This window comes from Castanea sativa, chromosome 2 (genome assembly GCF_040712315.1).
Source record: "Castanea sativa cultivar Marrone di Chiusa Pesio chromosome 2, ASM4071231v1".
Classification (NCBI taxonomy): domain Eukaryota; kingdom Viridiplantae; phylum Streptophyta; class Magnoliopsida; order Fagales; family Fagaceae; genus Castanea; species Castanea sativa.
Genome location: NC_134014.1, coordinates 16,815,306 through 16,959,484, shown reverse-complemented (window position 1 = coordinate 16,959,484; position 144,179 = coordinate 16,815,306). Strand labels below are relative to the sequence as shown.

The 144,179-nt window shown below is 35.6% G+C and overlaps 6 protein-coding genes across 10 annotated transcripts in view; 5 read left to right on the top strand and 1 right to left on the bottom strand.

Moving 5' to 3' along the window:
• Positions 1–28,102: 28,102 nt before the first annotated feature.
• Positions 28,103–33,292, top strand: LOC142624962 (uncharacterized). Its single transcript, XM_075798682.1, has 8 exons — positions 28,103–28,946; positions 29,422–29,615; positions 30,155–30,432; positions 30,515–30,599; positions 30,685–30,826; positions 30,972–31,031; positions 32,817–33,133; positions 33,284–33,292. Exons 1-8 carry the CDS (start codon positions 28,103–28,105, stop codon positions 33,290–33,292), a joined length of 1,929 nt encoding a protein of 642 aa, XP_075654797.1.
• A 17,099-nt stretch (positions 33,293–50,391) lies between these two features.
• On the top strand, positions 50,392–56,100 carry LOC142624961 (quillaic acid 3-O-glycosyltransferase CSL1-like). The gene is made up of 8 exons (XM_075798680.1): positions 50,392–50,982; positions 51,493–51,585; positions 53,257–53,388; positions 53,451–53,663; positions 54,169–54,268; positions 54,382–54,560; positions 54,681–55,028; positions 55,624–56,100. Exons 1-8 carry the CDS (start codon positions 50,392–50,394, stop codon positions 56,098–56,100), a joined length of 2,133 nt encoding a protein of 710 aa, XP_075654795.1.
• Positions 56,101–76,864: 20,764 nt separating this feature from the next.
• On the bottom strand, positions 76,865–94,624 carry LOC142626501 (DNA repair protein XRCC4-like). Of its 5 annotated transcripts, none has more exons than XM_075800337.1 (5): positions 94,194–94,624; positions 85,541–85,669; positions 83,602–83,724; positions 77,358–77,619; positions 76,865–77,046 (listed from the first exon to the last, which is right to left on the bottom strand). In XM_075800337.1, the coding sequence occupies exons 1-4, from the start codon at positions 94,467–94,469 to the stop codon at positions 77,368–77,370; spliced, it is 780 nt and encodes a 259-aa protein (XP_075656452.1). In that variant the 5' UTR covers positions 94,470–94,624; the 3' UTR covers positions 76,865–77,046; positions 77,358–77,367. The 5 variants fall into 5 exon arrangements, with proteins under 5 accessions (XP_075656452.1, XP_075656449.1, XP_075656451.1 ...); XM_075800334.1 differs by having other exon boundaries at positions 76,865–77,155; positions 77,332–77,619; positions 94,194–94,623; XM_075800336.1 differs by having other exon boundaries at positions 77,332–77,619; positions 94,194–94,623.
• Positions 94,625–96,543: 1,919 nt separating this feature from the next.
• On the top strand, positions 96,544–104,708 carry LOC142626017 (ureidoglycolate hydrolase). The gene is made up of 12 exons (XM_075799782.1): positions 96,544–96,875; positions 97,075–97,160; positions 98,451–98,525; positions 99,339–99,467; positions 100,600–100,686; positions 100,902–101,104; positions 101,189–101,291; positions 101,752–101,843; positions 101,947–102,009; positions 102,235–102,475; positions 102,915–102,955; positions 104,396–104,708. Exons 1-12 carry the CDS (start codon positions 96,675–96,677, stop codon positions 104,491–104,493), a joined length of 1,419 nt encoding a protein of 472 aa, XP_075655897.1. The 5' UTR covers positions 96,544–96,674; the 3' UTR covers positions 104,494–104,708.
• A 24,232-nt stretch (positions 104,709–128,940) lies between these two features.
• LOC142624960 (uncharacterized) lies at positions 128,941–130,108 on the top strand. The gene is made up of 2 exons (XM_075798679.1): positions 128,941–129,384; positions 129,677–130,108. The coding sequence occupies exons 1-2, from the start codon at positions 128,941–128,943 to the stop codon at positions 130,106–130,108; spliced, it is 876 nt and encodes a 291-aa protein (XP_075654794.1).
• An 11,413-nt stretch (positions 130,109–141,521) lies between these two features.
• The window catches only part of LOC142626320 (protein WVD2-like 3), a 5,265-nt gene continuing 2,607 nt past the window's right edge, over positions 141,522–144,179 (top strand). Inside the window, exon 1 of the mRNA XM_075800142.1 lies at positions 141,522–141,660. The gene's annotated coding sequence lies outside the window, so the exon portion shown is untranslated. The remainder of the gene's footprint in view (positions 141,661–144,179) is intronic.

Genomic DNA, 144,179 nt, shown 5'->3' with positions numbered 1-144,179 from the left:
AGAAATTTAAGAGTTCAAACAAAGATATACTCTCACAAAGAAAATTAAGGCTCAAGAACTCTCTATATGGGTTAAGTTTCAGCTTATATCTTGCTTGTTCATGATCCATGCATATCCAACATCCAACAGTCTGCTAACCTGGCTATTGTGCTCAAAAGTTTCCAATTGTGCTCTTCATGAAAGAGTCTTAATATAGCAAATAGTATAACCAACTCAGCATTATGCATTCCATCACATAATATAAAAATAAAGCTTATAACTCTTCTGCATTCAAATTCAGGGTTTTTTTTTTTAGAAGAAAGAAAGAAAAATCATGCAAGGTGTAGCAAAAAGTTTAAACCTCTCTCCCCCCAACTAAAATATCACATTGTCCTTAATGTATCAAAACCAAAATAAAATCAAGTATAAAGGGAAGAAGTTACCTTATGCATTTAAATTGTTTTTTTTTTTTTTTAAATTTCTTTGAAACCTGCAAATGTTAGCTCACACAAAAAAACAAAAAAAACAAAAACAAAAAAAACAAAAGGCAAAAAGAAAAAGGAAACAAAGAAAAAAAAAAGGTACAAATTCATATGGCTCTTTCAGATTTCATGTAGCATCCTAATAGGCAGGGATCTCAAGTGACATAGTCTCCTCCTCTGGTATAACTCCCCCTAAGTATGGTTTTAACCTTTGTCCATTTACTTTCAAAATCCTACCATCTCTAAGGTCCTCAACTACTACAGCTCCATGGTTAAACACTTCCCTTACAATGAAAGGGCCATCCCACCTAGGTTTTAACTTACCTAGGCCTAAATATGCATATTTAAGACCATCGGGCAGCGGCTTAAGCTCCAGTTGTGGTGCCTCTTCACTTGAATGCACGCGCTCTTTTTCATTTTCTAGTAGCTCCTCAAAGCAAGGCTTCCATCCTTTATTAATTGCCATCATCTGTTGTTCTTCCAAAACCTGTGAGGAATCCAACAAAGGAAAATTTTCAGATACATGAATATCACATTCTAAATCATAAGAACCAACAGAATTATTATGAAGAGTTTCAAGAGGATCAGAAAAACAATTCTTCTTAAACTCTTCTTGAACCACCACCCCAATGAGGTTCACATAAGCACAGTCATCATCCTCATGTGGTTTTTTAGCCACATGAAATATGTTTAGCTCCAAAGTCATGGAACCAAAAGTGAGTTGTATTCTTCCATTCTTGCAATTAATTAAAGCATTAGCTGTGGCAAGAAAAGGTCTACCCAAAATAATAGGGGTATGAACATTACGATGTAAAACAAGTTGGTAATCTAGAACAATAAAATCAACTGGATAATAAAAGTGTTCAATTTTCACCAACACATCCTCAACAATGCCTCTCAACTCCCTTACAGAGCGATCGGCCAACTATAAAGTTATTGAAGTAGGTTTTAACTCACCAAGTCCAAGTTTTTGATATACACTGAAAGGAATTAAATTAACACTTACCCCAAGATCTAGCAATGCATGCTCCATAATGTAATCTCCAATAGTACAAGAGATCGTAGGACAACCTGGATCCTTATACTTTGGTGGGGTCTTATGTTGAATAACTACACTTACCTATTCTATTAGGAATGCGGTCTTCTTAACATGATGCTTTCTCTTGATGGTGCATAAGTCCTTAATTACCTTGGCATATGCAGGCACTTGCTTGATAACATGCAATAATGGAAAATTTATCTTGACTTGATGCAAATGCTCTAATATCTCAGATGTGGTGTCCAATTTCCTAGATAATTTTAAGGCTTGTGGAAATGGTAGAGGGATTGGGCATTGTTCAATGTCATCAAATCCAAGTGACTCAGTTTTATCCTTCTCTTTTTCAACTGGGGTCTCCTTAGATTTCTTAGTTACTAAAGGAGAACTTTTATCAATCTCTCTACCACTCTTCAAAATGGTCACAACTTTTACTTCCTCATGTTTATCCTTAGAGCCAATTTTTAGATTTTGATTGATGGGATTGGGTTGAGTTTGGGAAGGAAACTTCCCTCTCTCTATCCCACTCAATGAATTTGTAAGCCTAGTTATATGACTCTTGGTCTCTCTTACCTCTTCATCTTGAGCATGGATTCAAACTTTTGATTTTGCTCACTTTGCTTTTGAATGAAAGTACTAAGTGCATCCTTCAAGGAAGTTCTAGATGATGATGATGACGATGATGATGATGCATGTGGTGAATTAAAATTCCTTGGAGCAGGAGGATTCAACACATTGTCACTCTTATAACTCAAATACAGATGGTTTCACATATTTGGGTTATAATTGTTAGAATATGAAGAATTATTTGGCCAATATGAATTAAATGCATGTAAGTCCTTCATAAAAATAGCTAACCAACCTCCAATCTTCATACCCATGAGTTGGGCAAAAATTGAAAAGATTTTTGTACCTTTCCCAAGCTTGGTATAAGGTCTCATTTTCTCCTTGAACAAAACTAGCTATCCTTCTTTTTACTTGTTGGACTTTGTGGGGAGGAAAATGTTTCTTAAAAAACTCATGGGCCATCCCCCCCCCCCCCCAACTACCTATAGACCTAGGTTTCAAGGTGTAAAGCCAACTTCTTGCCTTATCCTTAAGAGAAAAAGGAAAGAAATGTAACTTGGCAGTCTCAATAACATTTTGTGCATAGAAACTACTAATTACCTCTTCAAAAGCTCTAACATGGACATAAGGATTTTCATTTCTTGTCCCCTAAAGTCAGGAAGTATTGCTTATAAACCTTGTTTCAATTCTACATGTGGTGCATTAGGTGGAAACATGATGCATGAAGGAACATAATTTTGTGTGGGATGCAATAATTCATACATAGTTCTTCTATTCTCCTCATGATTATTACGTGTTTCATCACCCATGATTGATGAAGAAGGTGAAGGTGAAGGTGTGTCAAAAAGATTACCAAAGTATGTTTCAAAAATTTCTAATCTGCCTCTCTCGTTTCTAACCCAAATGCTCATGCAACAATGAATACACAATCAAATCAAATCAAATAAAAACAAACAGAAAAATTAAAATAAAAATAAGGGAAAAAATGGAACGAAGTTACCAATAGAAGAATTTCCACCAGCTATGCTTTGCTCCAAAAAAACATTGCCTCTGAACACGCAACAACTCCCCGGGAACGACGCCAAAATTGCTTGCTCACTCCCAAGTGTAGGAGATTGTAGCAATATAATTCTCGAAGTACCGAGGTCGAACCACAAGGAGCAGGGTAAATTCAAAGACAATATAATTAAATAATAATTTTAGTGAAGAAGAAAAATACTTTTGTTTGGTGATTGTTAACAAAAATAATAATAATAACCGATTTAAATCAATAATGTAAATACCAGGGCATCGGGGTGTTTCCCTATATCGATATGAGATTCTTTGTGATCTAAGAACATATATATGTCATAATTGATTGTTCTTATACAATTAAAAACTTATGATTTGGTTGAACTGAGACAATTCAAGAACGCATGATAACCTCAATTAATAATGCAGTTAGAAAAGTTTTTCAGAAAAACCCATTCACTTTAAAATCTTATTTCTATTTGAAACTATTAGAAATTCATCTAAACAATAAGAAAAACATGATTGAACTTATTGAAAGCATGGAAGAACTAATACATCAAAAGAAATCTAATTGAACAATCAAATATGTTGTTGATAATATCCTAGAAAGAATTACATTGAATATTCATACCGTATAGAAGAAACATAACCCCTAGCTCTAGCAAAGAGTTTAGGCTGCCATTAGAGAAAGGAAAATACAAGGTTTTCTCTGCCCAAAATTCATTCTCACAGCCTCCCTTCACAACCCTAACATAAAACTGTCCCCAGAAAATAAAACTTTTACTATTTTAATTCCGTTCAGGTTTACAGCGGTAACTTATGAGTTAATTTCGGCCTTCAAAAATTGAGAATTTCAAAAAACTCAAAACTGGAAAGTTGTAGATATTTAAGTCACAGTTCCAACCCCATTAGCTTTGTGTCAATTGGATTTTTGAGGAGAGAGATATGCCCAAAATACTGATCCATGCTCAAATGAGATTTTTCCTTTTCAGATTCTGCCTCTTTGATTTCTTTCCTTATTTGAAGATTCCAATCATGGTAGACAATCCAAGCACTCCAACTGCACCTCCTTAGACATTTAAGCTTGGTCCTTTAGCTCCACTTTAATTCTTGTTTGGCCTCAATTCTCTCACAAATTCCTGTAAACTCATATTTTTCACATGATTTCCTGAAAGTAGAAAATTACACACAATGAATGGCATTTTATTCAAGAAATTATGTAAAGATAAATAATAGGGACTTATGCAAATCATGGCATAATTATACAAATTAAGCATAGTAATAAGGAGATAACGCCCACAAAAATATATAACAAGTATACATTTTAAGATGTTATCAGAATGTCATCCTGATCATCCATCTTTTCAAATTTTGATTCTATCAACTCTTCTTCTTCATCAACTACCTCTACTTCTCCCTTAGTAGACTCAACAATAGCTGAAAAGGCACTTACTATCCCTTTTTGGTCACTTTCATCTGAATCTGCTTCTGATTCTGAATCATCTGAATCTGCTTCTTGGTCACTCTCATGGATTTTAGGTATGTAAGACACTCCTGTTTCATATGTCCAAATCCATGACACCCATAGTGTAACGCCCCAAAATCATAAGAAATAAAAGTCTATTTAATCTAAATAATTCATAAAAATATTAAATAAAAGCAATCAGCAACCTAAAATCTCATCATAAATGTCAAAGCTCTAATCCACCAAAGATAAAATAACCTCAAATAATTTTCCAGTACAATGTTTAATGCCATAAAAAAATAATAATATCCTCAGTTCCACAAAATAATTCGTAATTGTTGTCTTCCAAGAATCTCTACTCCAATAATCCCTCTAATGTATCTGTAAGGGGAAATAAATGGGGAGGGGGGTTAGATAACTCAATAAGTGGAATTCACTAACATTGAGGTGTGGGAACAAACCTTTCAAATAAATAATTCTTACAACAAATTCATAACTTGTAACTCATCAATATTTTATCATCAAATATTTCATATAAAAAAAAATCTTTATATTGTGAGCCATCATAATATATATATATATATATATATATATATATATATATATATATATATCAATATATATATATATATATATATATATATATCAATACCATCATATAAACAATTTTCTAGACTTTTCTCGTGGTCAACGTTTATGCCCCGTTGACAGGGTTGTGCTGTCCCCTTTTTGGGACTGGAACCTCATTTTTATCCCCTTTCTTAAGGGTGGCTCTTTTGAAACCTAAAGGTACGCTCCCTTGCTAAGGAACTTTCTTTGTGGATCCTCAATAGTATACTTCCTTGCTAATGAGCTATCAAATATGTACTGTCCCCTTTTTTGGTACCGCCCCTTGCTAAGGACTAGTTGTAGTGTAATTTTCCCTTGCTGAGGACTAAATACAATATTGAGCTTTTAATCATGACTTGTCATAGGTTTTCAAAGCATATTCAATATGCTCACAAAAATAATCCATTCATAATTCTAAAAAATATAAATATATATTCACACATACAAGTTTAAATAAATTTAGGTTGTCACATAAATTTTTCATAAAACGAATAGTCAATCTGTACATCAAATATAGAATATCAATTTATATATAGAATATCAACATATTTCTTTGATATAAAATAGCTTAATAATCAACATTGTTTTGGAAAAACCCCCAAAATTAGTAAACACCACTTACCTCTTATTTGAAAAAATATGAAACCAACCTCCCTTGAATCACAACAAATCAGTAGAATTAGAACCTAGCAACACCAAATATTGGTCCATCAATACACAATTTCCCACTTAAAATCAATTTTCACACTTAAACAATTTTATCCTAGACAATACTGATATATCCAAAATTCTCCATTTATTCACTTAACTATCCAATTCACTTTTAGCTTTGATAAGATTTTTCGCTCTGCCTAATCAGATTTTCCATTAATGTAATCACAGATATTCATGAAACTTCCATATGGCCAAATAATGAATATCTGATCAACCTGACTGTAACGGCCATATGTTTTATTCATATCTATTCACTCTAATATTATATCTATTCAATCTAATATTGGAAGCCATGTATATTAGCCTTAATTTATCAATCCAGTTGCCTATTATTCCCTTGATGTCGCTGGACTAGTATTTAGACAATAACAAAGGTGTGGATGCATGTCAGTTTGACGGTGAACTTAGTGAGGCTATATACGATTATATAATAACCACAGAGCACCCTTTTTTCCATTAATATAATCATAGATTTAGATCCATAACAACAACACCTATTTTTCTATCAGGTACACAAATTATAGATGCTTCCTATAAGCGTGGGAACAATTGCTAGCCATTGAATATTTCAACTTTCTATATTTACTGTAAAAAAAATCATACCTGTAATCTCATGCACAGCCATGGTGAAGAAAAGAAAAGTTCAATAGTGTGTTGTGGCTAAAACAAAAGGAAGCCTTATAAGTATACACACACGTGTAGCTTAAGAGGTAAAAGGCTAGGGTTTTCTTCCTTTTATTATTTATTTTTATTATAGCTTATCAAGGCCCATATATATATATATACTTATGCCATCTCACTTGGGCCTCTTATACTATACTAATTATCAGATCTAAATATTTTAGGCCCAAACCAATTAAATCCATTTAATTGTGGGCCTCCTTTTTAATTTACGTATAATAATTAAATTGGTATCAAAATTATGAGGTGTTACACATAGCACTTTGGTTCAGCAGGAATACCGTTGCCTTGGCCAACATCCTTGGATTCTCTCTTGCCCTTGTCTTGGGACTTATATTGAGAGAAAGTAGTGTGTTTACGATCCTTATCACCAACTTTGACATTCACATTTTTGATAAACTTCTTGAACTGTCTGGTGATATAAGACTTTAGCTTGGTATCCTCATCATCAGATGACTCATCATTATCATCATTCTTGGTCTTCAAGGCCATATTCTTGCCTTTGCCACCTTTGCCAACCCTTGCTAATCCTAGTTCATAGGTCTACAAGTTTCCAATCAATTCAATCAAAAGAATAGAGTCAAGATCCTTTGATTTTTCAATGGCAGCCACCTTTTCCAACCCTTGCTAATCCTAGGTCTGCAAGTTTCCAATCAATTCAATCAAAAGAATAGAGTCAAGATCCTTTGATTCTTCAATGGCAGTGATCTTGGCATGGAATCTCTCTAGAAGAGATCTAAGGATTTTCCTAACAATCTTGGGCTCCAGAACCTGTCCTCCAAGATTGAATGTTGAATTTACTATGTCCTTGAGCTTGGCATAGAATTTATCAAACGATTCATTCTCATCCATCCTAATTTCCTCAAAGCTAGTAGTGAGTCTTTGAAACTTAGAATTCTAGTGCCTTCATAAGTGTTCTGAACAATTGTCCAAGCTTCCTTGGCATTGTCAGTGGAAGAGATCTTCTTGAATTCTTCATTCATTATAGCACTAAATAGAGTATTCAATGCCTTACTGTTACAGTTGGCAGCCTTGATCTTGGTATCATCCCATGTTGCGGGTGGCTCTTTACTACTAGCTAAAATTTCTCATCTAAGGACTGTAAAAAAGCTCTCATGCATACTTTTTGGTATGCATAGTTAGTCCCATCAAATAAAGGAGGAATAATCAAGGACTGTCCACAATTCATAACAACAGGAGTCAATGGATCACACAACAAAGATTAAAACCTAATCAGAGTGTGCCCACTCTAATACCACTTGTTGGGTTAAGATAGCTTGACAACCATTAATTAATTCAATTACCCAAATTGATTAATTATGTCAAATTACATGCAAATTGTGGAGGCGCCAACAAATCACCAAATAAATTAAATGAAAATATATTGAACATGGTGATTTGTTGACAAATGGGGAAACCTTGCAAGGCGAAAACCCCACCGGGTGATTTTGAGGTCACCACTCCCAAGAATCCACTAAGCAATAATCAAGCGGTTACAAGTATAAGAAATCTTACCAACTACCTTTGCTCTATCCCAAAATACCAACCTACAGCTGAACCTTTGCTCCAATACCTAATCGGACTTGATTTTAGCCTTCTTTTCCTATGATGCACAAACCTCCAATTTGTGACTAACCCTTTGCACAAATCCCAAGTACGTGACTAACTCCAGCAACTTGAATAGATTTTGTTGGCTGCAAAGTTCTTCACTTTATCAACAATGAAGATCTTGAAGCACTCGGTTTCAAAACCCTATGGCGTACAAACGCAGTAGCTTTTCACAGAGAAAATAAGTCTCTTGGTCTTTGTATCTGTGTGTGACGGCCTTTAAAATAAACCTTATATATGTCTAGGGTTGTGAGAAAAGAAACCCAAAACAAATATGTAAGGTTGGACCAAATTATAGATCTAGAAATTCTGAAATCGTAATTCTTGATAGATCGAGCTGTTGTCAAGCTATCTATCAAGCTTCACATTAAGTCTTGATAGCAGGCTTTGGTCGAGCTATCTGTCAAGACTTAAAGAACAACTTTTCTTCACTTGTTTTTTGGATCAATCTTCGTGTCTTTAATACTTGACTTGAACAATATGTTTCTTGAAATACTAAACACATCTTAGATCTACCAAATTACAAGTAAAGTGCATTTTGTCAAAAGATTAGCAAACTACACAAAATATGACCCTAACAATGTCAGCAATAGCTTGGGGCTTGGGCCAGCGGTGGCTTGGCAGGCAGGGGCTGATGTGTGGTGAGGAGTTGGAGGAAGAAAGAAATAAAAAATGAAGGGGAGAAGAGAAGGGCTAGATTCGGTGAAGAAGAAAGAAGAAAGGCAAAGTAGAAAAGAAAAATAGAGAAAAAATGGCTGGAGGAAGAAAAAAAAAGAAAAAAAGAAAGAAAGAAAGAAAAGAAACAAATGAGAAGTGATGGGTTTGGGTTCGGTGAAGAAGAAACTAGAAAGAAGGAATGTGAAGAAGAGGGAGAGAGAGAGAGAGAGAGAGAGAGAGAGAGAAGATTAATTTAATAAAGGAGAGAGAGAAATCAATTAAAATATAATATCTTTTTTTGCCTTTGAGCTTCAATGCACAACCATCTTTAGCTATGCATTGTAGTTGAGAAGCCAAATCTTTTGGCCATAGCTCCACCATTGTAGCCCCACTTTTGTGATTGGTGGTGCTAAAAATAGCAATATGGCTTTTTAGCACCACCAATACTAATGCTCTAAAAGTCCTTACCCATGTAACCTAATTTTTTAATTGGGTGGGTAAAGATTAACTAAAAATAAGAAGGTCATAAACGGGTTAAGTTTTGATTCATTTTTGTCACTCTTAATTCTAAGTTATTAAATTCTTATAATGTTAAGACTTTATACTTTTTGATATTTACAATAAGATTTCAACCTATAACGTCTGCTTCATGATGTTGACTATAATTATCGAATAGTTTAAATAAAGTTGATATTGTTGAGGCTCAATCAAAATATGATTTTTGAGATTAGAATATTTGGTGTCAACCAATAGGGTTTAACGTTTTTCTATTTTCTTCCCTAGCAGAATGTGAGAGATTACCTTTTAATTTATCGGAAGCAAAAGAAGAATTAGTTGTATGTTACCAAACTCAGGTATCAAATTTGGTTTGCTTTTTATCATTAGGTCTAAGACTTTCACTAGATTTTAGTATAGGCGAAGTTCAAATCCAAAATCTCTCATACTTGATTTTTGTATAAGTTATTATTCACTTTTCATATTTCATACCGGAAATTTATAGTCTAGCTTCTATGATATAGTGTTGGGAAATTATGGGGGCAAATCAAGGTAAGACAAAGAATTGAAGTATATTTAGAGGCAAAAATTAATCATTTTCTTTAAGATCATATTTGTCTCCACTCTATTGAATTTGTAAAAGGATTACAAGCAAATCTTTTCTAGGATACAACTGAACCATAATATATCGATAGAAAATTTGAAAAATCTTATGCATTTCTCAAATAGGTGTGCCAACATTTAAAAAAAAAACCTGAATATAAATGAATATTTATAATCAACGAAGAGTTCACATTGATAATGCACTTTAAAAGGTCATTTGTGAAGAGACATAACCTTATTAGCTAGGAACACAAAACATTCACCTTGTCTAGTATTTCTTGTAAAATTTTGCAGAAAACTATCAATATGTCTCGATTGTGCTCTAATGAAATTGAATTTTGCACAAGTGAAATTTCTTCAGATTAAAAAATTTCCTTTGATTTGATTGTCTCTCGCTCAGCTTTGTTTGAGCGAAAATAAATTTTGCTCAAACAAAATTCTAATAGCATGCATTCTTCGACCCAAATTCTTTCTCCATTTTTCCACTTTTTGCTTCTAAAATTTTTGTTCAAATTAAGGGGAAAAAAGGTCCCAAAAAGAAAAGAAAAAAACATAAGATCATATACTTTATGGATCAAAGGTGTACTATTATATAGAGCTTCATAAAAAAGTTGCTGCCACCATGAAGAAGTACTGTTAAATCATATATATATATATATATATATATATATAACTCATTATATGAATCAACTGTATGCTAGTACAACAACTTCTCAATAAAGTTGATGTTATAACTCAATCAGAGCTCATACATATATGCATGGCCAGATTTTATTGGGATAATTTGAGGTAGGGGAAAGGGACATGGAAATTATAGCACACCGAAATAATGTCAAAATCACAACAAAGACATTTAACATTTTCATACGCAGGAGATGATGAAAAAGTTTGAAAAAAAAAAGAGATGGAAAAGTAAAGACACACCAAGGTCACAAAATCACACATACACTGATACATTCCAAAGACAGCAAGTGATCCATAAAATCGACACTGAATTTGATAGGCCAAAAACGTATTGATCCCTTGTGATGGATTGATTGATTAATTAGCCAAATTTAATTAATTAACCAAATTAACATGCAAATGCGTGGTAGCACAAACAAATCACCAATAAACTAAAGTGCAGCGGAAAATAAATTGATACGGTGATTTGTTTACGAATAGGGAAAACCTCCAAGGCAAAAATCCCACCGGGTGATTTTAAGGTCACCACTCCCAAGAATCCACTATTATTACAACAAACGGTTACAAGTAAAGAAATCTCAGTACTTTATACTAACCTACAGTTGAATCCTTATCCCAATACCCAATTGGACTTGTTCTGTAGTGACAATTTCTCATTTTCAATGCACGGTTCCCAGTACATGACTAACCAATTTGATGCGCAGATCCCAGTACACGGTTTACTCCTTTGCACGAATCCCAGTACGTGACTAACTCCACAGCAACCCTTTGATTGTTGTACTTGATTTGCAGCAGCTTCACATAGAAACACCAATAAGATCTTCAATGTTGGTGCAAGAGACTTTGCTTGGTTACAGAACCCAAAGGCGTACAAGAAACACAACAAGAACTTTTTTTTTTCTATAGGAGGAGACTAGGGTTTTAAAAAGAAAACCTTATGAAGCTCTCTAGGGTTAGGTTTTTCTTTTTCCACCTACTTTAAATAGGAGCTTAATGGGCTCACCTATTCCAAATAGGTTTACACGAACATCGTGGGCTTTCCTAATCCAATAAGAATTATACAAACCCATAAACTAATAGCCTTTTAGAGTAAAAACGTTGCTGGCTATAAACTGAAACCCGTAAGCTCGATAGATCAAGACATCTATCGAGCTTTAATGAATCTCGACAAATCAAGCTTCTGTCAAGGAGGTATCGAGACCTGCAGTTTGCACTTTTCTTGAGCAATTCTTGAGTAATCTTCATGTCTTCAATTTAACCACTTGTAACGATCATCTTGAACTTACTTAGATTTACCCAAATACAAGTAAAGTGCGTTTTATAAAAGGATATGCCAATTACGTAAAAATATGTCCCCAATAGAATTGAAAGGCTTGCTAACTAATATTGGGTACCTAAGTGACAATGTCATGCTCATCAACCCTTGGACCCTGTCACAACGGAAATCTGCAGTCACTCTTGATCCTTCTTTGAAAGTCCCAGCCCTGACCCTCTAGTTCACTCTCATGATAGTTGCTACAACAGCCTCTCCATTAGTACCCACTAGCTCGAGCCATGAACTTTTACCTGTAGTTTTCATTAACACCCACGTATATGCTTGTTATAGTTATACTCAATTAACTCAATTAAACTTGTTGTGCATCGATGATTAATACAGAGTAATCTCACCGTTGCAAGTTGCCATCCTCAGTTCTTTCCTTTCTTTTCTTTTGTGGAAGAAAATGGGTATTATAGCCAGATGGGACAAGCAATTTGGTCTTTAGCGATGACATATAGTCGTCACTAATGCTTTAAATATCGTCGCTAATTATATTGGTGATGAAAAATGTCGTCACTAACTTTCGTTAAACAAAATGGTAACAAAAAAGATTTCTAGTGGTGATATTAATGTCGTCGCGAATACAATTCTATTAACAATGACAAAGTCGTCACTAATAGTGACAATTGTCGTCATAAATAACTCAAGAACCAAAACGAAATGTTGTCGCTACGAGCTCATTAGTAGTGATGAATTTTTTTGTCATCACTAGTAGATTATTATTAACGACGACATTTTTGTTGTTGCTAATATGTCATTACTAGCGACAACGGTTGTTGTTGTCACAGATAATGATATATTAGTGACCACAAGCTTGTCATCATTAAAAATTGCATATTTGTGTTGATATTGTTTGTCATCACTAGTGATATGATAAAATATTAGCGATGACATTGTCATCGCTAATAATATTTTACTTTTTTTTTTTGGATTTTTCTTTAAAATTTACATTTTGAATTTTACATGGGTACCTGTTAGGAAATAACAAACCACAATCATATGCACATCAATAATTTTCAATCACATATACTCATATAAGCATAACAATTGCTCAATCAATAACTACTAATAAGGAAAAATAATACCCAAGTTCAATATCATATACATAATAAAAGTTCCAATCTATTCACTCAAATACTAATCAAATGATAATGAATTCCTCATGAAGATATGCAACCAAACTGAAACTTCTTACAATGAAATATATCTCCCCTCTTCATCATCTCATTAATGCATGGACATGTGTGCTGGAAAGACATAGTTTGTATTGCATACAAAACATATGCAGGGAAAAATTAACGGATCTACTTCATTTGCAATTGTTAACATGTACTATGTAAATTTCAGAATTCAAGAACAAGAGAGCGTACCTTAGTGCGGTGAAATTCAAAACCAAATATTAGAAGTACTTAAGAACACTTTTAATCTTCACTCCAATTCCACTTCCGCCCAAGAAGTGTGGTCTCTCAATCAGTTTACACGTACGTGTTCAAGGGAGAATAAGAGAGTGGCTTACACTCACATACACACCATTTCATTCCACACAACAGTGCATTTTAAAATTTTGTATGTTTCTCTCCTTATATCTAACTGATTATCTAATTGGGCTAGCCTTTTGGGCCATTCCATTTGGGTTTTAGTATATGGTTTGGAGTGAGACCAAAAAGGAACAAATAAGACTCTAGCTCCAATGAGCCTTAGGCTTTTTTGTGAACCCTTGACAAGTCCAAAGTTACCATTAATTATATATAATACCACTATATAAATATAATTGTACTCTAGGCCTTATTAATAAATTATATCCCAAGACTTTATTATACATGCAATCTCTTCATTAAAATATTCGTAGTAATACAAAGTCATGAATGTTGATTGCCACTTTGAAGATTACTACATCTTAATCCTTGAATACTTAGTTTAATCCTTTAAGTTATTCATCATATATTTATGAAATTCAATTTCATAAGTATATACTTTAGTAATTTCTTACTAAAGTAGTTAGGCCTAACATTCGGAATAACCAAACCCATTAAACTTATCTCAAGGGAATATTTTATATCTCCGTTAAGAGATTATGAATTTCATCTTGAGAATATATGTTCCATCAACACTGTTAGGACATATGTGGAAATTGTTAGAATATATATTATGTAAAATTGGCTAATCTTTCGATAAAATGCACCTTACTTGTAATTGGGTAGATTTAGGATGGATTTAATACTTCAAGAAACAAGAGTTCAACTCTTGTATTTAAGCCATGCAAATCTGTCCAAGAAATAGGTGAAGAAGTGTTGTTCGTTAAAGCTCGACAGATAAATATCTATCGAGGTTTATTGCTTTTGCTCGACAGCTGCTCGACAGAAATAGTATCTAACGAGAATTATGAAATTCAAATTTTCAGATCCGTTTTCACGCATATCCAAGTGTATTTGTGTAGAGTTTCTTTTCTCACAACCCTAGACATATATAAGAATTATTTTAAAGGCCGTCTCAAGTGATGCAAATTGATTATTCATGCATATTGTGATCAGAGACAATTTGCCCTATTTCATATTTTCTTTGAAGAAGCTACTACATCTTTGTGCCAAGGGTTTTGTAACCAAAGAGCTTCTTGATCTTAATTGCTGGATGAACTGAAGAACTTTACAACCAACATCTTCCTTAAGTTGGTGTGTTAGTCATGTACTTGGATCCGTGCATCAATTGGTTAGTCACGTACTTGGAGCCGTGCGTTGAAATGAGAGATTGTCACTACACTACAAGTCCAAATGGGTATTAGGGTAAGGGCTCAATTGTAGGTTGGTATAAGATACTAGAATTCCTTTACTTGTAACTGCTTGTTTTTATAATAGTGGATTCTCGGGAGTGTTGACCTTAAATTCACCCGGTAGGGTTTTGCCTTGGTGGTTTTTCTCATTTGTAAACAAATTACCTGTGTTAAATTTATTTTCCACTGCATTTAACTTAGTTTGTGATTTGTTTGTGCTACCACGCTTATTGTATGTAATTGAATCTAATTAATTAACTTGGCTAATTAATTAATTAATTTACCAAATGGATCAATACATTTTTGGCCTAGCAAACACCAAATATGGCTGCCTAACATACTGAGATTTTGATCATGACTTTAGATTTCACTCCTGATATATCAAAGAAATCTACACTTCATGATCAGGTTCATTATTCTTTCAAGATTAATAGTTCATGTAAATAGAAGTCGTGAGATTTATTATTCATTTGACAATCGTTAGAAGAATAATAAATCTCGTCGCGGTCCGATTCAATATGTTTTAACTCTTAAAACATATCAACATATCAACTAGAAGTCTTCACTTCCATGATCAAGACAAATCATCTTAGTTGACATGTTATAGTCTTCGCAGATGAAATGTCAAATTTCATCACTGACTGCGAACTAAAATTTTGAGTTTACAAAAAACTTGTGATTTATACCTTCTGTGACTAAATCACATACTATGCATCTCATGGATTATATGATAATGTCCAAATATTCATGTTACCATTATTTTAGATAATAATAAAAAAAATTATTGATCACAACATTAAGTCATACATAGCATCATACAATAGGATTTAAAGGGCATAAATCCTAACAATTTTTCACTTGCCCTAAAGACCATTGTGCACTAATCTAACTCCCATTCCCTCCAAATGTGACTCAAAAGTCCTTTGGAGCATGACTTTGGTAAAGGGATCTGCTAGATTACTTGCACTATCAATCTTTGCTACTACTACATCTCCTCGAGCAACGATGTCTTGAATGATGTGGTACTTTCTTTCTATGTGCTTTCCTTTCTTGTGATTCCTTGGATCCTTGGATTGTGCAACCGCTCCACTATTGTCATAGAACAATGTGATAGGAACTTACTCCATTCTCACAACACCAAGATCAAAATAGAATTTCTTGAGCCAAACAGCTTCCCTTACCGCTTCATAAGCAACAACATATTTAGCTTCCATGGTGGAGTCGGCAATACAAGATTGTTTAACACTCCTCCAACTTATGGCTCCACCTCCTAAGGTGAACACACAACCTGAAGTGGACTTTTTAAAATCAAGATCTGACTGAAAATCTGAATCTGTATAACCAATAGGTATCAAATCCTCACACTGGTAAACAAGCATATAATCTCTCGTTTTCCTTAGATACTTGAGAATATGCTTTACAACTTACCAATGTTTAAGCCCTGGATTTGATTGATATCGGCTGACCATGCTAACTGAATAACAGATATCTGGCCTAGTACATAGCATGACATACATGAGACTTCCCATTGCATAAGCATAGGGAACTTGTCTCATCATATTTTCTTCCTCAAGAGTCTTAGGCCTTTGGTCATCAGACAGAGGAACTCCATTTTTGAAAGGAAGTAATCATTTTTTGGAGTTTTGCATACTAAACCATTCTAGAACCTTATTTATATATCTAGCTTGTGACAAGCCTAACATTCTATTCTTTCGATCTCACCAAAGCTTGATCCCTATAATAAAGTTAGCTTCGCCTAAGTCCTTCATATCAAATTGGCTTGACAACCAAATCTTTACTGATGACATAACCCCCACATCATTTCCAATGAGTAGAATATCATTAACATAAATCACTAGGAACATTACTACTTTATCCTGATATCTTTTGTACACACATGGTTCATCAAGATTTTGTTCAAAACCAAAAGATTTGATTGCTTGATCAAATATGATGTTCCATGATCTAGATGCTTGCTTAAGTCCATAAATGGACATTTTCAACTTGCACACCATATGCTCTTGGTTCTTTGCTATGAAACCTTCCGGTTGCATCATATAAATTTCTTCTTCAAGATTGCCATTAGAAAAAAGCAGTCTTGACATCTATTTGCCAAATCTCATAATTATAATGAGCAGCAATGGATAAGAGAATTCTGATAGATTTAAGCATGGCTACTGGCGAAAAAGCTTCCTCATAGTCAATACCTTCTTTTTTGTGTATACTCATTCATCACTAGTCTTACTTTAAAGGCTTCAACCTTTCCATCTATCCCTCTCTTTCTCTTGTAAACCTATTTGCAACTAATAGGTTTAATGCCATTAGGCGCATTTATAAGATCTCAAACTTGATTGGAATACATAGAATCAAATTCAGATTTCATACCTTTGACCCAATGATGTGCATCTATATCATTCATTGCCTCTTCATAAGTGTAAGGATCGGATTCAACCTTTTCTAGAATAGCTTATTAAGTTTCTCCCAGACCTATAAATCTTATAGGTGGCCAAACAATTCTCCCACTACAACGAGGCACTTGAGTACTAGACATCTCATAAGTAAAATCTTATGGTGTATCTAATACAGACACATCATTCCTAGTTTCATCCATTGGTTGTTCAATTACAAGTTCATTCATTTTAGCCAAAACAACTCTACTTCTAGGAGTATAATCATTCATATAGTCATTTTCCAAAAATTTGGCATTTGTACTAACAAACACTTTATTATCTTCATGACTATAGAATAGACCTCTAACTGTTCCTTTTCGATACCCTACAAAGAAAACCACTTCTGTTTTAGATTGCAACTTGTCAGACTTTCCTTTCAACACATATGCTGGACAACCCTAAATATAGAGATGTCTTATACTAGGCTTACGCCCAATCCACAACTTTACAGGTGTTTTAGGACAGACTTCGAAAGTACTAAATTCAGAAGATACATTGCAGTTTTTAAGGCATATCCCCAAAAAGAAATTGGTAGAGTCAAATAACTCAAAATGGATTTAACCATATCTAAAAGAGTCCCATTCCTTCTTTCTGCGACACCATTTTGTTGTGGTGTTCTAGGTGCAGTCAACTGGGATATAATCCTATTTTCAATTAAGTAGTCCTTGAATCCCCAAGAACGTATTTGCTACCTCGATCAGATCGAATGGCCTTTATGCATTTACATAACTGATTCTCAACTTCAGCCCTAAGCTCTTTGAACTTTTCAAAAGCTTCGGACTTTCGTTTCATTAGGTACACATAACCAAATCTAGAGTAATCATCAGTGAAAGTAATGAAATACTCATAGCCACCTCTTACTTGGATCGACATAAAACGACATACATCTGAATGTACTAGTTCTAGCAACTCTTCGGCTATTCTACCATTTGCATTAAAAGGTCTTTTGGTCATTTTACCTTCCAAACAGGATTCACTGACTAGAAATTTATTAAAATCTAATGGTTCTAAAAGCCCATCTTTAACCAGTCTTTGGATCCTGTTTGAATTAATATGACCCAAACGTAAATGGCAAAGATATGCATCACTAGTAGAAGAAAAATTTCTCTTTAATGATTTCACATGTGAATTATTATTATCTAATTCAAAATTATATAATTCATGCTTATCAGGAGTTAAAATATAAAGACCATCAACAAAATTGCCTGAACAGATAAACACTTTATCCTTCTTTATTACAACATTGTCTTTCAAAATAACACAATATTCATGTTTACCTAAATAAGTTGCAGAAATTAAAATCTTACGAACATTAGGTACATACAGACAGTCTTCTGTAAGGTTAAATTTATTCAATCATATGTTGGTTTTATTATGTGCCAAATTTGCTTGTAATTTAGCAATTAGATACCCTGTATTTAGGTGGGATCTATGTAAGGGTTGTGTGTGAGAGAGTGAAGAAAAACTCAAGATGTGTGCAATTCAAAGGAGTCTCGTGACTGGATCTTGTCACTGGCTCTCGGCTGGATCTTGTGACTGGCAAGTTGCCAGAGTTGCACACGAGTGAAGCATGTAGGGGGAGTTGAAGGTCACAACAGCTGGAGCACTACAGGACAAAATTTCCAGTCTGGCCAGACAGTTAGCTCGCGACTCAGACTCGCAGCTCGTTCCAGTCACGAGGTTGAGTCGCCAGAATGCCCCGTTTGTTGAAAATTGACTTTTCACATTCCTCATACACACTACTATAAATACCCTTATACCCACAAAATGTAGAGAGCTTCTAGAGAGAATTTTGAGAGAGAAAACCAAGATTGACTCATCCACAATCTTAATCTTTTGATTCTCCAAATTCCTCTACTCTCACCCTCTCCATTGACATATCCTTGAGAGGTACATTTGCCAAATCCTTATTTTACCATACCCATATCAGTGAGGAGGCGTTTTGGTGCTTAGGAAGCAGTTTAGAGAGGACCAATTCATTTGGTTGATGCAATGGGCTTATGCGGGATCCGGTAAGTAGAGAAGACAAGGTTTGGCGTAACCCTGTTAGAGCAAGAAGCTTGGAGGGCTTAGGTGCATTGGGTAGATTAGGGTTGGAGGGTCTTCTGCTATTCATATATCCCAACTTCATTCTCTAGTGGATTATTGACCGCTTGGAGGGTGGCGGAGAGGTTTTTCGCGAGTTCTTCGGTTTCTTCTTTGATAACACCTCAGCTTGTTATCTTTGTGTTTGCATCTCTCTTTCCTTTCTCTTTACCTTCTAATTGCTGCTATTTTTGTAATTAATTATGGTTTAGAGTGTGTTACCAATTTGGTTATAGCTTATATTTCATATCCCGCACATATAATGTTTGATTATAAGCTTGTGTTGGTATTTTTGTAATTGGGGGTCTAAATGTTCATTGGTGTTTTATACGCTATTTGAACTTTTATCTTCCAATATTAAAACTCTAGAACCAAAACATAAATTAAACACTCCAACAGGTACAACTGGAATTCTGCTCCTATCAGCCAAAGTAAGAAACAGTTCTCCCTCATACAGCTTTCTGGTCTCTTGGAACCCTTGCAAAGAATTGCAGATATGATTAGTACAACCTGAATCCACACACCAGGAATCTGTGGGATTCTGTACTAAACATATTTGAACAAGGAATGAACTTTTATATCCTTGTTCTTGGCAGCTCTGAATATTGGACAATTCCTTTTCCAATGACCTTTCTTTCACAATGGAAACACCTTCCTTTAGCATAATCCTTTTTCTTTTCCTTGTTGGCAACTCCTAAGGCAATTTGTTTACCATCTTGCTTGGTGAAGTCTTTCTTCTTCTTCCTTTTACCCTGGCCTTTCACCTTAGGTTGAAAAATAGAAGCTTCAGCCATATTAGCATCAACACTAGATGTACCAAGATTGCCTTCCGCCGCCACCAATTCATACGATGTATAAATCTTTTTGTTCATATTATAATTAAGTCTGAATTTCTTGAATGATTCTGGTAGTAACTGGAATATCATATCCGCTTAAGGTTCTCCATCAATGTCAGCACCTAAAACCTCCAGTGTATTCAGATGAGAGATCATCCTAAGACAATGCTCTCTTATTGGAGTACCTTCAGCGATTTTGATATTATAAATTTGTCTAATAGTTTCTTGTCTTACAAAACGACATTGCTCACCAAACATCTCTTTCAGACTTAGCATTATGTCTGAAGCTAGTTCTACATCTTACATTTGATGTTGTAGAACATTTGAAATAAATGCTAGGATATAGCACTTAGCCATCTCATTAGATTTCTGCCAATGATCATATCGCTGTTTTTTAAAGAGCATCTAATGATGGAAAGTTAGGACAAGGTTGACTAAGCATATATTTATGCTCTTCAGCAGTTAGAACAATGTCCAAATTTCTTTTCCAGTCAACATAGTTGGATCCAGTCAGTTTGTTTTGATTAAGAATAGCAACAAGTGGGCTAAAAAATGCCATAATTTAAATATGAAAATAACAAACATGAATATAATAAGTAAACCGGACATTATCAATTTAGCATATAAATATATAATATGGAACCTTAATAAAACCATAACATAAAATATTCAACAACAACCCAATCCATATTCAATATCCTTAGCATAGAGTGAACATTAAATATTATGATTGATTGAGAAATATTCTCATTATTAGTGCTAACATGATAACTCTTATCAAACACTAATAATATGTCATTATACATTTAGCCTCTAAATAATAATAGTAAAAACTCAGCATAGAGGATACTATAATATTTAGTCTAGTGTATATCATTTTCTAGAGCCATGTGTAGCCACATTTCATCTACCATTAACAGGTTTATCTTGTAGTACCATGATACAAAACACCCTCCGCATGGAATGCAAAGCTTTAGATCCAACTCTTGTATCTCTCTCCCACTAGATATTTTAAAAGAACGGTTTTTAATTAGAAATCATGTGTAATCTCTTCACACATAGCCTTGCACTTTATCTATGTTTTAAAACTTGGTGAAATTTCAAAAACAGGTCATTTCGATTGGTTGAAGGTATTTCTCGATCAATCAAAATCTTCATAAAAAACATTTCAAAGTTTCCGGATGACTCGATCGGTTCCCTATTCCTATTCGATTGATTGAAAAAGCAAATTCGATCGATCGAAAGGAATTCTCGATCGATCGAAAAACTGAAGAAATTCATCACAAAGTCTCGGGTTGACTCGATCGATTCTTGATCGCTACTCAATCGATCGAAAAGAACATTCGATCGATCGAAAGTGATTCTCGATTGATCGAAACTCGTGAAACTGAATTTTTTCAAATTTTTTTGGTAACCGTTTTTGACGTTTCACTTAAACAAAACATAGTTTCTTGATCACCTCAGAAAGAGATTAAGATTAAAACTAAATTCCATTAATGATATAGCCTTAAAGTTCAATATAACATACTTAATATCAAACTTAAACAACATCATAACATCAAATTCAGCTTTCATCAAGCAATAATTTCAATAACCATGCAGAAAATTGATTGTAAAATCTTCTAACGTAATGAAATTACTGTCTTTGATTCCAAAACTCACAAAACATGTTATACAAATTCAAAATTTAAAACCGTTTTGATACCATTTGTTGGAAGACATAGTTTGTATCGCATATAAAACATACCCAGCGAAAAATTAATGGATTTACTTCATTTGAAATTGTTAACATGTACTATGTAAATTTCAGAATTCAAGAACAAGAAAGTGTACCTGGGTGTGGTGAAATTCAAAACCAAAAATTAGAAGTGTTGAAAAAATATATGTTTATATCGCATCCAAAATATATGCAGCGAAAAATTAACAGATCTACTTCATTCGGAATTGTTAACATGTACTATGCAAATTTCAGAATACAAGAACAAGAAAGCGTACCTTGGTGTGGTGAAATTCAAAAAAAAAATCAGAAGTACTCGGGAACACTTTTAATCTTCACTCCAATTCCACTTTACGCCCAAGAAGTGTGATCTCTCAATAAGTTTTCAAAGGGAAAATAAGAGAGTGTCTCACACTCACATACACATCATTTCATATTTTTACCAAAAATTTTGTATGTTTCTTTCCTTATAACTGATTATGTAATTGGGATAGCCTTTTGGGCCTTTCCAATTGGCCTTTAGTATGTGGCTTGGAGTGGGACCAAAAGGCACCAATAAGACACTAGCTCCAATGGGCCTTGGGCTTTTCTGTCAACTCTTGACAAGTCCAAAGTTACCATTAACTATATTTAATACCACTATATAAATATAGTTGCACTCGAGACCTTATTTATAAATTATATCTCAAGACTTTATTGTACATGCAACCCCTTTATAAAATATTCGTAGTAATACAAAGTCATAAATATAGATTGCCACTTTGTAGATTACTACATTTTAATCCTTGAGTACCCGGTTTAATTCTTTAAAGTTATTCATCATATATTTATGAAATCCAATTTCATAAATATATACTTTAGTAACTTTTTACCAAAGTGGTTAGGACTGACTTTCTGAATAACTGAACTCATTAAACTTATCTCAAGGAAATATTTTATATTTCCAGTAAGAGACTATGAATTCCATCTTGAGAATATATGTTCCATCAACACCAAATGTGGCTGTCCAACATACTGAGATTTTGACCGTTACTTTAGATCTCACTCTTGATATATTAAAGCAACCTACATTTCATGATCAGGTCCATTATTCTCTCAGGATTAAGAGTTCATGTAAATAAAGGTCGTGAGATTTATTATTCTTTTGACAGTCGTTAGGAGAATTATAAATCTCACAGCGGTCCAATTCAATATGTTTTAACTCTTAAAACATATCAACACATCAACTAGAAGTCTCCACTTCCATGATCAAGACAAATTATCTTAGTTAATATGTTATAGTCTTTGCAGATGAAAAGCCTAATTTCATCACCGACTACGAACTAAAATTTTGAATTTACAAAGAACTTGTGATTTATATCTTCTGTGACTTTTAACATAAATCACATACTATGTATCTCGTGGACTATATGATAATGTCAGAATATTCATGTCACTTTTATTTTAGATAATAATAAAAGAACTTCATTAATCACAATATTAAGTCATACATAATGTCATACATAGCATCATATAATAGGATTTAAGGGCACTAATCCTAACAAGAAGTACTTGGGAACACTTTTAATCTTCATTCCAATTCTACTTCCGCCCAAGAAGTGTGGTCTCTCAATCAGTTTACATGTATGTGTTCAAGGGAGAATAAGAGAGTGGCTTACACTCACATACACACCATTTCATTCCACACAAAAGTCCATCTTAAAATTCTATATATTTTTCTCCTTATATCTAACTGATTATCTAATTGGGTTAGTCTTTTGGGTCATTCCAATTTGGCTGTAGTATGTGACTTGGAGTGGGACCAAAAGAGAACAAATAAGACTCTAGCTCCAATGGGCCTTGGGCTTTTCTGTCAACTCTTGACAAGTTCAAAGTTACCATTAATTATATTTAATACCACTATATAAATATAATTGCACTTTAGACCTTATTAATAAATTATATCCCAAGACTTTATTATACATGCAACCCCTTCATTAAAATATTCATAATAATACAAAGTCATGAACGTTGACTGCCACGTTGAGGATTACTACATCTTAATCATTGAGTACCCGGCTTAATCCTTTAAGTTATTCATCATATATTTATGAAATCTAATTTCATAAATATATATTCTAGTAACTTCTTACTAAAGTAGTTATATCTTACATTAGGAATAACCAAACCCATTAAACTTATCTCAAGTGAATATTTTATATCACCGTTAAGAGATTATGAATTCCATCTTGAGAATATATGTTCCATCAACACTGAATGTGGCTACCCAACATATTGAAGTTTTGATCGTCACTTTAGATCTTAATCCCGATATATCAAAGCAACCTACACTTTATGATTAGGTTCATTATTCTCTCAGGATTAAGACTTCATGTAAATAGAAGTCGTGAGATTTATTATTCATTTGACAGTCGTTAGGAGAATAATAAATCTCACAGCGGTCCAATTCAATATGTCTGTCTTAACTCTTAAAACATATCAACATATTAACTAGAAGTCTCCACATCCCTGATCAAGACAAATCATCTTAGTTGATATGTTATAGTCTTCGCAGATGAAATGCCCAATTTCATCACCGACTACGAACTAAAATTCTGAGTTTACAAAGAACTTGTGATTTATATCTTCTATGACTAAATCACATAAATCACATACTATGCATCTCATGGACTATATGATAAATTCCAAATATTCATGTTACCATTATTTTAGATAATAATAAAACAACTTAATTAATCACAACATTAAGTCATACATTATGTCATACATCATACAATAGGGTTTAAGGGGCACATATCCTAACAATGTGCGCTTTCATGAATCATAGAGAGAATGATGAAAAGATCCAATTGAAGGCAAAGTTCCTTTGCAAGTTTCTCGAGCAAAGGTCGTAGAGGAAGCTCTGCAGGGGAAATAATGGTAAAAATTTTTAGAGAGGTTCTATGACCCATAGCCTAAAATAAAAATTTCATAACCTGAATACAATTCAATGTCATTGTTGATGGCTTGAGCACAACCCCTTTTAGGCTTTTACATCACCAAGATTGTACTAAGAAAAACCTAATATGAAGTGGCTCCAAGGCTCAACCAATCCAATCATCCCCACCAAACCTTAATAGGAAACATATTTTTCCATAAGTTTAAAATCCATTGGAACAGTGCAAACCAAACCCATGATGAAATGCATGATTCTTGAAAGACAAATAAGAAAATTAGGAACAATTCAAGAAAGGTTTTCTCAGACAGGATAGCTCACTAGCAACACAAAGGTCCAGATTTGCATCATCCACTGAAGCTGTAGCATAAGAAACCCCTGGAACATGATACAGACTTGCATATTTGGAGAGCTCCTTTTTGTAGACATCATCAAGTAAGGAAAAACATTTGACCACCTTTATAGTTTCACCAAAAATATATACATTAAAGAGAACACCTCCTACAATCATGACAGGAATGACAATTTTGAAATCACAACATTTTTATGGCAATTGTGAAGGTAATTAGACATGTCTTACAATTGCATACCATGGTTAACAAACTCCTAAAGAAGAAGTGGAGGTTCAAGTTTTTGAAGGGAGTTTTGATCAAATTCTACAAAAAAGATTGCTATTTGTGATGAAACTTTTTCGATGATTACAAAAAGCCGTCGTAAAAACTAGTTTTTTCAATGGCAAGTCTCTTCCGTCAACAATGACTCGTCAAATATCAACACATTTGTGACGGCTAAATGAGTCTATCGAAAATGCCTATTATTTTTGTCGAAAATGTGATTTTTTTTTTTGGAGGGAAATGTTCCCGCCTTACTTTTTACGACAGCATAAAAATGTTCATCGCTAGTAAAGTATTATTTATGACGACTAAAGAAAAACCGTCGGAACTATTAACACTTGTGATGGCTTTGGTACATCGAAAATACAAAATATATATATATATATATATATATATTTATATTTTTATGGTGTTAGGATTTGTGACAAACAATCTTCCATCATAAATATAAAAGAGGGTGTTATTTATGACGACAAGAGAAACACTGTCGACACTATTAACACTTGTGACGGCCTTTGTGCATCAAAAATACAAAATAAATATTTTTTATGGTGTTATTATTTGCGACAAACATGATTCCATTGTAAATATAAAAAAAAAGGGTATTAGCGACAGACATGAAGCCATCGAAAATGGTAAAATATTTTGGAGGGAAAATTCCCCCCTTACTTTTCACATTTGTGACAACATTTATCCATCGCAATTAAAATTTTTTTTCTAATTGAGTTTGTATGTACGAGGAACATGCTAACTGTTGTAAATAGTTAATTTGCTTTAAAAGAAGGAATTTATACTTTAAAATTTGGCAGCAATTTTTTTTTTTTTTACCACCACCCCCTCCCTCCTACCCCCACCCCTCTCAAAATTTATAATTTAGCAACAAAATATTTAAAATTCAGATTATCCAAAAAAAATTAATTTATACTTTAAAATTTTATAGTTGACCCTTATAAATTTGTCGAAAAAAATTCAAAAAATAAAATAAAGTTGGTACAACAATGTGAACAAACCCATCTTCTCAACCAAAAAAAAAAAGTAAAAAAACCCAAAAATATACAAAATTCCTTTCAGGTAAACATATCCCTAAATACAAAAAAAAAAAAAAAAAAAAAAAGAAGCCCAAATATGTCTTCCTCAACAAATCCCTAATTCCCTATATAAAAACCAAAAAACAGAAAAAATAAAATAAAATAAAAACCGCAACGCTGTCTTTCGATTACTCTCTTGCGCCATTAGTGTCTTATTTATCTCTACACCATCGTTCTCCAGACTTGCCAAAATCCAATTGCCTTGGTCAGCCACTAGTATCACTTACTCTCTCTCTCTCTCTCTCTCTCTCTGCACTTTATTTTTTTGTACAGTTTTAAGTTATACTTCACGTTCTGGTTAAATGAATCCACTGAATAGAGATAAAGTGATAGTGGATGGTTGGGTGCTGAGCCAAAAAGATAATGAATGAATGGCTGAAATTTTTTTTATTAAGAATATATATTTGAATAATGGTTGGTGTTTGTGTATCTATGTTGATATAATAATATAATATTGGATTAGTATACCGTCTGACTAATTTTTTGTTTGTGAAACTACAAGAGGAGACTAGAATAGTACTATTGACCACTTTTCAATAATATAAGTATTTGTTGAAGCTGTAATAATAGTATAATAATGGTATTATAATAATAGTATATATAAGTATTTGTTGAAACTATAATAATAGTATAATAATAGTATTTGTGTTGTGGATATATAATAGTATATGTGTACCAGTAAAAGTAACTTTAGCAATTTTTTTGTGTGCTAAACTTCGCAATTTGTTGAAGCTGTGCATGTTATTTGTATATAATTATTTAATTAAATTAGTGGACCTCTAAAATTTAATTAAGTTTTTCATGTTAGTTAGGTTTACAATATATTCAGAGTTGGTGTTGTTAATTTAGTGCTTTTGTTTTTAACTTTTATAATAAGTTTATCTATCACAATTTGGACATGAATAATTGTTAATATTTATGTCATTTTTGAAGGGTGTAGATATAATGCCAGTTGATATATCTTGGATCAGTCTTTCTAGTAGGTCGTGTGAGGAATATATTAATGGAGTAATAGAGTTTGTTGATTATGCATTTCAACGTATCAAAGATAAAGATATGAAGATAAAATGTCCTCGTAATGATTGTAACAATAGATATAGACGAACACGAGTTGAGGTTACAAGAGACCTCTTATGGAAAGGGATGAGGTGTGATTATACTAGATGGCATCTGCATGGAGAGGGAAATAGTAATGAGGACGAGGAAGGTAGTGATGAGGATGAGGATAATAGTAGTGATGATGAACAAAATATTGATGATATCCATAATATGATAAGGGATGCTTATCCTCATATGAGAGATGTTGAGGAAACAAGGGGGAGTGAATCGCAAGATCCAAATGAAGAAGCAAAGGAGTTTTATAGATTGGTTAAGGAGGCAGACCAACCACTTTATTTGGGATGTAAAAAGTATTCCAATTTGTCTTTTATTGTCAAATTAATGCACATAAAGTGCAAGAATTCATGGAGCAACAACTCATTCACAATTTTACTGGAGCTCCTAAAGGATGCATTTCCAATGTGCGAAAAATTGCCCATATCCCACTATGGGGCAAAGAAGATTGAGTGATCTTGGTCTAAACTCTGAAAGATCGATGCATGCAAAAATGATTGTATGCTATATTACAAGGAGCATTCGGAAGCAGTTAAGTGCTTAGTTTGTCAGATCTCAAGATGGAAGTGGAATAGCAAGGGTGGTAACATGGATGCTAAAAAAGTCCCATGGAAGGTATTGCGATATTTTCCTCTTATGCCAAGGCTACAAAGATTATTTATGTCGTTAAAAATAGCTCCAGACATGAGATGGCATCATGAGAATTGGTCTAATGATGAAGTACTAAGGCATCCTACAGACGCTGAGGCTTGGAAATCATTTGATCAAACTCATGAGTCCTTTTCTTCGGATCCTCGAAATGTAAGGCTTGAGTTAGCTACCAATGGCTTTAATCCTTTTGGAGACATGAGTATTAGCTATAGTTGTTGGCCTGTTGACGTATTCCCTTACAACATTCCCCCGTGGATGTGTATGAAAGAGCCTTACCTATTCATGTCTCTACTTATTCCGGGCCAAAAGGGTCCTGGCAATGATATCGATGTATTTTTAAGGCCATTAATTGATGAGTTAAAAGAATTATGGGAAAATGGTGCTGAAACCTATGATGCTTTAACACAGGAAAACTTTCAAATGAGAGTTGCATTAATGTGGACTATCAATGACTTTCCTGTGTATGCTTATACCTCGGGTTGGAGTACACAAGGGAATCTTGCATGCCCTTGTTGTGGTAGTGAGACTTCTCATCGTAGGTTAAAGCATGGTAGCAAAATGTGCTATATGGGTCATCGTCGATTTCTTCCTCCTGACCATAAATGGCGATCGCAAAAAGCACAATTTGATGGTAAGAGAGAGAGAAAAGGGGCACCAAAACGATTATTTGGTGATGATGTGCTGAATCAACTTGATACTTTGCCACCAGTAACACTAGGCAAGGCCGTTAAAAGGAAAAGGTTACCTGGGCGTGGAAAGAGCCACAATTGGAAGAAGCATAGTATTTTCGGCGAAAATGGGCAAATGCCCATTTCGCGCAAAACAAATGGGCAAATGCCCCCTTTCCCATACTAATTAGGGAAATACCCCTCTTTTGAAACTCGATTTTCTCAAAATCGAGTTAAAAAAAAAATTCTGGAGCCCTATAGCGATGTTTTAAGGACCTATAGCGGCGTTTTGTAACTCGAGCTCCATGAACTCGAGTTCCATGCAAGTTTTTCTTTTTTATTAACCTATAACTCAATTTCATGAAGCTCGAGTTTCAAAACGCTGCTATAGGCTCCTTAAAACGTCGCTATAGGGCTTAACTCGATTTTGAGAAAATCGAGTTTCAAAATAGGGGTATTTCCCTAATTAGTTTGGAAAATGGGGCATAATGCTTTTTTTTTTGCGCGAAAAGGGCATTTGACCATTTTGGCCTAGTATTTTCTTTGATTTGCCGTATTGGAGAACATTATTGTTGTGTCATAATGTAGATGCGATGCACATTGAGAAAAATATATGTGACAGTGTGATGGGGACAATATTAGATATTGATAAGAAAAGTAAAGATTCCTTAAATGCTAGGCTCAATCTAAAAATGATGAGTATATGGAAGGAACTTCATCCTGAAGATGGGAAGACTGCTTTTCCTCGTGCTTGTTATACACTCTCAAAAGATGAGAAAAAGGTTGTGTTTTAGTGGTTGCAAAATGTAAAGATTCTGGATGGTTACTTTGCAAATTTGTCTTGGTGTGTGAATGTAGGGGAATAGAAGATTTTTGGTATGAAAACTCATGATTTTCATGTGTTCTTGGAGAGATTACTCCCTCTTGTAGTGCATGAATTATTACCTAAAAAGGTATCTGATGCTTTGATTGAGCTTAGCAATTTTTTAAAAGAATTATGCTCTAAAGTTTTACAAGGAGGACTTGGAGCATATGGAGCACACAATTCCTATAATTCTTTGTAGGTTAGAGAGATTTTTTCCACCTACTTTCTTTGATGTAATGGTACAATTGCCAATTCATCTACCTTGGAAAGCTAAAGTTGCCGATCCAATACAATATTGATGGATGTATCTAATTGAAAAGTAAAATGAATTTTTTTTTGATAAGTGAAAGGTAAAATGAGATATTATTTACAATATAGTTTTTTTTTTAATTACTCATATTAATTTGATGCATCAATAGGTATTTGTGTAAGCTCAAGGGTTAAGTTTGTAACAAGGCACACCCAGAAGGGTCCATTGTAGAAAGGTATATGGTAGATGAATGTCTAACATTTTGCTCACGATATCTAATTGGGATCGAAACAATATTTAATCGACCTGAGCGAAATGATGATCGATGTCCAACAACATGTGATAATACCCCTCGATTACCCATATTCTCTAGGAGAGGCCACCCTTCTAGGAAAAGTGTAGTACGAGAGTTAAACAATACTGATTACTATGCAGCATCGCTTTATGTCCTACAAAATTGTGATGAGATCAAGCCCCTTGTTCAGTAAGACTTCTTCTTGTACATCAACTCTTTAATATTCTTGTATAAACTTTGAAGATTGACTATTATGATATCTTATATGTAGAGAACATGGGAACATCCTTGTAGACTTGAGTGTCAATGTTGACGAGATGCATAGACATGAGTTCATTTGTTCGTTCAAAGAAAGGGTACAATCACATTGGTTCATCCATTTTTTCAAAAAAAAATTAATTACTTAAGCATGAGTCTTACATTATTTATATATCTTTGTAGATCACAAAACTTTATAATGATGGAAATGAGCAAGTTGACGAGCATATGCAATCATTGGCTTGGGGTCCAAATAAACGAGCTACACACTACCCTTGTTACAATGTCAATGGGTTTAGGTTCCATACTAAACAACGCGATGATGGTAAAAAACACACAAAATAGTGGTGTTATGGTGTGAGGAGAATATGAAAATATGTCTTATTATGGATTGATAACAGACATCATCGAACTCCGTTACACAAAGGGGAATTCTATTGTTTTGTTTGAATGTGATTGGTATGATGTAGCTCGAGAAGGAATTGGTTATAAGCTAGATCGTCATGGGATCACTAGTATTAATAGAACACGTAAGCTAAACACACAAGAGCCATTTGTGTTAGCGTGTCAAGCAGTACAAGTTTACTATGTAAATTGTATAAAAGATCTACCATGAAGTGTTGTGATTAAGACCAAGCCAAGAAATCTTTATGACATGCCCGCAAATGAAGAAGAGCCTTATCAAGAAGAAGGGGTTCAAAGATTCAATACACATGTGGCCGAAGCAAATGAAGAAGATGATGAGATGCACAAGAGTAGATGGGCTTTAATTCTATGCAAGAACCTACTACACAGGTATATTTATATATTTTTTAGTATAATCAACATTAATATTTTTTGCTATTTTCTTGAGGTTGTTGAAATAAGTTGTAAAGTTGCTCATTATAGATTTCAATTATTAGGATAGCTAAATTTAGATTAAAAATATATGATTTAAATTATTATCCCTTTACCTATCCATACAAAGTACATGATTTGTAGTGTTTGTTATGAAAATGTTATTAATGTCATTATTGGTGGCAAATTTATTCTTTGAAGTTCTCATTCACAAGAGAATTACAAGGTTTTTGTTAGTAAGGATCCTATATTCTTTGATGTTGATAATACCATTGTTATTCATTGTGGGGATTGTTGTTGATGTTGTTAAATTAATATGTTTCAATATCTTTATTATATATTGTAAATATAATTTGCACAGTAATAATTTTTTTATACATATTTAGTTTAACCGAAATATTGTAGACCAATGCCGGAGGAGAAAATCAAAATGAGGATGAAAACACAGAAGATGACTCTGAGGAGGAAAATGACTCAGATGTCTCTCAGAAGGAAAATAATGACTCAGATTATGATTGATCTTCCAATATTTATGTTTTCAAGTTTGGTGAAGGATATTATAGATTTCATGCACACGTTTTAATATTTTTGATTCTATTTTGTAGATGTTTTAATATTTTTTAGGCGTAAATGCACTTTTAGTCCCTACATTTTTGGCGTTTTTCCATTTTAGTCCTTACATTTTATTTTTACCACTTTTATTCTCTAAACCAATTAGCGCGTCTCATTTTAGTCCTTTCTGTCAGCCAACTAACGGAAAAGGCTGACGTTGCTGACGGAGCGAATAAAAAATAATATAAAATGCCATGTCAGCATCTAATTTTCTTTTTAAAATAATTTATCAATTTTAACTAAATAAAAAAAGAAAAAAATAGAATTAAAAACAATAAATTCATCCATTTAGATCTAATTCATCCTGACAAAAACACATTAAACACCAACGTAAGAAAATAAGCCCAGAACCAAGCAAAAACTCAAAACATTGAGAACGAGAAAAAATAGAGAAGTCAAATCCAGAAAATCATATACAAACCCATCAAGAACGCACAAGAGCACAAACCCAAAAAAAATCATACAAACCCAGAAATCAAACACAAAAAAATAAAATCCACATCATATTAAACATGAACACATTAAACATTTGAACAAGAAGACAAACCCAAAAAATTTAAAACCCAAAAAATTAGCATTGGATCCACATCAACACATAATTAAACAAGAACAAATCCGAAAAATCAAACCTCCACACCACCAAAGCATCAAACACAAAACTCAAACCCAGAATTGTTGACCTCCAAACACAAAAACACTAAACTCTAAACCCAAAATTTCTGGCACCAATCTGAAACTCAACTCAAACCACCGATCCGAAACCTCTAAACCCACCAATCTAAAACCTCCAAACCCACCGATTCGAAAAGCTTACACCGATCCAGAAAATCAGAATCTCCTCCTTAGAAAAGTTTGCACTGATCCAGCCATTGGTGAAGTGAAGCATGTGCCACAGGCGACGAATCGAGCGAGAGCGACGAATCGAGCTTGGGAGTCACCGGCGACGTCGACCCACGAGCCATTGAGCAAATCGGAGGTGTTCGACGGAGAGAGTTGTCGGAAGTCGCAAGACACAACATTTCTCGACAAGGACCACCGCCAAGGCCCATCTGAAGAAGAAGGAGTTGATGGGGTTGGGAGCCAGACGACTTCGTGGAGGAGAGAGAGGCAGGAGTGTTTTGAGGAAGAGTTTAGACTGGAAGCAAGAGAGGAAGTTCAAGAGCAAACTCTTGTGGGTCAAAAAGTAATTATGTTGTTGGCTTTGTAAGTGTTTTGAGAGTAAATAGTTAATGTTTGTCGATGTGTTCTTTGTGTTTTTAAATTTGAGTTTGTGTTTGGTTCTGGGATTGTGTTCTTAAGTTCTTGTGTTGATGTTTACTGTGTTCTTGTTCAGATGAATTAGATCCAAATTAATGAATTTATTGTTTTAATTCTATTTTTTCTTTTTTATTTAGTTAAAATTGATAAATTATTTAAAAAAAGAAAATTAGATGCTGACATGGCATTTTATATTATTTTTTTATTCGCTCTGTCAGCCACGTCAGCCTTTTTCGCTAGTTGGCTGACGGAAGGACTAAAATGAGACGCGCTAATTGGTTTAGGGACTAAAAGTGGTAAAAATAAAATGTAGAGACTAAAATAAAAAAAACGCCAAAATGTAGGGACTAAAAGTGTATTTACGCCTATTTTTTATTGCATTATGCACTTTTTAGATTTGGAAAATTATGGATTTGCATTAAAAGAAAGAATGTATTAGTAATGTAATTGGATCCCTCCCAATAAATAATATTTGCGATGGACCTACGCCATTGAAATTGGTAATTTTTTTAGGGTAAATACACTTTTGGTCCTTATATTTTGAGCCAATTCCCACTTTGGTCCCAAAATTGATTTCACTACTAATGTTGTCCCTAAAAAATGAAAATCATTTTTAAGTTAGTCCTTGTTGTCAACACCTTAACAGAAAAATCCAACGTGGCTGATGGACTGCATAAGTGGCATGTTAGATGCTGACGTGGCTAATAATTTAATAATAAAATATTTTATTTAATTTTTAAAAATTCCACCTCAACTTCACGTAAGTTTCAAAATTAAAAAATAATAATTTATCAGTTTTAATAAAAAAAAAGAGAGAAAAAACAAAATTAAAAATAAAATCAATTAAGATAAGTGTTCATCTTGATCATGAACACGTAAGAACAACAACTCAGAATATTCAAACACAAGAACAAAAGAATAGAAACCCATAATATTCCAAAATTTGTATCCAAATTCTTCCACAAAAGTCAATTATATATTCAACCAAAATTATTATCCAAAACCATCTCTTTCCCAAATACCCATCAAAGTTCTCAATATAGCAGAATGGAGGAAAGGTAATGATGTGGCTTCACCGTGGGGACTAACTTGGGCTTCACAACACCCACAAACCCACTACTTGAGGCTTCACAACACCCACTACTTGAGGTTTCGCCATTAGAAACAATCTGGGCTTCACCGTGAGGACCGATCTAGGCTTTGCACCTGAGGCTTTGCCATGGGGACCATCACAACAACATAGCCAGCACAACCATCGATCATTTGGAACCACCACCACCACCGGTCTGGGGTTTCACAGCAACACAACACACCCACAAATCCATAATCCACAAATAAACCAACCCACCACCCCAAACCGATCCTTTGTAACCACCACTACCACTGGTCTTGGGTTTCACTACAGCACAACACACCCATAAATCCACAACCCACGAATCCAAACCGACCCACCACCCCAAACTGATCCTTCACCTCCACTGATCCATAAAACTCCATGGTCGATCTTGAGAACTTAGTCCACAAAACCCCATTTCAATGCATTTAATCGGCTGGGAGAGTTCATCAAAAAAAAAAAAAAAGAATTGGCTGGGGGAGAAAGATCAAAGAGAGGGAGAATGTGAATCGGCGCAGAGAGAGAGAAGAGAGTGAGAAGAATGAAAATAACTTTTTTAATTTAATCATTTTATTTTATTAGCTTTGACATTTTAGGAGGTGTTTGGGAGAGTAGTTTAAGTTATGTTGTTTGGGTGTTCTTGATATACGTGTGGGTGAAAAAGTGTGAGAAAATGTGTGTAATGTTGTTTAAAATGTGTGAAAATGTGTTTAAAATAGCTTGCTAAACACCCCCTTAATAATTTAATAACTTTTAACAATTCAAATATTTGTTTTTAATTGTTTTTTAATATTTTAATTAGTTTAATGTTTATTTTTAATTTGTTCTGACTTGGCATTTTTTATTAATTTAAATGCTAACATGGATGCTAACGAGGTATTTTTATTATTGAATTATTAGCCACGTCAGCATCTAACATGCCACTTATACACTCCGTTAGCCATGTAGGATTTTTCTGTTAAAGTGTTGACAGCAAGAACCAAATTAAAAATTATTTTCATTTTTTAGGGACGACATTATTAGTGAAATCAATTTTGGGTCCAAAGTGGGAATTGGCTCAAAATGTAGGGACCAAAAGTGTATTTACGCCTTTTTTAATTGGGAGAAATCATGCCCTTATTTTTCATGTGTTTTATGGTTTTTTCCATCACTATATATTGCATTGTTATTTGCGACAAACGTTGTGGTCGTCGTTAATAGTTAAAATTTTCATAAGAAAAAAAGGTATTAATGACGGTAAGGTAAATTTGTCACAATAAAAGTGATTTCCAACATACATATGGCCGTAAAAAATGATTATTTACTTTGAATGGTAAATTTTCCTCAATTTTATCTTAAAACTCTAGAATTTTGTCTTGATTTTGAAAATAGCAAAAAAAAAAAAAAAAAAATCTGAAAAGACACTCCAAGTACATGAGGGCTATTTTGGTCATTTTAGAAGTAAAAGTATTTTGATCATTTTGAAGTTTTTAGCGGCACTTTCGTCACTTTAGAAGTTTATGGGTATTTCGGTCATTTCCTAGCTTTGATGGCGTATTTCAAAAAATTTAAATGGTCGGAATGTGTCAACGGGTTAATCAAAGTTTCCCAATAGGTGGGTACAACAACATGTGTCCATCATGAAACCAGATGGAGATCCAAAATCTGACCATTGGATTGGTAGAAAGTGGTGAAATATTTGTGTTTGTAAATTATAGTGATAATAAGACAATTAGATTGTGAAACAGAGTAGTCAAAAATCTTGCGAAACTTCGTCAAAGTCTATTAAACTTGGTCAATCTTTGGTCAAAATTCAAAGTTGGTTCTAAGACCACTGGATTTGATCAAATGTTCAAGGAGGTTTTAAGTGGGTTTTGAATATTGATCAATGTTTTAAGATTTTCTTGGTTTTCATGTTTTTATCAGTGTAGTGGATATTTTTGGTGATTGAAGTTTCATTATAGGTGGATATGACTCGCATCCATCTTGTGCCATAATTAGATTTAAAATTTGACCATTGGATTGAAAAAGTAGGATAAAATATTGGTTTTGATGAATTTTGAGCTCAATCAAATGGTTGGATTAGAAGAACGTGACCAATCAAAATTTCTTGGTGTGTTGGTACAACAACACATGTCCATAATGCTCTAGACTCAAATCCAAAATCCAACCGTTGGATTGGAAGAATATTTCAAATACTCTTTAATTAAAGACATGCATCCATCATGCGCCAAACTAATATTCAAAGTTTGACCATTATATTGAAAGAGTGGGGATTGTGTCAATGGGGTTAATGGCGTATTTCCTCCATTTTAGATGGTCAGATTGTGTCAATGGGGTTCATTAAAGTTTCCTAGTTAGGTGGGTACAACAACACATGTTCATCATGCAACCAGATGGAGATCCAAAATTTGACCGTTGAACTAGTAGAATGTGGTGAAATATTTGATTTTGCAAATGACAGTGACAATCAGACGGTTAGATTGCAAGAACAGAGTAATCAAATATTGTGAAACTTCGTTAAAGTCTATTAAACTTGGTCAATCTTTGGTTAAATTCAAAGTTTGTTACAAGACCACTGGATTTGATAAAATTAGGTTGATCAAGGAGGTTTTAAGTGGGTTTTGAGTATTGGCCAGTGTTTTAAGGTTTTTTTGACTTTCATACCTTTATTTGTTTCAAGTTTTAAATTGTCAAAGTCAAAAGTCAAATTTGACCATTATATTGAAATAGTGGGATAAGAAGAGCGTAACCAATCAAAATTTCTTGGTATGTTGGTACAACAACACATGTCCATAATGCTCTAGACTCAAATCCAAACTCTGATCGTTGGATTGGAAGAATATTTCAAATACTCTTTAATTATTTTTTTTTTTTTAGAAAACTTTAATTAAAATTTTAAATCAGTAAATTTTATTTATAAAATAATAATTTTGGAAAATTGAGAGCAAGTTAGTTTACAACATTTTTATTATTAATTTAAAAAAAATTGGTTAATGAGATTTCAAGTGAAAAATGTTTTTTCCCTTCAAATGGGGTGGTTTTGCCAAAGAAAATACAGAAAATTATTATTTTTTTTAAAAAAAAATATTGAGGTTATATTTTCGCATAGAATCCACCTACTCAATATTAAGGTTATTATATTTCCCTGACTTTTGAAACTTCCTATTTGAGATGGAATAAAATTGCAACATAGGTTAAAATTTTATTTACCGCCACTCCCTCTCTCCTTCCCCCACCCTCTCAAAATTTAGAATTTGGCAGCAAAAAATTTAAAAACTAGATCATCCCAAAAAAAAAAAAATTATATTTAAAATTTTATGATTGACCCTTATAAATTTGTCAAAAAAAATTCAAAAACTAAAATAAAGTTGGTACAACAATGTGAACAAACCCATCTTCTCGATAAAAAAAAATAAAAGGTTAAAAAACCCAAAAATATACGAAATTCCTTTTAGGTAAACATATCCCTAATTACAAAAACAAAAAAAAAAAAGGCCCAAATCTGTCTTCCTCAACAAATCCCTAATTCCCAGTACAAAAACCAAAAAAATAAAAAACGCAACTCTGTCTTACAGTTACTCTCTTGCGCCATTAATATCTTTGTTTGTCTCTACACCATCGTTCTCCATACTTGCCAGAATCCAATTGCCTTGCTGAGCCATTGGTATCACTTACTCTCTCTCACTCTCTTTGTTTGCACTTTTTTTTTTGTACAGTTTTAAGTTATACTGCACGTTCTGGTTAAATGAATCCACTGGATAGAGATAAAGTGATAGTGGATGGTTGGGTGCTGAGCCAAAAAGATAATGAATGAATGGCTGAAATTTTTTTATTAAAAAAATATATTTGAATAATGGTGGGTGTTTGTGTATTTGTGTTGATATAATAATATAATATTGGATTAGTATACTGTTTGACTAATTTTTTGTCTGTGAAACTATAAGGGAAGACTAGAATAGTACTATTGACCACTTTTCAATAATATAAGTATTTGTTGAAGCTGTAATAATAGTATTATAATAATGGTATTTTTATTGTGGATATATAATAATATAAGTGTACCAGTAAAAGTAACTTTAGCATTTTTTTTTGGCTAAACTTTGGCAATTTGTTGAAGCTATGCATGTTATTTGTATATAATTATTTAATTAAATTAGTGGACCTCTAAAATTTGATTAAGCATTTCATGTTAGTTAGTTTACAATATATTCAAAGGTGGTGTTGTTAATTTAGTTTTTTAGTTTTTAACTTTTATAATAATTTTATCTATCACAAATTATTTTTATCTTTGTATTGATATTTCTAATATGGTCCTTGGTTTTAATTATGTTTTTGTTGACTAAATAATTACAACTTATCAAAGATGTGGCTTTCTTTTTAACTACGTTATAAGTGAATGGCATAGAAAGGTAAGAAGTGAGCTATAAAACAAGCGAGAGATAAAGGTGATAGTGTTAGTCAATCACAAGTTGCACCTTCATCATTTGAGTCTCCAACTAATGAAGCACTTGTTTCTTCTAATAGTGTGATTAATGGGGGTAGCGAAGGTAATACTTAATATTTTCCTAAATTTTATATGCTAATATACCAATTGTATGCTTAAAGCTTATTTATTTATTTTTACTTATTCCATTATTGGTAGGATCTACTGTACAAAAGAAAAGAGGTCGGGGAAAGGCTAAGGGTGTTTCTCCAGGTCATAATAGCAAGTGTGAGATACATGAGAGAAGGTCTTTTTTCATTATTTTTTGGTTAATTTCATCATTTATTTTTTAGTGCTTACATTTCATTTATATGTAATATTTTACATGCTTTGTGTTTTTTTTTCATTTTATTAGATTCATAGAAAAGAAAATACCCCAAGAGATTACTATTAAGTTCCACCAAAAGATTACTGGGCCATGGATAACTTTTACAAAATACCTTAAAGAACAACTAAATATGCTTTATGAGTTATACAAAGAAGCACAATTTGAGATAGATGACTTAGTTCTTGAGAGGGAGGTATTTGATGAGCATGTCAAACGACACTATCCTGATTGGATGTGGCACCTTAGAAAAGAATGTGTACAAAATAAAATTCCTTGAGATGAATGGCACAAGCATCCCCCAGATGATGTAACTCCAACTATTTGGAAAGAGATGTGCAACAAATCGAATAATCGCAAGTGGGAGGTGATTATAAAATGAACTTTATTAATAGTATTTTTTAATAAATTTTTTTCTAAAATCTTTCTTAGAAGCAAGTGTTTAAAAATTAACTCATTTAGTGTATTTTTTTTCATGTAACCAGGAAAAGAGTGATAGAAACAAAAGAAATCGCAAAGAAAATCAAGCTATCATTGTGACTACAGGTTCTGTACCAATGGCTAAGCGTTGAAAAGAATTGGTATGATAAAATTGCCATGTTAAATTTTTATAACATTAGTTCGTATATTGAATTGATCTATCTTATGATTTTCCTTTTAAAATGGTCATAGGAGGAGAAGAATGGATGCAAACCAAGCCCAATTGAATGTTTGAGGTTGATGCATATGAAAAAGGATGGTGTTACTTTTGCCAGTGAAAAAGCACAAAAATTATATGTATGTTAATATTACTACTATTATTATTTTAAAATGTCATATTGAATTTAAAGTTTGTATATATGTAATAACGGAATAAATGTTTGTACTGTTTCAGACCCCTTAAAACAACCAAATTAACCTAGTTATTTAGCCAAGTGATTAACTTAGGTAAATTATGCAGATCTAGGTTAACACCTATAAATCATGTCATTGTAAAGTGCGGAAAATAAAGAACACAAAGATATGATAACCCAGAAAAACCAAATCGGTAAAAAACCTGGGGAGGATTTAACCTAGCTATCCTCAAAGTAAAACAAATCCACTATGAAAGAATTGAAGTTTACACAATAGTGACTTAGACCACTAACATCCTATTGCTACCTCGAGTATGAAACTTACTACCACAACCACGTGATAGCTCCAAGTCCATGGACTACGTCTTTCTTGGATTCCCAGCAAGCACAAGCAATCTTGTTTGTATATCTTTAAGCTCTTGAATCTGCAACTGAATTGATAACCAAGCTCTTGAAATCAATCTAGATCTTGATAACCCTAAGTGTATGTGAAGGCAAACACCTCTAGATCTCACAAGAGATTCACACACACAGCATAAAGAGCAACCCATAAATGTGGCTAGGGTTTTCCCTTTTATACTTAAGACAAAACATAAAACCCTACACGTACAACGAGCTTGGGCTGAGTTGGAAAATTCTGCAGAAAAACAATCTGCATGAGCTTCGATCGATCGAATCTAATTTTTGATCAATCGAGCCAGACAGATTTACACAGTAAACCCTACAATACACTCGATTCCAACTTTACACTTAAACATACTTTAAGCAAGAGAAAACCAAGGATAAACGTTTTGAGCATGGTTTGCCAATATTACAAATTGAAGTTCTAATACATTTAAATCAAGAGTCTTAGAACCCAACAAACTCCCCCTTTGGCAATCTGTGACAAAACACAAAACTTAACCAAAATGCTCAAAGTTACAAAAACAACCCAACAAAAAAAAAATCAACCTAACCACTATCTATCAGTTGCAAGTGTAGACAACAACACGACTGAATCAACTTGTATATTCCTATAACACTTAATAAACACATAAACGCATGTGTGGAAAATACAAGTAAACAAAAAATTAACTTCTTGATTTCACATAACACAAAATAAAGACATATATCATGAATAACCTCATAAATATAAATCAATAAACAATGTGAAACAAGAGACATATATAATCAAAGTATCTCCCCCTATCATGGACAACCCAAACAAAAAACATCATGAGCCAAAAAAGGTAAATACAGAATGAAGCACCTAGATATAATCTAAAGCTCCATAGCTCCATACCAACAAAATCTCCCCCTAACAACAAAAACTCCTCTACATATGTACTCCCCCTTTTTGTGACAAATTGCTAAAGGGCATTCATCATCAAAAAGAAGTGGCGGAGGTGATCGTCTAATACTCTCCAAATCCGCTCGCAAAGCACGAAGCTCATCAAGCATGTCCACCAAAAGCTGACCATGAGCTACCTGAACGGTCATGACAGTCTCTAACATATGACGAATGTCTGAATCATCCAAAGTAGAAGGTGGAGGAACAGCAATAACAGCAGAAGCAGCAGTCGGATTAACAGACGCCTCCGCAGAAGTATCACTTGTAGAAGAGGGAGGAGGAGGTGCGACACCAGAAGTCTCAACCCTAGGGCGTTTAAAGCTTGCTCTCATCTGAGCAGCCCTCTGCCTAAGAAAGGTGGCACCTGAAGGAGCAACTATATGAACAGGCTCAGACGCGAGAAAGTCTTCTAAACCTAAGTGTAAAAGGAACCGATGAATAAAAACCGAAAAGAAAAAAGCATGAGAAACAAAACTACTCCGATGAACCTCAATCAAAGAACGAATGAAGAGATGGGGAAAGCTCATAGGAGCATCGGTGACAAGGGCATACAAAAACACACATCTCTCTATAGGAATGGTGTGCAAATGAGAGATAGGCCACAAACAATGACAAGCAATCCGAAAGAAAAGGTAATGAATCTCGGTTAACTCAGCAGACATGATCCGAGGATCAGAACCCCACCAGATAGAAGTACCAGTAATGTATGACATAATGTCATCAAGGGGAGGAGACTCATCGTAAGGATAAATAGGATGCTAGACTAGTGGCACCCCAAGAGCAACAACCACTACCGAAGGAGTAATGGTGTACTCGTCACCCTGTATCCAACTTCTCACAAGAGTGTTGGAATCATAGGAGTGGATAGCGAGGTTCAAGTAGAACACTTTGATCAAGGTAGCCGGAGGGGGATGAGAAATGTCCATCAATGGTAACCAACTCCTACACTCAAAGTTTCTCCTAATCTCAGGGCCAAGCTCATCTAAAAGAACCTTTCTCTCAGCCCAAACGTTTCTAAAAAGGTTTAAAGTCTCATATGTTTCTTGGTTTTTCTCACTTAGAAACCTATCACTCTCAAAGGAAGGAGCAGAAGAAAAGGAGACTTTCCTATTAGCTCTAGTCTTCCTAGTCATGATGCTAAAGAGCAGAAAGGAGAGACAGACAAGAGACAAAAGACAAAAAAACAAGAAAAACCCAAGGGCAGATTGCAAGTTAGCACAAAAAATACACAAAATAACAATCTAGATGATGCATGAAGAATATCAACACATGATACATGCCATAATGCAATGATAATAAGTTCAATTTTACTTTGAAATCACAAAATTGGCTTAAGCATAGAGTTTATACCAAAAACCCCAAATTTTGAAAAACCCACTTTAAAAAATCCAACAAATTGACCAAATTGATCATTACACAAAATATATGTCACAAAATAATGATCAAATCAACCAATCTAACAAGCCAATTTCATCAAAATAAGCTCAATTGAACAAAAACCCCAAATCGAATAGTTTCAAGCCTTAGAAATTTCCAATTTTTCCAAAACATCAAATTGATCAAATTAATGCACAAAGATCAGTTTTATATTGTTCCATAACAAAAACCCATTGATCAATTCCCAAAGAAAAGACTTAAAGCAACAAAAACCCCAAATTTTCATAGGTTCGAAATATGCTCAATATGCATGACAAAAATGCATAAAATATGAAAACAAATGAAAAAGGAAGGGCAAAAAGGTCTTACTGGCCTTAGAAGACAAAAACCTTGCAAAAATTGTGAGGGAAAACGACAAAAATTTGATCTGACTCTTTGACCGATCGAAGAGAGAGAGAGAGAAAAGCTTTTGAAAAAGTTGAAAAAGTGATGAACACGTGCAAAGCAAAAGGTTTTTAAAAAACTTTCTATGCGATTTTTGTTTGATCGAAAATTAGATTCGATTGATCAAAAATTACATTCGATTGATCGAGAGTCAATCAAGCAGCGATCGAAACGGTCAGAGGCAAACCAAAATTTTAATTGTAATTTCGATCAGTAGAGAAACAGGTTCGATCGATCGAAAATCTGGAAAAAACAATTTTTTGAAAAACAGAGCAATTTTATGTAGAAACTCCTTAAAGCATAGAATTTTATGAATAAAATTCATGAGTATGAAATGAAATACTTTTCAAAAACACTTATATTAAACCCAGATCTCCCAAAATTAAGATTTTCAATCAATTATCCTTAAATTCTCAAACTTCAAACACATTTTGCATATAAACTCAAGGAAGTTTCAATCTTGGATGGCCAAAACAAAATCACACACAATAACATGTACAAAGTTTAGCAAAGAGTAACTTTTGTAGTGTGTGCAACTAGCAAAAGCTTGAGATACATGTGAGGTGATATGTGAATAGTAATCGAGCACAATTTCTCCAAAATTCATCACATAATTTTGAAAGAGACTATCACCTAAAGAGTTACATCATATAACTCTCACATCTCCTAGAATAAAAGCTTGCAATCATGTAAGTTTCTTGATTTTGACTCATAATGTACCCACCAATTTTATTTGATCAGAAACTTATTAAAAAGATAGCCAGGATAATGTACACCAATTTTATTTGATTGATTTAATTATAATCCAATAATGTACACACCAATTTAGCATTTTAACCGAGGTTACACCTTATGTTCTTTTTGTGCATGTGCTACCCTTTCTCGAGCACAAAATCTTACGATATGCACTAAGGTGTTCATGATTAGCTAGTAAACAGTGGTGAGATGGTTATATATGCCTTTCTCATTAAGATCAAGTCCGAAAATCAAAGACATGTGACTTCAAGATCAAGACAAAGTGATCAAAAACTATAAACATCTTCACACACGACATGCACTACAAAGCTCAAACTAGTAAAGTGCAACAGAATAAGCTCATCCAAGCGAAACAAGGTACACTGACATGTTATGTAAAAGTAAATTGGCCAACCTTGATTTCAAATCCAAGAAAAATAATGCAAAACACATTTTGTTTTCCTTTTCCTTTCCTTTTTTTTATTTTTTTGAAAAGAAATAACAAAAACAACCTAGAATGAAATGCATGAATGTTATGCGATGCAAATCCTAGATAAACAAAGAAAAAAAAAACAACAAAGAACAATAGTCACAAAGAGAAGAGAGATGAAGCACAAGGACCATGTTAGAAAGACTTAATTAGATCGAGCCTTTTGCATCCAAAACTTTTTAGATGCGACTTTAGCATTGGAGTTATTATTCAAATTAGAATTTTGAGCAACTCCAGGATTAGAATAAAGGTTTAAAGCCTTTACCAACTTATCAATAAGTACCATAGGATCTTGTGCTTAAGGCACAGGTACTTTTGGTTTATTTGCTCGCTTAGCAGCTTGCAACTTAAAACAGCTTGGACGAATGTGCTCAGACTTTCCACAAAAATGACAAACCCATGTAGGTCTATCATGCAACTTGCCCTTAGGAGGATTAGAAGTCTTAGGTTTAGACTCTTGAAGATCAACCCTAATCTTCCTAGGAGATGTAACTTCTACAGGTTTGACAACCTCACTCACAGGGGGCTCAGAAGAAGGAACAAAGTTTGTGGAATGTGTTTCAAGAACTTAGATGTTTTCTACAAAACCTAAGCCAATTTTGTCTAAAGGAGACTTTTGAACACTCAGCATATGATCAAGTTTGGAACTAGCAAATCTATTAGTTTGTTCTCTAGCAACAGATAATTCATGTTCCAAATTCTTAACTTTATCAAGTAAAAGCATGTTCTCAGTCTTCACATTATTCAACAATTGATTAGCATCAAACAGTTTTACAAGCAAATTTTTTTTATCAAGTTCTAGAGATGCAATTTTCTTTAAGCCTAGATCAACACTCATAGCATCCTTTCCAGCAACTTTACAAAGCTTATTGTAGACTTCTTGTAAATCTGCATTCTCAGATAGTTCCCCATTAGAAGGGTTCTCCTCAACAACAACATTTTCATCAACTACAGTAGTAGCAGTGAAGGAAATGAAGTTTCCATCCTCATCACTACCAGACTCATTGTCAGAAACTTCATCATTACTAAGGGTTACAGCCATAGCCTTACCCTTAGACCTCAAGAATGTTGGACATTCAGATTTCACATGACCAAACCCTTGACAACCAAAACATTGTTGACCTATAGAATTATTTGAAGGTTGACCTACTTTTTCTTTAAGTTTCTCATTATTGTTCACCTTAGTGGGTTCATTTCTCCTAAAATTTCTAGGTTCAGCATTGTTTTTACCTTTTGCCCTTCTGTTGTTGTTCCTAAGAAAGTTTCTAAAGTTCTTGGCAAGATAGACAATCTCTGTAGCTGAGAGCTTATCATCAAATCCACTTATATCAACATCATCAATAGACTTAAGAGCCATTGATTTGGATTTGCTAGTCTTAGGTAGGTCCAACTCATAGGACTGAAGAGATTCTACAAGTTCATCAACAGGGATGGAGTCCACATCCTTGCTTTCAATGATGGCAGTTACTTTGGGTCTAAAATCTTCAGTTAAAGATCTAAGTATCTTCCTAACAATTTTTGGTTGATCATAGATTTCACCCAAATTATAAGCAGAATTAACAATATCATTAAGCTTAGCATAAAATTCATCAAAAGTTTCATCATCAAACATCCTAATACTTTCAAATCTAGTGCTTAACTGTTGCAGCTTATTGATCTTAACTGCCTTTGTGCCTTTATGCACAGTTTAGAGAATATTCCATGCAGTGTGCGCAACCTCAACATTAGAGATTCTCTTGAATTCCTCCATGGAAACAGCATTAAAAATAGCATTCATAGCTTTACTATTAAAAGCGGCTGCTTCTTTCTGAGAAATTTACCACTCACTCACTGGAGTAGTGGGCTTCTCCCATCCGTATTCAACGGAGTTTCAGACTCTCTCATCAATAGATTTCAGGAATGCTTTCATCCTTACTTTCCTATAAGCATAGTTATTCCCATCAAAGTGAAGTGGGATTACAAGAGAGTGACCGTGTTCCATGACAAAAGGGGTCAAGGACCAACTCTTAGATCAAAGGATCTAAACACAAGAGCTAACTAACTCTGATACCACTTGTACAGTTTTTGACCCCTTAAAACACAACCAGATTAACCTAGTTATTTAGTCAAGTGATTAACTTAGGTAAATTATGTAGATCTAGGTTAACACATATAAATCATATCATTGTAAAGTGCAGAAAATAAAGAATACAACGATATGATGACCCAAGAAAACCAAACCGGCAAAAAACCTGTGGAGGATTTAACCTAGCTATCCTCAAGGTAAAACAAATCCACTATGAAAGAATTGAAGTTTACACAATAGCGACTTAGACCACTAACATCCTATTGCTACCTCGAGTAGGAAACTTACTACCACGACCACGTGACAGCTCCGAGTCCACGGACTACTTCTTTCTTGGATTCCCAGCAAGTACAAGCACTCCCGCTTGTATATCTTTAAACTCTTGAATCTACAACTAAATTGATCACCAAGCTCTTTAAATCAATCTAGATCTTGATAACTCTAAATGTATGTGAATGCAAACACCTTTAGATCTCACAAGAGATTCACACACACAGCATAAAGAGCAACTCAAAAACGTGGCTAAGGTTTTCCTTTTTATACTTAAGACAAAACATAAAACTCTACACGTATAACGGGCTTAGGATAAGTTGGAAAATTCTGCAGAAAAACAATCTGCACGAGCTTCGATCGATCAAGTCTAATTTTTGATCGATCAAGCTAGGCAGATTTATACAGTAAACCCTGCAGTACACTCGATTCCAACTTTACACTTAAACATACTTTGAGCAAGACTAAACCAAGGATAAAAATTTTGAGCATGGTTTGCCAACATTACAAATTAAAGTTCTAATACATTTAAACTTGAAGTCTTAGAACCCAACAATGTTGTTTTAGGAAAAAATGGATGCAACGAAATCAGAGGTTGCATCTCAACATGAGATTGTTAATGACAGTCAAATATTCTTCGAAGTGACTAGACCTCCTACTCGTGGTCGTGTGCTTGGCATGGGTGCCGGTGTCAAGCCTAGTGATATGCATGGCCCAAGTTCATCTAGCTAGTGTAGTAAGCGATGTCAAGCAAATTGCTTAAAAGAAAAGGAGGATTTTGAGCTTTGTTTTAAAGAAGTAGAGGATAAAAATTCTGCTGGGAAAATGGAATTTCAGGGAAAAATATATCAAAATAAAGAGGAAATGCCTCGTATGATAGCAAATGCTTTGAAAAAGATGGGCTTTAATTTTATGCAAGAACCTACTACACAAGTATATTTATATATTTTTCAGTATAATCAACATTCATATTTTTTGCTATTTTCTTGAGGTTGTTGAAATAAGTTGTAAAGTTGCTCGTTATAGATTGCAATTATTTGGATCACTAAATTTAGATTAAAAAATGTTATTTAAATTAGTATCTCTTTACCTATCCATGCAAAGTACATGATTTGTAGTGTTTGTTATGAAAATGTTATTAATGTGATCAATGGTGGAAAATTTATTCTTTGAAGTTCTCATTCACAAGAGAACTACAAGGTTCTTGTTAGTAAGGATCCTGTATTCTTTGATGTTGATAATACCATTGTTATTCATTGTGGGGATTATTGTTGATGTTGTTAAATTAATACGTTTCATTATCTTTATTATGTATTGTAAATATAATTTTCATAGTAATAATTTTTTTGTATACTTATTTAGTTTAATCAAAATATTACAGACCAATGCTGGAGAAGGAAATTGAAATGTGGACGAAAACACAGGATATGACTCTAAGGAGGAAGATGACTCTGATGACTCTCAGAAGGAGAATACTGACTCAGATGATGATTGATCTTCCAATATTTATGTTTTCAAGTTTGGCAAAGGATATTATATCTTTCATGTAGACATTTTAATATTTTTTATTCTATTTTTTAGACGTTTTAATAATTTTTTTATTGCATTATGCACTTTATAGATTTGGACAATTATGGATTTGTGCTTGTTATTTGAATTGAGAAACTTCTGGGAGTTTTATGTTTCCTCGCAATTAAAATATTAGAACTGATCTCTCTTTTATTATTGACAAAGTTATTTTGTTGCAAATAATGTATTAGTGACGTGGTAAATAGTTTTCAATAACGATCAAAGTTCATTGAAAAAGGTAAATGGTCACATTGATAATGTATTGTTGACGACAAACCAATTATTTTACGATGGCTTTAGTCATTGAAAAACTACATTAACGATGACTATAGTTCATTACAAAAGTTATTTTCGACGACAAACCAAGTACTTACAACAACTTTTATTCGTCAAAACAAGGGCATTAACAACGGCCTTAGTTCGTCATAGAAAGTATTTGGTCGTCTGACTTCCTCGTATGAAGTTACATTGTCGACGACAAACCAAGTAATTACGATGGCTTTTAGTCGTCAAAAAAAGGTATTAACAACGGCCTTAGCTCGTTGTAGAAAGTATTTGGTCATACGACTTCCTCATATTAAGTGGTATTGTCGATGACAAATGAAATAACTACGACGGCATTTTGTCGTCAAAACTATGCATTAACGACGGCCAAAGGTCATCACAAAAGGTATTTGGTTGTCTAACTTCCTCGTATGAAGTTGAATCTACGACGGCAGTTATCAAGTAATTACGACGGAGTTGTGCTGTCAAAAATAAGTGTTAGCAACAGTCTCGTTGATAATATGGTATTACGGACAAGGCTTTTTCCGACGGCTGTCGACGGCCTTTTACCGTCGGCAATACTAATCTGCAACGGTTTTTTGTGTTGTTATGATGAACTTTGGCCATCGCTAATAGCAATCTTTTTTGTAGTGAAATGCAAGTGATAATTCATGTTTCTTTCACAATAAATGGGGGCCAAACAAAATTACAGTAGGGAAATTAAAAATGAAATAAGCTTGTCTTTTTTCTTTTAGGGTGCCTATGCACGAAATGTAATTCTTCTGTCCTATTTTTTATGTCTCACTTTGTTCTTTACTAATCATGTTATGTCATGTGTTTAATTTTTTTTTTACATTAATTTTGGTTATTTTATAAGAAAAATCAAACCAATACATGGTAAGTTACGATTGATGGAGCATAAAATGGAACATAAAAAGTGTAGCAGATAATTTGCATTCTTTATGGACGAGGACCATATGACCTAGCTAGCTAGTGCATACATGACCTTCGTATTAAAAAGGAAAACCATGAAGGGATTAAGCAGAACCAACATCTAAGGCTTATGGCTTGAGTAAAATAGAGAGTACTTGAATTGGAGAGGATTATATTTCATTGTTTAGAAGACAATACTTTAATATCATATATTAAAATATAATTTTTTTGAAAATTGACTGAACAAACATCCTATGAATATTATCGATTTAATATTTATTTTGAACTTTTTAATTTTATTATTCTTTAATAACTTCTTAACATTATGCGTTTTAACTAAATATCATTTTTTATATTTATATTATATAACTATATGCATTTTTGAAGACGAATAGAATAAAATTAGAAATTGTCTTACAAAGTTGAGAATTTTAGACACTTAAAAAGGAATGCAAATTGTACTTTATTTAATATTTCAAAGACCAGATAGTATTATTATAGAATTACAAGGATCTTAACAAAACTTTAACCCATTTATTGTCACTATGATATAGTTTTATTCTCCTTTATGACATCACCTCTGCTCTATTAAACGTTGGAAAATGTTGAATGTTAAAATTTTAAAAATTGAACTTTTTTTTTTTATTATTCTTTCAAAGAAAAGACCTCGTAAAAAAATTGTTATTTTTTTTAAAGAAACAAAAGAATGCATTTTTTAACAACCACACGCTGTAGCCCTATTTTTAACAGAGGTAAGTAACAGAATCCTAACTAAGCTAATCTTAGATAAGTAAAGTGTCAAATTTCAAACCATGGGTAAGCAACTTAAATTTCGGTCAAACTACAGGAGGGTAAGTTGTAATTAGCCCTAAAAATAAAACAACAATTCTCAACATTAACATGCCAATAAGTAGCAACCAGTTTATGCCTTTGTAAACTAATGCACAAGGGTTGAACAAGAATTAAGAAAATGGCTACCCTTTCTCTCCACACTTGCAGAGTTCAGCAACCCCATGCAGCCATTAACAGAATTCACATTTTCCTCCACTTCACAGCCATACTATTCCTACTTTACTACAGGACCACCCGTCTTTTCCATGAAAAAAATGTTCCCACATTAGCATGGTCCCTCATCTCCACCTCCGAGCTCATCCTCACCATCATTTGGATTCTTATTCAAGCCTTCAGGTGGCGCCCAGTGTCGCGTTCTGCTATCCCAGAGAATATACCTGGAGACATTGAATTACCGGGGCTTGATGTGTTTGTATGCACACTGGACCCAAAAAAAGAGCCTACAATAGAAATGATGAACACTGTTTTATCGGCCTTGGCACTAGATTACCCGCCCGAGAAGCTCTCAGTGTATCTTTCAGATGATGGGGGTTCTTACATTACATTGTATGCTATAAAAGAAGCATGCTCTTTTGCTAAGTCATGGCTACCATTTTGTAAGAAATATGGGATTAAGTCAAGGTGCCCTGGGGCTTATTTCTCATCATTTGCTGATGATGAGCAGCTTCTTCGGAGTGATGAGTTCAGGATAGAGGAGGAGAAAATCAAGGTGGGGTGCACATTTGGTTGCAGTGCATATATATTTTGTTGTTTATTCCTTTATTTTAACCCCCTATTTGGGTACTTATGTTGGTGATAGATATTGTATGCTCACCAGGGTCCCTGCGTATTGTGAGGGTTTTTTTTTAGTTTCTTCTCTCCATGATAAGGCACACTGATACAACTGAGCAAAGTACAAGATATAGAATGAAGCCTTAACCAAAAAAGATAGTGTACTTGTAAGCAGATGGTTTGATCGCATTCAGTCTCCTAGATGCATTTAGTCTCCCCTAAGTTCTTTTTGTGTACTTGTATGTTGCTAATCTGTTTTTGCTCTTTAAAACTGTTTGTGCAATACTAATCTCATAAGATCACATATATATAATCTATGCAGGCCAAGTAGTTAATCTATGCAGGCCAAATAGTGTTAAACTTTGATAATATGTTCTAATTTCTGTAAGACATATTATCAAAATTTCAGAAAAAGTAATAGTGTTGAATGATATTATCACCTATGCAGGCCAAATACGATGAATTCAAGGGAAAAGTTGAGAAAGTTGGTGGCAAAGATGAAAACAACATAGTTGTGCCAGACCGTCCTCCACACGTCGAGGTATGCAACAAAACATTCAAAATTAACACGAAATTTAAAAGATAAAAAAGAGGATCAATTATATTTAGGTCATTTTCCGGTTTTGTACTAGATTTCCAAATTCTGATCCTTGCTTAGTGTTATCTATTCCTAAGTTTGTGACTAGTGAAACATGCTTGGTGGACGATCCAGAAATCTTTTCAAACTATACTAGGGGTACTAGGCAGAGGATCTCTAGAAGTTTGGCCAAAGCCCCAAAAATTGCTCCAATAAGTAATCTATGTCTTGCAAATTTATGAAGTCCTTGAGGTTGCTATATATATATAGCTTGAATGACAATAATAATCAAGCAGGTTACCTTTTTACTAACTCTGTTGTGAAATAAATTTTCAATGTTCATTCAAATTTTCTCATACATCTCATATCTAAGAAAATGAAACAAAATTAAGGAAAGAAGCAGACACGAATTTCCTCTAAATTGACACGTAAAAAGAATACACATCCCCCAATATCTTTATACCTCTTCCACATTTTAACTATTGTCTTCAGTAAATGTTAGGATGAACAAATTACATGACGTTAATTTCTTACAAGAAATAAACAAAACGCAAAAAAGACTATTGAAAAATGTAAGTCATATTTGCGCTATTTCCTAAAAGGGACTAGTCTAGTAACAATTGAATCTTGCACTCTGAAGTGTACCTTGAGTATTGTCTAACCAGTCTTATAAAGAATATGAGTTATAACTAGACAAGTTTGTGTTCACATGTTTGCCAATAAAACTATACAAATTTAAAACCTAACAGTTAATAAAACCTAGATCAACTCAGTATGTTTCTGATGTGGGACTCATTATATACCAAAACAACAAAAACTTTATCAACATCCAATCAAATTAGGGGCATCACATTTAATTACTATTAGTTTAAATTATAAACTTTTAAGTGATTTGGCATAATTTAGACCCTATATTTATTTCACTTTGAATCATGTTTAAATGAAGACTCTTCATTTTACTTTGAAATGGAAAGCATACAAATATGTGTGATTCATGTGTGATTATATGACAACGAACTTAATAAATTATAAGAATATGTTAATCATTGGGAATATATCTGTGTGATGTATGTGTTACTTAATGAACTTAGTATAAAATAAAAGATTATCTATAACTAATATCTATTAGGAAAACAAAGAAAGAAGAATCTGGAATTGATGAATTTCTGTATTGCATTAAAATGAAAAAGAATTACAGTGCTCTATATATATATATACACACGAGGAAGGGAAAACAGAGGGAACTAACCAACTACCCTCCAAGCCTAACTAACAGAAGTAACAACCACCCACGTGCTGTGCACATGCCAATTACTAAAGCTATACACAATAATGCAAAACTACATGTCGTATAGGATAAAATAAAAACAAACATACAAATTCTGCTCATTGTCGTTTAAGTAGAGTTATGAACTTTCTTTTTCTCTTGATCTTGTAGTTTGTCCCGAACCTTTCTATTCTTCTTTGTATTATCTTGACAATATCATTAACATATGTTAAAAAAAAAAGACAAGGACAAAAATTACGGTTGGTTTAAACATTATGAAAATTAAACCAAAATTATCTTTAAAAGTAGTAATGCTTCAATTTTAAATATAGGATAAGTTAACTTTGGAAATTGGTTTATTTTTTTAGATAATATATGACAACAAAAACAACGAAGAGGACGTTGAGGACCAAAATCATATGCCTCTTCTTGTCTATGTCTCTCGGGAAAGAAGACCATCATGCCCTCATCGTTTTAAAGCCGGAGCCCTCAACACCTTGGTAAGTAAACTATCTCTATTTCTTTGGCATATAGTTAAATACAAATAATAGTACAACTGCAGCTTCGAGTTTCTGGAGTAATCAGCAATGGCCCTTACTTATTGGTGCTAGACTGTGACATGTACTGCAATGATCCTACATCTGCTCGCCAAGCAATGTGCTTCCATCTTGACTCCCAGTTATCTCACTCACTTGCCTTTGTTCAATACCCTCAAATTTTCTACAATATTAGCAAGAATGACATATATGATGGTCAAGCAAGATCTGCTTACAAGGTGAATGAAAAACCATTATGTTTTGCATGTGTGTCTTAAGCCAATTCAAATTATTGAGAAATAGGTTTTCATATTGGGCAATGTTATAGAAATAACAAATTTTACCAGAAATTTTCTACGACTTATTAAGGTGGCAAATTATGATTAGTACAACTCCACTTTTACATGAGGTTATCGTTGACATTATTTTTGCTTTACATTGACCACAACTTGCTACCCTAGCCGTTGTGAAAAAAGAATTGTGAAATTTATTGTGTCATTAAGACTTCTTGTTTCACATTAGGAAAATAAAAATGCTACAAATTTATTATATAACCTTTACAAACTAATGTGACAATATGCATAATCGAAGGATCTCAAAATATATAAGTATTTGAATTAGTTTTTCGTGATTGATGACATATAATTATTAATTAGTTTATAAAAGTTATGTAGTAAGATTTGTATTATCCTAATTTCACTTGTCATGTTAACTTATATATTACATGTTTTTTATCCAACTTAGACAAAGTGGCAAGGCATGGATGGGCTAAGAGGGCCATTACTCTCTGGAACTGGCTTTTACTTGAAAAGGAAGGCATTATATGGGAAACCTAATCAAGAAGGTATAGTAAAGTTTTCTTGAGGTAGCTTAGTTGTATTGAAATTTTGAATGACACTCATTTTGCAGGTTTATTTTTTGTTTTCTTCTTTTTTTTTTTTCCGCTTCTAATGGCAGATATGTTTCTCTCTGAGCCTGAACAGAATTTTGGTACTTCCAGCAAGTTCATATACTCGCTAAAGGGCAATAATGAAAAATTTGTAGCCAAGAAGGACGATTCAAGGGATGCAATTTTAGAAGAGTCCAGACTCTTAGCTAATTGTGCATTTGAAGCAAACACAGAATGGGGAAAAGAGGCTAGTATCATCTAATAATTAATGAACTAATGAATTATTAATTATATGTTTCTCAAAGTCTATTCAAGTTGTACATATATATATATGACATTAATGTGGTTTGGTTTCCCTTGGATACAGATAGGATTCTCGTATGATTGTTTGTTGGAGAGTACATTCACAGGGTATCTTTTGCACTGCAAGGGGTGGATATCAGTGTATCTTTACCCCAAGAGACCATGTTTCTTAGGGTGCACCACCATTGATATGAAGGATGTCATGGTTCAGCTTATGAAGTGGAACTCCAATTTGGTACAGGTTGGGCTCTCGAAATTCAGTCCTCTTACATATGGGGTTTCAAGAATGTCCGTTCTTCAAAGCATGTGTTATGGATACTTCACTTTCTTATCCCTTCTCTCTGTCGCTCTTCTCTTATATGGCACGGTTCCTCAAGTGTGCCTCTTGGATGGCATTCCTTTGTACCCTAAGGTAAACTATATATATTATCAAAGTCCTGTTCCATATATATACATAAGTCCTTTGACATGTTAAAGTTTGTTTGAAAATTATATTACTAGGATTTGTGTTGTTATTTTTTACAAAATGTATATACATTTTCATACCAAAAACATCAAGTAATGTTAACTAGGGTTGCCAATGGATTATTACTTTTAAATTTCAAATCTTAGCAATTGCTAAAAAATAGAGGAAAGAGATAAAATTAACGTAGCGATTTACGTCATTTAGCAATCACCTACATCATAAGATTGAATGAGGAAAATTTTTACTATTGAAAAATAAAAGGTTTACAATGACTTTATGGTACCCCAAAAGAAACCCTAATCCCGTGAGAAATAAAGGGTTTGCAATGACTATATGGTCCTCCAAAGAAACCCTAGCCTGGTAAATTGAAGTTTTTCAATATACCCTTACCACAGGCCTCTAAACTAAAGGCCAATAGGAAATAGCCACTATCTCTAAGATTATCCATGAGGGATAAAATTGTATAATTCTTCTCTTATACGGTACGAGTCCTAAAGTGTGCCTCTTGAATCTAACATATTCTTCTTGATTGTTATTACAGGTTTCAGACCCATGGTTTGCTGTGTTTGTAGCAATTTACATGTCCTCCCTTTTCCAGCACTTATATGAGGTCCTCTCAAGTGAAGGCTCAATTAAGACTTGGTGGAATGAACAAAGAATTTGGATGATAAAGTCAATTTGTGGGATGTTATTTGGAGTTCTGGATGCCATCATGAAGTGTTTAGGCAAAAAGAAGGTGAATTTAAGCTTAACAAATAAAGCCATTGACAAAGAAAAGTTTGAGAAATATGAAAAAGGTGAATTTGATTTTGAAGGGGCTGCCATGTTCAGGGTCCCCTTGTTATTACTGGTCATATTAAACATTGTTTGCTTCTTCTATGGGCTAAGAAGAGTACTAATTGAGAAGAGTTTGGTGGAGATGTTTGGACAAGTTTTCCTTTCATTCTTCATTCTAATTATGAGTTATCCGATTCTTGAAGAAATGATGACAAAAGGTGTTAAGATACATGTCCTTTAAATCATATTGTATGATGCTATGTATGATATTATGTAAACTTAATGTTACGATTAATAAAGTTATTTTGTTATTATTTAAAAATAATGGTAACATGAATATTTGGACATTATCATATAGTCCATGAAATGCCTAGTATATGATTTATGTGATTTAGTTACAAAATATATAAATCACAAGTTCTTTGTAAACTCAGAATTTTGGTTCGTAGTAGGTGATGAAATAGGGCATTTCATCTGCGAAGACTATAACATATTAACTAAGATGATTTGTCTTGATCATAGAAGTGAAGACTTCTAGTTAATATTTTGATATGTTTTAAGAGTTAAGACATATTGAACTGGACCGCTGTGAGATTTATTATTCTCCTAACTACTGTCAAATGAATAATAAATCTCACGACTTCTATTTACATCAACTCTTAGTCCTGAGAGAATAATGAATCTGATCATAAAGTGTAGGTTACTTTGATATATCAAGAGTGAAATCTAAAGTCACGATCAAAATCTCAGTATGTTGGGCAACCGCATTTAGTATTGATGAAACTTATATTCTCAAGATGGAATTCATAATCTCTTGACGGAAATATAAAATATTCTCTTGAGATTAGTTTAATGGGTTTAGTTATTCATAATGTTAGACCTAACCACTTTAGTAAGAAGTTACTAAAGTATATATTTATGAAATTGGATTTCATAAATATATAATGAATAAATTAAAGGATTAAGCCAAGTACTTAAGGATTAAGATGTAGTAATCTTCAAAGTGACAGTCAACATTCATGGTTTTGTATCACTACGAATATTTTAATGAAGGTGTTGCATGTATAATAAAATCTGGGGATATAATTTAATAATAAGGCCTAGAATGCAATTATATTTATATAGTGGTATTAAATATAATTAATGGTAACTTTGGACTTGTCAAGAGTTGACAAAAAAGCTCAAGATCCATTGGAGCTAGAGCCTTATTTGTTCCCTTTTAGTCCAACTTCAAGTCACATACTAAAGCCCAATTGGAATGACTCAAAAAACTAGCCCAATTAGATAATCAGTTATATATAAGGAGAGAAATATATAGAATTATAATAATGCACTTTTGTGTGGAACGAAATGGTGTGTATGTGAGTGTAAGCGACTCTCTTATTCTCCCTTGAACACATACGTGTAAACTGATTAAGAGATCACACTTCTTGAGCGGAAGTGAAATTGGAGTGAAGATTAAAAGTGTTTTCAAGTACTTTTAATCTTTGATTTTGAATTTCACCACACCAAGGTACGCTCTCTTATTCTTAAATTCTGAAACTTACATAATACATGTTATCTATTGCGAATGAAGTAGATCCGTTAATTTCTTGCTGCGTATGTTTTATATGCGATACAAACTATGTTTTTCTAAGATCTCTTTTAGAATTTGGGAGATTTTAGAATGTACGCCTAAATGGGAATAATAAATAAGTTGTCCAAGGTCTCTTTTAAGTGGCACAAGCCATTGAACAATAGATTATGACTTTCATTGCGGATTTTGAAGTTCTTTAGTAGATCAATATATTTACATTTTCTACATTATAATTTCAATGGTAATTACCACTGAAATTAGGTAAATGCTCAACTTACTAGCTAAAGCTTGATGGTGTGTATTTTGTATCTTAGGTTGATTTATAAAATTTGATGATGTCTTATTTTTTTCAATTTTAAAAAATGTGATGTTTAAAAATATTATGCATCGAAAAAAACGAGATTTTAAAGAGCAGGACTTTGAGAATTAACTTTTTTAAAAACATGGTATTTTAAAAAATTGTACATTGATAAAATGTGGTTCCAAAACAATATGTCTAATGGATATGGTTCTTCTAATGTTCCTATAACTCGAGTAGGTTTAATTATTTTGTTTGATTGATTTGTATGAACTGTTATTTATCTATTTATTTATGTTTTAAAAATGCTAAGCATAGAAGGAAAAATTACTTATTAGGACCATATATACACAAAACAAAGTATTTTTTTTAATAGAGTCAATTTCACATTGAAATCAGGATGGTCACAGGATCCCTCTAACTTATAAAAAAAATAATTATTATTATTATATATAAATTTTAAAAAATTTATGATTTTTTTACCTTTAAAAGAAATTTGTGATCACCCTAAATTTTTTTAGACCCAACATAATTAAACTTTGGACAAAGTTGACAACAAACTTGGTTGTAAACTAAGGTTATAACTCCACTTAATTTTTTTTTTTTTTATTGGATGTGAATTTTGAAAAATCTACCATTGGATTATATTTTTTTTCTTATATTCTTCATGCTTGCAAAATTTCAATAAGATCAAAAATCAATAGCTATGTCATCAATCAAATGTTTAAATTTCGAGTCTTTGTAATATAAAATTATACATAAAAATAAGTTTATAAATCGAATAGTAAATAACATCGATTAGCATGAAATTTGTCATAATGTTTTTTAAAAACATAAAAAACATGCAATTTAACATTTATATTTTCAAAATATGTAGCTGTGTTAATTTGTTTAGTGAGAATTGTAGTCTTATGTTATAACTAAATTTGTAGCTAAATTTTATCTTTAAATTTTAGCTCTTTTAATAATATATTAGCCCCTTATAAACAAAAATGGAAAGCCCAAAATAAATTTATAAAACTAAAATTTTGAAAGAGGTGTAGCTGGCAACATTGATAATGAGACTATCATGCAATGATTTCAAAATTTTATGTATTTGCATTTTTTTTTTATAGGTTTTACTAATACGTACTCTTAGGGCATATATTTGTAAACTATTTTAGGAAACTTTTTATAAAAAAATAAAAAAAATTGTCAACTTTTTTTGACAGCTTTTTCAATTCTCCATTAAAGATTTTAAAAATGAATGAAAAATATGTACACTAAGGACATATATTAACTGGACATTTTTTATTATCAATCTGTGAAGTTTCTATGTTTATTAAATTTTATTTTTAAAAAAAAGTTTTAGAACCGCCACTGACGTCGCCTCTTGACCTTCTAACTTCTTCTCGCTCTTTTACTTATTTCTTACGTTTTTCTACCTACTGCCTCACTTTTTGCTCTTTCCCCTCTTTGCCTGTGAATCTCAATGCAAATTTTGAAACTTGTGGTCAGTGACTCAGTGATGGAAGTGAAAAAGAAAAGGCTTTACGTTCACTTTTCACCCATTCAAATGGTCTCCGACTCACGTGGCCTGTGGTGTATTTTTTTTTTTCCTTTAACTTGGTAATAGTACAATTCCGATTTTTATAATTCAAAAAAAAAAGTACAATAGAGTATATAAAACAATTTCTCATAATAATATTTTTTAAAATAATTCCGAAATCAATATTTTTATGACATTTTTTAAACATTTTTCTATATATGAATACTATAAATTATAATAAAGTATACATATTGTACTAATACAATAGTATTAACTTGTTTTAAAAAAATTTGTATTCTTATTATTGATATTATTATTAATATAGAATTAACGATAATTCTGAAACAATACACTAGTATTAACTGATCCACCGAAATATTATTTTTTTCTGGCCAAACCAGTACAACCTCTGGTATGAAATGAATTCCCTTGATTTGTTTACCCTGAGTAGGTGAAAATGAATGACTCACTCAATGTATATCATATATGGATATAACCAAGTTGTCATGTTTAAAATACCATCCAAGAAAATAGTCAACAAAAAGGCCAACAAAGAAATTATTAAATAAAAAATTTATAAGGCTCATGGATGCATTTAAATTATAAATTAGTGAGAAACCATGCATTGCTTTGAAAAGTTGAACACAATATTTCTTAATTTTTTTCAAATCTAAATATGAAATTTGTTTTTATATAATTATAGATTACAAATTTTTTTAAGAGATAATTTTTATTTTATGACATCTAGTACTTCTGATGATCACTTTTTATTATCAAATCAAGACACCAATTGCTTTTAATATAGACAGGGAGCAAATCTTAAAATTTCTTATTCAATGATAAAAGATTTTACCAGTTGAGCTAATAGAAATCCACGTTATAGATTATAGATTATATACTAATACAATTTACAACAAATTTTCACATTAAACAGGAAGCACTCTCTCATTGGAACAATCTATTTATTGCAAAAGTAGAAGTATTGCAATAGTTGCATATAATTAGCACAATTAGACTCAGGGATAAAAAAAAAAAAAAGCACAATTATAACTGGTATAATATTTTTGAATGAATTTAGAACAAAACTTAAGTTACAATAATTTAATTGCTATTTTATAAACAAGAACCACAACAATAATTTAGAAGTTTTATCTAGCAAGAAACAAAATGGAAACTATTCATTTTTTTCAAGAATCCCACCAAAGTAGCATTTTTATTTTTTTTTGAAAGACACGGTAATACCTAGGGGTGGCAATTAGTGTTTGCGTGTTGGGTTCGTATCGTGTCAACTCATGAGTATCCGACTATATGAGTCAACACTAACTTGGCATGTTTATTAAACCGGTCAAAATTCATCAACCCTAACACAACCTATTTATTAAACGGGTCAATTATGTCAACCTGTTTATCAAATTTATCAATATGAAAAAAAAAATAGTATTAACCAAATTGAATTATGAAAAAAAAATAATATAAAATTCAGAACTAACAAGTAACTGCATCACAAATAATCATTCAAAACTAAGGCATATCTCAATATCACAAATAATCAATCATAATATGTTAAAGAAAATAAACCATAACAACTACTAAGTTTATATACCTAGGATTTGAAGGGTATATTGGTAAATTTTCATTTAATTGAACAAGTTAGACAGGTCAAATGGTTTCCATCGATTAGACACTAACCCAACCCATTTATAAAACGGGTCAGTCATGTCAACCCGAGTATGATACTAACTCATTAAGCCTCAATTTATAACTTGTTAATTTCATGTTGTGTCGTATTGTAGGCTGTGTCTAATTTTGCTACCCCTAGTAATACCCATAATGGTCTTCTACGAATAATCAATAATTTGTAACAAAAAAAAAAAAAAAAAAAAAAAACCACGATTATTTTAATATAAAAAATTGGATGATGAGTTAAGTATAAGAAATAACTAATTAAGTATATACTAAGTTGCGATTAAAAAAAAGAAAAATATGTATTATGAGCATTCATAGTGATGGGGCTAAAATTTTAGCTTTTAAAAATACAAAGAGTTATTTATTTATTTATTTTACTATCTCACTTTATAATACACTCAACATCAAATGTTCTATTTTAGCATACAATACATTAAAATAATATAAACATCAAAGAAACTAACGTTTTCTAAAAAATAAGTCATTTATTATATATTTTTTTGGAAAACTATTTCTTTTTCCTTTGTTTGGTAATGTCCTTAAAAATGAAATAGATTTGTTTTTAATAATTTCTGTATTTCCTCTTACCTTTCTTTATTTAGAGTGGCATGAAATAGAGTTGTTTTTCGGAAGTTTTAGTGAAAAACGATTTCTAAAAAATAAGTTATATTTTTAATAGCATTACGTTCGTGTAAAACATTGAGCCATAGTTGTCAAAACATGAATAGTATCATGAATCAATTTTTGATTTTTCATATCGTGTATCGTAAGATACACAAACCCTTAATAAAATTTATAAAAAAAATTATAGATATGCATATATAAATGGTATATTCATTATAAATTTTAAATATATTCAATTAATAACTAATTTATTCATCACTTATGTAGTCTATATACATATATACATATATATATATAACCGAAACCTCTAAAACTCCCACAATTTTTCACATCATCATTTTAATTTATAAAAAATTTTAATTTTTAAACTAAATAGTGAGAGAGTCCTAACAGGAGTCTCTCTCTCTCTCTCTTTTCCTTAATCCTAAAGTTTTTTTTTTTTTTACATGAGTCTTTTTTTTTTTTTTTGAAACCTATAGTGAGTCATTTAAAAAAAAAATCTAACATGTGGTATTTTTTTTTAAACTAAATAGTGAGTGAATCCTAACAGGATTCTCTCTCACATTTTTCCTTAATCCTAAGGTTTTTTTTTTTTTTACATGAGTCTTTCTTTTTTCTTTTTCTTTTTTGAAACGTAAAGTGAGTCCTTTAAAAAAAAGTCTAATGTGTAGTCTTTTTTAAAACTAAATAATGAGAGAGTCCTATTAGGAATCTCTCCCTCTTATTTCCTTAATCCTTTTTTTTTTTTTTTGCGTGAGTCTTTCTAATGTGTTATGTGAACCAATGATATGAAAGAAAAAGAATTTTTCTAAACCATTATATTGAACAAAAAATTACTTATTTTTATTCATTTTTAAGTTATACATTTTTTAAAGTCATAAACCTTTAAGCAAAATTAGTATTTTTAATTTTCGTTTAACTATTCCATGCATTGTACGGGTTAATGACTAGTAATATTTAAGAAACTAACCAAATAAATCAAACTAGAATGTGTTTGTAACATACATATTCAAATTGCTTAAATTTAAAAATGATAATATATTACAAATGACCTAAAAATAATAATTTATTTTCATCATATTGCCTAATAAACCCCATCTAAGTCAATGCCATCATCATGTTTATCATTTTGCAAACTTATTTCTTCATTAAAATTTACTTCATCATCATTAACATTTACTATCTCTTCTTGTTCTTTTTATTTTAATAATTTTAAAAAAAAAATTCTTCTTGGCATTCTAGTTTCTTGGACTTATAACAATAATGACAAAAATAAAAAATAATTGGCAAAAATCCAATACTGACCCTCTAACTTTTAGCTTTTTCATTTCAGTTCTCTAACTTGCAATTGTTATCAATTCGATACTCCGTTAGACCTTACCTGCTGCCATTAAGTGAGCCAAAACGACGTTGTTTTGCCTCTCTCTTTTTCATAAATTCCGGAATTAAAAGAAAAAAAAACTCTTATTAAAAAAAAGATAACATTTAGGGAGAGACTGAAATAAAAAACAAAGAAATATTGAGAGACACCCAAATCCCTAACTTAGAGAATTTGGGGAAAAAGAGGAACTGGTCGGTGGTTTGAGAGAGAAAGAGACTGATGCCAAGTCCATTTGAGAGAGAGAGAGAGAGAGAGAGAGACTGAATCAGTTTGAGAAAGGGACTGAGTATGAGAGAGAGATCGAGATTTTGGTGGAGTTCTGATATTGAGACCAAGTTGCAGAGATTGAGACCGAGATGTTGATATTGATAGGGTGTACTCTAGAGCTCTAGCTCTGGCCAAGAATTGTTTTGGGTAAGTGATGAAAACCCAAAACTTACATTTATAGGAGCATCAATATCTAAAAGTTATCACTATTCGTTGTTGTTTTTGTTGCTATTGTTGTGAGGTTTAATGTTTTCTAGGTTTGGGTAAGTTTTAAATTGTTTATTCTCTTATGGGAATTGAAAATTAGGGATGGTTAATTTAGAATATGTTGTCATTGTTGGTGTAAGTTTACTTTACTAATGGTTGGTAGTGGAGAGAATTTTAGGAAGAAAAGAAAAGAATTGGCTTAAATAATTAAATGTTGTGTTTTTATGTTGTATTTGCTAAGTTTTAAGTTTCTTTGTTTTCGATTTCAGGTAAGATGTTGTTCCCCGAAATGTTTTTTTTTAATTTTTTATAACAGTTTTTTTCTTTCTTTTTAATTTTGGAATTTATGAAAAAGAAAGAACCAAAATGACGTCGTTTTGGCTTACTTAACGGTAGTAGGTAACTGAGGTCTAACGGAGTACCAAATTGACAATAATTGAAAGTTAAAAGACTGAAACGACAAAACTGAAACTTAGAGGACTAAAATGACAAAAGCTGAAAGTTAGAGGGTCAGTTTTACATTTTAGCCAAAATAATTATATTGTCAACTAATATCTTATTCATAGTATAGAAAATAAATTTGCAAATATTGAAGTGAAGTATAGTGTATACTGTGTAGTCCAAATTTTATAGGAGAAAGAGAGAGGAAAAAAACTTATGAATATGTTATTTTATAAGGCCAAATTAAGTAACATAATAATTTTATGTTAAAAACAAGTCTAACAACTTATTAGATTCAAATAAAAGTACAAATTTTAACAAAAAATCTCATTTTAAAGCATTTGTCTATGTATCGTACGATACGTATGATTTTACGATATGATACAATTCATACGATACGCACACTGTATCGTACGATTCATGAGCACTAACGATATGCCGGTACGATACAGAATTTTTTACACACGATACGATGTGTATCGTACGATACTAAGAACTATGCATTGAGCTATGTAGTACAATCACGTTGATTAGCCAACTTTTATTATTATAACAACATTACTTATGCTAATATACGATTAAAACAAATAATACTCAAAATTTCTATTAAATTCCTAGAGATCTTTGATTATTAAGAGTAGTGTTTCTAAACTTTTGAAATAGTACATTTAAGGTTAAAAACTTAAAATGGTGTTTTCCTACGTGACATAAAGAGAATAAAAAAACAATAAAGAGTAATGTTACATCCATGAATTATTTTACAATATTTTTACAATATATTGATGTGGATGGTTTTCATTAGTTCTCATTTGGACCCACCACTAAAATTATTTTTTTATTTACCAATAACTACTCACCACATCAACAATTTATAAAAAAAATTTGTAAAAAAGTTTGTCATTGGCATTTTTCAACAAAAAATCAAATATTTTGGTTGTTAGTTGGGCGACATTAGCAATGAGTTTCACAATAAAATACATGTATCCACTCTCTCACATTGGTGGAACCTATGCACCCACCGGTCCCACCCACATGTAATACTACATCCACATTGTGAAAGAGTCGGTTAGGTAGAGCTAATAATTTCTCATTAAATTTGAAGGAGCTTACTCTTTTATTCTTTTTTGCTCTGAGTTTTCCGAGTTGCCACCACTGACCCTGTGCTGCCATTGTCGCCGTGAACCTTCTATGTTTTGCGTTCTCTATTAGTTGTTTCTTGAGGTATGGCTCTACTCTTGTTATTTTTCTTTCTTTAAGTGTATATTTTCTATAGCAACTTCTGATTTATCTTTGGCTTTCTGGTGATTTCTGGTCTTTTTAGGATTCCCACTTTTTCTTTTCTTGAGTCCTATGCTTAGCAGCTCTGAGGTTTGGACCCTTTGTCCCTCTATTTCTTTCCTTTTTGCCCAGTTAGGGGGGTCTTTAGGAGTTTTCCCTCACCTTGAGAAATTCGTATTAGAGGGTAGTGGGTTGAGTGTAGCATTGGGTGATCTACTACCGTTGTTACGTCAATCAATTAGTTAGTTTGAGGATTTGGTAAAGGAAGGGGAGTGATGTCAGAAGTGAGGTCGAGTGAATTAGAGACTGGGTTATCATCTAGTGACAGACCCGTAGAAGGAGATACTGTCGTTTCTACTCCTCGGGTTGTTAGGGCTTTCCATGCTCTCGAGAGTGTGTGTAGCCTAGATGGTGATACACTTTCTAGGTTCAAGGATAGATTTCAATTCCCGGCTAGGGTTAGGGTTCGTCTGCCTGGTGAGGAGGATCGGGCTTGCCATTTCTTCCCTGGGGAGGTATGCTTCGATGAGGCTACCTTTCTTTGTGGGCTTAGGTTCCCCGTCCATCCTTTTATTATGGAAGTGTTGGGCCATTTTGGCATCGCTCTAGGGCAACTTATGCCCACTCTGTGGAGGCTAGTGGTTAGTTGTATGGGGATATGGCTGGCCGCTACAGACGGAGACATGATTAGGGTGGACGAGCTCGTTTACCTGTATCATTTGAAAGCGTCTAAAGAACATGGATATTATGAACTGGTGCCGTGGGAAAGAAGGACTAGGACCGTTTAGGATTTGCCCTCGTCATTCAGATATTGGAAGTCCCAATTCTTTTTCGTGTCCGGTGACGATTGGGAGACTCCCTCTAACGAGGTTTGGGGTGATCTCCCAAGGCTGCTCCGTCAATGTAGTACCCCGAACCTAGGTGTGTCATTATTCTTCCCAACCTTTCAGTTTTCTCTTTACTTACCGTCACTTAACTCTTATGCCCGTTGTTTTGTGCAGTTAAGAGATGACCTAAGCTCAAAAGCAAGTACAAGGATCAAGTTGAGAAAGCGATCAAATATGCCAAGACGATCGAGGATTTTGACGACCTAGTAGATCCTCGAACTCTTGGCTTTTATTGTCTTGGTCCCAAGCCATCTACTTACGTTCTGTGAAATTTGGAAATAGAAGAGAAAAAGAGTAAGTATTAGGCTCGTCCATATTGATCTTGTTGCTATCTTTTTCTTCCTTTTTTTTTTTTTGAGTGTTTTCCTTTTGCAGGAATGACTACAAAATTCAAACAGGGAATGTACGCCCAGATGAGGGCTAAAAAGAATGAGCCTTTGTCCAAGCTTGGGACTAGGGGTGTACGGGTGATGGAAAAGGGGACCCCCGTCATTACAGCCACGCCGTCCACTCTTGCTGCCGAATCGGTGAGGGCGGCTTCCCCAGATGTTTCAGTTGAGGAGATTCCTTCTCAACGAACTAAAAGGCAGAGGACCGGGGATAAGCAGAAGGAGAAATTCAATTCCCGATCCTCTAGTATCTGGGACGATGCCGAGGTGGCTCAGGCTCAGGTGCAAGATGTTTTTACTACTGACGATATGAAGGTATTTTTGGGAATATCGGCTAACGAAATTGTGGGTCATCATCTCCACAAGCTTGTTCAGGTACTGTATTTGTATGACTTTACCTCTTTCATCCTTTTGTGTTGTTTCCTGACATAGGCTTAATTTCAGGTGCTCAGGGAGAGTCTTCACATCACCTCTGAGTACCTCGCTCAGGATGCGAAGGTTACTTCATCAGCATCTAGGATAGAGGCCCTGGAGGAGGAGAATTCTAAGTTAAGGAAGGATTTAATCTCCTCTATGGACAAGGCCAACTCTGTCAAGGAGAAGGTTAAAACTCTTGGAGATGATCTCAGGGTGGAGAGGCAGCTTATTCTATAGAAGGATGAATAACTATCTGCTGCTCGGGAGAAGCTGAAGGCTATTGCTGCCAAAGCCATCGAGGGCTTCCAGCAAACTGAAGAGTACAACTCTATGCTCTTCAGTTGGTATTTTAAGGGTTTCGAGCTTCTCCGTCAGTACATGATGAAGCACCCTACCGGAGTAGACCTTGAGAGCCTCGATATGGAAGTGGTCAACCTAGAGATGGCAGTAGACGAGGCTACTCAATCTGCAACTTCAGAAGATGTTCCTAGGGATACTCATGTTCCCCCTCCAGACGGTGAAGATATAGCTGCGAACGTTTGACCCTGCTCCAAGTTCAATTGTTTTTTGTTTTTTGCTGCCCAGTGTATTTTGGGCTTTTAGTTATATTTTCAGAACAATATTTCTATTTTAAAAATAGTGCTGCTAGCCCAGCATTTATGGGCTTCTAATTTTAATGTTGAAGTAATGGTACTGGCCCTTTATTTTTTGGGCTCTTAATTTCATTCACGATTGCATACTTACTTGCATATATCTTTGTTTGCCAAGTTTTCTCGTTGTACCTTTTGCTCCTTTTTCTTCTTGCGTCAGTACCTTACTGCATATTGGTCTCGTCAATGACTCACATCAGTACGGACGGGATCTTACCCTTTTTGAGTAACTTACATCCGTCTAAGCGGAATCTTGTTACTTAGCCATTTTTTTTATTGTGACTTATGCCCTTCTAGGGATCTTGTCACCCATTGGCTTCGTCAGTAACTTACATCCGTCTAAGCGGAATCTTGTTACTTAGCCATTTTTTGAGATTTGTTGTGACTTACACCCTTTTAGGGATCTTGTCAATCTCTTGGCTTCGTCAGTAATTTACATCCGTCTAGCCGGAATCTTATTACTTAGCTATTTTTGGTCAACTTTCGCATCATAAAACCTGTACACATTAAAACATTTGTCTAAATAATTCTTTTTACTGCTTTCGAGAATGAATACGGCCATCTGTTACATCTATTGGTGGTATTTCTTCAAGTGTTCAATGTTCAATGGTCGTGGGAGTCTCTGTCCGTCAAGGGTCTCTAAATGGTTGCTGCCTTGTCTGGAACAATGGACAACCCTGTAAGGACCTTCCCACATAGGGCCGAGCTTTCCTTGGGCAAAATCTCTGGTCACTGGGGCAACTTTGCGTAGGACGAGATCTCCTATGTCAAGTCGTCTGAACTTCACTCTCTTGTTGTAGTATTCGACCATCTTCTGCTGCTACTTCGTCATCTTCTCGGAGACTTTCTCTCTTACTTCATCTAGACAATCTAGGTTGACTCATAGTTGGTCATCGTTACTCTCCTTGTGGAACATTTCTCGCCTCATGCTGGTTATTCCCACCTCGATCGGGATAACTGCCTCAGTGTCATAGGTGAGTCTAAAAGGGGTTTCTCCTGTTGGGGTTCTTACTGTGGTCCTGTAGGCCCACAATACATTAGGCAACTCCTCAGGCTAGGCGCCCTTCACGTCATCCAGCTTAGCTTTGATAACCCTGAGTAGCGATTGATTCATCACTTCTACTTGTCTGTTTGCCTGTGGATGTCCCGGGGATGAGAACTGGTTCTTGATTCCTAGCCCAAAACAAAAATCTCTGAAATCTTGGCTGTCAAACTGCCGCCCATTGTCTGATATGATCGTCCATGGAATCCCGAACCTGCAAACTATGTTCTTCCATACGAAGTTCTGGATTCTAGCTTCAATGATGGTTGCTAATGCCTCTGCTTCGACCCATTTTGTGAAGTAATCAATGGCGACTAGTAGGAATTTTACTTGTCTTTTTCCTGGAGGTAGCGGACCGACGATGTCGATTCCCCATTGTGCAAACGGCCAGGGGGAGGATATTGTCGTCAGTTTCTCTATTGGAAGGCATTGGACATTCCCAATCCTTTGACATTTGTCGCACCTCTTGACAAGCTCCCTCGCATCTACCTGCATTATAGGCCAAAAATAACCTGTTCTGATAACTTTACTTACCAGTGACCTGGGGCCTACATGGTCTCCACAAATTCCTTCATGAATCTCCTCTAGAACATATTTTGCCTCTTCTTTGTCCACACACTTCAGGTAAGGCATGGAAAAACCTCTCTTGTATAGTGCGTCGTTCAGGATCGTGAACATGGCTGCTTTTTTCCTGACCTCCCTGGCCTCCACAATATCTTAAGGGAGGCATCCATCCTGGAGAAAGGATATGATCGGTGTCATCTAGCTACCTGCGCTTTGGATTGCAAATGTATGGATCTCCTCAATGCTAGGGCATTTCTAGATTTCCAACATCAAGTCTGTACTTGCCGCTCCTTCTTCTGACAATGCCATCTTTGCGACTTCGTCCACTAGGACGTTCTGGCTTTTGGGGATTTGTACGAACTCAACTTTATCAAATTCTTGAATCAAATGCTTCGTCAGCCTAAGGTATTTTTGCATTCTTTCTTCCTTTGCTTCATAGTCTTCCTTGATCTGCCCAATCACCAATTTTGAATCACTCTGGACTCGTAGGTTCTTAGCTCCAAATGCTTTTCCAAGCCTCAACCCCGTCAGTATCGCTTTGTATTCTACCTCGTTATTAGTTGCCGAGAATTTCAGTTGAACTCCGTATTTGAGTACTTCTCCGTTAGGGGTGCTTATGACGACCCCTACTCCCCCCTCCCTCTTTTAGGCTAACGAACCGTCAGTATGCACTGTCCATCGTTCTGCCCCTTCAGTGAACTTGTCCTCGTCCGAGAGGGTGAATTCAGCGATGAAGTCTGCCAGGGCTTGTGCCTTAATGGCTGTCCTGGGCTGGTACCTTATGTCAAACTAGTTGAGTTCGATTGCCCACTAGACCATTCTCCTTGCTACTTCAGGCTTGTCTATGGACTTCTTGGTGGGTTAGTCCATCATTACAAGGATGGGGTTCGCCTGAAAGTACGGTCGCAATTTGCGCGAGGCTACTATCAACGCAAACGCGATCTTCTTGATCTTCGGGTACTTAGCCTCGGCACCCTGGAAAGCTTGACTGACATAATAGACCTGGAGCTATATCTTGCCCTCTTCTCGAATCAAGGTCACACTTACGACCGTGGCTGATACTGCCAGATAAAAATATAAGTCTTCGCCTTCTTTGGATGGACTCAAGAGGGGTGGATTGCTCAGGTAACATTTAAGTTCCTAAAATGCAACTTCGCACTCACCAGTCCAAGCGAAAGCCTGCTTCAGCGTCTTAAAGAAGGGTAAACATCTGTCTGTTGCTTTTAAGATGAATCTATTGAGTGCCACAATCCTTCCAGTGAGCTTTTAGACTTCTTTGACGATCTTGGGCGATGTCATGTTGAGTATAGCCTGTACTTTCTTCAAGTTTACTTCTAGTCCTCTTTGGGACACCATGAACCCCAAGAATTTCCCTGAGGCTACACTGAAGGCACATTTGTTGGGATTTAACTTCATCTGGTATTCTCTGAGGGTGGCAAATGTCTCCTTCAAGTCATCCAGATGCGCCAGTTCTTCTTTACTCTTGACTAGCATATCGTCCACATACACCTCCATGTTCCTGCCAATCTACTTACTAAACATCTTGTTCTCTAACCTTTGATAAGTTGCTCCTGCATTCTTCAGCCCAAAGGGCATCACCTTGTAGCAATACAGCCCTTGACTTATGACGAAGGCAGTTTTTTCTTGATCTTCGTCAGCCATTCTTATCTGGTTTTACCCTGAGAAGGCATCCATGAACGTTAGTAACTTATGCCCCGCTGTAGAGTCCACTAGCTGGTCTATTCTCGGCAATGGGAAACTGTCATTTGGGCAAGCTTTGTTTAGGTTTGTGAAATCCACGCACATTCTCCGTTTCCCATTTTCTTTCTTCACCAGTACAACGTTGGCGAGCCAATCAGGATAGTAGACCTCCCGAATAAAGCCTGCTAACAACAGTTTATTAACCTCGTCTTTGATTGCCCGGTTCCGTTCGGGGCGAAGACTCATCGTTTTTGCTAGATAGGCTTTTTCTCAGGATCCACGTTTAGTTTATGCCGGATGACTCTCGGGGATATACCGAGCATGTCCTCGTGACTCCATGCAAAGACATCCAGGTTTTCTTTGAGGAATTGAACGAGCTTTGTCCTCATCTGGGGACTTAGGGTCGTCCCTACTCTTGTCGTCTTAGTTACTTCCCCTTTAACCAGTTCCGCTATTTCCAATGCTTCCACTTTATCTTCTTCTTTTTCCTTGACCGTCCACATATGGTTCTCCTTTGCTACCAACACGGCCTGGTAGCATTCCCTAGCTAGGACCTGATCTCCTTTCACCTCGCCAACGCCGTCCTCAGTTGGGAATTTTACTTTTAGGCAGTAGGTGGACGTGGCCGACTTCCATCGATTAAGTGTGGGCCTCCTAATGATCACATTGTAAGACGATAGGCAGTCGACCACCAAGAAGTCTAATTAACAAGTCAACTGCCTCGGGTAGTTGCCCACCGTTACCATCAATGTCACTATACCCTTGGGATATACCTTGTCTCCACTGAAACTAACAAGAGGGGAGTCAAAAGGACGCAGTCTTCCTGGATCTAACTTCAACTGCGGAAAGGCAAGAAGGTAGATGATGTCTGCGAAGCTACCATTGTCCACAAGGACCCTCTTGGTGTTGAACCCTTCTATTGTGAGCACGATGACTAAGTGATCGTTATGAGGCTGCTTCACTCCCCTTGCGTCTTCCTCGTTGAAGGACATGTCTTGGTACGTTCGTCTCTGCTTGAATGGGGGTATCATGTAGACGTTGTTCACTTGCCTCTGATGTACTTTCCTGAGGGATTTGAATGATCCTCCTGTGAATGGTCCCCCTGCGATCGTCTTTATCTCTCCAATCACATTCTGTGGAGGTTGGGATGAATTATCTTCGTCTCTAAGGGAGGGCTCACGCTGGTTTTTTTTATCATTCCTGAACTTGCTAGATTCCCCTTTCTTCAGATAATTTTGCAGTTTTCCTTTCCGTATCAGCTCCTCTGTCTGCTCTTTTAGATCTCGGCAGTCTTCTGTGTAATGACCATGATCCTTGTGAAATCGGCAATACTTCTTCTTGTCTCGGATATTAGGGGATGAATGTAACGACCTTGGCCATAAGGTAGTGTTCATCCTTAATCTGCGTCAAAATTTTATCAACAGGCATAATAAGAGGGGTGAATTTTACCGTTCGAGGAGCTTTTTCATCCTTCCGTTTATCTCGGTCACTATTTCGACGACCTAGACGTTCCCTTTTTTGTCCCCTACAATCATCTTCCTTCCTTCCCTCTTTTCCTGGCTTTTCTTCGTCCGCTATGGCTGCTAATGCATCTTCAGCATTCATATACTTTTGTGCCTTCAGGAGCATCTCCGTCATTGTCTTAGGTGAATTCTTTGCAAGCGAAACCACAAATTCTCTAGACTTCAGCCCTGCTTTAAAGGCTGTCAACTGTACCTTGTTGTCAGCGTCGTCTACCTCCAGGGTTTCTCGAGTAAAGCGCTTTGCATACGACCGCAAGGTCTCTTTCTCCCCCTGCCTAATAGTGAGTAGGTAGTCCGCGGGCCTTTTAGGGCGCTGTCTTCCGACGAAGTGGCGCAGAAAGGCGCTGCTCAACTATTTGAAGCTGTCGATGGACGAGGTTGGCAACTTCGTGAACCATTCCCTTGTAGCTCCTTTAAGAGTAGTAGGGAAGGAACGACACAATATTTCATCAGAAGGCTGTTGGAAGCCTAATGTCGTCTTAAAGGTGTTGAGGTGATCCTAAGGGTCCTTAAGTCCATCAAACGACTCAATTTGAGGCAATTGAAATTTCGACGGCACTAGGCGTTCCAAGACTGCCGCAGTGAAAGGAGAGTCCATTGCCCTAACCATCCTATCCAAGCTCTGATCCGTCTTTTCCTTGATGTCATTCCTTAGCTCGTCCATCTCCTTCCTCATTTCTCGGAGGAGATCAGAATCCTGTTCCTCAGGAGTAGTGGGCCTTCGGCGATCACTTCTTCCATGGCTATTCCCTTCATCCTCCTAGCCGGCTTTGAACCAGTTCTCTTCCTATTGAAGTTGTAGCCTCATCTCTTGATTCTGCCTGGTGAGCTCTTCAACAGTGGCCTCAAGAGCTTGGACTTGCTAAGCTAAAGTTGTTGTATCCTAGTTGGACTCTATCTGAATATCGAAGCTAGTAGAAACTACATTTTTGAATATGAGTATGAAAATATCGTTCTCACAGACGGCGCCAAACTGATGAAGTGCGGATTCGTCAGTCACGGTGAGTGCATTCAAATGAAGCCAAATTCTCGTCATTGTGGTTATGAAGAGGATTAGACTGCGCCCTTGGAGTGGTCACTGGTGTGGTGCCTGTCACAACGTCTCCGATGCCTAAGTCAGTATAAGGAAACCTCCAAAGTGAAACAATATTCTAGAATTATAATAAGTATTATTTGGGGTGATGTCCATACCTCGTGCTAGTGCTTGTGAGGGCCTTATATATGTTTTCCACAGCATCTAGTCGTTGTAGCAGTTATTGTAGCTATAATGCCTCTGTAGGTAACGCCTGGTGCCCTATATTGTGGACTTTAATAGGCGTCCAACGGTCTGTACAGCTATATTTGTAACTGCCCGAGATATTATTGCCTGTATTGAATGGTTGGATATCTTCGTCACTGGTGTGGACGTTTGGTTGGCTCATCCCAGGGAATGACCCCGTTGGTAATGATGACATCGTCCATGTGAGCTGAAGGCGTCAGTCCCATCATACATAATTGTGTACATTTTTTGTAAAATTTTGTACGTTGAATATATAGAATTGTGTAAATTCTTTAAAATTTTAGATATTGAATGTATAGACCTTACACTCTCAATAATTTGTGAAAAAAAAATTACACATAAAAAAAACTATGTCCGTTATATATATATATATATATATATAAAGACCTTACAATCTCAGTAATTTGTGAAAAAAAAATTACACATAAAAAAAACTATGTCCGTTATATATATATATATATATATATATATATATAATTGTGTACATTTTTCAAAAAATTGTGTTTATTTTTTTAAATGGTTAGAAATCTCCTAAGTCCTAAGCTACTAACCAAACTCCTTCTCTTCCCCCCCCCCCCCCCCCCCCCTCAATCCCATATATAACCGTTGCTTAAAAAACAAATAAAAACAAAAGAAAAGAAACAAAATAAAATAAATAAATAAACAAAACAAAACTGACCTTAGAATCATTACTTTTACGGATACAATTAAGATAGAGAGAAGCCTCTTTAGAAATATTATTTTTTAACTTAATGGCTTAGAACTTTAGTCTTACCATATTCATTGAGCAATGTACTACTTCTTTTTGTTAGGTTTGTGATTTGTGTCTTTGTGCTATGAGTACTATGGCATTGTTAGGTATACTAAATAGACTTCCTCATATGGTTTTTTTTATTTTGTATCGCCTTTTTTTTCTTATTTTATTTTTTACTTATCAATAATAATAATTATTATTGTTAGAATATTTTTTAACATATAATAAGGTAATAAATGTAATTTTATTTGATTTGTAGATTATTGATAAGTAATCTACACTCAATATGTGGTGGACTTCACTTTAAAAGCATAATTATAACATGAGACTTCTAAATTGAGTTAGTTTTACCCAAAAAAGGAAATTATAGAGTTAAATTTGTATTCACAGATGTGTTGTGCATTTGCTTAATTAAGAAGGATTTTGGAAACATTATAAGGTTAATTACGATTGGATGGAAAAGGAGAAGAATTGGAAAATTATGGAAGGAAAAGGAGGGGGAGGGAGAGAAATGAATTTTCATCATTTGTTTGTGTGGAATTTGGATGGCAGAAAATTGTGAGTTTGAGTGTTTTGCATTCAGCCTGTCAAAACTTATCCACCAAAATTGGAGGAGAAAATAAGATAAATATATGTCATATATTTAAAAGATGTTTTTATCCCTAATCACTTTTTTTCTTGACGTTCTTTCAACCTTTAAAAAAATAGTAATTGTGTTGTGTTCATTTTATAATGTGTCAATTTAACAATTAAGCCACTAATCAAAATACTATTTCCCCTTTTTTATTATTATTATTATTATTATTATTATTATGAATCACTGTTAAAGAGAAATAGGTGAATTTAATAAATATGATATGTTCACTCTTATAAGATGTCATCTTTGATTAATTCAACTAATAACTTTATTTCTCTAAAAAAATAATAAAATTATTTTGTTATATAATAATAAAAAATTACTTTGTTTAATTGATAATCCAGTTGTAGTATTACTCTTTGTGGTGTTCGATGTCTGTGATTCAAACCTTTTATATCTATCTATCAAAAGGAATTACTTCTTATGTAACAGGAACATAATAATAAATTACAACAAATTATCTTTTTTTCCTCCCATTTTCTTTTCAACCAAACAAAGAAAATTTATATCTATTTTCATTCATTTCAATTTACCATCCTCTTTACTAAACCCAAAAAATTAGTTTTGCTAACAATTGTTTTTTGTATTCATCAAAATTTTCGAAACTGAACTTATTTCTGTCTTAACATTCTTTTGGCATTTTTGTATGAGAGGAGAAGATCTTTATCCTCTCAGTCTTTTACCAGTTATACGTTGTCAAAGAATAAAATAAAATAAAATCATAGATATCTACTATATGCTTTTATGAATTATATTTTTTTACTCCATTAATGATACAATTGAGTGTTTGTTTGGCAAAATTTTCTTCTTTTTACTTTTTGTCTCAGTTTTTTTTTTTAATAGTAATAAATTAACATTTAGATTTTTGTCACACATTAAACATAAAATATACTAAAAACTATATTTTTTAATAAATGATATGCAAATAAATTACCAAAAATTACTAGATACCCAAGCTGTTTGTACGTATGCATGAATGTCTCAGCATTCTTACGAACATAAATGCCAAGTTCTTTACTTTTCAATAAAATCCAAGTTAAGCCTAACAACCTACATTAAACTTTCAAGAATTCTAAAACTAAAATTCTCAGGATCATCTACCAATCATGCAAGAATTGAAACAATTAGAACCAAAAGTTTAAACTCATGGGAATCTTTAGATTCACAGGAATCCAGATTCATGCCAACCAAACAGTAGCAAGTGAACTCTTTAAACCCAAAATAAAGTTCTAGAATTTTGTTTGGATGAAACTTCTTAAAATTTTCAAAATAACGGAAGTTATATTTTAAATTGATGCTATTGAGTGTTGGTTTGGCAAGAATTTCTTCTTTCTATTTTTTGTCTCAGTTTTTTTTTAAATAATAAATTAACTTTTGGATTTTTGTCACACATTTAACATAAAATGTACTAAAAACTATATTTTTTTTAAAATGATATGCAAATAAGTTACCAAAAATTACTAGATACCCTAACGTAAAATGTTTGTACGTATGCATGAATGTCTCAACATTCTTACGAATATAAATGCCAAGTTCTTTTCTTTTCAATAAAATCCAAGTTAGGCCTAACAACCTACATTAAACTTTCAAGGATTCTAAAAATAAAATTCTTAGGATCATCAACCAATCATTCAAGATTTGAAACAATTAGAACCAAAAGTTTAAACTCATAGGAATCTTTAGATTCACAGGAATCCAGATTCATGCCAACCAAAAAGTAGCAAGTGAACTCTTTAAACCCGAAATAAAGTTCTAGAATTTTGTTTGGATGAAACTTCTTAAAATTTTCAAAATAACGGAAGTTATATTTTAAATTGATGCTATTTTCAATCTCACCAATTTAAATAGACAGAAATTTTAGTACCATCAATTTAAATTTCCAATCTTTCGAAAAATATATTTAGAAATTAGAAAATTACACTAATAGGTTAAATTTCCATTTTAAATTCCCAGGTACCACTGCTACTCTTACCTGTCCTACAACAATCTATTTTTCAAGCAATTCTAGCATCCACTTCTACCAGATCACTCTTACTGAGGTCATTCTTCTGCAGATAACTGTAGCATTACACAGGCAGAGATTCAGTTTGTAACCAAATAATGCCTACGTCTAATTCTTGTGTTGTGACTGTTGTTGCTAAAAGATCCTCTTTAGTAGCAGAAACGGCTGTGAAGAAAAGTAGCCTGTGGTATGTTAATGACTTGCGGATAAGTTTGTATACTACCTAGAAATCTCAATACATGCTGAAAACCTTTACAAAATTCAATGCAAAACTGCCCTCCCCCACCCCAAAAAAAAAAGCATATAAAACAGAAATGGCAGAGAAGGGAGTAAGGCAATACCTAACATGGCAGAATGTACACTTGACCTGTGAGGTACTAAATGCGTGCAATCCTCTTTCGGCCTCGAGGCTTACCCACTAGAATATCCTTTGAAGTGCCTGAAACTTTTTCTGCAGGTTCTTTCTCACTTGTCTCATCGTCAGTGTCACTTCCATCATCAAAACTTTCAGTTTTGTCAGTGGATCCTTCTTCCTCTTCTTCAGGCAATTTCCCAGCAGCCTTTTTATTTGAAATCTGATCTCGAAGATCTCTTAGTTTTGCTTTCTTTGAATTCAAGACCGCAAGAAACTAGAAGCAGAAAAAGGCAAAGTCATTCCTAATGTTTGCAAAAAGACAGCAACATGATGATTCTCTCTAGTTAATAAACGTAGCTAGGAAAAATCCATTGCATATGATTATATGATGATATTGATCAAAACATCATGATAAATATGTGGTTAAAAAATCACTTACTATGTATTTTGAAAATTATCCGAATATGAAACCAAAAAATTTATATAAATTCACTTATACTAAAGAACAGTTAAACCAAAACATTGCATCTATTATTGACCTTTCCCATTTCACCAAAACATTGACTCAATGGCATTCATCTAATATAACAAGAAGAACCAAGCATTAACCCCAAAATGGCATTCATCCAATCTTTTATCTTTTAACCAAATATTAAATATTACAAAAATAGAATAAGAGAGGCAGAAATCTTGGATATTAACTCATTGCCTTTGTACTAGATTGATAAGTAATAAATCAGGTAGCATCTAAAGCTTATTAATCCTGGAAGAGGAAAAATTCTTTCTGATAAAAATATTAAACATGAGGCCATTGGATGCCAAACAAAAGTACCCTTATATATTTGTTAAAGAAGGAATACTTTGGGGGGGGGTTGAAGTTTTTAGGTATTCAAGGGTTTTAAATGAACTTGAGCTGTTTGCCACTTTTTTTCACCAACTCAATCTCAATACGGTATATTTAATCCCACTGCTCCTCGCTTTGTGCTTATTTTCAATTCCTTCATGACAGGTACAGCCTTATCTAAAAAGAAAAAGAAAATTACATTTATACCTATTGGATAGTGTGTGCAATTAATCTCTCTCTTCAAAAAATCAAATTAACTGTTGGCACTTCCTTGGGTTTCAAATGGAGACAGTCAGGGTTCAAATCCCCCCTCTCCCAACTATTTTTTTTTGATAGGTAATAAGAATATTATTAAAACAAACTGAAAACAAATGAGAGCCAATACAAGGTGTTCATGATGGTGAACACAAGGAGAAGCAACACAAACAAATAATAACAAAGAACAAGAAAAAACTTAAAGAGTAAAACTAAGAGAAGAAATAAACTCGACAATAGTGGAGCAATCCGAGAAGCCCCAACACCTAGACCAATCAAATAAAATCTTTTGGCATAGAGCTTGTAATTGAACCAAGGATTTCTCGGTATCCTCAAAAGAGCGCCGATTTCTTTCCTTCCAAACAATCCACATCAAACAACCAGGAACCATATTCCATATGTTTGAATTAAATTTTTCCAGCCAAAAACTCCAACAATACATTAAGCTTTCCACATTGTCTGGCATGACCCATTGTGTCCCAAAGATCTGAAACATATAAACCCACAGAGAATGAGCAATCGGACAGTGGAGGAGAAGATGATCCACAGTTTCCTCATTCCGATGGCACATACAACACTTATTCGCCAAAATGCGCCCCTTAAACTCAAAATTATCCAATGTAAGGATCTGCCCATGAACCACTGTCCGCACAAAAAATTTCACCCTCCTAGGGATCTTAGCTTTCCAAACACCCTTCCACGAAAAGTTGGAGGCAGCTGCACCCCTAATGATATTGTAATAGGACTGGGTATCAAACTTGCCATTCCCTTTGAGACACCAATGAGAAGAGTCACTCCTGCCACCCCTAGGGATCTGGGATTGAATGAACTCAAGGAAAGAGAAGGCAGCCCCTAATTCCCTTTCATGAAAATCCCTATGAAATCTCAAATTCCATATTCTATCGTTACCACCCTCCTGGTAGCATAAAACATCAGAAATGCAAGCTTCCTTATCATTAAAACACACATACAACTGAGGATAGAGCATTTTAAGCGAGTTATCTCCAACCCACTTATCATGCCAAAAGAGAATACGAGTGCCATCCCCCACCACTAAGGCCACATGGTTGGAGAAACTCTCCCACCCATCATGAATACCATGCCACGAACCACATCCGTGGGCCCTTCTACATATTTTAGTAGTCCACCCCCCTTGACCCTCACCATATTTAGATGCAATAACCCTCCTCCAAAGGTGAGTGCCTTCCCGCCCAAACCTCTATAACCATTTCCCTAACAAGGCTTTATTAAAATACACTAACTTCCTGATCCCCAAACCACCCAAATCTATGGGTAAACACACATTCTCCCAAGCCACCAATGGATATTTAAAACACTCCTCTGAAGATCCCCATAAAAACTTCCTCTGAATACGCTCCAATCTATCAGCCACAGCAACAAGAATGACAAATAATGATAGATAGTGCATAGGAAGGCTAGAAAGAGTACTCTTTACCAAGGTAAGTCTACCCCCCTTTAATAAGTAAAAACGCTTCCAACCTGAGAGTTTCTTCTCCATCCTCTCCAAAATAGGATTCCACATAGAATCTGTTTTGTAAGGGGTGCCCAACGGCATACCCAGGTATTTCTTAGGCAGACTACCCACCCTACATCCAAGAATGTTAGCCAACGCCTCTATATTTCCAACCTCCCCTATTGGAACGATCTCACTCTTCCCTGCATTAACTTTCAAACCAGTAAATGCTTGGAAGCAAGTCAATGCCAGCCTAATGGACAACAACTGATCTCTAGACGCATCACAAAACAAAATGGTATCATCCGCAAACAGCAAGTGTGAAATATGTACCCCTAAAGAGTTAGTAGGCCCCACTAGAAAGCCACGAAGCATACCACAATCCTCAGTTTTCTTCAGCATCCTACTTAGGACTTCCATAATAAGAAGGAAAAGAAGAGGGGACAGCAGATCACCTTGTCTCAACCCACGAGAGCTTCCAAAAAATCCCACCAGAGATCCATTCACAATAATAGAGAAGCGAACAGTAGTTATACAAGCCTTAATCCCCCCTCTCCATCTCACCCCAAAACCCATCCTATCCAACAGATAAAACAAAGCATCCCAATTCACATGGTCATAAGCTTTCTCGATGTCCAATTTGCAAACCACCCCAGGAACATGATTCTTCAATCTGCTGTCTAGGCACTCATTAGCAATAAGCATTGAATCCAAAATATGTCTCCCACCAACAAAAGCATTTTGAGACTCAGAGATGAGACTATCAAGCACAACCCTTAATCTATTTGCCAACACCTTAAACAACAGCTTGTACACACTCCCTACCAAACTAATAGGTCGATAATCCTTGACATCAATAGCATTATTTTTCTTGGAAATTAGAGTGAGAAACGAGGCATTTAAAGCCTTTCAAACACTGAGTACCTGTGGAAGTGCTCAAAAACAGCCAAGACATCCACCTCCACCACACTCCAACATTTTTGAAAAAAAGCCATGGTGAAGCCATCTGGACCAGGTGCTTTATCCCCCTCCATCTCCATCAAAACCCGGGTAACCTCTTCTTTTGAGAACTCCTTCTCCAAGGACAACCTTTCCTCCTCTCCAATGCAAGCAAAATCCAGTCCATCCACAGTTGGAAGCCAAACACTTGTCTCTATGTAGATATTTTGATAGAACTAAACCACCTGAGATTGTACAGCAGATCCATCCTTATCTAAGACACCATCTACCTCGATACTTCTAATGTGATTAGCTCTTCTATGAGAGTTCGCTAGTCTATGAAAGAACCAAGTGTTGTTATCTCCCTCCTTCACATACAGAGCACGAGACTTTTGTCTCCAAAAAGTCTCTTCTAAAGCGGCTAAAACTGCAATCTCACCTTTAACCTGAGTTCGGCGAGAATCTTCCTCATTAGAGAGGCCCAACATTTCTTCCTTAGCATCTAAACCCATTAATTCAGACAGCAGACACTTCTTTCTAAATGCCAAATCTCCAAATTCCTCCTTATTCCACTTCTTGAGGTCTTCTTTTAGAGCCTTTAATTTCTGAGCTAGAACGAAACTAAGGGAGCCCAAAAAGCTATACCCCTCCCACCATTGTTTAACTCTCTCGAGAAAACCTTCAACTTTGAGCCACATATTCTCAAACTTAAAAGCACAGCGCCCACTATCCACTCCCCCAGCTTCCACCAAGAGCGGACAATGATCAGAAAAAACACGAGGGAACACCCTTTGAGACACATTCCCGAAATGATCCACCCAATCCACAGAAACTAGAGTCCTGTCAATACGGGACATAGCTCGCTGCTCAGCATCTCTAAACCAGGTGAAATCAGCCCCGTCCAATGGTAGATCCACTAGATAATTATTCTCAATAAAGTCCGAGAAAGCATACATGGCTGGGCTAAAAGACTCACAACCAAGCCCCTCGCAAGGGTATCTAATAATATTAAAGTCACCAAATAAAAACCAAGCTGTGTTCCACCTGACACGAACCCTGGACAGCTCCTCCCATAAAGCAGCCCTATGATGATCAGCATTGGGACCGTAAAGACCAGTGCAGACCCATTCAAAACCGTCCAAAACTCCCCTAAGAAGGACACTAACAGAGAACTGACCAACAGATACATCAATCTTCTCGACCGCCCGTTTATCCCAAATCAGCAAAACCCCCCCAGATGTTTGAACCGCATCCAATACCGCCCAATCAACGAAGGGACTACCCGATATGCTCCACACAAGAGCAGAATTTGAAGAAGCAAGTTTAGTTTCCTGCAAACATACAACATCACAGCTCCATTCCTTCAAAAGATTCTTACAAACCTCCCTCTTCTGAGGGTTATTTAACCCCCTAACATTCCAAGAAAGAAGTTTTAATGACATTAATAACTACCAATAGCCCCTAGATCTGACGCCGCACCTCTGATTCGAGAAGCAGTCCCATCATAATTTACTAAAGAAAACAGACCCCGCAATTCCCTCAAACCTTTCTGACCAGCTTTAACAGGCGGCCGATTACGACCCTCTTCGACTACCTCAAGACACTCCTGTTCTAATAAACGAAATAAAGCCACACATTGGGCTTCATGTTTAACAATAGGAAATCCCACCATCTTGCAGAAGCTCTTCATCATTGTAGACACCCACTTCGAGTGTTCCACCTTTGATGCATCCCTCTCACCTTCCACGGCCAACGTACTCAACACCAAGTCATCAGCTACCCTAGGGACCCAGCAAGACAACGGAACACACTCTAGTGGGCTACAGTTGTTCTCCCCAATACCATTGGCATAGGCAGCTACCGACACTGTCATACCCGTTTGGGAATCACACCCCTCTTTATCACTTATGCTTAATAACTCCGTGAATTCGTCCTCCACCTCCTCAGAAAACTGCCCAATACTGTTCAAGTCCACCATGTTCGTCAGGTCATCCCCAAACTGCCTCTCATCCTCCCACCCAACTATTGAATTATAAATATAAAATAAAAAAAACTAAATTAACTGGTATAAGTGTTGCTGTTAAACAAACACAACTGGTAGAGGACTGAGGAGACTTAAATTCCAAGGATATAATACAACTGGATATGAAAAATCAATATGACCAGCTGCTCGCCTCTTTCAGTGGCTCCCTTTTCGACTGGTCTAGGGCTTGGGGACTCACCTCTAGTGATTCTCTCCCCATGTTTCTAAATTCTCTCTTTTGTAATTAGTTTTCTCTTTGTTTTTTCTTCTCTCTTTTTGTAATCTTTGATATGCCTTATGCCGTTATGCATGAGGTAGTTTTTTGAATATACATTTTTATTACTTATCAAAAAAAGAAATGAAAAAGGAAAAACAAAATGTTGCCTAACAAAGCATAACATTGGATTCACCTTTTAATAGAGCTAAAATGTTACAAACATTTTCACTCATAATTCATAAACAGTATAATCAATGGAGTCTCAAAAAATTTTATACATATATATTTGTGATAGTAGTACTAGTCTCACATGGTTACATCAATTAAATCAATTTCCAGAGCATTACAATCAACAAAATATTCAACTAAAATATATTGAAAAGAATTATTATACCATAACTTCTAATTGGAGTTCAATTTGCAAAATCAAGTAAAAATTTAAATAGTAAAAAGTAAAGATGCTATATAAATGATAAGATAACTAAGATAACATAATGTGCACACCTTTGCATATATTTCAGATTCAAAATCCACCCTCTCTTTGTTAATTTTCTCACTCTGTGCTAAACACTTCTCAGCTTCCACTTTCAGCATCTCAAAAGATTGAGTTTTTCTGACAACTTCTTCCTGTTATACATAAAAAGAGTACCATCATATATATCAAACAAACAAGTTACTAAACTATGCAAGATACCTACCAATTTCATTTTACCAAAGGAAACCAGGGGAAAAAGTGAGTAATCACTTCTAACATGGAATAAGCTTCAAATTTCAATTTGAATTTAGATTTTTTTTTTTCTTTTTTTGATGAATGAGCATAAATTTATTGAAGAAACAGAAAACATTCAAACAACGCTACAACACACAGCAGCATCTCATATATGACAATGCTTTCATCATCCCATATCCCAACTTATCTGAGAGTCAATTAAACATTTCAAGCAATATCTAGTGAATTAAGATCTTTTATCAAACTCTGAAGTTTTGAGTTGTGCAACATGGAATACATAACTGTAAATTGATGCATCACAACCGATCATAAGGGACTCAGTTATACTGACACAAATAAATTTCTTGTAACATGTTTAACCCAGATTTATTTTGATCTACACATACCACAATCTAATTTGGAATCCTTAGTTCCTTACAATAGTCTCGAAGTTATCTATCAATCTAGTAATAAATGATTTCATTCACTATGCATTGTATCAAATGACAAAGCCAGAATTTCAAGAACATCTTACTAAGGCACTTATGCCACATTGAATTTGTATGACTGCTTAGAAAAACCCAGAAGAGTCCATCTTAACATTATGCAAATATAGGCTAATTCGTAGTTTCCATAATGTTTCACAATTCAATCAACAAAAAATTGAATGCAAGCAACTTATTGTGATGTTTCCAATCCCCATAAAAATTTTCACTCCTTTCCCCCAAATGTTGCATGAAAGTAGTAGTGATCTCCACTTTGCACCAGAGGGGGAAAGTTATGCTGAACAAAGAGCTTTAGAGAAAGTATAAATCGGCATTGAATCTTAACAAATCTCAGCATTGTATCTACTAATCCCAAAGATCCCTTACCACAGATTTGAACAAACCCCTATCCTGTATGACTAGCAATTTTAGACCACACCCACCAGCCCAACAGGTTCAAACCCCAATCATAGGCTCATTTGCAGGATCCATAAGGAAGTTTGGAGCTAGAAAAGGAGCTTAGCTTTTGGTATATATTGGGCCAGGAACATCAATCCTGCCTAGCCTTCTTTATCTTCCATAACTTATAAGTTGTAACTATAGAAGTGTTTAGCTCATTCAATTACTCAAGCAGCCTGTATATAGCTACTTATTCGTTGTTTGTGCAGCGCTGCAGATGGACCTTCATTATTGTGACACATACTACCTGAGCTATATCATGACTCTATAGCTTGTCTCACAACTCCCCAACATTCTAGATCTAGAAACAATTGTTCGGTTTAATATAATTTATTACAAAAAAATCAACAAGCTACAGATATCTCACGAATCACATTTCTAAAAAACTCAATGCAAGACTTTAAAGAGAACTGCACTTGATAACCTCACTATTCAGGCTTTTGCTTTTACATCCTTTATTTAAATTATCAAATTTTTTAAAGCAATCCTCTCAGTAGTCAGTATTGCAGATGTTGACATCTATACTTGATAGATGCTAAATTTCTTTCATGAATAATGTAAGTCATCTTCATATCATGTCAACTTAAATTACTAAGATAGCCTAGAAAATTTATCCATGTTGACAGCAATAGCCACATATCTAAAGCAACAATTACAACAACTAACTGGTAACATCTGAATTTAGTCAAAAGTCTCAGCAGCTAAGTAAACTCCAAATATTAAGAAGAATTATATGAAAATAAAATTGCAACATTGCATACGACAATAAGAAAAATATGCGCAACCATACACTTAGCTTTATATTTGCATCCATGAGAAAGTCCAATATCCCTGCTGTAGTTTCCTTACTATCAGGCGACGGCTGACACTTCCACCGCCATTCTAGCTTGGTCCCTTCTTTCTCAAAAGTCCACGACAACTACAAAGAAATATGTTGTAAAAAAATATGCAAAAAAATAAAGTAGCAAGTACCTGAACACAAAATTTTACATGGTTCAGCAACTCTATGCCTACATTGAAGGACAACACCAACTAAAAAAGAACAAAATCAAATAATAGGAATTACAACCACACATAAACTCTCACAAAACTCACAAACATAAACTAACTCAAAACTCCAATATAGCCAAAGGCACTTACACTAACACACTAGAAAAAAACTTAGTCTCTAATTCTCTCACTAGACAAAACTTTTGTCCTCTAACTCTCACACACCCTACAAAGTTACACCATGACTCTATTTATAGGGACTATTACACTTCCTTGCTTCTTTTCTTATCAATGTGGGACTAACAGTTCTAATAGGAATTTATTGATAGGAATTCTTATAAAAAAAAAAAACAGTTCTAATAGGAATTATGCACCTCCTTATTACTCTTATAGCCAATATAGGATTTCAAAACTAACTAAGAAACCTACAAAGTATTCCAACTTGGGTTGAACTTAACAAATCTCCACCTCCAGCCATGAAGTGTCTTCACTAGTAATCCTTTGGTACTCTCTTTGCACCCCTTAAGTACTCTCCTTGCACCCTTTTTGTGTGTAGGGGTGCTCCATCACGTCCTCAACAAGAAATATGATCAATTAAGTGCAAGCAATGCTTGAAATTGGCTTCACAACCAATTAATCACACTCTCAGTAAATATCACTCTTTTCCATCCATGATTATCTTTCCTTTGTAGTGCTTTGACCAAAAGCTCATCTTTGCTTTTTCTCTACCATGCACTGCAAATTTAACTGACTCATCCTCCCTCATGGGTGTGAAAACCTTCTCTCTCCCTTCATCACTACTAAAGTTCCTTTGGTAACTTTCATAATTCCAACTTTTGCAAAATATCCATGACCCAAAAAAATCAATCAGCCTAAAGAATTCAAATTTCTTCCAAGCTCAAGCACGTGTCTCACATTACCCAAGGTCTTCACACTCTTTTGAGGATGAGGGAAAAACTGTGGTTCAGTTATTAGAGCTTTGCCAACGGACCCTCTTTGATTGGTCTCATTGTTGGGGTTTCTCGGATTGTTCTACTCTTATGGATTTTCTTTCATCTATTAGAATAGATTAGGGGCTGCTTCTGTCTTTCTATTTCTTTTTTTTCCTTCATTCACGACCGTTAGGGGCTGCTTCATTTAGATTTGAGAATATGTGGCTAAGGGATGAAGGTTTTATGGATAGGGTTCGGTCATGGTGGGATTCCTACCAGGTTCATGGTGCACCGAGCTTTATTCTGGCTAATAAATTAAAGCTCCTTAAAAATGATTTGAAAAGATGGAATGTGGAGGTGTTTGGTCATGTTGATGTTCGAATAAAAAAATTGTGGAAGGACCTTAGTGTTCTAGAGAATAGGGAGGAGAGTCCGGGATTATCAGTGGAGGAAAGGGTGGAAATGGGAAGAATTCGTGATGAGTTAGAGAAAGTTACTCTGTTGGAAGAAATTAGTTGGAGACAGAAATCTAGAGTTCTTTGTGTTAGGGAAGGAGACAGGAATACTAAGTTTTTTCATCGTATAGCTAATTCTCATAGGAGGGCTAATTCTATTGATAGGCTCATGGTGGATGGGGTGTTGTCTTCGGACCCTGCTGCTATAGCAAACCGTATTTCTCAATTTTATAGACAGCTTTACCTTGAGGAGGTGGCTCACAGACCTGTCTTAGATGATGTGGAATTTTCTAGCATCTCGGTGGAAGATGCAAGTTGGCTAGATAGGCCTTTTGAGGAAGGAGAAGTGTTTGAGGTGATCCATGATTTTAATGGTGATAAGGCACCTGGCCCGGATGGCTTTTCCATGGCCTTTTTCCAGTCTTGTTGGGGTGTTTTGAAACCTAATATTATGGCTGTATTCCATAATTTTCATTCTCAGGCGGTGTTTGAGAAGAGTCTGAATGCTTCATTCCTAGCCCTTATTCCTAAGAAAGTGGATGCTGTGGAGGTAAAGGATTATCGGCCTATCAGCTTAGTTGGTGGGGTGTATAAGATTATTTCTAAGGTATTGGCTAATCGGCTTCGTAGGGTGGCACATGGTCTTATTTCGGATTCACAAAATGCTTTTGTGAAGGGCGGACGAATTTTGGATTCCGTCTTGATAGGCTTCTGAATGTATTGATAGTAGATTGAAGTCGGGGAGTCCGGGTGTGCTTTGTAAGTTGGATGTTGAGAAGGCGTATGATCATGTGAGTTGGGATTTTTTATTGTATATCTTTGCAACGTTGTGGTTTCTCGGACAAATGGAGAAGCTTGGATAAGATATTGCATTTCAACTGTAAAGTTCTCTATTTTGATCAATGGCGTGGCCAAGATTTTTGGAAGTTCTAGGGGGCTTCGACAAGGGGATCCTTTATCTCCATTGTTGTTTGATATTGTGATGGAGGCATTAAGTCGTATGTTGGATGTGGCTGCCTCTGTGGGCAATTTTCGGGTTTTTACGTAGGCGGTGTGGTTGGTCCATCGGTGATGGTGTCTCATCTCCTATTTGCGAGATGACACTTTGATTTTTGTGATGTCTTTGAACCGTCTCGGATTGCTAATTTGAGAGCGGTTCTTACTAGATTTGAGGAGGTGTCCGGGCTTCATATTAATTTAGGGAAATCGAGTTGGTTAATTTTTGTTGGTGGCGTACCCAATTTGGAGGCTTTGGTGGGTCTGTTGGGGTGTGGGCAGTCTTCTCTGCCCTTGAAATATTTGGGCCTTCCTTTGGGTGCTAAATTTAAGGACTTATCTGTTTGGAACCCTATTCTTGAGAGAATGGAGAGGAGATTAGCAGGTTGGAAGAGAATGTATTTATCTAAAGGGGGTAAGGTGACCCTCATTAAGAACTCACTATCGTCCTTACCTACATATTTTCTTTCTCTTCTTCCTTTACCGGGTAAGGTGGCTAAGCGTATGGAGAAATTACGAGAGAGATTTTTGTGGGATGGGATTGGTGGTGAACCTAAAATTCATTTAGTTAATTGGGCCAAGGTTTGTAGGCCCTTTGAAGGATGGGGGGTTGGGTATAAGACGATTAGGTAATTTTAATTCGCACTTCTTGGGTAAATGGTTGTGGAGGTATGGCACCGAGATTGATGCTTTATGGAGAAGGGTTATAGAGGCAAAATATGGGAATATTTGGGGTGGTTGGTGTACGAAGAAGGTGACAAGTCCTTATGGGGTCAGCTTGTGGAGATATATTAGAAGTGGTTGGTTGAACTTCTCTAAATTACTTGTTTATGATGTGGGGGATGGTACTAGAGTGAAATTTTGGAAACATGTGTGGTGTGGGGATTGTACTCTCCAAGAGGCCTTTCGAGCTTTATTGTCTTAGTAGGTCCAAGGATTCCTCGGTGGGTTTGAAGTTATGGGTTGGTACGCTGGAGGTATCATTGGAATGTGCAATTTCGTCGTCCTCCACAAGGGCGGGAAGAAGAAGCCTTTGATCGGTTTATGGGGCTACTTTACTCCTCGTCGACAAGAGGGTTTGGACCGGATAGGGTATGTTGGAAGCACTGCAAGGAATACGAGGTTTTGAGGTTAGAGGTTATTACCGTTCTTTCTACCCTCGTAATCTTGTTTCCTTTCACAGAAAATGATATGGCAATCGAAGGCTCCTCCAAGAGTAGCCTTCTTTTCTTGGTCGCTTCCTTAGGTAAGATTTTAACAACGAGACAACCTTCGTAAAAGACGAGTGATTGTGATTGATTGGTGCTTTATGTGTAAGAAGTGTGGGGAGTCGGTGGATCATCTTCTACTTCATTGTACCATAGCTTGGGAATTGTGGTCTTTGGTTTTTGTTTGTTTGGCATTCGGTGGGTTATGTCTCGTACTGTTCTTGAGGTGTTTGAGGCTTGGCAAGGAAAGTTTGCGCGACATCGTCACATTGATGTTTGGAAATTAGTTCCTCACTGCTTGATTTGGTGCATTTGGCGAGAAAGGAATGCTAGAAGCTTTGAGGGCTGCGAACGCTCTTTGATGGAGATTAAGTCTTTCTTCTTACACACTCTCTTTGAATGGAGTGTGGTTTTTTCTCATTTTTCTTGTTCTTCCTTTTCTATTTTTCTTGACCGTTGTTCTTTTGTTTCTTGATTTTTGTACCCATAGTACATCCCCAATGTACTCGGCTTGGCGACTTCTTTTTCATTATTATTAATAATATTCTTACGTTATTTATCAAAAAAAAACTTATCAAAAAAAAAATCTTTTTAACTTTAATTGTAACTATAAGATCCCCACAAGTTCTATATTACTGACCAACATAAAACAACATCACCACAATCTTCATCCTCACTATTTGCTATAACAATTGTTGCATCCAGGGACCTTTGACAATCATGAGTTTTCCTGAACTCTTCTAACTTAACTAGAAAACTTCTTGCATTGATATTGATAATGCCCCAGGAAAATGTAGCACTCCACGTCATTGATATCCTTCCTAGGTCCATATTTTGATCATAATCTCTCCCTATCATTCTTCTCACGTGACACACTCCCACAACGACTTGACAACATGATTATCACTCAAGAGACACTACACACTATGCAAAAGGAAAAAACTGGGAAGACTGGGATTATGGCTTTGAAGATTGATCTTGAAAAAACTTTTGACAGATTGGAGTGGGATTTGTTAGAAAGATCTGTCTACAGTTCAATTTCCCAGCTGAGTTAGTCACCATTATCATGATTTGTATTTCTTCAACCTCAGTTTCTATCTTTTTTAATGGGGGTAGACTTTAATCTTGTCTTCCTATTAGGTATTAGGCAAAAGGATCCTCCATCCCTTTACCTATTTATCTTGAGCTTGGAATATTTGGGCATCCTTATTTATAAAAAGTATTCAGATGGATCTTAGAAAGATGTGAAAATTTAGGCACAAGATCTTTGCAGATGATCTTATGTCAAAGAGTAAAGACGAGTCTCATGACCTATTCTCTAGAAGCACCTCCACTGCAGTATAAGAAGCTGTTTGTACAGCTTTGGAAATTTTGGTAACAAAGAAATTCGATAGGTGTTTGGGCTTTCCATTACAATATGTTGACTGTGGCCAGAAGAATTTCGATTTGGCAGTTCAAAAAGTCCAAGACAAGTTGGTAGGATGGAAAGCAAATCCCCTTTCCTTGGCAGGAAGGAGGATTCTTAGCCAATCTATCACAAGTTCCACTCGGGAATATGTCATAAGGAAGTTGATGGTGAAAACAGAAACTTTCTTTGGGGCTCTACACAAGAGAAAAGAAAGCTACATATGGTTAAATGGGATGGAGTAAATTTGCCAAGAGAGAGCGGGGGTCTGGGTTTAGCTGCATCAAGAGACTCAAGACCCTGGAATGTGGCTCTTCTATCCAAACTCAACTGGAGGTTACTCAATGAAGAAGATGCCCCTGAACCCATGTGCTAAAAAGGCTAAGTACGTTCATGGCCCCTGGAAGACAAACAGCTTTTGTTCAAGAACTTGGGCTGCTTGCAAGGCAGCTAATCCTTTAGTGGAAAAAAGGCTAAGAAGGATAGTCAGATAACGGGAATCTAATTTCTTTGGAGAGATCACTGGTCTGACTAAGGGCCTCTTCATGTCACATAATTTTGGGCTTTTAACAAGGGGAAGATGACATCTGTGTAAGTCATGTGTTAAATGATTCCAAGAGTTGGATTGGATTGTACTCTCTTTTGTACAACCAATCAACATCACCCAAACTATTCAGGTCGTTCCTTTGAATCTCTCAACCAAAGGAAATAATGCTTGTGCTTGGTCTCTTAGCAAATATAGAAATTTCTCTTTAAATTCTGCCCACCCTCTTACAAAAGGTTTAAATCCTTTCCAATCCTCTTCCTTTCTCATATTTTTGGATTTGGATGGCTAACACAACTGAGAGAATCTGAACTGTTCTTTAGCTTTGCTCTTTTAATAGTGTTCCAGTTAGATAAGTATTGGGTAAAAGGGGTTTTGATCAACACTATTCCTTTTACAATAGAGAGATTTTTTCTTTTGGCTTTTTTTTTATATACGATTTAATAGTTGGAGGTGGGAGAATTTAAACTCTAGATGTCTCCGTTGGAAACACTAGAAAATACCAATTGACCTACAAGACTCTTGGCTACAACAAAGAGATTTGTCTATCACTCACGTCTTAAAATTTTTTTTTTTTTTAAGACATTTTGGAATAGAATTGAGATTCCTTTTGTGTTAATTTCTTGCCTTTTCAAGCATGTTATTGAATGGTTGCATTTAAATGGAACTTCTCCCTCTTGTTCTCAGCATCATAACATTCCTTGGTGTGTTATTTTCTTGTTTGGAGTGTGGCCTCTTTCGTTATAAATAAAAATAAAGTTGTTTTTCAATCAGAGTTGCCTAACTCAAAAATTCACGATGAGTGCCATAAGAATTACAACCACACATAACTCAAAAACTCATCTTTAGAATCTCAAACCAATAACTTTGATACCAAGTTGATGTAAAAGAGAAAAGAAAAAACACGCAAACTATAAAATATTAAGTACCACAGCACACAAACATGATTCAACAAACTCTATATCTACATCAATGAGCAATGCCAACTAAAATCCACTATCAATAGTAAGAATTACAACCAGGCATAACCTCTTGCGAAACTCGCAAACATAAACTAACTAAAACAAAAAATAGCTAGAAACCCCAATACACCCAAAAGTGCCCTCACACTAACACACTTGACAAAACTTAGCCTCTAACACTCTCACTGGACAATATTGTCTTCTAACTCTCATGCACCCTACAAAGGCTACACCATCACACTATTTATAGGGATTATTGCACTTCTCTACTTCTTCTTCTTCTTCTTCTTTTGATTAGTAAGAAAAAATATGAAATTCCAAAACCAACTAAGAAACCTCTAAACTATTCCAAAATGGATTGAACTTAACAAAATATAACAGTCATTGTAGCTAGTTTAGCTTAGTAATTTTTGTTTTAATTTTGTTTTTTGCACTTTTCACTATTGGTTTACTTGTGTTTTTTGGTAAGTAAATAATGTTTCATTGAAAAAAAAAACGAAAATAAACAAGGAACCAAAGCACACAAGCAGTATACTAAGGAACCGAAAATACAAAATAAGTATAATATATGAAAAGTACAACTATCAAGAAAATCAGCCAAAGAATTAAAACTATGAATACCCAAAGCATTTGTCCACTTGAACAAAGTCAGGAAGAAAGACAAGTTCAAGTCAGGAATAGATCTCTCACATCCTTTAAAAGTACAAGCATTCCTCTCTCGCCAAATACTCCACATGAGGCAATGAGGGATCATGCCCCAAATCACTGCAGATTTATTCCTAAACTTGCTTGACCAGCTAGCTAAAAGTTCACAACCCCACTTGGCATAACCCAATGGACCTCAAACAGTGAAAACAACATATTCGACAACTCTCTAGCTATAGGGCAGTGTAAAAGTAAATGATCAGTAGTCTCCCCATCCCTCTTCCACGTGCAACACCAATAAATCACAGCAACTTGACACCTCTACAATTGGCGGTTAAAATCTTCCCCAATGCCGCAGTCAAAAGGAAGAAACTAACCTTTGTTGGACTTTCGGCTTCCATAAAGTCTTCCATGGAAAAGAAAGTTGGGGCAGTGGAATGCAAAACCCTATAATAGGACTAAAATCAAAAACCTGCCTGGAAGAGGTTTTCCAGAAAAGTTGATCCACTTCATTCCATCTCATCAGACCAGAATAGATCATATCCAAGAAGCAGGCAATTGACTCCAACTCCCAATCTTGTATTGGTCAAACAAAACTGGCATTCCACTAATAACGATCCCCTGAGAGAGATAACAGCTCAGCCACTGAAGCATCCCTATTACAAGCAATGCCTTAGAGTTTTGGGAAGTTATCTTTTAGAGGAAGCCCCCCACACTATGACTCATGCCCCCCACCTAAAAAATTAACAAATTGAAGAAAAGTGCCCCACCCTTTCTTGTTTGGAAACTCCAGAAGGCCCCTGCACAGTATTTAGAGCACCCACCCCCACATACTACCATATTTAACATCCACTAGCCTTCACCACAAAGCACCCCTCTCACATTGCAAACCGCATTAGCCATTTTACCAAACAAAGCCTAATTAAACAGGACCAAATCACAAATACCTAGTCCCCCATTTTGAATTGGTTCACATACCCACCTCCAACCAACGAAGTGATACTTAAACTCATCTCCTACCCCCTCCCCATCGGAAATCCCGCTGTAACTTCTCAATACGCCACACTCATGAGGATAGGAAACAGGGATAGATAATAACTTAATCACCATAATTCAAACCCTTAGAAATATACATTCTCTTCAAACCAGCCAAGCTGTTGGTTTACATGTATTATCAATTACAACCATACATATATAAACTCCAAAATCTAAAATATAAAAACATAAACTTTTACAAAATATATATATTATTGTGGGCATAGATTTTTAAAAAAAAAAATTGATTGTGTTGTGAGCAGGGACTAACCCTTTTGTTGGAGTCTCCAGCATCGGTGAAGCGATAGAGAGAGGCGGGTTGCTGAAACCCTAGGTAACGCTCGGCCAAGAGGACGTAGTCGGAGACGGGTTGGTCCCAAAGAGCGGCTCGGTCTTGGACGTCGTCTTGGGAGGCGTGGCAGATCCAGGTGTGGAGGCCGTCGGTGATGGAGAGGTGGAAATGGGAGGGGAACCAGCTGCCCTTCACGAAGATTGGGTCGCTGTCTTGGGGCACCAGCTTTAAGCATGTGTGTCTCTCTTCCTCCATTTTTCTTCTATTCTAGTCTATTCTATATGTAGTAGTAATCAGATTTTGAGAGAGAGAGAGAGAGAGAGAGAGAGAGGGTTCGGAGTCTTTCCCGCCTTTTCAATTACTAGGTAGCAAAAGCTTCTTCCGCACAACTGATTTCATTCGGTCGTACTCGTGGTTTTTAATCCACTTTGTGGTGGTATTTGAGGGGGAAAAATCTTTATTAATAAATAGTTTTTTATTTTTAAAAACAAATAGTTAAAATAAAACAACCCAATTCAAAATTGAGATTATTATTAGAGTTATTAAAGTTAAAATTAAAATTAAAAATGACAAAATAATGAAATATACTAGCTGGGATGGACTTATACTTGAAATTACAAAAAAAAAAAAAAAAGTCTTTCGTCACCATCTAGTTATCTACAAATTATTTATTATAAAAATAAATAAAGTGGATTTTAGCTATTAATTTTTTTTTTTTTTTGAGGAAAAGCCATTAGAAAGTTTGAACTAGAAGAATTCAAGAATCTTTATCAAAAAAAAAAATTCAAGAATCGATAAGATAGAGCAACGCATTATTATTATTTTGATGGGCAACGCATTAATTTTAAGAATTAAGAAAATGCATTTTTTTTTTAGTACTATAGATACATCCCCAACCCCAAAAAATATAAAATAAAAGAGCAAGCCTTTTAAACTTTAAAGGATACGGTCCAAGAGATCAACCTGGCAGAGGATTCCTATTCCTTTTTTTTTTTTTTTTTTTTTTTTTGATGAACGATTCCTATTCTTATCTATTATCCACAAGACTACTACATATTATATTCCTATTCTATTTTGCTAAATGGATCCTCTCGTATGGTTATTTCAAACCATTTGGAGGACTTCATCAATGGAATTCCCTTTTTTAGTTTTTTTTTTTTTTCATTTTACTTGTGAAAATACTCAACTCTTCTAAGAGGTAGCAGATAAAAATAAGTTTAGAAACATGCCTAAATGCACATCTAATTCCACAAGAAGTTTAAATGTCACCTTGTGATAGGTGCATCTAAATTTTATTTTTTGTGTAAATGCTTAAATCCAATCACAGACTATTACCTAAGCTTATGAAATTAGGTAAAGTTTGAGTGTGATCTTAAGTTCATTCAATATATAAAAGTTCTTTAAAGGGTTCAAAGTAGAAGAGGTTGCTCAGGAGTGGACAAAAAAATACTTAGAAGTGTATTTGGTAAAAGTATTTTTTATTATATTGGCACAAAAAGGAGGAAAACGACGAAGGGGAGAAGAAGATTTGGAAAATAAAAGGGGAAAGAGGGGAAATATAGAACTTTGGGCATGAATTTTTATGTTGTCATATGAGTCCCACAAAACTTCAGCACAAATGTGAATATAATTGAAAATTGAGAAGAGAAATTCTACAAATGTGAATATCACTGAAAAATAAGAAAAGAAATATTAGTATCACAATTTACTTATCAACTTTTTGTCCCAACTATTATGTGGCAGAGCGTAAGTGGTGAAGGAAAAATAGTAAATTCATGTGTAAATAATAGACAATCACTCATACTACCGCACACACTTGGTGCGATAGTCACTCCATAAGTATAAGTGTTTGTGGGGCGTGGGAGACAAAGATCAGGATTCAGTCTCTAGGAGAGTTTCACACACACACACATATATATATATATATATATATATATATATATATAAATTAGGCCAGAGTAGAATTTATATATTTTAGAAATAAAAAAAAAATAGACAATCACTCATAATTTGCTATGTTAGAATTGTGACAAAAAATTGTGAAAAAAATGTGGGATACTCTCATTTTTTGTTTTAGAAAATGAGATTAAAAAAAAAAAAAGTATTCTGACGAATTTCAAGAACCCAAAATTGCATACCAAAAACTCTTTTCTTTTTATTCCTTTTTGTCAAATATATTTTTTCACTTAGAAAGTCGTGAAATGCTTCTTTTTTTTTTTTTTTTTAATAAAGATAACTAACTATAACAAAAGTACTAAACCAAGAAAGTTAAATCTTTTTTTACGTTCACGCAAAAAAGGACAAAACAACGCCAGCATCAGATTTGCACCGAGGATATCTGTCTCAGCATGTTCATGGGCGCACCTAGACCCCGCAGGTATGTAATTTAATTACGCCTGAATATATTATATATAGCTGCTAATCAGTGCATAATAATACCAACCCAGAAACCCAAAAGCCATGGCCCAGAGATTCCCTCTTCTTCCATTTCTTCTGCTCTGCCTTTTCTCCTCTGCATCAATCATCGCTCATCAACATGAAGACTCCACAACCCAAACCATGGAGGATTTTTCTGGCTACCCAATTCACGAGCCTCACTCTTCTATCCAAAACTTTGCTTCTTCTTCACTGTCTGTTGACGCTGAAAGTTTACAGAACCAGGTACGGAACGGGAATTTGTAGATGGGTTCATACTTCATTGCTATGGGTTTTCATTCGCTTCACAGTTTAACTTGCTGGGTTTTCATCTGAGGGGTTTTATATGACTATGAGTGTGACGTGGCACTCATAGTGTGTGTGTGTGTGGGTGTGTTGTTGATTAGTCTTTAGAGTTATTAATGATGCAAAATATGTTCATTAGATTGATGAACTTGCGACTTTCTCGGATACTCCTGCCCCATCAGTGACTAGGATCCTGTACACTGACAAGGATGTTTTGGCACGCAGGTATGCAACTTAACACAGCAAGACCTTGATATACAAGGGATCAAATGCATGAATAAGAAACTCATTTTCTGATTTGATTTTTTAACAAATGAATTTCACTTTAAATGACATTAATTTGTTTGGTCTAAACATATACTAGAAAGTCTAAGCAGAAAATCTCAGGTCAGGGCAGGTTGGGATCCGATGAAGATTGAATTGCCCCGTTTTTATTTCATGTAGGAGGTATTTGTGATCACCACCTAGAATTGGGCCATTTCTAAAACAGCAGCCACTTACATACTACCTGAGTAAAAACTTGATATGTGTCCTAGTTAAATCATAAAAACAGGAGTGCTATGATTTATAGTTCCCTCCGGCAATCATGATCTCTCATGCTGATTGGTCCATACATATCCTTGTACTTAACACCATGTTGTGTTTGGCACCATGTTAAGGTTTGGATTATGCATGTGACATGTGGCCTAATCAATGTGCAATGGGCAATCAATTATAATTTACCTTAACATTTTTTTTTTCAATGAAAATGATCACAGGCTATTAATTTTGGTAGTGATTCCAATTTCCTTGAGTCATTTAATTAGAAATGAATAAGTTCATACATTTCAATTTCATTATTGTTTTTTGATGAATGAGGTAAATGATCATAGGATGACCAAATGTGTAACGACTCAAGGAAAGCGCCAACCACATCTGTACTTATTCCCCAAAAGGACTGGTAAAGTTGTTCATGGGGCTCTTTGTAGTCACTTGTATATCCAAGATCCATCTTATAAACACCCGATGTCAGACTTAGCACACACCCGCACAACACACTCATATGATCCAATCCATATAATCTGGGGTATCACAAAATGCACCCTAGCAGAGGAGTCTTTTCTGGTCTTGGAATATCGAGCATGTTTTGATGTATATACTGTGTACACAATTTAATAGATTGATTATTTAGCATCACTAGATGTGGAATATTGTAGCAATATTAGTGTATATGAGTACAACTGTGCAAGAAATAGCCTTGTTTACTAGGTAGGTCTTTTTTACATACAGGTGAAGTTTATTTAGGACTAAACTCTGCATGTAATTAAAGTGAATACATATTCTTCAATATCGATAACATTGGGGACAAAGAAAACAAAAAGACACTTTGTGTTTTCCATGGTAATAAAAATTCTAGATTCTTCTTGTCATGGGGCTTTTCCTTCACTCTACTTTTTTTTTATTTTCTTGGGATGTTCTTGAAATTCATACCTAGGATCCATCTTCATATGATTTATTTGTAACAATTAACTGCAGGTACATCAAAAACTTGATGGGGATCTCTGGTCTCTCTGTTAGAGAAGATGCCGTTGGTAACATATTTGGCCGTTGGTGAGTGTATGACTATATCTTTAAAAGATAGTTGTAATTAACTGTTTGCCATGCTAAAATGTGAAAGATATATTGTAGGGCCTGCATCTAAACTCAATTCAACTAAAAAAATTACTAAGTTCCTACTACTTGAGGTTTGGCTAGACAAGTAGGTTGCTATTTTCAGTTTAATAGTGTAGAATGGCACCACCTTGTCACATATGTAAAGCATTATTTTTCGCCTATTTGAGATTATTTCAGGTTTCTTGGCCAGTAGGAATCTTAAATTGACATCGGAAAATGTAAAGTCATCAGCATGTGTCATTGCCACTTATTTTCCATTTTCTTATAATTGGTCTAACTTTTAGCTCCATCTGCTGCTATTTCATGATACTTAAGCTTTACTATAATTCAAGTCGCTCTTCACAGATAGCCAACCCCAAAATTTTCGGACTAAGGATTGGTTGTTCTTCTCTCCACAGCCAAAACTGAAATCAGAGTTTTATACTTAGCTTTTTTGTGCATATTTAAGCTCATATTTGCATCTCTGCCTTGATTTACTTGTGTAAAGTTGTTCATTATCATAATATATTATTAAAGGGTCAAACTTAGGTACAATACTATGGGTGTAGTACATTAGGCTCCCCAATTAAATACAAACAAAGAGTTGCATTGAATTTAATTGTCTTTAGAAAAGAAAATATTGTTTGTGTTTCATTGGTCAATACAACCCCGTGTCTAAATTTAATTGGGGAACCAAATGTAATGCACCTAAGGTATCGTACTTAAGTTTTTCCATTTATTAACTGGCTTTGACTAAGCTATATAATGCAGGGATGGGTATGAGCCAAACCTTCCTGCAGTAGCAACAGGTTCTCACATTGATGCTATCCCATACTCTGGAAAGTATGACGGAGTCGTTGGCGTTTTAGGTGCTATAGAAGCTATCAATTCACTAAAGAGGTTTGTAACTTTCTGTTTGATGTTAAAGTGGGTCTTCTAAAATAATAAAAATCAATTATAATCTTAAGAATATTTCTGTGTAGGCAAATCTGATAGATTTAGCAACTTGAATTAAAACACAAATCTGTTAACCATATAAGATATTCATATTTAATATACATATATTCTGTGCCATGGTAATCCCGGGATTGAGCTGATAATTACATGAACATCACCAAAACTAGAAAAAGTGGGGTCCTAAAAGTAGAGTTAATGACAGCATGACCTGCTAATTTTGAAGTACCCAGCAGGATGTTTGAAAGTTTGGTCATCTTGACTTGGTGGCAGACCCATCCATTCATCCAAACATGACCCAAAAGCCTCCTGAAATTGGGTTCTGGCACTTCCCCCCCACCCCTTCCCCCCCCTCACCCGCCCATCTTTTTGTCCAATATCATTTGAAGTTATAGCTGGACAACCCAAGGATGCAAACATCTGTCCTGTTATCTGAATTCATAAATTTGAAATGATAATTTTTTTATTTTTCTATGTTTTTTCAAAATTATTGATATTATAAATTTTATAATCGTTCTTCTAACAATGTGTTTAGTTGGGGGTAAAGCCATAAAGGAGAGGAGAAGAGGTTGGGAGTACCTTAACACCTCAAACGCCCTCCCCTCCACCTCCTTCCCTTTTTAGAGGGAGAGGGCTTTTGATCTGTCCTTTCCCTTTTACACTTAATAATATATTAAAATTTAAAGGATGTCAAATATATATATATATATATATATATATATATCAATATTGTCTAAAAAAATCTCTATCACATGTTTTATACTATTGCCAATTTATAAAATAATTTTACCTTCTAATCTGTTTTTTGCCCTACAATCAAACAAGGATGGGGATACATACTCCTCTCTCCTTCCTTTTTGTTTTTAGAATATCCAAACAAAGGAAATGGATAGCTATTCCCTCCCCTCTCTTCTCTTCTCTTCTCCCAACCCTTCTTATCATCTACTCTTCTCTCTCTTAAAACTTCCAAACTTAGCTAAGTTTATGTGCAAGTTCTTTTTAACTTTCTGGTTCCTTGAAAGTTAATATGTATGGCTATTATTTTGGTCTATGATTTATTGACTGGAAGTTTCCACAGATCTGGTTTTAAACCTAGAAGGTCACTGGAAATTATCTTATTCACCTCAGAAGAGCCTACTCGCTTTGGGATCAGCTGCTTGGGAAGGTCACTCTATTGACAACATCTCTCTATATGCTTGTGCTAATGTTTTCTAATTACCCTTTTTTCTGAATTTTCCTTCACCATATATTCTCAACTTTAACTTGTTAAATTTATTGTTAAAATCCACAAAAAAAAATTTATGTCTTGGGGATGGAAGTTTGATTTTATCATCCCATTCTCTTGTTTGGGGTTCCTCATACATTATCTTAAATGTGCAGCCGCTTATTGGCAGGAAGCGAGGTACTTGTGAAAGCTCTGCAAACAACAGTTGATGGTCAAAATAAATCCTTTCTAGATGCTGCTAGAGCTGCTGGATATGCTAAAGATCAAGATGACTTATCCAGTGTGTTTTTAAGGAAAGGAAGTTACTCTGCTTTTGTGGAATTGCATATAGAGCAGGGCCCAATTCTGGAAGAAGAAGGTTAAGATAATTTCACTGCTGATGTTAACCTTATGTTCACTATGTATTTCAAATTCCCATCAATCCATTTTGTTTTCAATCCAGGTATTTCTATTGGGATAGTAACTGCCATTGCAGCCCCTGCAAGTATAAAAGTGGAATTTGAAGGCAATGGAGGCCATGCGGGCGCTGTCCTAATGCCAAATAGGTGATTTTCCTAGAAGTGACCACTTCTTTCCTGGCTGCAGTAAAACCATGAACTTGTGCACCTTTCTCATGGCAGAGTTCACTAAATATTTTCCTTTTCAATTTTTCATCTGCAAGATATTTCTATCATTGTAATAACTAGAACTAGACATATTTTATGCATTTTTCCACTTTGAGATCCTCAGTGATATATATATATATATATTTGTTGATTACGTAGTTCCTTGTTTGCTATCTTCTTGCCTTTTATTCCCCCTCCCCCCTATCTGTCCACTTGAAGAACAATCCCTTATAAATGAAAGTAATTCCAATAAATTGTGTAGTTAGAGTTGATAAAAATCATTCCCTGCTGGAAAATTTTGAGTTATTCTAGAATTATATCATTTTTTACAATCTTATATATTATTATGCTTGTTTGTTTCAACAAGAGTGACTAATTTTGTGTTCATCACTTGGATCAGAAATGATGCTGGACTAGCAGCAGCAGAGTTGGCACTTGCTGTTGAGAAACATGTATTAGAATCTGGATCTATTGATACTGTTGGTACAGTTGGTAAGCCATGCCTTCTTTGCATTTTTTGCAAAGCAGTTTCCTCTTTTTTTGCTATATTTATTATTGTAGACCTTTGTATAAATTTATACTTCCTGTTTCCAAGGCATTCTGGAGCTGCATCCTGGAGCAATTAACAGCATCCCGAGTAAATCACACCTAGAAATTGGTACTATTTATACCAGTATATTGAGAATGTTTTTGTCCATGGTTTTTAATTCCTTATCTTGTTCCTCTTGGTTTTTTAGTTGGTATTAAGTGTTCATAGATATGATTAGATATGATCCAACCATGCTGTTCCTGCCCCAAATACTGCATTAGGTGTTAATTTATATAATTGCTTTGATATCTCTATTTTGATTTACTCCCCCCCCCCCCCCCTTTGTTTTGGCAGACACAAGAGACATTGATGAACAACGAAGAAACAATGTAATTGAGAAGATTTATCAATCTGCAATTAAAGTAGAAAAAGACCGTGGGGTCAGGCTATCCGAATTTAAAATTGTAAATCAGGATCCACCAGCACTTTCTGATAAATCAATAACCGAGGCAATGGAAGCTGCATCAAAAGAGTTAAACCTACCACACAAGCTGATGATTAGCAGAGCTTACCATGATTCACTATTTATGGCCAGGTATGACTATGAGAGAGAGAGAGAGAGGCACCACACTTTATCTACACGTGGCTTTCATGTTGAAAATCATGAACCTTATTAATCAAATATCTCCAAATAGCTCATTTTGATAAATCAGAATTATTTTATTTAGACAACGCAATTATCAGTTTTTTTCAATGAAGGGATCGTTTTATAAGGCTGGTGAAAAAATGCTCCAAAATAGCCAATACCAGGTTTGTTAACATTATGCTATGTGAGGCAACCTTTGAGTGTGTGTGCTACAAAAGATGTGCCACTGCAATAAAGGTGCTTGAATTTTTATGACTTAGAGGTGATACTAACGCAATAAATAATTGTGCAATATGTGTTTTTTAGGGAATTCAGATGATAAAAAAAATGCCATTGCTCTTATCTTACTACAAATAGCTGCTGATCTTGCATTTTAACATTCATGCAGAGTATCCCCAATGGGCATGATATTTATCCCATGTTACAAAGGTATGGCCTGTTTTCTCTTTTCCTACATCAAATGCTGTGATACCACATTTCCTTTATTTTTCTTAGAAACCCAATGGTACTTTTCTTCAAGATATTGTTTCAAATTATTAGGAACCTATCTGAAACAACTAGTTACATCATCTTTCATCAGCTAATGTGTTTGAGATAGTCATTGAGGAAAGCATGTCTGTTTCCATTGAATCTTTTGCTTTTGTATTTGAAACAACTAGTTACATCGTCTTTCATCAGCTAATGTATTTGAGATAGTCATTGAGGAAAGCATGTCTGTTGCCACTGAATCTCTTGGTTTTGTGTTGGAATTGTAGCTCACCTATATTTTATGCATGTGATAGGCTAACAAACTAAACTTCCAAACTAGGATAAAAAAGAGTGCAAAAATATATACACAAGCACATCTCAATGGCATGGGGTAACACAGGCATGAACAGAACCACCAATGGACACAAGTAAGCATGTCAACTTGCTGCAACTTGGTGCTTAAGCTATGAACATAAGCAGAAACGGAACTAGTAAGGGGCTGAAGGGGGACCATGGTCCCCTCCACCCAGCCGACCAGAATTTTAAAAAAATAGTAATAGTATACACATTTAATGAATAGTTTAACAACTGAGCCCAAAATAATTATTTTTGGCCCCCCTCCTCCCAATAAGTTACAAATTGGCCCATGAAAATGATAAAAGCCAACTGGCAAACAGCTATACTACAACATCTGTGTTACTGTGTTGGCTGTTTCTTACTCTTTCTTCTTAGATCCAAGCTATTTTTTTATGAGTGTTAAGATTGACTATTTGAATTTTTGTGAATAAGATATGACTATTTTTGCTGAAAAGAAAAAAAAAATGCACAAAGCAAAAAAGAAGAAAGATAGATGAATACAAATTACAAACCAAGTTAATATACTTGTAGTTAGTGAGAGTGGGGGGTGGCCATTAATCAGTGTGTGAGGTGGGATGGTAGGTGTGTTTGGCTATTAATTTTTAACTTAAAATATTTAATTTTTTTTTTTTTTAACTTTCTACTTACTAGTTGTTGTTGGTTGTTTATAAGTAAATTAGTTATTATGGAATTGAATAGTTGTGTTAATAATTTGGTGCTAATGTGTAGTGTATAGCCATTACTTTACAAATTTTACTAATGAAAAGTGAATTAGGATTGAAAGGGAGATTGTTGCAAAGTTTAGTACAAAATCAACTATAGATGATTTTTTTAATTTAAAAGAATGTTAAATTCTATTTTTAAATGATTAAGTTAAAATGTATTAATAAACGGTTATTTTGTTTCTCCTCCCTTTTGTTGATATTTTCTTAACATTAAATATATGCTAATTTGTATTTTAAAGAAATTTTTTCTATCAAGGCTTTGGCCCCCCTAAATTTAGATCCTTGTTCCGTCCCTGAACATAAGTAATTGATTTTGCAGGTTACAGCCACAAGCCTGAAGAATATGCCTCCCATCAGGATATAGCAAATGGGGTGAAGGTATTAGCACTGACTCTTGCAAAGTTGTCCCTGAACTGAGCCATCATCCATAGTTAAGTTTGAATACAAGGGTACACTGTGTACTTCCTTCGTCATAGGATGTGTAGTAGGGATACTTTTCATAAATCATTTGAATGTATTCCATGCTAGAGTAGCCTTGTTATATGATATAAGCTTGCCAATTATACAGTGTCATTGATAAATTTGATTTCCTCTTTGACATAGAAAGAAAATTGTGAAATATTGCCTCCAAATGCTCTGAAATGCTGGTCCTTCTGTATTAAGTTTGATCAGAAAATTAAGGATAGGTTTGGATTCAGCGCATAGTTTTATAAACCGGACTGGACCGGCCGGTCCAATCGGTTCAACCCGGAACCGAATGCCAGTCCGGTCCGGTTAAAACACCCAAAACCGGGCAAAAACCGAGGTTGAACCGGAAATTTTTTTTTAAAAAAAAACGGTTTGATGCCCAGTTCGGTTTTTAAAACCATGATTCAGCATTTACGTTTTGCGTTTTAAGCTTTTTTTTTTCAGCGCTAATGAACAGTAACCAATACTATTCATGCACATGATGTTACTGTGCGGGAGACAAAGTTACTGTTCACGCATGGTTTATAGGACCCACAAGCACTTTATTCTGGAAAAAAAAAATTTTTAAAATGGGTCCCACAGCATTATTCACACATTTAAAAATTATTTTGCTACAGTTTTTTCAGTTTTCAGCAATAAGTTCTATCCAAACAGACCCCAAGTGATAACTCAATGGGGGTAATAGTATCCTTTGTAATGCGATATTTTTGTGGTTCACATTCCCTACCCACTACCTACCTATCAAAAAAAAAATTGATCAATAAATTTCAACCATATCAGAACTATATAATTTAACACATGTTCCCTGTTTTGATGTAGCAGTTTCACTTCAAATCCTATGCTTGAGAACGTATGTTAGTGTGTTTCGCTTTTAAGCATAGTGGTTAACTTATACAGTTTTCTAATACAATAATATCAAGTGTTGTCATCATTGTTTTCGTTCTTCAATTTGATGCATACACCTACGAGTATGATACCTCAATAATGTACAAATTAAACAATACACCTAAAAGCTCCAATCTCTCTTTCATGTGTCATTAATTTTAAAAAAATTTACATGTTGTTGCTCTTAATTTTGTTTTTACTGACACCTTGATTCATGATTCATTTACATCAATTTTCACTTTTGTTTAGTCAGAATTCTCAATTTGAACAACTAATTTTAAAAAATGGTTTTAATTAATTATTTTCATGCTATTTGTACAAGTTTCATATTTTTGTTTAAATCAATAGTGTTTTGGATCTTACTCTAATGTCAAATTTGTTTTTTATGAGCCTTAACTCTTTTGTCTAATTTTTAGGGTCTAATGATAAAAGGAAGGAAAAGACCAAAAAAATTTCTTTTTGAAAGAAATGAGATAATAAAAAGGCTAAGAATGCAATTTGAAGCTTTAAATTTAGGCATTTGACCATATAATCTTACAATATAGGGCAAATTACAATTTATCTACTTGTGGTTTGACTAAAATTTAAGTTGCCTACTTGTAATTTGAAATTTGACATTTTACTCACATGAGATTAACTTAGTTAGAGTTCCGTAACCCATTTCTATTAAAAACAGGGCTAAACATGTAATTTTGCTCCATTTTTATATATCTCTCTCCTCCAAAAATACAAAATACTACAAGATCAAATAAGATCATAAATAGCCTAGCAGAACACTTACATCATGGGTTTTCAAACATAGGTAGGCAACTTAAATTTTGATCAAATCTTAGGTGGATAAAATGTCAAATATCAAATCACAAGTAAGCAACTTAAATTTCAATCAAACTACAGGCGGGTAAGTTATAATTTGCCCTACAATATAAAGTTATCAATGTCAGTATACCATCAGTCCTTCACATTTTACACCATTAACCCATTAGAAAAAAATTACCTCATTCATTTATAGGGTAATAGTCACAAAATCTTAGCAATCTCTCACACCATTTGGTTCTATGAATTTAAGTGAAGAGGAATGAATAAAAAAATTAGAGACAGTTTTTAAGCATATAAAAACACATTGAATGTAGGTTACAAATGGCTCAATTGGTAAAGATCGTAATGTTCATTGTTATCGAATAAAATTTTTATAAAAAATTACATTTTATCATCTTAAACTATACTTCGATTACTTTTTGCACCCTAAATTATTTGAATGCACATTTTGCATCCTAAACGCTAGTTTTACTATTAAGTTAGATATAATTAATAGCACATAACTTACATATGATTTTTGCTTAGGTGGCACACTGTTTAAAAACCAAACCACCCTTTCCACAAACAATTAAAAACAAATATTTTTATTTTGATTATTCAGCTCTCTCTCTCTCTCTCTCTCTCTTCTTCTTTTTTTTCAGCTAAAGGATTCAAGGATTAGAAGTTTTGAAGATTGTAGATCGTGGGTGAGGGTTATGTGTTGGCGCGTGGAAGTTGCTTCCTGTGGCACGTGAAAGTCGTGTTGGATATTCTGTTTCATGGGTATTGAAGTTTTATTGAGTCTATGCAATTTTCTACTTCTGAGCAAGTGAGATTGTGTACAGAATACAGAGAAGTGTATATATAGCATAGGCATAATGTATTAACTTTGAACATGTATGGAGAGATTTTATTTTGAGGAATGAGAAAGGTATTTACCCATTTTTTATTATTTTGTTCTCTGGATCTGATGTCTTGGGTTTCTGAGTACAATTCAAGCAGTGGGATTTTGGGTCTATTTGTTTTTCTTGGTTTAACTATATTTTTGGCTATGTTTTCAGTGAGTTTTTCTGGTACTCTATTTTTGGGTCTTTGGAATTGTTTTTCTGGGCATTTCGAAAAAGCATCGGGTTCCAAAAGGTAAGCCTCATGAAGCCCAATGTTTGGACAAATACGAAGCCCAATCCATAGTACAGTTCACCACAGACCAAGGCCTGGGCTTTATTCTCAATTAGGGCCTTTTGCGTTTCCAGAATTTGTAATCCCATGGCAAAAATAAGGATACACACATCTTCATTTTAGTGCAGTAAGATTAGCACTAACTTTCCATGGAAGAAAGTGGCTCCTTGTAGTCACTAGGATTTCACTCATTAACTTCAGATTTTTGGAATATCAGAATGCAGGAATAGGAACCGTCTAGACCACTTTAAATGCGGGAACATTTTTTGTTACACTCTTTCTAAACTTCAATATGCCTCTTAAAGACTCTCATCAAGTTGCAAGTTCAGATTACAGGAGCTTTTCAAGTATAAGACACATATGCAGCTACAGTTCGCTATCAACTTGCTTACAGGCTTCAAAATCATGTATTTGATATGACAGTCCCAAATATGGCCTAGACTAATGATGTCTTGTTAATCCAAGTTGATCCAGAGAGAGAGATTTACCTGTAGGCATGCAAGAGAGAGAGAAAGAGCTGGAAAAAAAAACTTTTGTTTTAATTGTTTGTAAAAAAGGTGTTTCGGTCTTTAAATAGTGTGCCACCTTATAAGTAGAAATCATATACAAGTTATGTGCTATTAATATTTATCTAACTTAACAGTAAAACTAACGATAAGTTATAAAGTATAACAATGGTCATAATTTAGAGCGCAAAGTATGCATTCGAATAATTTAGAGCGCAAAGTGTAATCTGTTGTATAATTTAGGGTAATAAAATGTAATTTTTTCAAAAATTTAAGATTCAAAACCCGTCTAAATAGAAAACCTATTTTGTTTCCGGAGTTGTTGATAAAAATCTTGTGGTTTGAACAAGCCACACGTTTCCATCATCATAATTCTCTCATGTTCTTTAATACTTTCAATGCAAAGTCTTTCTTCCACTCTACGCAATCTCTCAATTCCTATCCTTTTCTAAAAGAATTTTCTTATTCACAATAGCACTCAAACTAGTATTAGGTCATGCTGATGCAAGTCATGTACAAGTAACAATTTAGTAACAATTTCAACTTCAAGTAGAAATTCTTACAGTTCATTCTTCTTAACCAGAAATTTAGATTCCACCACTACAACAAATTTGGCATATGTTGACGAAATCTAGTGAGGAAAAAAAATTTAGTCACCCAATAGCAATATTTAGTGAGGAAATAAAATATTTGTCACAAAATATTAAAAAATACATAAAAATGATGATTAAATCATATTTTCGTCACTAAAGATATAACAATTAGTGACGAAACTTCTTTTCATGACGACACTTCCTTTCATCACCATAAGAGCAATCACACCAGCTCGTGGATAGTCTTTTAAAATACAAAAAATGCTCAATTTTGCACATTTTAACCCAAAAACCCTCCACACCAGTCTTTGTAAAAATGTCTAAATATACACAATGGTCTTGTAAATAAACAGTAACCGTGCATATATATATGGTGTAAGTGCACAATTGCACCTGGACCCAAAGACTATTATAGGCTCAGGCCTAATGAGCCTTAAACAATGAAATTTGTAGAGTGTGGGCTTGAAATCTAGATTAAGAGTACTGAGGACTTGATAACAGGCTATGGTGTGCAAACACTTGTAAATAATGAATGATAATTGCAGATGGACCTCCCCGGACATGAGCCGATGACTACTTCTGTATTATTTCTCTTTCTTTCTTAAAGATTACAATTCTTAATTTCTTTTTTGGTTACAGATTGGCCTCCTCTTTTCTTTGGCCTTCACCCCCCTTAAATACTTCTTTTCCTGATGCTTTATCCACGTATTGCTCAAACCCCATCCCCTCTAGATATTTCTTCTCTTAGTGCCTTTGAATAGTGACCAGAAGTTTCGCCGATCGTTCGTGGGTCACTTCCCCATTAATGCGGCCAGGGAGGTAGGTGCAGAGTCTTTAATGTGGAGGTGGCAGCCTTTGCTCATGATATTTTTCTAACACCGGTGTATCTAGAAGGTTCAGGGTTTCCCCCTCTTAACCAACAGTCTTTCTGGAATTCTGTCTTGCCCTTCGTAGTGAATCTCCAAGTTATCTTGGGTCTGTCCGAGAAAAAACTCACCCTCGGATGTGTCCTCGGACCCTCAGCGCATGGGCTGATTCGCAGTACTAACAAATTCTTAGCTCTAGAACAGATCGGCCCTCCTTGCTAGAGCCCAAAGGCCCAAATGCCCGCTTAAGTCCTTTTACTCCCCACAATAGCCCCTCAAAACTCTATTTTTCAACATCCGAGGAGATAAATAGGGCTTTGATCCAACGAGAACTTACCCCACATGTTTTGTAAATAACTACGCGTGTGGAGATCGTTTCGTGTTCCAGAGGATGCCACTTGGCGGTTTTAATTTCAAAAACGCGCGCATTTATTACCGTAAGTTACACCTTGTCCCCCACATTCAACGGTGAGATGAGCATCTAACGGCCCTTGTTACCCCCTGAAAATTTGGGCAGGACGAATGCAATTTTAAGGCCGCTTTCCGCACGTCGTGATGCTTTAGGAACCTGCGCTTTCATTTATTTCTTCAGAGGCTAATCCCATCAAAATATCAGTAATCACCTTTTCTCTGCAGAAATCCGTGGAAACTCGCACAACTTCAAACTTGTAAGTTCCTATTCTTCTTCTTTAACCCATTCTCCTCAGATCCTGTCCTCGGCTTCCATTTTAACCATTCTTTCCCTTAAAACTTCATCTTTCGTTCCTTTCTGATGGGTAGATTTAAGTGTTTAGTTGACACCGCCGTTGGGATGGAAGATTTTAGAGCCAAATACCACATTCCCAGCAACGTAGGTTTAAGATACTATCCGGCGGAAGCCGTGGCTGGGTCTAGGAAAACGGGAGAGGTTATCATTCCCATGATTGCCTTCATAGAAGGTGGGATGACCCTCCCTATGAGAAGCGTGACAAAGGAATACCTCCGCAACCACCGGTTGTGTCCTGACCAGTGTGCTCCCAACGTCTTTAGAGTCTTAGGAAGCGTCGATGCTCTAAGCGAGCAGATGGGTCTGAACCTTACCTGGCATGACGTCGCCTTTATGTACGAATACCATAAACTTACTAGGGTAGGCTATTACATCAAGTCCCGCTCTAGCGTAGTTAGGTTGATTTCTTATCTGCCTAAGTCCAATAAAGGCAAGAAGGACGACTACCTCATTGCCTCAGGCAACTGGCACGACGGCCCTCACTGCCTAGTCGAGTGGGGAGATCCAGGTGTGACTCCTTAGGATCTAACTTCCCTCCCCATAGCTCCATCTAAACATGTTTAAATGTCCACTTACGCTTACTTAACTTTAGTTTATTACATTTCCTACAAATCTGACCATGTTTTTCTGTTTTGGTGTCTTTCTTTGCAGATAAACAATTCATCCGCCTGCGCCTGAGCCATTGCAACGTTGCAGATCTGAACCGAGTGCTACGCTCAGAGGTGTTCGTGAGTGAAGATTTGCAACTGAGAGCGGCTCATTTGATATTAGGGTACGACCCTATCTCCTCGGACTTCCAGGAGATTGAGAATGCCATCGTTGCGGGTGACCGGAGGCGAAGAAGGATTCACGTAGCCAGACCACACTTCTTAGCCGACCACAATATTCCTGACGACCCCTACACTGTATTGTACACACAGCCCATTGCGGCAATTCCCCTCGCCACGCACTCTCAGGCAACAGTTGTCCTAGAGGAGCAAGTGTCTTCGTCGAACACGTTGGACGAGGAGATAAACAACTTTCAACTTGAGGACATCCAAAGGCCTCGTGGAAGCCTATTTGTCGTCCTTTCCGACGAGGAAAAGGAAGCCGCCGAGACCTCTGGGATAGCCGGTCTAGTGATAGCAAGTCCAGACGACAGCTCTATTGAAGAGGACATGGACGTGCTTAAGGACCTCCTGACCGCGAGAGGGGAGAAAGTTGCCAAAAAGGGGACGAGGGGATCCCAAGCTCCCCCTGCCTTGCCACCACCCCCTCCTTTAGCCGACCCCAAGCCTCCTGCCGACGATCTGAAGAAGAAAAGGAAAGTGGAGGCCGAGGGGGCTGGTGGCGAGAAGCCAAAGAAGTTGAAACAGCAGCCACCGCCGGCTCAGCAGCAGAAGCTGGACAAGGGCAAAGGGCGCGCCCATTCGGTTGAAAGCAGCGAGATCAGAGACGTGGCCGAGGTGCGCCGAGCACCAGATATGTGGTCTCCCGAACTGAAACTGGATGGAGCGCCAATTCACCTCCAGTCCAACATCAGGCTGTTCCAACAAGGCCATGCCCTCCACCTGGCCTAGGCGTTGGAGCGTCCTCTTCTACTGCTCAAGGACATGGAAGCCTTGGAGAAGATGAGCCAACCGCAGCTATTCCTTTCATTGAAAAGGGATTTAGCTCTGGTAAGTTCCACCTCGCACTTATACTCTAGGTTCATTTGTAAACACTTTATCAAATTTAACCCCCTAACATTTTTTGCAGGCCATCCAAGAAGTTTTCGCGGCCGAGAAGTTCGTGGAGGATTCTCGGAAGCGAGCTGGAATGGAGCAAGAGCTACGGCAAGAGACAGAAAGGTCCTTACGCCAGGCCCTAGCAGAAAATGGGAAGATCACATAGCAGCTGGCCGATCTAAAAAGAGAGAAAGATGGTGCCGAGGCCAGCTTAAGGACGATGGAGAACCAAGTGGAGGGGCAACGTAAGCTTCTTCGCCAAAAGGACGACGAGATCTCCCAAGCCCAACGGGCACGCTCTGACTTGGAGAAGGAGCTTACGCGGATGAAGGAGGAGGCTCGCACCCACAAGTGCTCATTGGAGGCCGCTAAGCAGGCCAGCTATTAGGAGGGAGTAACTGCAACGCAGGAACAGTTGACAGAAGTCTTCGCGGCCTTGTGCCGAGAGTATTGTCAATAGGTCTGGGGAGAGGCCTTGAACGCAGCAGGGGTTCCTCAAGCTTCCGAGCTGAGGAAGCCCGAGAACGTTTGGCTTCCCCTAGACATATAGGAGATAGAAGACCCTAATGTTGTTGCCTCTCCTGCCCTTCCTCCCGTGGTGCTAGAACTCGTTCCTGATCCTACAGAACCTGAAGGTTCCCATAAAGAGAAGGACGGGTGTGAAGCTGCCGAGCAGGAGCCAAACCAAAACGTGGAGCCCATCCTTCCTCCAACAGACAAAGGGAAACGAGTCTTGTCTGCCTTTAAGTTGGAGCTGAAGAGCACAGAGGCTGGCAGCAGCTCCCTCCAAGACCCCCCTCCTAAAGCTTAGAGCCTAGCATAGGATTTTTTCTGTACTTTGCAGTTTTCTTCAAGTAATGATGTATTCTGATTATAATTAATGAAGAATAATGTTTATTCAACCTTTATTCAAGTTGTATTTATTTTACTTTATTCTTTTTGTGCTTTGTCATGAAAGTTCTCACTAACACATAGTTAAAGGAAGAACAGAATAAATAAGTTTAACTCCACGCAGTTAAACAATTATAACTTTTAAACACCCATATGCACACTTGCTTTGCTAAGTATAGCATTCAAGAATCTGGCAAAAACTAACTTAGCTTAGATGTATGCAGTGCCTTACTTAGAAAGCCCACATGATAGTTAAACTTTGTAATCCGAGATATCAATTTTAGTAGAGTGTAAGGTTCGCAGATCATACCTTACAGAATCTTTGTTTCGATATTTACAGCTGCTTACCTTAAGATCCAATTTAACAGATGGTAAAGCATTTGACTTCCACAAAATATGTGATAAGAATAAGAACAATGTCTAAATAATAAGATATCAAGGTTCTGTTTAACAAATGATAAGATATCAATTTCCACAAGGTTTGTGGTCCGAGGACCATACTTAACCAAGTTTCTGTTTGACACTTAAGAATAGTAACTTCAAATGTTAATTTCCCCAAAGTAGGAAGTCCGAGGACCCGGCATAACTAAGGTTCTGTTTAACAAATGATAAGATATCAATTTCCACAAGGTTTGTGGTCCGAGGACCATACTTAACCAAGTTTATGTTTGACACTTAAGAATAGTAACTTCAAATGTTAATTTCCCCAAAGTAGAAGGTCCGAGGACCCGGCATAACTAAGGTTCTGTTTAACAAATGATAAGATATCAATTTCCACAAGGTTTGTGGTCCGAGGACCATACTTAACCAAGTTTCTGTTTGATACTTAAGAATAGTAACTTCAAATGTTAATTTTTCCAAAGTAGAAGGTCCGAGGACCCAGCATAACTAAGGTTCTGTTTAACAAATGATAAGATATCAATTTTCACAAGGTTTGTGGTCCGAGGACCATACTTAACCAAGTTTCTGTTTGACACTTAAGAATAGTAACTTCAAATGTTAATTTTCCCAAAGTAGGAGGTCCAAGGACCCGGCATAACTAAGGTTCTGTTTAACAAATGATAAGATATCAATTTTCACAAGGTTTGTGGTCCGAGGACCATACTTAACCAAGTTTCTGTTTGATACTTAAGAATAGTAACTTCAAATGTTAATTTCCCCAAAGTAGGAGGTCCGAGGACCCAGCATAACTAAGGTTCTGTTTAACAAATGATAAGATATCAATTTCCACAAGGTTTGTGGTCTGAGGACCATACTTAACCAAGTTTCTGTTTGACACTTAAGAATAGTAACTTCAAATGTTAATTTCTCCAAAGTAGGAGGTCCGAGGACCCGGCATAACTAAGGTTCTGTTTAACAAATGATAAGATATCAATTTCCACAAGGTTTAAGGTCCGAGGACCATACTTAACCAAGTTTCTGTTTGATACTTAAGAATAGTAACTTCAAATGTTAATTTTCCCAAAGTAAGAGGTCCGAGGACCCGGCATAACTAAGGTTCTGTTTAACAAATGATAAGATATCAATTTCCACAAGGTTTGTGGTCCGAGGACCATATTTAACCAAGTTTCTGTTTGACACTTAAGAATAGTAACTGTAAGCCCAAGAGGTATTTATAACTTTGAACTGTTAACTAACAAAAGCACATTTTATTAATAATAATACCTTCAAAGGTTATTTACATTCCATGGGCGTGGTACAATTCTTTCATCTAGGTCAGCTAGCCGATACGACCCTATGCCTGCTACTGAAACAATGCGATAGGGGCCTTCCCAGTTTGGTCCTAGCTTACCCCAAGCTGGGTTCTTAGAAGCACCCACAACTTTTCTTAGTACAAGATCCCCAGGTGCGAGTGGTCTTAGCTTCACGTGGGCATCATATCCCCGTTTAAGCTTCTGTTGATAATAAGCCATTTAGACCATAGCTGCCTCGTGCCGTTCCTCAACTAAATCCAGGCCTTTCTCCAGGAGGCTATCGTTATTCTCCGGGCTAAAAGAACTCGTCTTTAAGGTAGGAAAACCAGATTTCAGAGGTATCATCGCCTCAGCTCCATAAGTCATAGAGAATGGCGTTTCCCCCGTGGACCTGCGCGGTGTAGTCCGATACGTCCACAGAACATTTGGGAGTTCTTCTACCCATCTACCTTTCGCATCGTCCAACCTTTTCTTGAGCCCACTGACTATGACCTTGTTAATAGCCTCGGCTTGCCCATTTCCCTGAGGATAAGCTGAGGTGGAGTATCTATTTATGATGTCCATATCACCACAATATTTCCTAAAAGCCTTGCTGTCGAATTGAACGTCATTGTCCGAGATAAGTGTGTGTGGTATACCGAATCTAGTGACGATGTTTTTCCAGACAAACTTCTTGGAATCAACGTCTCTGATATTTGCTAAGGGCTCGGCCTCAACCCATTTAGTGAAGTAGTCTGTCCCCACGAGAAGCCATCTTTTGTTTCCTGCAGCCCTCGGAAATGGCCCCACTATGTCCAATCCCCATTATACGAAAGGCCAAGGACTGGAGAGAGGGTTGAGAACCCCTCCAGGTTGATGAATATTAGGGGCAAACCTCTGGCATTGATCACATTTTCGGGCATAGTCCTGAGCCTCTCTCTGCATATTGGGCCACCAATAACCCTGAGTCAGAGCTCTGTGGGCTAAGGATCTTCCCCCAGTGTGGCTCCCACAAATCCCTTCATGCAGTTCTTCCAAAAGTGCTTTCGTTGATTCAGGGTGCACACATAACAAGTATGGTCCTAAAAAGGATCGCTTATACAGTTTCTGGTCCTCGGACAACCAGAAATGTGGCGCCTTTCGACGTATCTTATCTGCTTCAGACTTGTCCTTAGGAAGGATGTCGTTCTTAAGAAAATATATGACCGGGTCAATTCAACTAGGTCCAGGCCTTATCAGATGGATGTGAGCTGCGTTGACAGCGATAAGAGTTGACTCTAGCAAATCCTCCACAAGGATAATCCTGGGCAAACCCTGAGCCGAAGACGTTTCTAACGTGGCCAAAGAATCTGCATGGGTGTTTCCACTCCTAGAGATGTGAGACAAGACAAAGGAATCGAATTTAGCTTGCTGACATTTGACCTGGGCCAAGTATTCTTGCATTCTTGGGTCTCTAGCCTCCATGGTCCCCATGACCTAGCCGACCACTAACTGGGAGTCTGAGAACGCATGGACTTCCTTTCCACCCATCCTATGTACCATGTTCATGCCCACCAAGACTGCTTCGTACTCGGCCTCATTATTAGTAGCCGAGAACGACAGCCTTAGAGATTTTTCGAAGACAATTCCCTCAGGGGATATCAGGACAAGTCCGATACCAGACCCTCTCTGATTAGCTGCCGCATCCACATACACTTTCCAAGTCAGAGGTGCTGCGGCTGTGATCACACCAACTGATTTTTCATCCATGTGTGCTTCTTTCAGAGTTTCTTCTAGCAATGGTTCGGTAAACTCTGCCACCAAGTCAGCAAGGATCTGGCCCTTCACCGAGGTGCGAAGCATGTATTTAACGTCAAAGGCTCCCAAAATGGTTCCCCACTTTGCCACCCTGCAAGAGTAATCGGCGCTGCGTAACACCACCTTGAGAGGCAATTGGGTAAGAACCACCACAGTGTGGGACTGGAAATAATGAGGAAGCTTCCGCGTGGCATGAACTATGGCTAGAAGTGCTTTCTCCAAGAGTAGATAACGCACATCGGCCTCATTCAAAGACTTACTAACGTAGTAGACAGGTCTTTGCACCCCGCTTTCATCCCTTATGAGGACCAGGCTGACCGCGTGGACAGCCACTGCCAGATAAGCAAACAAGACCTCGTCCGCCTCGGGTCGAGACAAAATGAGTGGCCGAGAAAGATATTGTTTAAGCTGTTGGAAGGCTAACACGCAGTCCTCGGTCCATTGAAACCCCTTCCATTTATTCAACAATTGGAAGAAAGGACGGCACCGGTCAGCTGACCGAGAGATAAATCTGCTTAGTACGGCAATCATTCCGGTCAATTTTTGGATTTCTTTTGGGTTCCAAGGCGGCTACAAATCCTGAATAGCCTTGACCTGCGCTGGGTTTACCTCTATGCCTCTATGAGTAATCATATATCCCAAGAACTTTCCAGATCCCATGCCAAAAGAGCATTTTGAGGCGTTAAGGCGCAACCTGTACTTTCTTAGCACTTGGAAGGTGTCGGCCAAATCTTTAACGTGTAAAGGGATTGTTTTACTCTTCACTACCATATCATCCACATATACCTCAATGGTCTTCCCAAGTTGCTGTTCGAACATTCTGGTCATCATTCTTTGATAGGTAGCCCCAGCATTCTTCAATCCAAACGGCATGACCTTATAGTGGTAGTTTCCTGTTGGAGTAATGAAAGCAGTCTTCTCTTAATCCTCCAATGCCAATGGGATCTGATGGTAGCCCTGGAAGGCGTCCAAAAAACTCATACGAGGGTGTCCGACAGTAGCGTCCACAAGCTGATCAATACGCGGCATTGGGAACGAATCCTTGGGGCAGGCCTTGTTCAAATCTGTGAAGTCCACACATACTCTCCACGTTCCATTCTTCTTTTTGACCACAACCGTATACGCCAACCATTCGGAGTAGAAAACTTCTTTAATGGCCCCAGCCCTCTTGAGTTTGCGCACCTCCTCCTTGACAGCCTCGAAATGTTCCTTGGAAGAACGCCGAGGTGGCTGCCTTCTCGGAACAATGGCGGGGTTGACATATAAATGATAACAAATGAAGCTCGGATCTACGCCTGGAGCCTCATAAGGGTCCCACGCAAAAACATCAATATTGCCCTTCAGAAATTCCAACAACTCCATCTTCTCCTGATGTGGCAAACGTATGCCGACTTGGAAGAACCTCTCTGGGTCATCCGCTATCAAAAACTTCTCTAACTCTTCATAAAGAGCCTTTTCTCTTGTCACCGCTCCAGGTGCATCTGGAGCTGTTAATTGCTATGAGTCTTTGATGAGCAAAGCCGATGACTCGGCTTCTGTCTGATGAAGCACTGCAGCTGATTTGCATTGCCTGGCCACTGATTGGCTGCCGATGATCTCTTCAACATATTCCCCAGAGGGGAACTTAACCTTAACATGCAAGGTAGAGGAGACGGCTCCCAGAGCGTGCAGCCATGGCCTGGTAAGGATGGTTGTATATGGGGAGTACGCGTCAACCACAATGAAATCCACCTCAACCGTTTCTGAGCCGGATTGAACGGGCAAACGAATCTGTCCCTTCGGCACAACGACCTTTCCTTGAAAGCTTATGAGTGGCGAGTCATAAGGAGTAAGATCTTCCAGCTTCAACCTTAGCCCCTTAAATAAATCAGGGTACATGATATCTGCGCCACTGCCCTGATCAATCATCACCCTCTTCACATCATAATTCCCTATCCTGAGAGTGACCACAAGAGCATCGTCATGAGGTTGAATGGTACCAACCTTATCCTCCTCTGAAAATCCCAAGACCGGTAAATTCACCTTCAACCTCTTTGGCCTGGAGCCTGCCTCTTTGGCCTGGAGCCTGCCTCTTCGGCCTGAGAATGGGAAACCACCATCACCCTAGTGGGACCTGAGCCGGTCCTGCCAGGTGCAGCGAAGATAACGTTAATTGTTCCCAATACTGGCCGAGATGGATTATTCTTCTGATTATTTGAGCAGGATTGACTGCCCTGCCCATTAGGTTGACACAGGTGCTGCTTCAATTTTCCTTCACTGACAAGTTGCTCCAAGTGGTTCCAAAGGGTCCGACAATTCTCGGTAGTGTGGCCCACGTCCTGATGGTACTGACAAAAGAGGTTCTGATTCCTCTTTGCAGGGTCTCCTGCCATCTTACTAGGCCACCTGAAGAAGGGCTCTTTACGAACTTTCTCCAGTAGTTGGTGTACTGGTTCTTGGAACACAGTGTTCACGGTCTGAGGTGCTGCCAAGCCGGATTGACCGACGTAATCCCTCCTCGGCTTGTTGTTGCGGTATCTGTCCGACCTGAAATCCCTTCTCTCTTGCGGGATAACCTTCTCCTTACCCTTTCCTTGCTGCTGGTCTTCCTCTACCCTTTTGTATTCATCAATACGATCCATGAGGTGACGTACGCTGCGAACGGGCTTTTTGGTCAAGGACTTCCTCAAGTCGTGATCAGTAGGAAGGCCTACCTTAAAGGTATTGAGCGCCACCTCATCGAAATCACCATCTATCTCGTTAAATATCTCCCAGTACCGGTCGGAGTATGCTTTCAACGTCTCCCCTTCCCTCATGGTCATGGATAACAGCGAGTCAAATGGCCGAGGCACTCTACTACACATAATAAACCGCGATGCGAATGCTCTAGTAAGCTCCCCAAACGAACCTACAAACCCCGATTTAAGGCCATTGAACCACCTCATAGCAACAGGTCCCAAGCTAGAGGGGAAAACTTTACACATCAGGGTCTCATTGTGAGAGTGCACCGCCATCCTCTAGTTAAAGTGACTCACGTGCTCCACCGGATCCGTCCGGCCATTGTAGATGGTAAAGGTGGGCTGGGTGAACCTCCTGGGGAGCCTCCCCTTCTCAATCCTCAGTGAGAATGGAGATTTGGAGAGTTGGTGCAACGCCCGACTCATAGCATCGTTCCCCAAGCCCCTGGAAGGAAGTTTCTTGTGTCTGCGAGCTAGCGGGTCATCCTCCTCATAAGAGGACATTGTGCTGGGGGGTGAGCATGACCTCGAGCTGTAACTACCTCCCCGGACCTCCACTGAAGAAGGATTAGATGAGGACGGTGAAGGCTTACGTCTGGCACGGCGCCGTTTTCTTTTCAAACGATTAATCTCCTTCTGCATGGCTTTAGCACCATCCTCGTGGGTGGTGCTACCCCCGCCATGAGTATGGCTAGCCCTAGGGTATTCTGTATGGACGCTTCCCTCTCGATCCATTCGACGCTCAAGACGCTCGAAAAGATCCTCCGGTTGTGATCCTTGAGATTCTACATGGTGTGAACCTACGCCTGCCATAGTATCCCAACTTCTTCCAGACTAGATTCCCACAGACGGCGCCAATTGTAAGTGCACAATTGCACCTGGACCCAAAGACTATTATGGGCTCAGGCCCAATAAGCCTTAAACAATGAAATTTGTAGAGTGTGGGCTTGAAATCTAGATTAGGAGTATTGAGGACTTGATAACAGGCTATGGTGTGCAAACACTTGTAAATAATGAATGATAATTGCAGATGGACCTCCCCAGACGTGAGCCGAGGACTACTTTTGTATTATTTCTCTTTCTTTCTTAAAGATTACAATTCTTAATTTCTTTTTTGGTTACAGATTGGCCTCCTCTTTTCTTTGGCCTTCACCCCCCTTAAATACTTCTTTTCCTGATACTTTATCCATGTGTTGCTCAAACCCCCTCCCCTCTAGATATTTCTTCTCTTAGTGCCTTTGAATAGTGACCAAGTTTCGCTCTACCGTTCGGGGGGTCACTTCCCCATTAATGCGGCCAGGGAGGTAGGTGCAGAGTCTTTAATGTGGAGGTGGCAGCCTTTGCTCATGATATTTTTCTAACACCGGTGTATCTAGAAGGTTCAGGGTTTCCCCCTCTTAACCAACAGTCTTTCCGAAATTCTGCCTTGCCCTTCGTAGTGAATCTCCAAGTTATCTTGGGTCTGTCTGAGGAAAAACTCACCCTCAGATGTGTCCTCGGACCCTCGGCGCATGGGCCGATTCGCAGTACTAACAAATTCTTAGCTCTAGAACAGATCGGCCCTCCTTGCTAGAGCCCAAAGGCCCAAATGCCCGCTTAAGTTCTTTTACTCTCCACATACGGTTATTATTACCGTGTTAAATAAATGAATATTTTATTTGAATAAATGTGTATAATAGACAAACTCATATAGGTGTTTTGTAAAAATAAGTGTGTAAAATAGAAAAAATAGGTTTTAAATATGTAAAATAGAAAAAATTTTACACATACTATTGTGGATGCTCTAAGTCATGGAAAAACTAACACCAAATAAATTTTTAGGCGCGAATGTCTAAAACAAAATATTTCGTCACGCAAACTCCGACACAAGCGGTTGAGAGCCCTGCTAAGCTTTTAAATCAAGCTATGACTGGCTTGGGAATACATTTATCAAACATTAGGACTATGAGCTCACTTCCTAACCCACTTCAAAAGGAGTTGGAAAGAATATGTAAAAAAAATAGACAATTAGACGATAATCCATGAAAGAAGCAATGAGTTTTCAATTCAATGCGCTACTTGCTTAGTTATAATTACACTATTTATTATTTAATTTTCTTTTTTGTTTCTTGGAGCAGAAGTTGCGGCTCTTATGTGACTGTGAAAAGGAAACTGAGATGATTCGTAGAAAGTATATTGTCACAAAAATTCAGGAGGTTGCATCATCTTTAAACCGCCCATTAATATGTTTATGATGACAGTTACTTTCTATTTTGATTGAAAACCTGTTCTTGCCGACACCGCTCATTCCAACGTTAGAAGATGTTTTTACCATATGTGATGGTAATGGCAACTGATGAAGCCGGAAAAATCACCAGAAAATTGCAAGCACCATCAAACCGAAATAACACCTGCAAAAAGAAAAGAGAACCTAACAGAGAGCACCGGTATAATGCCGGCCAAAAACCCTCCGAAAGTCAAGTTAGAGTCTTTTTCACAACCCTAGAATGCCAGAGTCGAGTTAATTATGCGTACCTTGGTTTATGAGGGTTTTGGGGTATTTATAGTAGTGTAGGGCCGAAATATACACCTTGGCGAAGAAGTACTTTCCTACTAGGAGAGTAATTTGCGGGTTTTGCGTATCTCTTAGAGTTCTTTTCCTTATAGGAATCTTCTCAATTAGGGTTAAACGTGTATCTCAAGAATTCTCATTATGGCGTATGTGTGGAGGTCAAGCAAAGCCATATCGAACTTATCGCGAGACACAAGTTGATTTCGACTAGGAGTGCATGAATCCTTATCAATACCGACGGATACCAAATGCTACAACTGTCCACTACACGTCCTTGTAGCTTTTACCTGTCGACCCTCCTTATGTTAACACCGCTCCGTCGTGATTATTGAAGAAAAATCCGTCTCATATTTGATCCTCTTCAGCAACGTTAGAGATGTTAAATACAATTAGTTATTAAGACAAATTGATGACCTTTAAACCTTCTGAATGGTTGCCAGAGTATGCAAATCCAAAAGCAAAACCAGTGAAGAGAGTGAGAGAGTGTATCTAAGGAGGAGAAGTGAGGATGAGGGCCCGGGCCATAAGGCATTGCAATTTGTTGTCAAGTTTGTGAGTGTGTGATTCTGTGCATGTCGTCTTATTTATAATCACTGGAAGTCTGGACTGCACCACACCCAATACCCATGCAAATCTACTCATAGAAAATAGTAAGTAAGAACTAGCCCATCACACGCGCATCATCACATACGCAAATAGCGTGCAATGAGGCTTATTTTTAGTGGTCCTATTTTGCAGGAAAAAAAATTGTATTTTTTATTTTATATATATCATTTTTATTTTGAAAATCTAATTTATAAGTGGATAAAGTAATTTGAAAATTAATAGGAAAGTTGTCATATTTTTTAGAGAAATGATATGTCCACAATATTTTTACAACATTTTTACAACAAATCCTAAGTGGCAGGTTGTTACTGGTTATTATTGTTGGGGCAAAAAAGTAATCTTAGTGTTAGGTTCAAATTTAAACCAATAACAACTAACCACCTATGATTTGTTGTAAAAATATTGTGGACATAGCACCTCTTTATTTTTTAGGCAATATTTTAGTGGGAGTTAGAGTTATATTTTTACCAGATTATCTTTTAGTTTTATCTCTACTTAAATATAGGAGCATATAAGTATTTTTGAACTAAAAAATAAAGAATCTAAACCGAAGAAACTTCTTATATGATAGTATAAATGACTGATCAGTGATCAATAGGAGGAAAAGGGACTGTGCTGACTGCAGAGAAATAATCACTGCAAATCTACTCATAGATTTTATGCGTGGCAAAAACACAACAAAGTAGTGAGTGTAAGTTGAATGACTGATCAATGAAGGGAAAAGATGCTGCTGACTGCAAATTGTAGCGGTGGAGAACTCATGAGAAAGAAAAACTTCTACATGCAGCAGATGCATGTTACCTCTCTCTCACAAGGGGGTGGACCCCATACCCTTGTGAGAGAGAGGTAACATGCATCTGCTGCATGTAATACCTTCTCATGAGAAATGGGTTGTACAATTGTGCATGATGATATAAACTATAAAGTAATAATCTTTGTCGAGTGGTCAATCTAATGTCACTGGGGTAGACTGTAGAGTCTACGCTAGTGTAATCATAAAGCTTGGCTGTAAACAATTGTAACATGTTCGGGTTTGAGTTACTAGGCTCGTTTGGTAATGTTGTTCTAATAACATTATTTGTATTTTTTTGAAATACGTATAGGTGAAATTTTTTTGAAATACGTATAGGTAAAAAATGCGTGTAATATTGTTTAAAAACTGAAAACATATTGTTAAACTACCATACTAAACGGTATAATAGAAATGTGTGTAATGTTGAGCTTGAGCTTGTTTAGTCGGTCTAAAAGCTTGATTTGGCTTGATTCATTAATCTAGCTCAAATCAATTTCAATATCAATTTCAATATCAATCTTTTAACATCAACCCCATTTGATTTGGACATGTGGTTTCAACTATCACTTAATTAAAAGTTTAGTAAGATATGAGTTTATTTTTCAAGATCATATCAAATTTGTTACAAAGCTCATAAACTAACATTGGCTTGTTTTTATCGAGCTCTATTGTTCACGAACTTGTTTATAAACCATAGTTTTTGCTTGAGTTTAGCTAATTTATTAAACAATCCTAAAATTAAAAGTCAAGCTTGATGCACTTCAAGCTTGATGCACTTATAAACAAATAAATATAAATAAGCTTTTTATCAAGTTGAGCTCAGATTATTTATGAACGGTTTCATTCATTTACAACCCTACACAAGGTAAGCGTGTTGTCTTGTTTTGTGAAGTGTATTTGTGTATGATAAAAATTTACTTCGCATTTGCACACCTGAAAGAAATGCAAAACTTTTGATTGTGATACTTAGGTTGTGTTTGGTATTGGCTGAAAAATGCAGTTTTTTTTTTTTACTATTTAGCTTATTGTTACTACTATTTAATTTATTTTTGATACTATTCATAGGTCCTATTGCACTTTTTGGTATCATTCATGAGTCTCATTATACTATTTTAGCTAGTTTTTAGCTTTATTTACGGTAATTTTAGCAAAAAAAAAAATCAGTTTTAGATAAATAAACTGTTCCCAAATGAACACTTAAGGCAAAATTTCAATGGGAGACTAGGAGGCAAAGTTACCACTCACAACTCGTCACATGGTGAGTTGTGGCCAAAGTTCTATAAAATGGTATGGTCTTAGCTAGGGGTGTCCACGAGTCGGGCTAGTTCAAGTTTGGGCTTAACCTAGAACCGACTCGATCCTATCGAGTTGCAGGATGGCAGACCCGTCACCGACCATGAAAAACCGCGGGTCGAGTCAGATCAGGCTCGGGTAGACGGTGGCTGGATCTGACTTCAACCGAAAAACACAAATCAAGAACCAAACTTAGTACAAATTTCACAAATTTGAAAGAATAAATCTATACTAATGAACAAATTTACAAAAACAAACACCAGTAGTCCACAAATCCAAAGAACACAAACAGATTTACAAACCCAAACACTAGTAACCCACAAATCCAAAGAACACAAACAAAAATAGAGATAGATGATAGCAGATTTGAACTTCAACTGATTGAAATGAAGAGAGAAAATGACTAAAAATCAAACCTAAGCCAGGTATTTGTAGATTGACGATGGGCAATAAAGGAGATTTGCAGTTCGACAATAGGCGATGGAGATTTGTAGATCGGCGATGGGCGATGGAGATTTGCAGATTGGCAATGGGCCATAGAGTTTTGCAGATCGGCAATGGGTTAGAGGTGTTAGCTATTGAGTGTTAAGAGATCAAAGGTCCGTTTGGTTGGAGGAGTGGAAAAGTGGGAGGATAGAAAAGATTTGGTTTTCCCTCATGTGTGTTTGGTTGGAAGGGTGAAAAAGTGGGAGGATGCAAAAAAATTTTGTTTGGTCAGAGAGAAAAATGGGAGAATGAAAAATGTAGTTTATATAAATTGACTATTATGTTCTTATTATATAATAGTGGGAAAGTGAGAAGGGTAGATGAGTGTAATAAAGTGAGGGTATTTATGTAAATTACATCATTCAGCATCTTTTCCTCCCCATTTTTCTCCCAAATTGGGAGGATAAAAAAGTGTGGGCCTAGAGGGATTATTTTCCTTCCCATTTTCTGTCTCTCTTGTTTTCTCTCCTGAACCAAACAGTGAAAAATGACATTTTTCACCCTATTTTCCATCCTTCCTGTTTTCATCCCAACCAAACATACCCCAAGAGTGAGAGAGATCCTAGAGACTGAGAGAGAACAAGAGGACTGAGAAACAAATGGTGATGATTGATGAGTGTAAGGGTTATATATCACGGTCGAGTCAGGGGGATCAGGTTTTGTAAGGAAAGACCCACCACTCGACCTGCCGGAATCGGGTTGGGAAGGCAAGGACCCGCCATCGACCGCCAGGTAGTTGAGTTGGGCAACGGACGGTTTGGCTGGGTGGGTTGGGTCTACAGCTTTGTTGGACAGGCCAAGTCTTAGCATCGGTCCTAGGTTTCGGGGGAATAAACACCTTGAAAAGCTTCCTTGATTAATTAATATAACATATAGAGACACACTTTAACTCAAAAGGCCTAAGCCCAATGGGTGTGTGCTCAATTATGTTATATTAGTCATTTATTCTTCTAATCTTTATTCAATGTGAGACTTCACTCTCATGTGTAATCCAACAATCTCCTCCTCACATGTGAGTCTGCCTCTCTATGGGCTTCAAGACCTCTTTGTGAGCCATGAACAAGTCCAACTCACTCCCCCTTGCCTAATGGGCTTTTCACTTCATCAATGCGTCATCCATGGGTCTCTCATACGCCATCCATGGGAACCACGTGTCAACCCCGCACGCATATCCATGGGAATCCTGCATGTCCATGTCCATGGGAACCACACCATTATTTAGCACCATTAGCAATATTCCTTTGTTGGGCTTTTTTTTTTCTTTTTCTTCTCCAGGATCTTCGTGTGTGAGCCGTTTAGGCTTTCTCTGTCCCCGCTAGGTAGGGACCATGAATACCTCACCACCTTCGCCGCACACCACCATGGGCTCTAATATCACTTGTCGGGAGAATAAACACCTTGAGGAGCTTCCTTGAGTAATTAATATAACATATAGAGACACTTTAACTCAAAAGGCCTAAGCTCAATATGTATGTGCTCAATTATGTTATATTAACCACTTATTCTTTTCATCTTTATTCAATGTGAGACGTCACTCACATGTGTAACCCAACACTAGGAGGCATCAACTTTTCAGTGAGTTGTCGACAACTAATCAAATAAAGTTTCTGATTATGAAAACTATGTTAGATCTCTCTCACATGGATCTGTCATAACTATTTTATTTTGGTTGTCGACTTTGATTAACCTTTTTGACTATTGTGGTTAGCGATTACATTACATATGTGTTGGTTGGACAGTTGGAGTGCTCATTCAACTTCAATTGAGATAATTAGCATAATAAATTTCACTAATTACAGTGATAATTTGCAACTGTTGCTTAGTAATTAAAAATAATGATAATGATAAACCATTTGAAAATGATGCCATTGAAAACACATTTAGAGTAATGTTGCAGTCTTGCAGACATAAATTCTGTTGATATTAATATTCTATCCACTTGAGATTTTTTTTTTTTTAATTTTATGAAAATCCAGAAGATTTAATCTATTGAAAGTTCAGAACTGAAATTGTACAAACTACACTGAATATCCAATTAAACATGCTCATCTATAAGACTATAACTATATCAGAGAACACTTAAGAGGCAGAGCAGTGGGCAGCTCAATTTTCTTCTCTTGGAACCCAGTTAACCTATATATTTTGTGAGAGATGCGCCAACCTTATTGTATCATCAATTAGAATTGCAATTCTCCATAGATCCTCTCTATTTTGTTTCTGAATGGCCTTCACACAAACTTTGGCATCACTTTCCACAATTACAGAGAATGTGTCAGCTTCAAAGCTATGATGCACGGATGCGGCAAAATGGGTGCCGCACCTGCGTTTGACGCGGCGACGCGCGAGTGACACGACTACCCGCACGTCGGTGCCGCGTCTCAGTTTTTTTTTTTTTTTTCCAGATTCGGGCCAACTCAACTTCGACTCGCGCCGATTCGCACCGAACTGGGCCAATTCGCACCAAACCGGGTCGATTCGGCCAGAATCAGGTCGTATCAGCCTTGAATCATGCATTGCACCAGCAAAAGCTTGAAACCAAAGCATTTGCTGTCCAAAAATTGAAACCTAAGCCTTACCGTTGAGTTGAAACCCACGAAAGATAGCCATATTCAACGTACAAGGTCTGCTACTCTGTTTTTTTTTTTTTTATTATTATAGGAACTGCTACTCTGAGTTTTAATATAAACTTTGATTACCCAAAATGCCCTTTGCTTTGTATTCTATTGGACCCCCTAGGCACCCAAAGTCATGTGGCTGTTTTGGTCATTTTATCTGATATTGTTGATACTTGGCATGATTAGGTGAGAGTGCAAGACGTTTCTTTTTTGTTTTGTGTTTCTTGCCTTCTCCTTTCTTTGTTTTGTGAATCTAATGTGTTTTAAAAAAATATTTTAATAGTAAAAATATATAGAAAATATAAATAATAATTTTTTAATCGCCGCACCCGCACCCGCACCCTACTTTTTCAAAAATTGCCGAGTCCCGCACCCGAATCCAGAAACATACCCGTGCTACATAGCTTCAAAGCTTGTTGAGTTGCCCAATTGATGGCTTTAGCTTCGACTTGAAGTGGGATAATGGTTTCCACCCTTTTGGACATAGCAAAAACCAATGTCCTTCTCCAATCTCTCGCCACAATAGCCATATAAGAATAAGGCCGGCTTTGATTAACTATAGCATCACTTGAGATGTACTCAATTCATATTTGAGATTAAATATTATGAATTTGAATGTATATTAATATATATGATGCAACATCATTTAAAATTTGATGACAATCTATACAAAATTAGATTAAGAGAAAAAAAATCTTAGTACATATCATTCCACAAGAAAATGGAGATAATAAATTGAAAAAAAAATTGTCCATAGAATTCTTGATAATAGAAAGCAATCTCTAAATCTTGTCCAAACCCAATTATCCAAAAACAATCTCTAAATTCCATTTGTCATAAAAAAAAATAAAAAAAAAAGTGTGACAAAAGATTTGTATTCCAATCATCCTTCCTGAATAGTCTTAAATTGTTTAAGGTGTAGAAATGTAATTTACTTAATTTTTTTCTCTTTCATGTTAATTTATGTATGTTTGCGTATCTAGTTGGGTCAAAAAACCTCTATTTGGGCCTACCTTCATTTGTTGGAAAAGGAAAGAAAGCAAACTTCAACTATATCAAGGAGAGGGTGTGGAGGAAAATCCAAGGTTGGGAAGGGAAGCTACTTTCACAAGCGGGTAGGGAATTGTTGATAAAATCAATCATCCAAGTCATTCCAACATACACAATGGGATGTTTCAAAATTCCATTGTGCCTATGCAATGAGATTGAAGCTATGATAAAGAAGTTTTGGTGGGGACAACGAGGTGACCGGAGGAAAATCCATTGGGTGAAATGGAATGAGTTAACAAAATCTAAAGCAATGGGTGGTATCAGTTTTAGGGATCTTGCTTTGTTCAACGACTCACTTTTAGCAAAGCAAGCTTGGCGGCTCTTGCATGACCATAATACTCTCTTCTACAAGGTCTTTAAGACACGTTTTTTTCCAAACACAACGATCGTGGAGGCTAAGGACTCAAGAATGGGTTCTTATGCATGGAGAAGTATACTCATTGGGAGGGATGTTGTTCAAAGGGGAGCGAGGTAGAGGGTCGGCAATGGAAAAAAAATTAGAATTTGGCAGGACCACTGGCTGCCAAGGAAACATCCTCCCCTTCTATCCGTATGCCCAATAGCAGATTATGAAGACTCTACTGTCGATATCCTTATTGATCCACACACTAGATAGTGAAATGTAAAGATGGTGGAGGGGTTATTTAATGAGGAAGAGGCGGAAATCATCAAGGAAATCCCACTAAGCCGAGTTGCTGCGGAAGATACTTTGTATTGGCCCTACTCAAGTAACGGACTGTACAATTGCAAGTCAAGATATAAATACTTAAAAATGGAGGAGGATATGATGGACAGAACTCATGAATCGGTGAATACTGGAGATACACAGGTCTGGAAGCAAATTTGGTCCATGAGTGTACCACAAAAGGTGAAGACATTGCTGTGGAGGGCTTGCCGAGAAGCCATGCCAACTAAACATGCTTTGTTTCGGCGCAAAATTACAGAGGAAGATTTATGCGTGAGATGTCGAGTTGCCACAGATTATTCCCTACATGCTTTGTGGTCGTGCTCTGAGCTGGACGTGGTGTGGGCAGAACAGGAGCTGTGGAGTTTCCGTGGAGAAGTGCAATTCGTAAGCTTTAAGGAACTCTTATCTTGGATAATAAAACACACTCAGCTGCTGGAATTATTTGCAGTTACGGTGTGGTCCATATGGAACCAACGAAACCGAGCTCAACTTAATCAACTAGCAGATGCCATCCATTAGATTGCTCATCTCTCCAAGACTTTGGTTAGCTGAATTCCAAGCAAGACAGGTCAGCCAAGTTTCAGTACCGATTCACACTCAACCAATGAGATGTAGGTGGAAGCCTCCCCCATCGGATTATTTTAAAATTAATTTTGATGGGGCGACTTTCCCAAAGGAGAAGAAATCTGGTATAGGCGTAGTCATCAGAGATAACAGAGGTCTAGTAATTGCGTCATGTTCGAAGGTGGTGCACCAGATGCTAGGCTGTTCTGATATTGAAGCTATGGCTGCGGCATGGGCTCTAAATTTTGCATCAGACGTGGGTGTGAGGAGGGCTGTGTTAGAGGGAGACTCCATGGCAGTTATTACAGGTTTAAGGGAGGATGAGAAGGTGTTGGTGCCATACGGACTACTATTAGAGGATGCAAAGTTTTTTTCTCAACAATTTGATGAGCTGCTTTACTCTCATACAAAGAGGAAAGGCAACAATTTAGCGCATAGTCTGACTAGATATGCAATAGGCATTCCAGATTTTCTAGTTTGGATGGAGGATGTTCCATCACAGCTTTATTCTGTATTCCAAACTGATTTATCGGACTTTTATTAATAAAATACGTTGATGTGCTTCCCCTCAAAAAATAAAAAATTCTAACTTATTTATTTATTTATTTATGAAAATCAAGAAGATTTTATTGAGATGTTGATCCCACCTACATCTATCTAGAGCCTAAACTCTCATAAGAACGTCCAACTTTTAAGCTTGGGTGCAGTAATTGCATAACAGCCATGGAAGGCAGGAGATATGGCCTTATTTGAGAGATCCCAATTATATATGTCCATACAAGTGAGGCAAAATACAGTGTCTTGTAGCCAGGAGTTCTCCACGGATATTCAGCTGAACCATCAAGGTTTATCTCCAATCAGATCTTCCCTCAGGTCCAATCCACCACAAGGTGCAATCCAAGTCAATTGTGATGCAACCACTGGCAAAGTGGCAATATCTTGTTCTATATTGTGATTGTCGCTTGAGATTAGAAAAGGACATTGGTTTTTTCTTTCTCTAAAAGGAAAACAATTGGACGACTCTTCACATTGTGTCATATGATAATGGTATTGAAGTTTGAAGCTACTTAAACACTCCAAAAGAAATCTCCTACTAAATGTGTTTTTTCTTTTTTTCCCTCATAATTTTCAGTGTTTAAATATTGAAAATTGTTGTTTGGACTCCCTTACCAAACAGGCCTAGAAAGCTCTAAAAAGTAACAACAAAAGTGGCATTCCTCGAACCCAGTTGGCTATCTTTTAATTCTTTTCTTGCTCTCAATAAAGTCTTTTCATTGTTGATTATCAAAAGATAAAAAAGAAGCCTCTAAATGTTGCTATGTCTGTTGATTTGGGCTATTCTGCATTGGGCTTATATATATTGGAGTAGGTATATAGCTTGGCTGGGGCCATAGTCAAAACAGAATCTGGATTGGGTAAGCAAAATTTGGAGAATAAAAAAACTAGGCCCGATCCTCGAAAAAAAAAAACAACTAGGCCCATACGCAACCTCGCTAATAGGCTCCTCTAAAATAGCCCATGTCAAGTTTTAAAATATCAACATTTGATAGGTGAGCCCATTATGGCATTTGTCAAGGTAAAGAAGCAAAGCAGAAAGGACGCTCGATCTGCTTCCGTTGTCATTGTAGATTGTGGAACAGCTTATACCTTTCCCTCTTTTACTTTCGAATGCTTAAAAAATAAAAAGGACCCTCTTTCCTTACCAATATCTTGCTCCTCCTCTCCTTAGGGTTTTGTCCATATATATAAATCTATGGTTTAGATTTTGTCAACTCATTTACAAGTTAATTATAATCAAACTAAATTAGATTTAATGAGATGACAAAATTTTGACCCTAAATTTATTTTATTTTGAATCATAGGGGTGATCGGGTGTAATATCTACGGTATTGAACCTAATGCAATAGTTCTTAATGTCTAAGAACCTGAGATTGTGAAAAGGAAGAGATTTTAGTTTTTACCATATGAATGTGTCAATCTACAATGTCATCATGTGTGTGACTAGATCCAGTTGACAAAATTGGATAATATAAAATATTAGACCCATGCGCAAACTCACTCCATAGGTTCCCCAAAACAGCCAATGCCAAAGTTTATATAAACGTTTCTTTTTTGGGCTGAGTTATATGAACCTTTGATAGGTGAGCCCATTATGGAATTTGTAAAGGTAAGGAAGAAAACAATAGCAGAAAGGAACCCTCAACCTTCTTCAGTGGTCACTTGTCAGTTGTCATTGTGAATGTGGAGCGGCTTGGACCTCGCCATCGTTTTCTCTAAGTGCTTTAACCCAACAAAAAAAAAAATGAAAAGAAGAAAAGACCGTCCTCTACCATGGGTTGTGTTCGATTCCTTAGGACATTATTATTACATATCACCTATGAAGCACGGGTGTGTTTTCGGATTCGGGTGCGGGTGCGAGTGCGGGTGTGAGACTCGGCAATTTTTGAAAAAGTTGAGTGCGGGTGCGGCAATTAAAAAATTATTAAAAATATTTTTATTTATATTTTCTATATATTTTTACTATTAAAATATTCTTAAAAAACACATTACTATGCCTTGATTCACAAAACAAAGAAAGAAGAAGGCAAGAAACATAAAACAAAACACAAAACACAAAAGAAGCAACAAATATTCATAATAAAATTAAAAATGACAGATTTAGGAAGTTTGGGCCTCATTCAAAGCCAATTTCGACTGTTCCGGCGTGATTCAAGGAAGATTTCGGCCTGTTTTGGCCATTTCAGTACGTTTCGGCCGTTTTGGTCATTGGTCGATACGGCTTGATTCTGGCCGAATCTTCCCGATTCGGCATAAATCGAGCCGAGTCGACGCGAATCCGTGAAAAAAAAAAACCTCAGACGCGGCACCAACGTGCAGGCAACCGCCTCAAATGCCGCGTCCCACGTCGGACCGCGTCAGACTCTGGTGCGGCACCCTCCCAGTCGCGTCCGTGCTTCATATCATACCACAATGGCACAATTTGCCAAAGTACACAGTGCCATGTCCTACAACATTAAACAACTTGCCCCACCGTTAGCCTTAACTTATTATAAATTATAGTGTGTCTCATTTAAGCCTTGGAAGATTTGTCCAAACACCGTCAAACTATGTCCTTAACTCCTTATATAGTGCAAGAAACGAGGAAAAACAATATTTACATTGGTAAATCAATTCTATTCAATCATCAATTATATATGTAATGGATCCTTAAAAGTGGATGTTGTGTATAGTATAACTTGTCTCATATTCTTTTAAAAGTTATAATAATTTTTTAGTGGAGGTTACTACGTATTTTTGTCTTAAAACCTCATCATTTGTGGGTTCCAGTTAGCTCAACTGGTAAAGTCTCCGATAATTGTATAAGAGATCTAGGGTTCAATCCCCGCCTACACCTTTTTGGATTGATGTCTTGATCTGATAATAAAGTGTTATTATCATGAGCGGACGCCATAGGTTGAAACCCTCTCAAAAAATAAAAATAAAAACCTCATCCTTTCTCCCATGTGCGTTTGTTACTTTATATATATATATATATATATATTAATGGATGTCATAAGAGCAATGATTTAAGAATTTTTTTAGAAATATTTTATGGGAAAATGATAAAGCAATTAATTTTTTTGACAGTTTTTTACATTTTCTATTATAGTGGTGTCAAAACTTTTCTAATATGGTTTATTAATAAGGACTTGATTTAAGTTTAGTCATCCAGTACACTGGACACGTGTCCAAAAGTGAACACATGTTATCATCTCAATGGGTCCAGTAGTGGACCTAAGCCTGGCCCTATTAATAATTACCCCAAGAGCACCTATTAATATGACCCTATATATTACCTTTATTAACGTCAATTTTTTGGAACACATTAAGGATGCAATGTGAACCTTTCCTTGGTGTTTGGGGGGGTTGCCTAATGGAACTCAAATCCTTATAATCTTTCAAATTTGAAATTATTATATGTAAATTCTCCATTTTGCAACCATAAAATCCCCATTTTAGGGCTAAATATGACCAAATGACAGAATTATCATTTTTCATAAATGCAAAATTTCATATATTGTGGAGAGTTATTGGAATTGTGAGCAGTGTAGGAGAAAATAGGTCTAGGGGCACCGTTGAGATTTCAAGTGTGATACCATTTCAAGTGTGATACCATCCCATTACCAATCCATATTTTGGGAAAATAAAATTTTACTATCCTAAAATATATTTCATTTTATATTTTGCACCTTAAACCTTTCGAATGCACATTTTGCACCCTAATTTATGACATTTGTTACACTTTGCACCTCGACATTAAGTTTGCCGTTAACTTGGATGAAAAACTATGACATTACGTGAAAAGTCTCAATTACCCATCTTCTCAATTCCTTAAAAACAAAGCGAAATTACATTTTACCACCTAAAATTATATTATCGATTACACTTTATACCCTAAATTTTGGATTTTCATCAAAGTTAACAGCAAACTTAACATTGGGGTGCAAATAGTAGGGTGCAAAACATATATTTGAAATATTTATGGTGCAAAGTGTAATATGAGGTATAATTTAGGATGATCAAGTGTATTTTTTCCATGATTTTTTCAAAATAATTTTCAAAACCAAGACTATATATAAAAACCATTAATATCATACCTCATATACCAATCTTGACACGTCTACTATCCCCAAAATTGGTCGAGTACTCAATGTATATTGCGTTGCACAAAATGAGTAAGAGATAACACTCTCCCACACTTAAAACAAAACCCCCTGAATTTGTATTTTTGGTTCTAGATATAGTTTTGACCTCTTGAAGGGTAGATGAAAAAAAAAAAAAAACTGACTTTAAATTTTGATAACCAATCACACATTAATAAAATTCCTAATGATGGGTGTCGAGCATTGGTTGGTAGTAGCTTAAATTTACTATAAACAGGGGCACTTGGCTTGTCTCAAGGGTAATATAAAAAAAGACAGTTGACCCTGAACTCCCTCATGAGTCTAATTCATGATTGAACTCAGCACCAACATAGTTATTGGTGAATTACACTAATGAGATGTGAGACACGTGTGAAGTTGACATGGCCTTGATTCTTCATCGCCCAAGAAAGAGAAAGGAAGGAAAAATGAAGGGAGACAGGTGCTAATGAATGAAAAATGGGTAGAAGGAGCATATTCCATTTGGGCGTGATTATAATAACCCTCTATCCGTTGAGTTTTGGCTTACAATCACAAGAACTTGGAAGGAGCTATACAAAATTGTTTTTGCACAAATAATAGTAGTGTGTATTTAATTTTGTGGGACTAGAAATGGTATAATAAACAAGTGAGATGATTTGATTAATTCCTAGTTTTATGCAATTTCCATGATTGACCGAAAAAAAAAAACAAGTGGGATGATGGTAGACACTAGACATCAACCTTGGCCGTTGGCATGTACAATCTTCGATGTGGGACCTCCTGATCATTCACTTCTCAGTGAAGATTAATGCGTGATATAGGGATGGGTGGGGTCCTCAATCGTACTGTGTCCCATACATCTATTATTTTTGTTCATGTATACAAATTACAATGCCTTAAATTGCACCCTTTCTTCTACTCCATTCACAATCCAACCCCACCACCACATTGTCATAGCCTCACAGCTCACAAATACACACACACACACACACACACAGAGGCTCATTGTGTCCTACATTATCTTCTCCATAATCTTTCTTATCCATAATCGCCCTTCAATTAACCACTAGTATCATGTCTACCCTAGATAGTTCTTGTTAGATTGGAGTTTCATTTTTGGACCTAATTGAGTCTAACCCACCTCTGTTTTCTTTTTCTGTTTGCGTAAAACTCATGCCCACAAATATTACGTGCATGTGATAGGTTATAGGCCATAGGGCTAAAAATGCAGGCCAATATTGTGATTTTGTTGCTTGGAGTTGGCTCAAAAAATGGGACAAATTTGGAGGTCGAAATAAGGAGAGGACAAGTACCTAACTTATTTTGGTGAATGCATTATATTGTCGTGTGAAAGCTGAGCAAGGGTAAATTGGGCATGTAACAAAAATGGACAGATTATTATATTAATTAGAGGGTGTTAGGTATCAAAAGGGTTAGCAGGAATAATCAAGGATGGGGCCTAAGCAATTATTGGATGGAACCTCTTCTCTTTCCTTGCTTTTTGGTTAAGCTATGATTATGAGATTTATCTTCATGACAATCTGACTTTAATTGTGAAAGCGCCTAAACCGTCCCGTTTAGAATTGGTCATATTACATAAAAATTAAAAAAATATGAACCTAAATATGGATTAAGATATAGTAATTAAAGAAATAAATACTGGCCTACACAACCCAAGAGAGACAAACTTCAAATATATGTCTCAGTCAAATTAGACATTTGTTGTCATTTACTATTTCAAGCCAAACCTGTGTTTAACACACATGACTACTACAATTCATGGCTATAATTTCCTAAATTAGATATATTGCAAAAATTGCCCTCTATAACTACATCACATATCTTAAATCAAGTTCTAATTGAGTTGGAGAGTAGCTCACAATTTTTAGGTTGTGGCCCCACAATTCTTGAGTAGGCATATATAACTTAGAGCATTCACATCCCAAAATTCTATCACATCTTATTTTATTATTCCAAAAAACTACTTTATCAATTATACCATACCATTTTATAATACTTTCAGCATTCCAACTTTTCTTTTATAATACAACACATTAAAATAATATTTCTACATAATAAAATAATATATCTCAAAACTCAAATAAAAACAAAAACTCAAAAACCTGGAGAGAAAGAAGAATTGATAAAGTAAATGAATAAAATATATATTTTTTTAGAATTGAGCTGTAGTGCAAGGTAGAATTGCACTGTAGCACTATTGCAATTTCTTTTTTGCAATAGTTGATTTTCATAAATCCAAATGTTGGGCTTGTTTGATTTATTAATGTTAAAATTCTCTTACAAATAATATTTGCAATACCAAATGCGAATACTTCTAAAAAAGATAAACAGAAGTTTGAAAATAAACAATCTTTTTTTTATATTTTTTTATCTATAACAAGTGATGTGGGAGCGGGACTAAGGAAATATTCTGATAAAATAATAGGACATTGGAATGATGACTTGTACTTTGTCCTGAAGAATATAATTCCCAAATTTCTCATTTAAGAAAGGGCGGTTCTTCATTTGAATTACTTTGAACTTCGGGCGTTCAAATTTCAAAGGTCTCAACAGTCAACTCTCAAAGAACAACTACACCAGGGTTGCATTGCAATATATATGATGCAGAAATGCATTCCAACTAGAATCGTTAACTTATTTATTGTAGCGTTAACTTTATTGTCTAATAATACAATAATACTATTAGACTACCAAACCAAAAGACAAGCATTGGGAAAGGTACAAAATACTTTTTAATATATATAAAAAAGAAAAGAAAAGAATAAAATATTTTCTTAAAATCTTTATGGTGGAATTGGAGGATTAGATGTGATTCAGAAGGAATTGGAAATGTGTTGTGAATTTGTGATAGAAAAATGGGCTCAGGAGAATTGACATTTTCCAATCTTGAAAGAGATATAGGTACTTTCTTTTCTTTTCTTTTTTTTGTTGAGTAAAAGGTAAGTAAGGATATATATATATATATATATATATATATATATATATATATATATCTTTTGGCAATAGTAATTAGTAAGTAAGGACATTGATACTTTAAAAGCACTTCTAAGGACATATGTCATTATTAATAAACTCAATCAGATAAATAAGTATAATTTTGCATCTTTTATTAGACACCAACATTGGGAGCTTGAGAGCCTTTCATAGGCCCAGCCTTGCCTAAATCAGTGGAACATTAAAACTTCGTACCTTTTGCCTATCTTTATTAGGCAAAAAAAAAAAAGAAAAAAAGAAAAAAGAGAGCTTATTTTTGTAAATCAGTTCAGAGTTTTAATGGACTGGGCATTAGTCTTTTATTTTTCCTACTTTCTTATGACCTTAAAAAAATTTATTTTAATGATTGTACAATTTAATCATAAATTCTTAATACTCTCACAATTCTTTTGATCATTATTTGAACTTATTATTTTAGTTTCATACTCCTTTCCTTGCATAAAAATTTAGAATTCAAAATTGAAATGAATGATTCAAATGATTATTACTGTGGGGTCTTGGGCTTTGGCTGAGAGCATGGAGTTTTGGCTGAGATTGTGAGTAGTTCGAGTCTGAGAAGGAATATCTCCTCGGATAAGCTAAACGCAGATCATATATAGATCCTAATGATCAAAGTGACATTCCAAGAAGTTCTAATGATATGGACGAGCATCATGAACATACAAAAGGGATAAGGACTCAAAAATATCTTAGGGAAAGCTGCTACACCGCATTGAATGCTCTGCAGCTAACTTTTTGACCGCATTTATGTGGAAAAGACCCCTGAACAGTGCTACCTCGGCAACCACAACTCACAGAAGGCCAGAAAGAGTGTCTGATGGGACAAGTGTAGGATCAACAAGTGTAGGATTAAGATCATCCAAAAGGAACTATATAATGGAAGAGACCCTTCAGGAAAAGGGGATGAAAAAATGAAAAGAGAAAGCATTGTAGCAATCTCAACAACTCTTGTAACCATTGTTATCCAATATATATTAGAACAGAGTTCTTCGGACTGTGCCGAGGACAAACTTTCTTGCACAAACCGGGTTTAATTTTTGTTGGCTCATTATCCAAAACCATATTAACTGTTATCCATGCACTAAAGCATAGCTATTTGACTCACTCTCTACAAATTTATTGTACTGGGTTCACTGGGCCAAGATCCCTTATATTTTGGGCTTGGTCTGAAAATCGTGTCCCTACAATTACAATGACATATATTAATAGAGAAATTCTTGATTTAAATTTTTCTAAGATTTTGTTAATATCATAAATTATGATTAGATGTTTTTTTTTTTGGTATATAAAGTTGAGTAAGTCATATATTATTATATTATTAAATGATTGAAAGATTTATAAATTTTATATAAAAATAACATTTACATGGTAGTTTATGAAAGATATTTAGTTTTATTCACTTGTTGTGTGTGTGTTTATTTATTATTTTTTGCTTTATTTAAACTTTTAACCTCTTAAATATTTATATTTAATTTCAAAAATAAAATTCATTTATTACTCACAATACTAACATATTTATAGAAGGACAAAGTTTGTCAATAAACTTGGTTATAGTCTAAGGTTACAACTCCACTTAATATCTTTTTATTTGATGTAAATTTTGACAAATCCACCATTATATTATATTTTTTTCTTATATCATCTATATTTGTAAAATTTTAAGAAGATAAATAATTAATAGCTATGTCATAAATCAAATATTTAAATTTCAAATTTTTATAGTTTAAAATTGTATATATATAAAAAAAATTATAGATCAAATAGTAAATAATATTTAATTGACAAGAAATCTGGCATATTTGTTTTTTGATAAGCATCTGGCATAAATGTTAAGAAAACAATAAATATTAAATTTAATGGTTAGATTTTTCAAAATATATGACCATGTTGATTTTTTAAAGTGAGTTGTAAGTTTAAGTTATAACTAAGTTTATAATCAAACTTTGTATTTTATAGAATACATCATATGTAATCTAACAACCATTTTTAACCAGTAAGAAAGGCCTCAAAAAAATTTCCTTGGTCAAAGTTTAGCTTGTTACAAGGAAGGCAATAATTATGAGATGTACTAGCTAGTAGTGGAGCTCTTCTTTCCCAAGATTTTGTGATTTATCATGAGTTCATGACCCTCCTTCTTAGGTCTCTCTGCTGCTAAGTTTAAATTCTGGAGATATTTTGTATGATTGTTTTGCAAACTCCTTCGATTTTGTTTAGTTAATGAAAAGCCTCTTTTTACCAAAAAAATCAAACCATTCGACCCCACAAATTACAATCAATGCACCAATTATGAGTCATTTAAAAAAAATAATATAATTCAAGATTTTTTTTTCCCGAAAAAACTTGATCTTCCTTCTCAACTAACATCTCATACGACTTTTCCTTCAAAAAAAAATCTCATATGACTTTGCACCTATGATTTTATTTTGGATTTTAAAAAATAAGAGGTGTTTGGCATGTAAGTTTAAACACACAGCTACACATTTTAAATAACATTACACAAATTTTCACTCACACGTATATCAAAAATACTCAAACAACATAATTTAAACTACTCTACCAAACACCTTCTAATTTTCTTAAGCCAAATATCATAAATATAATCGTGTAAGAATTACTAGAAAATTATTTTACTATTAATTTTCATAAAAAATAAATTTCAATTGACTTTATAAAATTTGTTTGATACATTTTTAATCTTTTTTATGAGATACTACTATCCTTAAAAGACTATTTTTTTAAATAAGGAGGGCTCGGTTTGATAAATAATATTGGAGACCACAATTTGACTTTCTACAACTACTCTAAAAACAGGCTTGTGTGATATAATGTCAAAAGCCATAAAAGATTTGAGTGTGTCATCCTTATCACCAATTAGTTTTGAGGTGGAATGACATAGCTTACGGTCTGACAAATGGTATCAAAGCCATGATCATGGAGTCACAAGAGTGTCATTGGGAGGGAAAGATTGTTGAGGGGACCACAATTTGTGTGTGTCTTCTTTATCATGGGTGTGTTCACAGTCTGACAAATAACATATATAAAATTACTTGAAACTATTATTTGGAGGATCTCTCCTTTGGTCCATTATAGTTCTGTCTCATTTATCAAAATGAGGCTCATACCATCAAAAATTTTGTAAATTAATTGATATCTTTTATTATTTTTAACGAAAATATAAAAAATTTAAATCTCCCTCTTCTCTTATTGTTGTAACCATTGTTATTGATTCCGTTCCGTTCCGGCCGGAACGGCCGGAATTTTTCGTTCCGGTATGCAAACCGGTACCGGAATACCCAACGTTCCACCTCGGGCCAGATTTCGGGCCATTCCGGTCCATTCCGGCCATTCCGGTCCATTCCGGCCAATTCCGGCCGAGATGTGAATTCCGGCCGGTACATGATTTGGCCTATGGAAAAAAAAAAAAAAAAAAAAAATTTGATGGCTAATATTATGTTATAAATTTTGTTGGCTTATTAGTTATTAATTATTATGTGCTTATGTAATGAGTAATGACTTGTTATAAATCTTCTTATTGTTTGATGTTGTATTGAGGTTTAAGACATAAAAGTTAAGACTAAATGTTTTGTATTATTTGATGTTTAGTTATTGTCTTGTAAATCTTCTTATTGTGTGATGTTAAATAGATGTTATATTGATGTTTAAGACTTAAGAGTTAAGACTAAATGATTTGTATTATTTGAAATTTAGTTATTTATTTATTAGAATTGACAATTTTATGTTTTACAAGAATATATATAATTTAATTTTTAGGAACCCGAAACACCTTAAAACGGTACGCCGAAATCGGCCGGTACCGAAATATGCCATTCCACTGGACAAACCGAAACGGGGTCCGAAACGGTATTAATAACAATGGTTGTAACTAACTATATAAAACAGAGTCTTGAACCAATTTAGTTTCATCATAAAAGCGAACATATAATCTTATGGTTTCACAAATTTTGAGCTACAAATATATTTTTATGCAGTTTTTGTTTTGAAAAAATAATTCTAGAGCAAATTAAAAAAAAAAAAAAATCAAGGGGTACACTTATTAATCACCATCATATTTTTTCGGTAAGAAAAAAAAAAAAAAACCATCATATTTTATGCGTCCCTCGGAAAATCCCTCTCTTTTTAGTACCGTATAGCGATTTCTGTATATAATTTGAAAATAATTGCGGTATGGTTAGGCCGTGAAGTAACGGCGTGAAACACCGACGGGGTACTGTGCACACATATAAAACCCAGAAACAGAAACATTATTATAGTGTAACATACACAAAAGACACAGAGAAAGAGAGACACACAAACAAACAAACAAACACTCTCTCACACAGCTCGATAAGGCAACAACAACAACAACAACAACAAATCTCATCTCTTCACAGATCCGACCGATACCCAAACCGAAATCGTGAGTTGTTTTTTACTACATTCTGCTTCTTCTTCTTCTTCTACCTCTGCCTCTCGATCTGCTTTACCGATCTGATATCTTCTTTGCATGCACTACTACTAGGAATGTAGCTCTAAACTCAATTTACTATAAATTCAAACCTCAATGCCTGTTCGATCTGTAATGCTCTCGTTTTGAAAAAAAAAAAAAATGTTTACTTATTGCTTTGTCTGGTTGCTGAGAAAAAAGATTGTGAATTTTTTTTTTTTAAATTTTTAAATTTGAATTGTTTAGGGGCTAAGAGAGCAAGCTATTTAGCTTAGTTATATTGAGATTTTTCTTAATGTATGTGGGTTTGAATTATTTTTAAATTATAAACATAATATAAGATTTGTGGTTCGATTTTCTATTATTGGGAAACTAATGCAAGTTTCTAAATTCTGATGAAGTTTATCAATCAATCTTGGATTTGGAAAATAGAAAATGCATCTATTTGGTTTAGTTGTGTATTTTGTAGAGATTCAGATTCGGGGACAAGTTTGAGCTATCGCTTTATTAGTTTCTAGATTGATTTATTTAAAGTTGCACTTAGTGAATGGGTGATTGCTATTCCTTAATTAGTCAGTTATAGAATTAGTGAAAGATTGGATTCAGTAATACGGCAATTTCTTTGTTGCTATGACTATATTTTAAGCTATTAGTGTTTCTCCTAGTCATTGACCTTGTCAAAATTCAAAAAATTTTGACTTTTTCTTGATGGTGTTCCTGGATAATTGGACATTGATACTCCGTTGAATCTATATTAGACTCATTATCATAATTTTGGATCATGATGGCGCCCCCGGATAATTGGATATTGATGCTCTGCCGAGTCTTATATTAGACTCATTATCGAAATTTTGGTTTGAGCATACTCACCTCCATGATTTGCCATAGCTTTGGGGGTTTTTTTTTTTCTTTCCCCAGCATTTAACACGCCCGGGCTTTTCCAATGTTTTGATGGGAAATGACTCTGTTGGTGGCTTCTTTTTGTTAAATAGTCAACATTTTTTTTTTTTGTGTTTTGTAAAGCCATTATGGTTCTTAATATTTTCACCCCTACAATAATCTGTTTTTTTCTCAATGCTATTGTCTTTTGTCAATGTGAATAGCCCATTCTTATCTTCCTTATCACAGATGCACACGTAATTGCACATGCAGGCAACATTAGCAAGAAACAATTAAACAGTAGTTTAAGATTTTCCTACTGTTTTGGGATTTCGGTGCCTGTTGTCTGTAGTTTGGCGTCCCTGTCTATGTGATATTGGTTACTTATGCATAGAGTTTCCTCATGTCCTTTCTTTGTACATTCTTTCCTATTTTTGCAATCTGATTTCAGATTTGTTTCTTATAAAGACAGTGGCCTACAGTCTTTTTTTATTTATTTTAGAAGTCAATAGTTTGGGTAGGGGGCATTTGAACGTGGACATCTTTGTTGGAAACACCACAATATGGCAATTGGGCCACAAGACTCTCTCTGTCTACATGGTCCTTTGACCTCGCTAATTCGTTGCCTTGGGTGAATATACTTTTATATAAATATCATATTTTCCTATTATCTCTGTACACATTAGCCTTTAAAATTCATTGTGTGCCTGTTGTCTGTTAAATGTGCTGAATCTTGCTTAAGAATGTTTGAAACTCCACTTTCCATTATGAGGCTTTAATTCTTAAGTTTCGCTTTAATTCCTAAGTTTCTTTTTTACTTCTCTTTCCTCTCGGCTAGCAACGAGGGTGGTATTAGCAAGAGTTAGCTTCCTCCATGGTAACGGCTTTAGTAGAGCCCATAGGAAGAGAGCTGTCAAGAATACCTCCTTGGGTAGTGTAGAGTATGTGTGTAACTTACCTATAAAAAAATAAAAGAAAAACCTTAGTTAGTGCATAAGCATCAACCGGAGACATAATGCTTTGTAGATTGCTTTCTTTACCTTTGGTTTTGGTTTGGGGGGAAGGATTTGAAGAACAATGTCTTGTATATTATTTTATATAAATTTAAAAGTTATATGATTTTACTTAAACAAAAACACTAACTTATCAAAAAAAAAAAAAAACTTAAAAAAAAACACAAGTCATGTTATGGATTTGAATTGACATATTACACCTAGTCCATGTTAATAAAGCCCAAATACATCCACAAATTTCATCAACGGAAAAAAATGGTCATTTCCTGCTCTATTCAAGTCATTTAAACTAAAAATGGAAATCCAAAACCCTCTTAAATTTCTCGGTGTCACACTTGATGTGCACCTTGTATGTTCACTGTAATCCGTAATCTTATAAATTATATCACAACTTTTGAGTATAGCTTCTACTTCCCTTAACTATAGTCTCTATAACATAAGTTTTTTCTCAGTCAGTAGGATTAATTTTTTTGATAGCACATAAAAGAAATGATATAAAATGTTATGATTTAAATGGCTTGAGATAGTAACTTGGAAATTAAAGCAAAATTGAATTAGGAAAAGTAATGATTGGGAGTTTTGGTGTGCAGAGATATTTGT

Bases quoted from the DNA above. Each gene is read 5' to 3' on its own strand.
- LOC142624962 (XM_075798682.1), top strand. From the start codon at position 28,103: ATGGATGCTAAAAAAGTCCCATGGAAGGTATTGCGATATTTTCCTCTT. The intron at 28,947-29,421 runs GTATTTTCGGCG...GTCATAATGTAG, and splicing joins CCACAATTGGAAGAAGCATA to ATGCGATGCACATTGAGAAA. The intron at 30,433-30,514 runs GTAAGACTTCTT...TCTTATATGTAG, and splicing joins GAGATCAAGCCCCTTGTTCA to AGAACATGGGAACATCCTTG.
- LOC142624961 (XM_075798680.1), top strand. From the start codon at position 50,392: ATGGCTACCCTTTCTCTCCACACTTGCAGAGTTCAGCAACCCCATGCA. The intron at 51,586-53,256 runs GTATGCAACAAA...TTATTTTTTTAG, and splicing joins ACCGTCCTCCACACGTCGAG to ATAATATATGACAACAAAAA. The intron at 55,029-55,623 runs GTAAACTATATA...TTGTTATTACAG, and splicing joins GCATTCCTTTGTACCCTAAG to GTTTCAGACCCATGGTTTGC.
- LOC142626501 (XM_075800337.1), bottom strand. From the start codon at position 94,469: ATGGAGGAAGAGAGACACACATGCTTAAAGCTGGTGCCCCAAGACAGC. The intron at 83,725-85,540 runs GTATGGTTGCGC...TATGTATAACAG, and splicing joins ATGCAAATATAAAGCTAAGT to GAAGAAGTTGTCAGAAAAAC. The intron at 77,620-83,601 runs GTGTGCACATTA...TTCTGCTTCTAG, and splicing joins AATCTGAAATATATGCAAAG to TTTCTTGCGGTCTTGAATTC.
- LOC142626017 (XM_075799782.1), top strand. From the start codon at position 96,675: ATGGCCCAGAGATTCCCTCTTCTTCCATTTCTTCTGCTCTGCCTTTTC. The intron at 98,526-99,338 runs GTGAGTGTATGA...TATATAATGCAG, and splicing joins GGTAACATATTTGGCCGTTG to GGATGGGTATGAGCCAAACC. The intron at 101,844-101,946 runs GTAAGCCATGCC...CCTGTTTCCAAG, and splicing joins TGATACTGTTGGTACAGTTG to GCATTCTGGAGCTGCATCCT.
- LOC142624960 (XM_075798679.1), top strand. From the start codon at position 128,941: ATGGTGGAGGGGTTATTTAATGAGGAAGAGGCGGAAATCATCAAGGAA. The intron at 129,385-129,676 runs GTAAGCTTTAAG...ACTTTCCCAAAG, and splicing joins TCCGTGGAGAAGTGCAATTC to GAGAAGAAATCTGGTATAGG.